At 36.6% G+C, this 122,287-nt stretch overlaps 2 protein-coding genes across 43 annotated transcripts; one reads left to right on the top strand and one right to left on the bottom strand.

The window, feature by feature from the left end:
* Window positions 1-888: 888 nt before the first annotated feature.
* On the top strand, window positions 889-12,496 carry LOC125682377 (pirin-like). Of its 2 annotated transcripts, none has more exons than XM_048922908.2 (9): window positions 889-1,169; window positions 3,692-3,958; window positions 6,139-6,231; window positions 7,123-7,203; window positions 7,742-7,948; window positions 8,555-8,684; window positions 9,496-9,581; window positions 10,489-10,555; window positions 11,028-12,496. In XM_048922908.2, exons 2-9 carry the CDS (start codon window positions 3,707-3,709, stop codon window positions 11,147-11,149), a joined length of 1,038 nt encoding a protein of 345 aa, XP_048778865.2. In that variant the 5' UTR covers window positions 889-1,169; window positions 3,692-3,706; the 3' UTR covers window positions 11,150-12,496. The 2 variants fall into 2 exon arrangements, with proteins under 2 accessions (XP_048778865.2, XP_048778864.2); XM_048922907.2 differs by having other exon boundaries at window positions 891-1,169; window positions 11,177-12,496.
* A 1,946-nt stretch (window positions 12,497-14,442) lies between these two features.
* Window positions 14,443-110,309, bottom strand: LOC125682376 (teneurin-m-like). Of its 41 annotated transcripts, none has more exons than XM_056156580.1 (31): window positions 109,948-110,273; window positions 91,574-91,643; window positions 81,273-81,914; window positions 79,240-79,412; window positions 71,283-71,476; window positions 54,265-54,548; window positions 49,213-49,542; window positions 46,152-46,529; window positions 45,444-45,594; window positions 39,918-40,117; window positions 37,282-37,344; window positions 36,296-36,558; window positions 36,081-36,207; window positions 35,665-35,772; window positions 33,621-33,815; window positions 32,741-32,956; window positions 30,614-30,799; window positions 29,827-29,976; window positions 29,208-29,415; window positions 27,113-27,232; window positions 26,563-26,842; window positions 25,544-25,952; window positions 25,132-25,384; window positions 24,793-25,022; window positions 24,284-24,441; window positions 23,071-24,145; window positions 22,884-22,898; window positions 21,806-22,134; window positions 20,321-20,626; window positions 18,116-19,727; window positions 14,443-16,806 (listed from the first exon to the last, which is right to left on the bottom strand). In XM_056156580.1, exons 6-31 carry the CDS (start codon window positions 54,473-54,475, stop codon window positions 15,962-15,964), a joined length of 8,418 nt encoding a protein of 2,805 aa, XP_056012555.1. In that variant the 5' UTR covers window positions 54,476-54,548; window positions 71,283-71,476; window positions 79,240-79,412; window positions 81,273-81,914; window positions 91,574-91,643; window positions 109,948-110,273; the 3' UTR covers window positions 14,443-15,961. The 41 variants fall into 41 exon arrangements, with proteins under 41 accessions (XP_056012555.1, XP_056012576.1, XP_056012571.1 ...); XM_056156601.1 differs by lacking the exon at window positions 81,273-81,914 and adding an exon at window positions 61,789-61,879; XM_056156596.1 differs by lacking the exon at window positions 81,273-81,914 and adding an exon at window positions 61,789-61,879 and having other exon boundaries at window positions 79,240-79,338.
* Between the last annotated feature and the right edge of the window lie 11,978 nt (window positions 110,310-122,287).

Raw genomic sequence — 122,287 nt, 5'->3', positions numbered from 1 at the left:
ACCCTCGGGCTTAGGTTGGGGCCACAATAGGAGATCAAAGTTTTACATATTAATACATAGGTAAAATCTTTGATATCTTCTTTTCAAGAACCACCGGGCTAAAAAAGTACAAATTTACATGATTTTCAAAGGTAGTTGCTGACATAGTGCAGATTCAAGCTTGTTAAAATCATGCCCCCCGGGGGTAGGATGGGGCCACAATAGGGGATAAAAGTTTTACATACAAATATATAGAGAAAATGTTCTCCAAAAAATATCTTCTCGATATTTAGAACCACAGGGCTAAAGAAGTTTATATTTCCATGAAAGGTTCCTGACATCGTGCAGATTCAAGTTTATAAACCCCCCCCCCCCCCCCCTGGATAGGTTGGGGCTACAATAGGGATCAAAGTTTTACTTGTGATTATATAGGGAAAATCTTTAGATATGGGTCAAGGTGACTCTCAGGTGAGCGATATGGCCCATGGGCCTCTTGTTTTTTCCCTAAAGTGTGACGCTATTAGCCATAGCTCATTCAATTCTCCTTCAATATAAATGACACTTTGGATATATGTATTTACAGGCATGAACTATCATCCTAGAGGTGTTTTTTGATAATACATTGGTGTTTTCGGACTTTTTTTTTTTGGTTTTTTTTTTTTTTTTTGGTGTTTTCGGGAATTACCTGGTGTTTACGGTGTTTCCGGTAATTCCACGGACCCCGCTGAATCCGTGTTTTCCCCGGTACACCAGCGAGCTATAAATATAATCTGTAGAATGAATTGTCTTTCGTTATATGTCTCTGCTATCATAGACTCTATGTAGTCGATGATAGGCCTAATGCAATTAAAAAAAATCCTGCTTTAGGTCTATGATCATCCTTTACCTGAGATAGGCCTAGCAAGGATTGGAACTCTCCTATCAATGGAGACCAGTAATTTACACCCTTGATTTGTTTACAAACATTGGAATCGACCTTTTTGCAGGGTTCTCTTTTTAAAAGCTTACAGTCCAATGATCCCAGTATCAAACACAAATATTTGATAACAATGATAACATGCAGGGAATTCATTTATTTTACTTTGATATCGATTGAAGTGAAATAGCTGTGTCATTCCGAATGTTCTAAAATTTGACGCTGCAGGTCGTTGACAATGTTGTGTTCGCATTTTTTCATTGGTGTCCAACAGGTATGTACCACTGTACAGAAGTTGCAGATATTATACTAGAGAGAAATTAATCTAATTAACGAGTTAATCAGGTTCGGGGAGGGGGGGGGGTCCAGTCATTGACTTCGGTGAACACAGGTGAAGACTGCAGGCTCTGTTATATGGCACGCCAAATTCACAAAAATGAGCTAAACATAGTTTCACAGTTGATAAACTAGGTTTATCGACTGTAAACTATAGTTTACGGACCGTAAACTATAGTTAACGATTCGTTAACTATAGTTTTCATCCGTAAAACTATATTTAACGGTTGTAAACTATAGTTTACAAATGCTAATCCAAGTTTATCTGTCTTTAAATAAACGTTAACAATAGATTTTGCTGATAAATACAGATTCACATTTGTAAACTATAATTTACATTCGTTAACTATAGTTCACATTTGTTAATCCTAGTTTCACAAATTGTGATACTATATTTATCAGATAAACTATGTTTAACATTCATTAATTATAGTTTTTGATCGTAAACTATAGCTACATTGTAACTGCCATTTTTACTCATAAACTATATTAAACAAAACTGTGTTTATCACTTTTTTGTGAATTAGGCGCATTAAATGACTATAAACTATATCTTACAAAACTGTTTTTATCACTTTTTTGTGAATTCGGCGCATTAAATGACTATAAACTATATCTTACAAACCGTAAACTATCATTTACATTCGTTAATAGTTTAGACTTGTAAACCGTAGTTTACAATCGTGAAACTGTATTTATCAGATAAACTATGTTTTGCAATCGCTAATGATTGTTTTCATTGTTAATTATAGTTTACGCTTGTGAAACAGATTATCTGTTAACTATGGTTTACAGATGTGAAATATAGATTAACGTTGTTAACTATAGTTTACAGTCCGTAAACTATAGTTTACAGTTGATAAACCTAGTTTATCAACTGTGAAACTATGTTTAGCTCATTTTTGTGAATTTGGCGTGCCATACTGTTATGTTTTTAAAAGAATTCCACACAACGGACGTTCACCAACCCAGATTATTTCCCAGTGGTTGTAGATATTACACTAGTCAGAGAATGTTGTTTAACTAACAAGTTAATCAGGTTGGGGGTATCCAGTCATTGATTGTGGTGACTGCAGGCTCTGTTTTTGACCGGATATTCACCGAAACCAGATTAATTTCCCAGTGAATTGTTTTACCTTGAATATAATTATGTAAAGGAATACACTTAAGTTAATCTTGGCTGAGATTCGGACAGACTGGATATTTGGACTGACGCCTTCACTGAGCCGAATCTCAGCAGAGATTACACTTAGTTATGTATTATAGTGTAACAGGAAGGGAGAAAATGCAATGGACCTGACTTGGATTCAAACCCAGGCCGCCTGAATCTCTAGTCAAGTGCTCTACCAACTGAGCTATGTGTCCAACAGCGATTGACCAGTCTGACTGTAGGCCTAGACGTTGCACATTCCTCCCTTAAATGTTTTCACATCTTGAAGACTTTTATCCCAAATCTCATCTTGAAGACCTTTATATCCCTATAAATCTCAGCTGAGCTTCAGAAGGCGTCAGTCCAAATATTCAGCCGAGCTTTATCCCCTGACAGGCGTTTTCACCTATCAGTTTCGGGGGCTTACGCTGCCAAATGTAACAGGAAGTGAGAAAATGCAACGGACCAGTCTGGGATTCAAACCTGGCCCCCTGGATCTCTAGTCAGGCGCTCTACCAAACGAGCTATCTGGCCACCGGTGATCGAAACCATCTGACCACCACACTATAGATATAGTGTCAGCATTGCAATGAGGAAAATTACGTGATATCAAGTGTTAATCTACGTATTATGTGTCTTATGAGCAGTACATATATATTCTGTATGTATATATATATACATGTACATTTCATCAACTTTACAATTTTGACAGAACCGCATTTGTAACCCACTGTCAACATCAGTCATGTTATTGCAATAATTGACAGTATCATGTCGTTTTGAAATCACATACCTTGACGAGATAACTAGGCCTAAGTTAGCATCGTCCACATTGTGACACTGTAAGGTGGACATTTTCATGTCATCAACATTCACATCATCAACATCGCAATGATGACTAATGAGCTACTGTTGGGTCTAAATCAGACAAATTACCTTGACAATATCGATGAGATATTGGATATTTGTATTATAACCTGCAACCTTAACCATTATCTGTAACATTGTAGATATTGTAGTGGTGACAACAGAGGATAATGAGATAAATTTGTCAATCTTTGTTTGATTTCGTTTTATTTACGTGCAGGTGTACAGGTATTGCCCACACTTCCAGATAGCTGGCTAGCTGTACACATGGCAGGTCTCACCTCAGATCTCCATTTTTCAATGTTACATGTAGTACGATATTGTATCAATTGTATACATCATAATGTCAAGAATGATCAAATAAATATTGTAGACTGAACATAGAATATAACTTATGAAAAATATTTAACTTGCAGATGTTGATGAAGTTCATTTTTACATAGTTTTTAGTTTCCTGAATGCTGAATAGATACAGTCTTGTAACATACACACTGTCAGCCATTGTTGGGAATCTTAAAGTGACTTCCAAGACTCCGATAAGTCGTACCTGCCAGCTCCTTGATCCGTTTAGATTTACTACCCAGACTTGTGGGATTAAAACTCGTACTGTGGATGCAATGAAGGCTAAGACAGTGTTTAAGGCGGTCCTATCTGTGGAGCAGGATGAAGGTGTAGGGGCACGAGTCCGGCGGAGCGTGGGGAGACCCGAGGTATTCTGTTAGAGAGTATAGAGATACTAGTGCTTGATTGAACACGCTACAGTAAAACCTGCTTATAGTGAAGTGATGGGGGGCAAACAATTACAGTAAAACCTGCTTATAGTGAAGTGATGGTGGGGGAACAATTACAGTAAATCATGCTTATAGTGAAGTGATGGGGGGGGAACAATTACAGTAAATCACGCTTATAGTGAAGTGCTGAGGGATGAACAATTACAGTAAATCATGCTTATAGTGAAGTGATGGGGGGGGGGGGACAATTACAGTAAATCATGCTTATAGTGAAGTGATGGGGGGGGGAGGACAATTACAGTAAATCACACTTATAGTGAAGTGCTGAGGGATGAACAATTACAGTAAATCATGCTTATAGTGAAGTGATGGGGGGGGGGGGCAAACAATTACAGTAAATCATGCTTATAGTGAAGTGATGGGGGGGGGGGGACAATTACAGTAAAGCATGCTTATAGTGAAGTGATGGGGACGAACAATTACAGTAAATCATGCTTATACAGGGGTCGAAATTAACTTTTTATACCACAGGCTAATTTTAGCCTGTGGATAAAAAATCCACTGGCTTAAATGAAAACCTAAAAGTTAAAATAAGAATAATGAAGCAGTGCTCTTTTTTCATATGTTTTTTTTTTTAAATCAATGATTTTCCCCATCATTACTGAGCCTAGTGAGTCAACAGGCATCGTTTGGACAAGTCACTAAGTTACGTAAGACATATGGTGCAATGTTTAGGTCTCTTGACCATCGCATCTCTAATCCACAACCTGTTTACCACAGGTCTTCCAATTTCATGCCACATAAGCGGTGTCACTAGTGATTTTTCAAAGCGAATCCCGAACTCATGGTTTATAAGCAGCACGATCACGAGTCCCATGAACTTTTTTGATAATCGTCTACACGCTGAGCAATGCACTCATGTCATCACTACAACCCGACGCAGATAGGATATTTTGATAAAAAAAAAAGAAGACTACTGGAAGACTTGGTAAAACATAGACTCTGATTTTTTTTTTTTTTTTTTTTTTTTGGATAAAAAAATAACAAAAACCTCACACTTGGAATTCAATTTAATCACCCCTATAAGTGAACAGGACTTGTGGCACATGACATGTCTATATTTTTCCTGTCCGACCTCTAAAGCATTTGTTTGACTCCGAGTTTCTTAAAAAATCATGAACGAAAAATCCTGAATAGAAATGGTTGATGAAATCGGTCGTTCATGTAAGCGTTTGTATGATTCTGAATACAAGTTTTAAATAAAGCGAATAGCGCATCACCGTATAAAACGGATACGATACGATCATGGTTTGTAAATCACCAATCGCTAAGATTTTCGAGTGTCCACTATGTTTACTCGCTATTTTTCAAATGTACTCGCATTTTGCGAGTATTTCTCACTAATTTCGAGCCCTGCTTATAGTGAAGTGCTGAGGAATGAACAATTACAGTAAAACCTGCTTATAGTGAAGTGATGGGGACGAAAAGTTTTGATTTGTTATAATCATTATATCCAATAACTTCATATCAATATGTTTTAAAACTACAGGGAATGTGTGAATTCATTATGAGCATGTTTGCTGTACCCAGGTTTTACTGTAACATGAAGATATTTCTTTTGAAAATATACTAATGTTTAAGTTAAATTTTCATTTATATCATGAAGAAGTGATACAATCAAAACATGAAGAGGGTAAAAATGTTTGTTGTTTTTGTTTTTATTATTATTATTCTTATTTTGATTAAAAATTAATATATAGACTTAAAGAACTTAGATTTTGGAAGGAAAAAAAAGGAAAATGATAATGATTAAGGAATATTTGTTTCATTGAAATTGAAAATAAATGGATTTTTAAAAAATAATAACGATCGACCAAGTCAGTAAAAGGTACCAACAGGATTCAAACCCGCGTAGTTACCAAGACCAGGGTTCACAAGCAAACCCGTTTCTTTTTCTGTTACATATAGATAATACCACAGGTGTTAAGTCGGTTTTGTATGGTCACCATTGAGTTTAGGGTCAAAACAGGCTTAACCCTTGTGAATAATACAGTTACAATGTAGGATGTGCTTATAACAATTAGCAAAGAAAATTCACTGATTAGACACACAGTAGACGTTTCTGTACATTATGTAATCATCTCCTTCATATATTGTAGTTAAAAAATTTCGATCCATTCCTGATGCTGGATGAATTCAAAGACAAGGCTCCCGGTGGCTTCCCTGACCATCCTCACAGGGGATTCGAGACGGTTTGTATGCAGAGTTTGGCATTTTCTTGTTTGAAATGTGTGTATTTGTTCTTTATTCTCAACCGTTGTTGTACAAAACTTTTCCTATGATAAAATTACCAGTTAATGGTTTAAATTCATTTTGTAGTAACGTACCTGTAGTTACAATGGTCCAAGATTATGCCATTCCAAATACTGCCTTAAAGAAAATTGTTTAAATTGTTGGTAAGCAAACCAACTGAACTCACAATTTGCTTGAAAATTTATTTTCCAACAAAACTTAGTGACTTCAAGATAAGTTATTTAAAAATTTCTGAAAAGTTTGTTTTTCTGGTATTTCTTGTTCAAATGTTTAGGGGAAATGTGGAGATGTAACTTCAGAATGCACATTTACTTGTTACATTAAGAAGGAACACTTTCATTTTTTTTGTTTATCTTGCCTTCCAGTTCTACAGCATTTGGTCACATACAGATATACCTTCAATATTTCTGTTGTCCTTCTTTACTCAGTATTTTTTGTTAAAATGGGTGGTTGTTTTATGATTTTGATAAAAAGATCTTTTGAATATCTTTTAAATCACCAAAAAATCTTATAATCATCTTGTTAGTGCCTCTTTATATCTAATGTTGAATGTAAGAGAGGATCAGACCCGCTTCAGAGCAATGGCACATCCATCATCAAAGCGTTATCCGAGAAATTGTGTTATTACAATTATAATCAAACCTTGTTTAACATCTCAACACTCAATGGGGCCGAGAATTTTTTTTTGAGATATCGGAGGGTTTGAGATATTGAAGTTAAAATATTTAAAGAAAATGTAGTAATTGGGACTTCCAACTCACTTCGACATATCCATAGTATTCGAGATATCAATGTTTGAGATACTGAAGTTCAACTGTAATATTTTGTAGGTAACCTATGTTCTGAAAGGTAAAATGCGACATGAGGATTTTTGTGGCCACAAAGGAACAATTGGACCTGGAGACTTGCAGGTAAAAGCATTTGGAGGTGTAATTGTAATAAAAATTGACTTCCGTAAGAGGGGTCAAAGGGTGGGGTCTTTGTTCCTAAAATAGATACCGGTATTTCATTTCAATTAAATCAAAATTAATTGGACTAAGGTATTCCTATTTTCACCATAGCTTAGTCTTATAAAAAGCTTGCCAGTGTGTTAAATCTTCTCCAGGTTATATCTAAATTTTAAAAAACCCACTTTAGGCCTTGGTCAAAGTTGGGGAGAGGAGGGTGTTGCATTTAACAAACACATCTTGTAAAATTGAATTAATTGTTTGAAATGAACATTTCTTCTGATCATATTTTCACCATATTTTACAAATAGAATAGTGATGTAAAGTATATAGTAAATTCTTATTGCCTTATTTTTCTAAGAAACTAAATGTACATGCAATTTAGAGCTGAGAAACTGAATTTACATTCATAAATGCCTTATTCTTTAAACCAGAAAATTCTTCTTATTTTTCAAGATAACTAAAAAGTATGTGTTAAAAGTTTCTCTTTTCTTGACATTAGTGGATGACGGCTGGCCGTGGAATTGTCCATTGTGAAATGCCTCATGGAGATGAAGAGGTCCATGGTCTACAGCTTTGGGTCAACCTCGCCAAAAAATACAAGATGATTGAGCCAGCATACCAGGAGCTGCTGAGCAAGGACATCCCAAGCGTAACCAAGGACGGGGTCACTGTCAAGGTCATTGCTGGGGAAGCTTTTGGTATTAAGGTACTGAGAAGGCATTGTTAAATTCCACTGTCTGAGATAAGCATTAAGGGCAATGGCATTATCATCAATCTTTAGTGAAGTAATGTGCTGACAGACTGTGAATTCGGGAATAACTATCTTCTCATTTGTTTTCGTGAATGTAAATGCTGATATAACGGTCACAAACTTAGTTTTACTGACAGAGCCGATAAAACAGGTGTTTGTGACTATTATAGTTATAGTTATTCCCATTCTAATGCTTGATGTTTATGTCTTATCTTGTTGAGTGTTGCTTTTTGTACCATGTATAATATGTCACACAATGTTTATACTTGATGCTTTGTTTTTGCGTCATTCTATTATCGTGGATGCTCATTTGAAAGCCTGAAATCTCTGTGCAATGCAGATTACAAAACAGTTCTATTAGAATGCAGTCATACCTGAAAACCCAGATAATGAAAAGTGTTCTGTGACATTTCTAAGCTTAATTTTTGTAAGAGAGTCCTAAAATTCTATTCTAACTTTGTTGATTGTTTCTTCACAACAATGTCACATGACCGTGTTAAGGTTCCTGTTTTTGCTAGACTGGGAGTTCACTTCGGATTTTATGTACGCTTTATTCTTTAGTCCAAGGTTTATACCCGTACGCCCACAATGTACCTGGACTTTAAGCTGGATCCAGGATCGAAGCTGGAACAGCCAATTCCTGCAGGTTGGAGGTCATTTTTGTACACCCTGTCCGGCAAAGCCAAGTTTGGTGAGTTTCATTTATTCTGATGTTTCTAGGAATGAGATATGGTTACCTAATGACATAAACTGTATACGGTAAAACTTGGTCATAGCGAACCTCCAGGGCCTGCAAAAACAGTTCATTATAACCAAACTTCATTATACAGTAAAATACAGTTATAGTGAACCTCCAGGGCCAGCAAAAACAGTTCATTATAACCAAACTTCATTATACAGTAAAATACAGTTATAGTAAACCTCCAGGGCAAGGGAAAAACAGTTCATTATAACCAAACTTCATTATACAGTAAAATACAGTTATAGTGAACCTCCAGGGCCAGCAAAAACAGTTCACTATAACCAAACTTCATTATACAGTAAAATACAGTTATAGTGAACTTCCAAGGCCAGTGAAAACAGTTCATTATTACCAAACTTCATTATACAGTAAAATACAGTTATAGTGAACCTCCAGGGCCAGCAAAAAACAGTTCATAATAACTAAACTTCATTATACAGTAAAACACAGTTATAGCAAACCTCCAGGGCCAGCGGAAAACTGTTCGTGATAGCCAAACTTCATTATATCCAACAAAATTTTTGTTATTTTCCTCTCCTAGGAGAATAAAATCACTTAACAATAAGCACAAATTCTTATAAGAGTGTTCATAATAAGCATGTTTTACTGTACAATGTAACAGACAGAGCTGTATAAATTACCATGGCATGTAGATGTATGATTTGATGCATGATCTCTTCTAAAGGAAACCATTCTGAAATGAGTCTGTAGAGTCTCTTGACTTTGTCCTGAGAACTTTTAACACTTCCATTGTTTTCAGGTCCATCAGGAAATCAGAAGGAATTTGAGGCACATCACACCGTGACCTTCAATGATGACGGCGACTCCATATTTGTGGAAAACACGGTAAACCAATGTTTACTGTATACAGGGAAATACACACACACATTGTTTTATTATTGCCCTCATTGCAAATAAGCAAATTTAGGACTGGGCAAATTCAAAATCTCTGGACTATAATTGTTATAATTTCCTGTTTTTGGGCGAATTAAAAAAACAGGGTAAAATCATTTGCAAGTGTGGAAGGGTGAAAAAAAAACATGGGGTAAAAATAACCATGTACACAGTGCATGACTAACGAGGGGGGGGGGGGGTCATGCTGTGTGATATAGATTAAGTTTCCCAGACATTGTAATCACAAACATAACGTAAAACAGCAAAGCACTGTTATTCAGTTTGTGAGTAAATTGTGCACAGTTTACACATCGATAGGTTCTTAAAAAAGAATGTTTAATCCTGCCATATTTACATTTCCAACTGTGATATCCCTCTGAAGTTCCAATGTGTTAATTTCCTCCATCAGCTGAGTATAAATTTCTCACTTTTATGCAAATGAATGACATCAGTGGGCGGGGACTATGGAAATCAACATGGAATGGCCTGTGTTTTGATATCTATGAGGCAGTACTTTTGATATGTTGATTTTCTATTTTTATTTCAAATATAAGTGAAAACTACCTAATCCGACACCCATGCAATCTGTTTCACTGAGCATTTTGACCCTTATTTTCATTCTTCATTTTTTTTACACTGTATATTTCAACACTCTGTGTATTCCAACAAAAAAATTGTATCCCAGTCCATGTCGGATTAGACAGGTTTCACTGTATAAGGAATCACTGTATTTAATGTAATTTAATTAACTACAATGAAAAACCTGCATGAATCATCACGTTTTCCATTGTAGTTAATTGCCTCACATACCCAACAAACTAGACAGTGGTTCCTTAAATCAATGTCAATATCATTTCAGGGGTCAACAGAGTGTCATTTCGTGATGATAGCTGGAGAGCCAATCAAAGAGCCTATCTTCCAACACGGTTAGTCACGTGACTTATGTATTTACTGTATACCAACTTTTATTTGTTTCAAGAAATTTTCATGAAGTTCATGAGAACCTCATTATCACAAATATTGTTTGCCACAAACCAGTCCTTTAATGATTCTCATATTTTTCTTCAAATTATCTCTCTCTTGCAAAAATATGTTGCCACAAAGCAGTTTATCAAAAAAAAAGTTGTCACAAATAAAAGTTGGTTTACCATTTATGTGGTGACAAGGATCTCTTACGAGTTCATGACTTTGAAATTTGCTTGTTACAAAGAGAAAGGATTGCTGTGCTGTTGATTATTTGTAATGTATACTCAAAAGAAAAATACTCATGGGCGAATGCAATGGATAGGAATTCCAAAGCATTGAACTCTGGGTAATGTTTCACCTATGTTTATCACACATGAGCCTACAACTGAGGTAAATACAAGATAATTTGCAATCACTATTTTGTATCTCTAGGGCCCTTTGTTATGAACACACAAGATGAAATACAACAGACTTTTTACGATTATCGGTCAGGAAAAAATGGTTTTGAAAACGCCCCTAAATGGAAGTCAGATTACGTGAAGAATCGCAAGTGAAGCACTCCTTATTTGTCCTTTCTGTAGGGCCGTTTGTGATGACATCTGAGGAGGAACTACAGGAAACGAGGAAAGATTATCAGTATGGCAGGAACGGATTCGAAAACGCCCATTCCTGGAATTCCTTTATTGTTACAGAGGACGACACATATTGAATGTTTATCTTGTTATATTCTTAAGGTTATACAGTGCCTCCCCTGTTTTAATGCCAACCCTGCATAATGCCGTATGCCACTGATTTTCACAAACAAATGGTCAAATTCTATAGGGTTTAATTACCCTCCATATTAATGCCAATTACCTAACACCCATCAATAATCACACCTGTACTTTGATAGTGGTGTGGTGAAGTGTGACAGTTTGGACAAGGTATTCAGGTGGCAAGGTTAATTACTAATAATTGCAGAATTGAACTCCAGATAATTTAAATATTTATACAGAATGGAGTCCAAATAACTATATGGTATTGAATTTCTGTTGATTGCCCAGTGAATTGTCTGTAATGGTGAATTCGTTATAATGCCAACCTTGCTTTATTGCCCAAATTCGTCTTAAACAAAAGTTGGCAATATATCGAGGGAGCACTGTATGTGACTTTTTTTTTTTTAATTATATTTTCATCTCCTATGTATGAAAGGTTTTTGTATGATTTCCAAAATAGGTTTAAATTGTATAGTATAGTAATATTTCTATACTTGGTATGTGGGCCTGGTTCAGCTCAGTGGTTAAATAACCTATCTAGTAATGCAAGGGTACAGGGTTCAATCCCTGATTGATCCAAAGATTTTTCTCCCTCACTTTGCTACAAAAGTGGTAGCCTGGTTCCCGAAGCCTTCCGATTGTGCAAGCACAGAAGGACTTGGGATTCAGGCTACAAAAAAGTCCATATAAAAGTTTTTTAATACACTAGAGCTGACTTTACACTTTTACTTGCCATAACCAAGAACTTTCAAAATATGCTAAATCTAAAATGGACTTTGTAATATAGTTTTTTGTAGAAACAAGAAATGATGCAAATGAATTGCACCTGAAATATCACAAAAAATTATATATTACGGAATAACATCATGTACGTATTTAAGTTTGCCTAATGTGCCATACTTGGGAAGAATATATAATATTGTTAATGATGTATCTTAATATTGAGAGTAACTCGGTAACCTTGAATAATGTTTATTAACATGTTATGTTAGTGAATATACATGTATAACATTGTTAATGATGTATCTTGATATTGAGAGTAACTCGTTAACCTGAATAATGTTTTGTTCGTGCATTCGTGTCCGTGTGAATGGACGCTATTTTGTACATTTGACATATCTTGCAGTGATAAATTTGATAAATTAGTTTTACTTCTATGTATTGTACAAGACCCTGACATGAACAATCAGTGAATATAATTTGTTTATGTTAAAAACAAATGTCTCCCCAGCTCCCCAAATTGAAAGTGCTCCAAATTACAACAACACCCCCCCCCCAGAGGTAAGGGTCTTAATCTAATGAACCTCTTACCTATACTTTAGGTAAAGGTTTTAGCAATTGCAGCATTACCTTGGGATTGCTTTATATTTTCTTTGACCCTGCTGAGCCTTGTATCATTGGACACAATTCCTCCCTCCTTACAGAGACCTCTCCTTTGGGTTTGATTTACCCTTAACAACAGAGGGTGACCTTGGTCCCGTAGGCTTGATTTATCTCTAACAGAGGGTGACCTTGGTCCCGTAGGCTTGATTTATCTCTAACAGAGGGTGACATTGGTCCTGTAGGTTTGATTTATATCTATAACAGAGGATGACTTTGGTCCTGTAGGCTTGATTTATCTCTAACAGAGGGTGACATTGGTCCTGTAGGTTTGATTTATATCTATAACAGAGGACGACTTTGGTCCTGTAGGCTTGATTTATCTCTATAACAGAGGGTGACCTTGGTCCTGTAGGTTTGATTTATATCTACAAGAACAGAGGATGGTCTTGATCCTGTAAGGCTTGATTTATCTCTACAACAGAGGATGACCTTGGTCCTGTAGGCTTGATTTATATCTATAACAACAGGGGGTGACGTTGGTCCTGTAGGCTTGATTTATCTCTATAACAACAGGGGGTGGCCTTGGTCCTGTAGGCTTGATTCATCTTTATAACAACAGAGGATGACCTTGGTCCTATAGGTTTGATTTATATCTATAACAACAGAGGGTGACCTTGGTCCTGTAGGCTTGATTCATCTCTATAACAACAGAGGATGACCTTGGTCCTGTTGGTTTGATTTATATCTATAACAACAGAGGATGACCTTGGTCCTATAGGTTTCATTCATCTCAAAGAGAGGGTCACATTGACTAAGAATACCCCCCTACCCCAATCTCCCAAAGGGTGTTGTTAATAGGAATAAATTACCTCTTTCCTGAGTGTAAAAATGTGGTATGCCTTTGTAGAAGAAAATGGAAGGTATAATCCAAACACAAATCCATGGCATAAAAACCTATAATTTTGACCTTGAGATCAAAGGTCAAGGTCATGAATGTACATGACACAGTCCCATGGTGATACACCCATGTCTTATGATATGACTATGTCAAAACCCTATGATCAATTTTGACCTTGAGGTCAAAGTTCAAGGTCATATAGAGGTCATGAAGGTACCCGACACATCGTCTCATGGTGATACACTCGTGTCTCGAATATGGTATGCCTATGTCAAAGAACAAAGAAGTCATGGCCCCGACACAAATCCATTGTAAAAACCTTTAATTTTGACCTTGAGGTCAAGGTCATATGGAGTACATGACACATCGTCTCATGGTTATACACTCATGTGTCAAATATGGTATGCCTAAGTCAAAGAACAAAGAAGTTATGACCCGGACACGAATCCATTGTAGAAAACCTTTAATTTTGACCTTGATGTTAAGGGTCAAGGTCATATAGAGGTCGTGAAGGTACTCGACACATCGTCTCATGGTGATCCACCTGTGTGCCAAATATGGTATGCCTAAGTCAAAGAACAAAGAAGTTATGGCCCGGACACGAATCTGCACAGACAGACGGCCAGCCAGAGAGCGATTCCTATATTCCCCCCCCCCCCCCCCCGAGTATGCTTTGTAGAGTCAACTTCATTGAAATCGAATATTCATCAACACATGGTTTTAGTAAATGAAAATGGGTTCCTTTATATCCAGTTGTAACATTTCTATTTCTGATCATTATAAACCGGTATATCATGTGCTCTTTGCATAAACCATGTTGTATCCACTGAAAATATTTTCTTTTCGTATAAAACTCTAATGAAACACCAAGAATAATTAGTTCATTTATTTTTTGTAAATCAATGGCCTAGTGACAGCATTACAAAGAATTATAACTGCATAATTATAATACCACAGAAATGAATCCGAACAGGAAGTAGACAAAAAATGGCGGAACTGCTTCATGACATCACACACATCAGATATATTTCTGCCATGTAACATTTATATTTGTGACATAATTACGACAAAACTCAAGGCAGAAGTAACATTAAAGTCCACACTGTGCATGCTCTTTCTGCATTGGTTTAATATGATGAGCTGAAAACCAGTCTAAATGGGGACTAGTAAATATGAGTAGCTGAAAAAGCTGGGAAATAAAAGTTTGGCACAAATGACAGAGAAACTGAAAACACGAAGAGCATATTATAATGTTACCCTGCATAGATAGACAGAGATGAAGCTTTATTACTAGGAATCATTTTTGTTGCTGAGGCAAAACATATCACAGTTATAAACAAAAGAACAGATTTGTATTGTACACACTGAGTAAGATAAACGAACATTCATCTCGCATGCTGTAATTAAACAGGACAAACTTAAAAACCGTGACTGTCTGTCTGGACACGCAGTAAAACACAAACCTTTAATGGAATATACGTAAATGCAAGACAAATATTGGTGATTGTAAACAAGTATCTGCCATGTGGATATTTGAAATGCAATCACTTTTTAAAAAAAAAAATATTGCACAGCTGTGTGGAAAAACAATGGCAGCAGTCTTCCTGGACCTCAATAGTAAATTCTTAAATAGATTCTACCTAGTTAAAAGTTTAAAACATTACATCCTTATTATACATATGACAAACCATAAAAATGTACAGTTAAAAATTACAAAAAAACAAACTTTAAAGGGGGCTAGAGAAAAGATTCATTAAAATGTGGGGATGAAAAAGCACATCTCTGATGTCACATGACCACCAGTCTATTCAGATGATGAGCACGTCTATAATAGGTTAGCTGATGGAGTATATGACTAGTGTGAGAAGGTCAGCAGTTTTGATATGAACAATAACATTTTGTATCATAGTCCACAATACTGATACACAAATAGCACTACAATGTTTGTTGCCATGAATAAATTGTTTCCATGGAAACATGTCTGTCTAGATACATCACTTCCTTGGAAACCTCCACATGAATATTTCACAACTTCTGCATGAATACATAGCAATACATATCTTAAGATACTTGTACCCATGGTTTGATTGGATAATAAATAAATATTTTGTGACATCACACATACAATTCAATTACGCTCACACTCAGACTCACAGTAGCACCACAAGAAATCAGTCACTCTAGCCCAAGCACATTCAAATCAAGTCGTCAGTTTCCATGGCACAATTTGATTTGTGTCAGTTGATATAAAGAAATCACAACACATTATTTGAGATGCTATGAGTATCATGGAAAGGATTTTCTTGTAACAGTTTATTTTTTTTTCTTTGATTGTTTGGCACCTTCACTGGAAACAACACACAAGAGATAACAAATAACGTCTATTGATATCACCTGGTTTTTCGAAGTTTGATGGTATTGCAATCATCTGACAATTCGGGGTACAGCGCGGGGATCTGTGAGTGTGCATACTGACCCTTGTATCCCCGCGCAGAGCCGTGGGTTAGAATTTCATTCACTTCATATGAAGTCCATTGGTACTGTGAAGGAAGAGAGTTTTGTAGGAGCCATTTTTCACGCCTCCATGCATGATTGACAGCTCGGTCTTTGGCGTGGTTCAGGACTCGCTGTCTCTCAAAGTCCAAGGTCGTACCGTATCTAATATTTATAATGGAATGCTTTCCGTGAAGTTTGATGTCCATCTCAGGTTTTCTGTGATTAGTTCTCTTCACTGTCAAATTGAGTCCATTCTCATAGCGGATTTCATCATTATAAATTCCTAAAGTTTTCAGATCTTCCTCACCTTTTGAACTTTTTTGTTTCACAAAGTAATGGACATCCTTACCATTAATGTCATACTGTAAATCCAGAATTTCTGAGCCATTCACCAGTACCAGAGCTAGTTGTTTGGACCAATTGGGAGTCTTTTCCATAACGCCAACGGCAACACGACCGTTACGGTAAGAAAGAGTCACACCTTCCCCCAGAATACCAGCAGTAGCAGCAAAGTGCACCTCCCTCCTGGTCTGCAGCGGCGACAGCTTAGACTTGGGGACAATCGACATGGTCAGTAAACTGTCCATATCCTGAAGAAAGGTACACTCAAAAGCGGACGAAGTCGGCAGTAGAGAGAAGTCGGTGCCCTTTCTCTTCGGTCGTATTTCTCCTGTGTAAGACACGTCCGGAGCAAGACTCCTGATGTCATAGCCCAACATAGACATCCACTCCGTCACAGCTAAAGAAAAACCACAACTTAGAAATTATCATGGAGATCAATTTGAATAAGACTATTTCTTACATTTTTAAGTACAGGTAACTCTCGAATTATCGCCACTCAATTCATCGCCATTTTCGTTATAATGCCGCATTTTTCTAGGAACATTTTTCCTGTTACTTAAAACTCTCGTTAAAATGCCAAATTCGCTATCGCCATTTGCCACAGTGTTTTCATTACAAAAGTCTATTTAAATGTGTTAATTATCTCGATAAACCGCCATGGGTGCACGTGGTCAGTGAAGCAGTAAATTGGTCATTATCGATCTCTGGCGTACACCTGGACAGAAGGATCCCAATAATTGCTGTATTGAATAAACAAGAAAATTACTCTAGATGAACAGTAGTCAAGTTGTTTATACATCATAGAAACACATTTCAATTTAGCTATGGCTTCGCCACGAAAGAGGGTCCTGTTAAATTTTGATGATAAAAAGCAAATCATTATGTACCAATGACATCATCCAAAATGTACCCATCAGGATATCGCAAATCATTTTTCTGCAATTCTTGCTGACCCCGACCCATCTCTGAAGGCTCGCCTGCCAGGAAACGGCACCGCAGTGCACTTAATACTGACTTAGAAAAGGCGTTGTTTATGTGGTTTACGCAAGTCAGGACAAAAAACATTCCTGTTACCGGGGATATCATAATTAAAAAGGGAAAACAGTATTGTGCAGAGCTAAGAATGTCCAATTTCAATTATTCTGAAGGTTGGCTAACTCGTTTCAAACAACGTCATGTAATTTCTTCCAGAATTATAAGTGGTGAAAATGCCAGAATTTATGTGAGTTTGATTATTGCATGATGGCCGGAAAGAGGCAATAGAAGTAATGAAAAATTATGATTTGAAAGATTTATAACATAGACGAGACAGTATTGTTTTACCGAATGTTACCCGATCGCTCACTTACGTAAGTATTGTAAAAAGAGGAAAGATAACTCTTACATATAAAAGAACAGTAACTCTATTTCTTCAAGATGGCAGTAATTCAATTCATCGCCAAATTCGTTATAATGCCATAATTTCATAAGAACAAAAGGTGGCGGTTTATCGAGAGTTGACTGTATGTTGATCGAAGGCAGAACCTAAGAAAGCTAAGTGTCTCTGTAACATTATCTCTACGTCAATTGATATTACAGTAAAACACAGTTACAGCAAACCTCCAGGACTAGCGAAAAACAATTCTTTATATTAAAATTGTGTTCATTATAAGCATGTTTTACTGTATTTTTCCCCTTGCTACACCAATACAACATTGTATACTTACAAAGAATTGGATAGGACTTCTTTGTGTGTGTGTTCACCAGGTACCGGAATCGATAGTTGTTGAGGAGCGTGGGATCTTCCATTATTTTCTGAATGTTGTTGATGATGTTGCTGTAGTCTGGAGAGAGCCAGCGGCCATTGTCTGTGTCATACACACGGCTCTTAAACATGACCAGCTCCGTCACCGGATTGTAAATCCCTCCCTGGAACCCAAAGCTGAACTCGAAGCCCGAGTTTGTGTCATTTTCCACTTTTCCCAGCGGATCATACACCACGGATTTAATGACGTGGCCTTGCTTGTTGATCACTGCTATTGGCGAACCCATCGGATCACATGCTATATAGTACACCACTCCACCTCGCTTCATAGCTATCAGGTTTCCGTTTGGCTCGTATGTATACTCCGTGACTTCGGACGACGTTTTATTGTAGGTGTGAGTGATGCGGTGCGGATTTGAGACATCACCATAGAAGTATTGAATTGTTTCCCCACCATTCGATTCCATAAGGACGAGTTTTCCCGAGGAGTCGTAGAAATAAAAATACCTATATTTACCAGTTCTAGCTACATACGTCAGTTGTCCATTGGAATTGAACTTGAGATGATGGTCCCGTCTCTTTGCCATAAAACCATCCTCATCAAACTTGTACTGTTCATTTCCTGCCTTTGTGATGCGGTCTCCCGTGTCGTATGTCAGATCCTGGGAAATTCCGTTCTCCGTCACCCGGTTGATGTTCCCGTTGTTGCTGTAGCTAAACCTCCAGGTCGACTGGCCATTTATGAAGACTTCGATGATGTTGCTGTCTTTATCGTACATGTACAGGTACTTGATTTGATCCCCGTCAACATTTCTCTGCCATCGATGGATTCTGTTGTAAACGTCATACCCAACTTTCACCGTCAAAACGTTAGCTCTGTCAAATCGATATTTTATGTTTTCCACTCGTCCATACTTATCGTAACTTCTAGAAATGGTCACATACTTATCGGATATGGTCTCAGAATCGTACATAGTCCTGAAAGTTAAATTCAGTGGACCCAGGGTTTTAAGTTTGCCTGTGTCAGAATCATACATAAAGGTTGTACTGGTTCCGTTCATGCGGAAAGCAAAGGCTGCATCCATCTTGGTGATCCTGAAATTATTATCGTAGGAATAGGAAAACGATCCCGAGATTAGTTTATCGTCCTTGGGAAAACTCATATCATAGCTGGAAACCAAGGACCCCGAATAACTGTAGGCTTCCACACAGCTGTATGGCCCACTAGAAATCTTGGAATTGGACAGCTTCAGGATCTGTTCGTCGTACTCCAGTTCAATTTGCGTCTCATCAAACAGGACCATTGTGGGCTGTGAGTAGCTGTTGTATCGGTAAGCCACACGCCTCTGTTCGCTCGGATACACCACCAGGAGGAGCTTTCCATTGCCATCATACTCCTCGGAGTACGCGTATGACAGGTCGGGTACGCGGTACAGGTAGCGCTGCTTTCCGACGGAGATAATGTGATTGAAGTGGTGGTAACCAAGGTCAGGGGTTCGAACCTTCTCCAGCTCTCCAAAGCTATTGTACTCGAGATAATACTGTTTACCGCTGGGCATCACGATATCTGTGGGCTGAAAACAGACAATTTAAACATACATATAAAAGTGTAATACTACGATAACATATTGCAATCATGAAAACATTCACGTTGGCTGTCTCCAATGTATGGGTCTGAATTACCATTATTTGAATATTGACATGTAATTTTATTTACCAGTGTTCATAGCACACTACAGAATAGATCCGTTTACACTGACTAATGACAATATCCAAAACATGAAGTTTACCAGCGACTACAGAATAGATCCGTTTACACTGACTAATGACAATATCCAAAACATGAAGTTTACCAGCGACTACAGAATAGATCCGTTTACACTGACTAATGACAATATCCAAAACATGAAGTTTACCAGCGACTACAGAATAGATCCATTTACACTGACTAATGACAATATCCAAAACATGAAGTTTACCAGCGACTACAGAATAGATCCGTTTACACTGACTAATGACAATATCCAAAACATGAAGTTTACCAGTGACTACAGAATAGATCCGTTTACACTGACTAATGACAATACCAAAACATGAAGTTTACCAGCGACTACAGAATAGATCCGTTTACACTGACTAATGACAATATCCAAAACATGAAGTTTACCAGCGACTTTCCATATCGGTAGTTAAACCGATACTGTACAATCCCGGATCGTGACCGTTCCAGCAGAAGTCCGTCCCGGTTATATTCGAGGTCCTCCCACATCTCGCCGTATTGCCAGTGCGTGATCTGTCCACGCTGGTTGTACGTAATGTTCATGGCGTGGTGCTCGCTACATGGCAGGAACTGCACAGGGAGGCCGCTGTCGTCGTACATGATCCACAAGATGTTCTGAGAGTCTTTGTTGAGGATGCTTTCTGTGTGATTCAGACGGTCGTATTCCACAGACAGGAGATTGACCCCGTTAATCTGAAAACAGTGACGTAATACTGCTTAGTCTATTAGTAAGAAGGCCTTCTAAGAATGGTTCATTTCAGCTGTTATTGGCACATTTTGTTGGCCTTTCCTTGTAAATAATCAAATCTAAATTATAAACTAAAAAATCACACTAGTAAAACTCTAAGGAAATTTTCTTGCACTAAGTCAACATGTTTCCTTCATACATTGGAAACCATCTCCAAGTTCTGCATAATATCTACTTATAAAAAAAAAAAGTATGATTTTTCGAAGTTCCAAAACTCGCACTGCAAAATACGTTGCAGCAAAATTTTTACTATCCTACCTTCCTGCCCGTCAGTCTAGCCAGCCTACACAATGTTTATCATTTAGCTTACAAACTTTTAAAACAGAAATCTCGATTCATTATCAAATAATTTTCAAATACTGGTCGGATTGAAATACATGTATGTAGATACATGAAGCACGGCTATATCACAAGCTGAGGAGGGGCTTCTCCTCAATGTCCAGAGATTATAAATATGCCATTACAACCAGGATAGCCTTCGCCATGCTTTTATTGGCTGGACAGACAAAAGTCGGCATTATTTACGTGAGGAACATATAATGTCAAGTAGATAAAAAATTAAAACACAAATAAAGGTACATGCTAAACAGTAAATAATGATAAATATAAAAAATAAAGGGATTTACAATAAGTCTTACAAAGAATGTTTCCTATACAAGTTGAAAAGAAATTGTAAAATAAAATATTCATGCTAAATGTCACCCCAATCCTCTAATAGACAGAGTTAACGACCCTCAAAGCAGTTCAAAAACATTAATGCAGTAAAAGGTCTCATTTCAAATTATCTCTAGCTACGTGCAGATTGTCTATATCCAAACAAGGGACCATGAAGCAGAGCATCTGACCTTGAATCAATTGACATTTTCCTCACCATCACTGTTTCAAGCAAACAACTGAAATCTATTCACATAGTATCCACAAGGGTACTCAATATTGCATATATACGTACACAAAAAAGGTTACTATGTTCCCTGCAACTTTCAGGGTTTATCTACAATTTACTTCAACACCCCCCACCTCCCACCCCCAGTAAACCTTTCTGCAAACGAAACTTTAAGATCTTGACCCTATGGGTGACCACTACTGCTGTGAGGGTTGTGACGGAGAAGGAATATTTAACATACCCTGAGGGCTTTGGCCTCGCCCCTGGAAGACGAGTCGGGCGAGTCAGACATGCTAACATGCGGGCGGGACTCCCCTACCCTCATTTTACGCCCCAGCCTCTGCAGGGTCTTGCGCCCACAGGATGGGCTGTATCGGCGTCGGGCATAGAACCTCCATTCCAGTTTGTGAACAAGCTTGTTTGGGCCAATGATTTTTCGCTTGAAGTGCATCCTGTGTTGGTTGGACAGAACAGGGTGTCCCCCAGACTCGATGGTCACCGACATGTTAGTGGGATACATGACCACCACACCTCCATCCGGTAAATAGGTCACCTGGGTCTCAGCAACACCTGAAATCACAGGTAAAATTAAAACTTTGCTGTACATTGATTTCCATAGATTGAAACACAAGAGGTTAAGAGTTTGTATATATATATATAATATATATATTATATACATGGATGACATGCAAGTATGTAATAATACTGAGGATATCTGGGAGATCCTTAATGCAAACGTAAGTCTGTAAATCAGAGAAGTGAAAGCTCTATTATTCATAGATACACAAAAACAGATTGATTACAGAAAAACTTCAATTTAGAGAGGAAAAGTTCTGGAGTCTTGTGTGTGGTAAACACAGTTCCTATTGATAACTAGCGAAAGATCACAACCACGAAACAAAACACTGAAGTCTAGCTACTCTCTACTACGATCACACACGAGAATTTACAAGTCATGGTGTACTGACTAAATCTAAAGTCATGTGACTAGCTGGCATGGTCATGCTGCTGAGCGATCTAAATCTTACACCCAATCTCTGCAAGATTCAGCAAGATATACTCATGTCAGTTGTTAACACTTGGATATACAGAGTCAGAATTAAGCTCAAAGGAATATATGTAAATATATATGTATACATATTGTGATTTTTGTTATCATAATGCCAAGTCTATTTGTAGCCACCAAAAGCTTTATAAGCACTGCGGAGCGATCCCGGCGATGTAAGTTTCTGAAGACAGAGCAAGACAAAAAGACAAGGAAGCGGCCAGCTAGAAAACTGTAACCTGCAGAATCAAGCTAGTCAAGAAAAAGCAATTACCCTGAGAGATTTTCACTGTAAAATTCAGAAAAAAATAACATTAAAAAGGATTCATGCATACAGAAGGCTCGTTAAACATCTCTAAATTTATGAAAATTACGAACAAATAAACAAAATCTTTTGACGAAAAGTTTTAAAAACTTTGCCGAGAAGCTTTCAAATTATTTCAACAGGTTCAGATACTTGCCATGCATGACAGACTGTACACTGCCATAGGTTGCCATGGAAATGACATCACTGCTGTCTGTGTTGACCCTAACAATAGATCCTGTTGTGTTAATGTCAGTGACCAGTGAGGTGATCTCCCCTGTGGGTTGTCGGGTCTCGACTAATCGCCCCATGTCATTGTAGTTATAAAAATAACCCTGACCGTTACTCAGATATTTTGATTCCAGTAAACCAGAGGTGCCTTTGTACGTAAATAACAAAGAGTTGTTATTAGGGGAGGTAAACCTCTCCAGTCGGTGCAGATTGTTCATTTCCAGTTTGGATCGTTGGTTGTCGGGGGAGATAACCTGCGTGACCTGGAGGTTGCTGTCCCGCGTTAGCTCGATCACGTTCTTGATGTCGTCGGTAACCGATACCAGCTTACTGAAGAAGGAGTTGACGTTGTAGGTGAAGTTATACATGTACTGTCCAGTCATGATGTCCACGGTGTGTTGATGCTGACCATGGTCATTAAATATGTACATCTCTTTGGTATCCGGTGAATAGACTTTATATTTATTATTGGCATCTGGCTGAGGAAGTTTGGACATGATAGAGAAGACCCGCAAGTTTCCATTGTCTGCAATGTGAACGATTCCGTCCGGCGTTGCTGTGATGGAGGTCAGCGAATTAAACAACGCCTGGGCTGCCAAGGTTTCCTTCCCGTCGTAACACAGACACGTCTTGGACTTGCAGTCGCACTTGGACTTGGAGCCTGCGAAGTGATGAATCCTGCCGTCCGAGGTGATGACACGAACTCTGTTGATTCTGTGTTGGTCACTCTCCACCACGTGGATTTCTCCATGCGGACCGAACGCGATGCTCTGGGCGTCCACCAGTCTGACGTCAGCCGCGATGCCCGATGCCTCCTCCTCGTCTGTTAGAACACTAGACAGTAAAGAGTTGATGCCTCTGATTGGGCAATTACTGGGTCGACCAGCAATGGTTACAATGTAGTTGTCCTTGGTCAACTTCAGGATGACGTTTTTGTCCAGGATGTGGAGGGAATCGTCCAGTGGGTCAATGGCCAAAGCTGTTGGCCAGTGCAGCTGAACCTACAACACACCGGACATTCACTTTACAAAACTCTACAACAAAACTAGGTCAATCAAATTTGTTATGGTATCTTAAAGTACAAAGTCTGTAGTGTATCACTTTACACAACTTCCCTGCTCTGACTAAATTACACATACTTGATTGGCTGGTCTACTGTGGTCACATGACATCGGTTCCTGTGACCTGAGTTGGTTGTGGGAGCCAATGAGAGTGGAGATCATGCCTGTAGCAGAAATCTGTCTGATGTTGAGATTGTCTGCGATGTATATCACTCCCTCCTTGTTAATAGCAATGCCTGAGAAAGATACACAAGAATTCCACTCAAAGCTGCATTGTTGTTACAATTCCTCACTCTATCTTTCACATACAATATAGCGAGATAGTTAGAGATCTACAATGCTATCAGGCCTCTGTATGCAATCTTTCTGACCATTACGAGTGGTCAGTGGTTGTTGGACCCTGTCACAAACTAAAACCAATTATAATTTGTTTTTGTTAAAAACATACACCTCCCCAGTTCCCCAAATTGAAAGTGCCCAAATTTACATCTGACTGACAGACAGACAGAAAGTACTTAAAACAATATGTCTTCCCCTGGAAGAGGTGAGACATAATTACAGGACACCTGTGTTATCTCAGTTCTGACCTTTGGGCCCGAGCAGTCTGGCCTGGACAGCCGGTCCGTTGTCCCCACACTCATCCAGAAGTCCAGTGGAACACTCCTCCCCATTCCCAGCAATGACCTTGAAATTTTGCTCTAGATTTTGGACTGGTCCCATGGTGGCGATCTGGATGATCTGATGATTCATGTAGTCCGAGATGTACAATTTTCCATTGACTGGGCTTACGGTCATGTATGTCTTATGAAACACGGAACTGAAAAACGCAAGCGACATCAGAAACATGTATTAAAAAAAAAATATAAAAAAAATAAGCTACAGGGCAATACAGTTAAGTTGTGGTGCTCTGAATTTCGATGACCTACTTTGTTTTGAGAATGCTGACTATCTCCGTCCGTCCAGGAGAAAGTTTCCTGATAAAATTGTCGTCCCAGATGTACAGACTTCCATCGCTGCCGCTGGCCAGAGCTACCGGGGCCCGCACCTGGTTATTGGAGGCATCACCGTTACACAGGGCACAGTCTAGTTTCCGCTGGATACCGTTCCCAAGGATACTGACCAGTTCCTGAGGTTTTTCCTTCAGGTAAATATTGCTGCCATCTCCCTTGTGTAAAATACCTGAAATCATCAAAACAGGTACATCAATGCTTACATCATTAGGCACGACCTAACATATTCTTTGAGGAATTCCAATTGTAGATTTTTTTTTTTTTTTTTTAAATCTTTCTATTCACAACAGTATTGGGTTATTATCCTAATTCATTCGACAATCCCTACCCTCTTGGAAATTGTAAGTATGATGGATGTCCACATTCCAGCCACCGATCTCCGACGACGTCAGATCAAATCCTGTCATGGTAGTTGTCCTCACTTCCCAGAATACATAATTACAACCCTTATACTCGTATCCCACATGCACCTTCACCGGGACAATCCCATAAACCTTCTGTCGGTAGGCGTTAATACGATCCCAGGAAAACGTGTATTTAAGGCCAGGATCCGCTTCAAACACCTTAACAGTCTCAATGCCCTGGACGTAGACTTTGAGGTGGACCAGGGCGAGATTTGTCGGGATGGAGTCTGGAGTCATCTGGATGAGAATGATGGACTTGTAGCCCTCCGTCTCACTGCTGTGGTAGACAAGATGGATGTTGGTACCTGGGACTTCAATACTCTCCTGTAGAACCTGAGAAAGACATCACTTTTGTTAGAGAGAATCTGATAGAGACATCACTTTTGTTAGAGATTCGTAACTCTACTTAATTATCTTTCATCACATAGCTCCTATGAATTCAGACCAAAGCATCTACAACTTGTGTCATTCTCCTAAAAATGTCTTTCAAATTTGATAAAAAGCACAAATACAAGCAATGAGCATCAGTGAGGATTGTATGAAAATGTCTAAAATCATCTTGCAATGTAAGGTAAATTGAATTTGCATATGTGTTCAATATTTTTCACCATTTACTTTCCAGTCTAACCAGTCCAATTTCCAGATATTTTTTAACATTTTAATCAATTTCTCTAATATTATGGCCAGGCTCTACAGGCTTTTCTGCCATCTTGAACACATCTCTATCAAAGTTTCACTTGAATGTTTACATAGTGAATGCTGTTACAAAAAGCTGACTTAGGATTTATATCGACAGAGTATAATCTACTGTCCAGACAAAAACAGTGAGTTGTTACCGAAATTAGTTAATTAACAGAAGAAAATCATCATTCGTGCACGCGTGTTTACTTCATAATTACAGGTAGATTTAATTAAATCCTCAAACTGCATCATGACTTTATACCTGGGACTCTGGTATAAGGGTGCTTTTCTCCGGGCACGCCCCGAGCTGAGTGTGCTGCCACGTGGACAAAACGATGGGTTTCATGGAGTGGTGATCATGCCCCACCCCACACAGCGAGGGGTCAGGCTGAGAGAAGCTGCCCAACTGAAGATCCATGATGACGGTTTCCATGGTGATGATTTGATTCCATGGTACTGAGACACTGATGGTGTGGGACTGAAATGGCTGACGTGTGAACTCCAGGGTCACTGATCCACCGCCGTTCACCAGAATGTCAAACCTGCACAAATACAGGAATCATAACACAGCCATAAAAGCCTCCATTCAAAAAGACTGCGATTGATTTTCTCCAGCAATTACTACTCTTTTTTTATCTAGAAGTTCTGAGTACAAAGCTTTTTAAAAGGTTTCTGCGATTAAGATGTAATTAACTGATTCTTCGTAGCTTATTGAACTCTCTAAAGACAATGGAAAATGTTTTATGAATTATGATGACTGTAATATTCTTTTCTCTCCATGACGAGATGTCAGAGTATGGCAATAGACTTACATTCCATCGTTCCTGGTCAGGGTGTGGCCATACAGAGGTTGAATCCTCACATTGACCCTGACCCCCACCAACGGAGTACCATCCCGAGTTTCCACCCGCCCACGAATGACAGACACTTGGCTGAAAATAAACAACATATGTATATACCAACATACTGAAAAATATCCCTTTTCTCTTTATCATTAACGAATATGAATACTAAATTTCTTTTTAAATGAATTTCATAGAGGGCTTGTACATTTTTCCAGCACATTTTTCCTGTGAAGCCAACTTTTTTTTAGCACTTTTGAAATAGAAAGTGTCTGTTCTATTTTCATTGATAGCCTTTTCGAGTTACTACCCTCTGCCAACACCATTAGCTGATTAGCAGTGTTATGATGTGCCTAGCTCTGTTTACAGAATTTAATTGATCACCAATCACCTTACTGAGGATTAACACTCAACTGCCTACTCCTGATTGTACAACAATAGCCTAAGGGAATGTGTTAATCAAAAGCAAACCAAGGAATTCCTATAAATGTTAAACATTATGGTCTGGACCCTTCTCTATTCCTCCAACATTTTGTGTATCCAATGACCTTAAAAAGTCTTGATTTGTTTTCTTTCCATCTGACTGACAGTTCAATCAGATTGTGATACGGAGTGATCGTTGGAACAAAAAAAATGAAATTAATTTGGTCTTCAGCAAAAACATGGACCAGAATTACTTTTGAAGCATTCATGAATGTGTGCATCATAAATCTACATGAAACTGATACCCTGACACTTAATTTTCGACCATGGACTGGAACCATTCACTGGAACAAGCTAAATTGTCCATTTTCTGTGAAATAAGATTCTGCAGGTCTGTGAGGTTTGACGTTGTTGGTTTTAATCGAGATCTCAATGCCCTATTTGTATACAATCAATACAACACAAAGCCACCAAGCTCCGCTTTGCATCCTGTTTTTCAATTGAATTAAGTATTTCTAGAGTAACTAAATCTACTCGGCTGCTTCACATCAATAAGTAATGGCTTCTTCTTCCCAGCTCCTGGCTCCCTTATCAAATTAAACTGCATATTCATCATCGCGCTTTTATAAGAAGATTAAACAGCTTCTCTGGGTTATAAGACATTTAGACTGATACAATCTTTAAGATACCAAACACAGAATTCCCATTCACTTTATGAGAACCTTATGCATTATGTAGATTGCTCAGGTCGTGCATCAAAGGTTACAACAGGTGTCTAATTATTATGCGAGCATGAATAAAGCTATGACTCACTATCACTGGATTCTATCTGCACCACAATAAACTGTCAAAAGCCTTCATTTGTCTTAGTATAATCAAATATCAATAGGCATTCCTTTGGTAGTGTTAACATTTACACACAGACTGTTCAGTTACAAACCTCCAAATAAAGAAAAGTGATGATTTATAACCCCAAACCGTGATCTGCCTTTATTGGGGGTTGAATACTGCAGTCAGAGGGGAAGATTCAAGATATCTAAAACTTTATACAATCGCAGGATCACAAAGTGGTGCAGCCTTAACACAACATTGTAAAGCTTAGTATCATATCACATGTACCTCCACTACAAGCAGGTATAAAAGAATCCCAATAAACTGCTAAGTGAGCGACTTAGTACATTAGTTACTGCACCATCAGAAAGCTACAGTAAAACACACTTATAGCAAAGTGCTACGGATGAACAATTTCGATTTGTTATAAATGTAATTCATTAAATCCAATAAGTTTATAACATGTTTTGAAACTACAGGAGAATAAAAATCACTTCGCTGTAAGTGTGAATTCGTTATAAGTGTGTTTGTTGTAACCATGTTTCACTGTAAGTGTAAATTTGTTATAAGCGTGTTCACTGTAATTGTGAATTTGTTATAAGTGAGTTTGTTGTAACCTTGTTTTACTGTAAGCGTGAATTCGTTAGAAGTATGTCTGCTGTAACCATGTTTCACTGTACATGTGAATTCGTTATAAGCGTGTTCAGTGTAACTGTGTTTCACTGTAAGTGTGAATTTGTTATAAGCATGTTTGCTGTAACCATGTTGTACTGTGCATGTTATTGTTAGATTGTAGATAAGCACTGCAAACCTTTCATTAAAGGAATTCTTGGACGTCTCCTTTTGTATGCTGTTGTTGTCCACCAGGAACTTCATTTTCTTGAAGAACGACGCGGTAGAGCTGGGTTTGGGTTTCTGAAGGAGAATTTCTGCAGGGTCCTGGACAGTCTGACAGAATGGACTCTGGGTACAGGAAGCACTGGAGCAACAGTCTGGGTCCAGACAGTCACTCAAGCCATCTACAACAAGACAAGAGATGTCTCAAAAAACTGACAAGTCAGAGGTCATCTGAAGAACTTATAAGTCCGGGGCCATCACAATAACTGACAACAAGTCAGAGACCATCTCAAAAACTATGAAGATGCTTAAATTATATCTGTTTTGATTAAATACAAAAAAAAAAATTGGCTATTTTACACAAGATTTTGAGTAAATTAATATTATAAAACAAATTCTGATTTGTCTAAAATGTTGATTATTTCTATAGGCTGGGGAATAATGCTAATTAACTGTGTATTCTCTTGAGATACTGATGGCTGAGTACTTTCCAAGTGTGGGAGTGAAATATCAAAGACCTCTATTAGTTAATAACTGACCACCAGAAAATATCCACAAAAATTCATGATCGTAATATTCAAATTTTTTTTTACCATTGTCATCATCTTTGTTGTTGGAGCACATCATCTCCGTGGCGATATTACAACCACTACCTTTCCATCCAGCATGACAGTCACATTTGTATCCACTGTTTCCATAGCGACGGCAGGTACCATGGTTACTGCAGTCATTTGGACATCCATCTGAAACAACAGTTTTATTTTCAATTTATGTCAAGAGCTGGGGGAAATTTATACAGCACCATTAGGCTCCAAATCGTAAAATAACAAATTGTCATTCAGGCGCATTACGCAGACCCATAAAATTAAACTAATGAAATGAATTACTTATTTCTATTACTCTTCATTTAGCAATCAATAATTAGTTCAATGCCCTTTGACCTCTATCTTTAGAGTGCAAGAGAAAAATCCCCAAAGCTTCTAAAAAGCATTCATTAATGAAGTGTTGTGAAAGATAATGAAGAGAAGCTATAGATCTCAATGGAAGATAAAAAGTTGGAAGTCAAATATCGATAATTTCATCATTGCAATGTACTCTATTTAAAAGAAGGAAAAATTGAAAGACTTCAGCATTAATCAAAACAGGCTCAAATACAGTATGTTTATATGCTTTAATTGTTCATTGTTATCATTAACTATAATTTTCTATACTGCAGTTAAATATCAATTTTCTCTTTTATACAAAATTGTGATAGTATAACGTAGAATTTTTTAAAATTTTCTGCACACAGACATCACACGTAAGTACACCATTGCATGGCGTGTCTACAGACCCGGTACAGATCGAGCATCAGACCGGCCACCTGAGGGGGAGTGTTACCTATGGTGCAGTGCTTTCCGTTCCAGCCCTCCCGACAGATACAGGTTCCTTTATCACACTGGCCCTTAATTCCGTCACAGCGGGGGTCACAGTTCTGAGAGTCGCATAGAACTCCTCCCCATCCCTTGTCGCACACACACCGCTGGTTGTGGCAGAATCCATTTATACAACGCAGACGACACATCTCTAAAATTTACCCAGTCACCAAAAATCACCATGATTATCAAGCATAAAAATACTAACAAAGTATTGTTATTATTCAAAGTAGAAAATCTGTTACGGTAGTTATTGATCAAGATCCGAGTATTGAAAACAGAAACAGTAAAGAAAAGGTAATAACTATATTGACACCAATAAAAGATTAAAACATCTAAGTACTGTATCTATAAATAGTAAGTAAATGGCTACATTTACAACACATAGCGCAAACATGCTTTTCGCTACTTAAAAAGTTCAATTACGTTTGTAGAATAAAAAACGACATGAATGCTGGGTCCAAATATCCAAAATGACGTTACACATTCCTTAAACTGTATGAAGTAAATAGTACTAAGATATAAAATTTGTAATATACAAAGTACAACAAAATGCAGGTTAATTCTTATTTGGCTATAAATCGTGTGACATGCACATCGAATTAGTACCTGCGTGCTTCCTAATATGGAATGCTAGCCGACCTGCAATGTATGAACTCAATTATCAAAGCTAGCCAACGACGGCAGATAATGAAAGGCTTGGTGGGGATTTTTTGTGTGTTTTACTTACATTAAAAGATCTTATGTTAGTAATGGCTGCATGAGTTGAAATTAAACATCAAAGAAGTTTCTAGGTATTTTTTTCCCTCTTGTATGTTAACGACTGGCAATTTATCTAAAAAATTACCATAAACAATGTTCCTGACAGAATATCTGTAGAATTTCGTTAATCCCAATTCACTCATATCAGCTGATTAGTACTGTTCTCATTTTCCTTGGGAGTTTTCTTGTAATGTACCAGTATATAAATGAGGAAAATCTCTTTCTGATTTCTACATAAGGATCTTTGTAATAATATGTTTTGACTTTGCCTATTTGAAAACTTGGCCACTACAAAATTACATAACATCTTTGTTGCTGAGGGAGAATGCTTTATTGGAACTAATTTCCATCTGACCCTAAAAGACATAATGTTGTGTTTTCCTAATAACATTGTAAAAATCTAACATATAAAAAACTGTAAATTAAAATTTCCATGCATGCAATCAATTCATAAACTTCATGCTGGTAGACAATGAGGGGGAAATTTATACCACTTAATTACTTGATTCTTATTAAAAATTGTATCGAGATGTGCCAAACTTGTTTATGAAGTGGGGAAAAAACCTGACAACTCAATTTCACAATTATAATTGGATTTTTCAGTATCCTTTTCATAGGGGGGATTATTAATTAAAAACATAGAACAAGAATGGGTAATAAAAAATGAGAGATGCACCAATACTGGAGTTATTCATGATACACTCTAAATGAGGCTGTCAAGCAAATTTGAAATATCATCTGATAATGGCTGGCCTGTTATTCAGATATGGCCATAATATTCTTTGGTGCTAGTCATACAACGGAATCTTTCTGACACCTTATTTCCTCTGCCGCGGCATTTCATCATTACAGGTCATAAAAATAACGGTCTCATTACCCCCCATCCTCACCATAATGGTGAATACATGTTGAAATTTCGAGTGTTGTAGCATGAGCCAGTGTTTACTTACCATGTGATGTTAGTACAGAGTTAGTGGTTAAGGTCTTTAAGTTAGAACAGCTACAAGTAGTTTAGTAACTCATACACAAAAATTATTCAGAAAAACGAATGTCAGTGGAGATTTATATGGGAACAGAAGAACTCCATGCGATTGGAGGAACAATTTGAACACCATGCATAACGAGTTATGAATTCCTTCAATTCCACCATGCGGTCAATATCAGGTCAGTTTGTTTGAGGTCAGCTGAGTATCAGAAACGCATTCCGTGCACGCAAAAAACGTCAATTCTAAGGTTAAGTGTGGACATCTAAAACAGTCCGAAACTGGCCAAAATTTCTCATGGCAACAAAAAACTGGGTCAGTTACAAATTTCAGGCAGCAGCCTTTACCTTGTTCGCAATCCTGGCCTGTGAAGAAGCGATGGCAGATGCATTGGCCCATGTCCCAATCAAACTGCCCGTGCCCAGAACAATTGCGGGCACAGAGATGGGTAAGGTTAAGTTTGTCGGGTAACTGACAATGGTCTCCCTTGAACCCCTTATAGCAGACACATTTACCAAGGTGACAAAGCCCGTTACCATAGCAACTAGGGTCAATACAGGTCACTGTGGTGACAAAGAAATGTGTTAATCACCCAGATAAGGGGAGATAATCTCACATTCAGAAAACTATTCAGTGTCATGTGTTAATCACTTTGTGGTCATGAAGCACTTCAATGTTTATAGCTGGTCAGAAAATTTATAAAAACAATACTCTGCAAGCATCGGGTGTATTTAAAGACAAGTTTTCTAATTCATCATGAAAAGTTTCGTGCAATGATTTTCAGTCTGTAGAGAGCAGGAGGTTCAGGTTTTGCATGCAGCATTTCCTCGTGCCTACAGCACTGTTACAGAACTTGTTATCAGCACTGTTCTAGGATTCCGTGTGAGAATATCTCGTGAGAGATCAAATAAATTAGTCAAGCAAAATTGTAAATCATATACATAAAAGAATAATAGGCATTGAAAGTAAAAGTTGTAAAATGAAAGTGCATAATATATTCTACACAGCAATAGACAGAATCACACAAAACCGTGAAATTCAACATTAAAATATAGACATGTACACAATAAGCTTTAATAAAATGAAAACATCTACTTTGTGCAAAATCAAAATAATGATGACTGAAATGAGTTAAGAAGCATGACTCTGTACAGTGTTTGGAGCAGTGTCCTGTTTTGTGTGTGTGTTAGAGTGACGGCATGTGCGCGGTGTGAGACCTGAACTTACCGATGCCGCAATGGGGGCCGGTGAATCCCTTATCACACTGGCATTGGCCGTCCACGCACTGCCCTCTGTTGTTACAGGTGGGGTTCTCGCATTTGTTGGCAGGGGTGTCACACTCCGGCCCCTTCCAGCCCTCGTGACAAACACACACACCCTGTCGATATTCGCCTTGGCCGTTACACAGGTGAGGACACTCCTCTGAAATATTAATGCAACACTCTGGTAATGCAAAGAACAAGGTATGATTGTGTACATAAAAAGGCCCAAAAAATTTCTCTGATTTAAGTGTGTGTTGAATCAAACTTGATCTGTGTGTTGAATAAGTTAAATACATGACAAGTATACTATCTCAACTTAAATCAAAGTTATTTCTTATTTTATAGCATTATTACGTCATGAATAAGAGTTTTTCCTGTCTTTTTTTTTCCAAAAAGAGCTTAATAACTGTTAAATTTCATCCAGATTATTGCTTAGGAAAAGGTGTGTCCATCTGTATTGCTTAGGAAAAGGTATGCCCATCGATCAAGCAAAATGAAATTAATATATATTGTGTATTAAGAGAAGATGTAAAATGTATTTGAATATGAATTTGCCCTACACATGGGCTGTATGTTTTCTAAAGGGTAAACCCCCTGAATTTATGAAATTTTTCATTGATTTTGGCAGTTTTGGCAATTTTATGCTAACTTCATGCTCCTGTCATTCAACACAAAGCAATTTTGGATCAAATTAAATGTAGTTTGGATTTGCTTATATATTCCTTATTTGAATGCCAGATTTTGGGACTCCTACTGAAATCATCTATTTTCTGGGCCAGATGACTGTAGAAACCAGTACCTACTTCTTTAAATAAGCGCAAAATGAAAGAACATCCTCATTTCAATTTAACAGTACAGCGAAACCTGTCTAATATGACATGTGCAGACAATTTTTTTCGTCGGAATAAATAAAAGTGTTAACAACAATACAAATGAAATTGAGAATGAAAAAAAGGGTGGGAATGCCCAGTGAAATGGATTGCACAGGGGTGTAGGCAGTTTTCACTGTATCGTGAGAACTGAATATTCAGAAGCCCTACTTGTCTCTCAGTCAAGCAGTTCCTACGGATTCACGGAATTTTACACAAATACCAAATGATTACAATTTACTGGATTGTGTAAAACATAATTAGCATCACTTCAATAGTTCTCTATTCCTTTTAAAAACGATACGCAAAGATAGCAGTGCTGCAATGCACAGAAACTCCAAATAAGGTACAAATGTACGATGAATGTGGCATCATGAATGAGTCGTTTTATTCTATCCATGCAATGTTTATGGAGTGAAGGATATGGCACACACAGGTTTCAGAAACCCTATGAACAAGAGAAATAATGCAAGCACCAACTAAGAGTCACATTTCAATTTCATTTTTACAGGAATAAGGCTACTGATGTTAGAACTCTCCCAGGATATCGTTAATGCAGAATGTAATCAACAGCCAATCCTCTGCACAAGTAATTCATAATCAACACCTATGAATCACATGGTATTGAATTAAATTGGTTAGCACACTCTATACTCAGTAATATCTTTGATGTTCTTCAACAAGCATCATTTACCAAGAGAAAAAAAAAACTAGATGACTGAATAGAGCCTGGCCCGGGAGGATGGTCATGTGACCAGTCTCCCCAATAAGTACAAGGATTATATTAGATCTGGGAATTCACTTTTTTCATATTTTCTACAGGACGTAATTTTTTTAGAGTTCATTTCTGATTGAATTTTAGCTATACATAAACATATTGAATTACAACTTAGGTTCGGATCATCAAGCCACGAGGCGTAATGCGGAGTTTGTAGAAATGCACCATCGGACGCAATGAGTCACCCTGCACAGTGGTTTGTGTTCCCTTCTGAGTATAGCGCTCCGTTATCATCGCTTTTTATCACTACTGTGATTCTGTCATATTGACTTATCCTAATTCTATGACGATCTAATTCAGTGATGTCTATTTTCATCCTTTCTGCCTTTACAGTTAGAAGTGGTATAACACAGCACACTTACGTTCCGAGCAGTATGGTCCCCTGTAGCCATTAAAACACTGACACCTCCCCTGGTTGTCACAAAGGCCATGACCGGAACAGTCACTCTCACAATTAGTTCCCATGGAGTCTGTCAATAAAAATCAGGGTCAACAAAACAAATAGCTGGTACGTAAACAATTAACTTCATTCAACTTTACGTAAATTCATATCTGATCAATTTGTGTACTTTACAGGAAATCACACACATGAACAGGTTCTGAGTTTTACCAACTTTTTCTAAATTAAAGACTGGATATAGGTGAATGGCATCACTAAAACTTGAATTCAAGCTTGATAAATTTTCCCCGTCTTCAGACATATGTTAGACCTGTCCCTAAAGCATGACCCCCCCCCCTCCCCCTACTCCCATTCCACACTAGACCACTACTGCCTTACCAATGGTCCTCCTGGCAATGCTGATCTCCTGTGGTTGATCCCGGTCATTGTATACAGTGATGTACCACTTTCCCCTTTCCATCAGCTGAATCAGACCTGTCTCTTTGTCTGGTAATGAGCGCTTATACTGCAGTAAGAACAATACATATCAGAACTGACTTCTCTCCTCTCAGACCAATCAATCATTATAATCTAAAGTGTGTTTAACTACAAACCCTATTCCTCATGGTTTGTAAGGAAGGTTCTTTAATTGTGCTACCATCATAGATCTGATAGAAATCGAACTGAGCGATGGTGGGTGCAAAGTTCCGTCTGCCGTATATAGCCAGGCGAGCACTGTTTGGAATTGTGAAGTCAAACTTGACAAAACTGGAATCCATTTGATTGAAGTACGTCTGCCACAGAGTTAGTGGAGGAATTGTTGTGTAAGTTGGTCGACTACTATCTAGGTGTAGGGGAGTCTGAGTGAACTTCAAAACTGAAAGACAAGCCAGAAAAATGCCATCTTTAGTATCATCAAACAAATTCTGACTAACATAGCAGAGCTTGAAGTCCAGTTTGATTACAATTCCGAATCCAGATTATAAATCCGAGATGTTTGATTAAACATGGATTTTTAAAACCAAATTCTAGAATCTGCAAATCTACCTCAAGATGTGGTTTTGCATGGATCAATCATGGCTGAAAATGCCTTAAATGAGTGACATGGCGGTTGGCTTTTCGTCTCTTTTATAAGCAATTTTGTCAAAATAATACGGTTCTCATGGGAAAAAAAGTCACATTCTGACGAAAAGTCATATTGGTGTCACTTATATTGAACAATCTGTTATAACATTGAAGTCACTTATATTGAACTATTTGTCATATAAAACTTTGTTACATTGAACTACATGTATTTGTTATATTGAACTATATGTCATATTGAAGTAAAAATAAATCCCCAGTAACATGATTTATATAGATCAACATTGACTATATTGAACTTTGGATATAATGAACAATTCAGTTTGGTCCCTGAATTTCAATATATCAGGTGTAGGCTGTACTTCTATAGGCTTACATCGCCAGTGTTTTTATTTTAGTGGCACGTCTACAACCCTAAATAAAACATCGACATCATTTTCACTTTCAGGCTCCAAACCGCTGACTAATTACTACATTAAATTGTTAATTAATACCTGAGCAAATTCTTAATTGTTACCTGTGTGGTTTAAGGCACCAGGTATTTCCTCTTTCTTCTCATTTTTCTCAAACGCCAAATGGGCTGAAAGTAGAAGCAGATAAAGACCTCATTAACAGTATCTCCAGACCCTGTGTTTGATATTTTTTATGACCAGCAATTAATCGTCTTGCTCTCTGATAAAAGGTTATGGTTTAGGGTATCTGGAAGACTTATTGTTGCCCAACATGCAAGCTCTGTGTCTGCTCTTCGGATGGTTCTGCATGTCGTTACAACATGGAGTGTGTCAATTAATTGAATTCTAACATTATACAAAGCCTGCTTCAATATTGATGTAAAATACTACAGCCTTACTGCAAGATCTCAAGATTCTTTTGTATTGATCCATTCATTGCACAAGGTTTGATTTCAATTCAAACCCTCTGATAATTTGGTTTTTTTCAAACCCTTCGAAAGAACCAACAAATTTTCAATAAATATGCATTAAAATATATTGTTATACGTTTTACTGTCTTTCTTAGTCCCATTTATCCCCATAAATTTTCAATTCAAATTACATTTTCAATCTGATAGTTTAGCAGTACAATAAATATTGGTCCACAGAGGAAGCGCTTTGATGGGTCATGTGACATCCTGATCCTATAGCTACTGATGAGGACCGACAATTGTGACACAATTCGTGGTAAACAATAGATTCTCTCGCTTCCTTTGACAGTCTTCATCAGTCAATGCTGCCAAACGCCACCATCGGGACTACGCTACCAATATCATCTTGTTGCGTCTTCCCAAGAGAAGAAATAATTGGAAAAAGTTGAAAAACACTTGTTGATGAAGGAACAGCAGAGCTTCAATCAATGGAGGAATTCGAAGACTTACAACACTTAACAAATCCTAGCAATATCACTTAGGCCCTCTAAATACCTACATTTATGTGTTCCTCTTCACAGAGGCTTGTTGATCAAATTCAAAATGAACAGAAATATTTCATATTTATGTATAATAATTTATTACAATGTCAGTAAAAATAAAATGTTCAACAACATGAAAGTATGCAAGTGTGCACTGTATTCAAGGACTAGTACGGGTTTAAAATTTTCACAACCTCTCTGACATATAACAAAGCCATTTAGAGCAATTCTGACGTCATGTACGCTACTGCATCATAAAATGAAACACGTCAGCTGTGCATTTTTGTTTTGTGAAACGTTGTCAGTTTTTTGCTTTCATTCATTCAGTTGATACATTTAATCACTAGAAAATAAATATACAAGATTCTGATATATTGATGTACAAATATCTTTTTTAATTTTCAAAAAGTTAATTCAAAACGGAGTAGTTCCGATACAGTTTTTGACATTATACATCTGAAATCCAGCACATACTTCCCCGAGCTTACATCGAGCACATAAATTAGATCCACTTAACTCAGTCTTGTCCGGTTTGTCCGGACTGTTTATAGATGTACACGTTCCCTGATTTAGCTTAAGGTATTGTGTTGGAATAACACACAGGTGGAGTTTGATGTGATATTTTTTTTTTTTTAATTTACCTGTAATATTCACAATTTACAGTATCTGACAGAATTTTTACTTTAAACTTTACCCAAATATTTAACCAACTGTTTGCTTTTTTGTTATATGAGTAAGAGTGATATAAATCTCAATCCTTTCTTATAAAAAGTCAGCAACTTCCATTAAAGGTTATTCTTTACTAGCATACAGTAAAACACCCTTATAACAAACACTTAAAACAGATTCATGATTATTGCAGTGATATTTATTCCACTATGATTAGAAAATCAGGAAAATTTGTACTGGATATAACGAAGTTTGGTTATAATGCTCGCTGGCCTGGAGGTTTGCTATAACCGTGCTTTACTGTAATTGCATATATTATCATGTACCTACTTTTCATACAAATTATGAGAAGGGGGGGGGGGACTGAAATGTGATTTAGTGTTTAATTTTCTCAAAAGCTGAATGGATGTTTTTTCTCATATTTTACACAATCATAAAATAATACAACATATCTTTATATCCACACAACTTTTTAGAAAAGTCTTTTTTGGAACATATTTTTAATTAGTTGAAGATGCTTTTTCTCATATTTTACAGAATCATTTACAGCATTTCTATAACAAACAACTTTTTAAAAAAGTCTTTTTGGAACCTATTTTTAGTTGAAGAAAAATTTACCACAGCATATATTCCCTATAAAATCCTATATAAATTCTGAGACACAGTATTAAAAAGGACCCATAATAAAAATATAAAACTCAGATTTTATTGTAAACTGAACAGGTGATCTTTCACAATTGTAACATTCTGCTAAAAAATTAAACATATCAAGAAACTTTTGAAAATCAAAATAGCATAAAACACGAGACAGGCTATATTAGGTCCATTTTACTGAACCTGAAATTTCTGCAGGAGAGAGTTGGCATGAATTTTTGCTGATTCGTTGAAGAAAGTAGATGACTATACCCTTTACTTCAAATATAAGCTTATAAACTAAATGTACTGTTAATCTCTAAAAATTAAGTAATGAATATTAAAAAGCAATGCAGCAAAATTTATGTGTTTTTTTCTGGGAAATATATTTTTTTTACCAAAGTTTCATTCTCCAGGAAACACGGAATCATGTATTGCTGTACATACCTGCAAAATATGTTGTTGCTGCCAGAAGGCCAACACAAATTATGACTAGAAATAAGGCGGCCCATTTCCAACTCCACCTTCGAAGCTTCTGTTTCATGTAGTGGGGCGTATTGCTGAATTTCGTGTACCCACAGTCGTGAGATCGGGGTGGTGAAGTCATATTGCTGGGGTAACCACAGTTGTGTGGAAGAAAGGCCTGCCTGTAATGTAAATGTCCTGATAAGTTAGTTGAGCGGGGCCCCGATTAATCAAAGTCCGAGATTTGTATCTGGTTTTGTGGACTCTCCTGTCAAGCGTCAGCCATCAGAAAGAAACGGTTCAATCTCTCGGAGGTGACCAAATTGTGAAAGCTTATCAGCATTAGATTCTCCAGAGTAAAAACTTGTCACTCAAAATAAACACTCTGCTGGAAATTTCACATCTATTCATTCCTTCATTAAATGATTTTAGAAATGCTTTGGATCAGAACTATTTTGTATGCAAATCAGCATCACACCTTTTTTTCACAATAAAATACCCACTGCAGCTATCAAAAACCAGTTAATTGTATAGAAGCATCTTCACAGTTTTCGCTTTTCTGGTCAGAATTACCAATACCGATTTTGTTCATGTGCATGCTCTTCCGACAACTGCATCAGTGACATCATCGTCAATTGTTCCGACTGTGAAAAACCATTTGAAAACAGTAATTACAGTAAAAGCTTGATTGTGCTTTAGCAGAAGACTTTTGTCACAGTTATTTTTCTTCCATTAAACCATCCAATTTGAGGCATGCCTTGCATGACTTAAAATTTCCACTTAATTGTTCAGTATGCAATTCCGAGTTTTTGTGTCTGTTCTATCTAAATAATGCTGCCCCCTTTTTGTCCGTTAATGGTATCTAATGAAGAGTTATGTACCTATTTCAATGAAACATAATCAATTTTTCAAATTCTGGCTAGTCCTACACTGAAGTGAGCGGAACATAATTCTTATACCTCCAGATGCTCTGAATCAATTGTGAGTTACATAGACAAGCTTCCTATTGACAATTCTCTCCACACACCAGCAAAAACAGCTCGGCTGTAAAACCATTTGGCCATGTGTCGTGATACAATGCTATGTAGAAATGTTTGTTAAGAGGCAAAAAAAGAGACAGAAATTTAGCCTAAATAATACATGCAAATGTTGGGGGGACATTAACGTAACAATGTTAATTGATTTTCCTGAACATTCCAATGAAATGCCTGACAGCAGAATGGTTTTAACTGCATGCAGAACACCACAAAGAAAACATTTGACCATTTATAGCACTCAGTGATGGCCATTTCTGGTGCCACATCAATAACACCGCCATATTACAAGGGAAATAGAAAACTACTGACAAAAAATAAATGTATTTGGGAGAGAATGAATTGAATGTTTGAGGGATTAGTGGGAATCTCTGTAATTTCTAATGGTGCTTCTCTATCCCTTATTTACATAACATCTTCTGAAACCATTAATCCCATCAAATTGGACACTCTTTGTTCATATTTTTCAGTCAGAACCCAAAAGCCATGAATAAATCTAGGTCTGAAATTAAATACAAGAAAAATCGACTGACAGTTTCTACAATTACTGTACAGAAAGGAACCACAATATTGTGGAGCACAAATCAAAATGGCAATTTTGTGTGACAAACCTTTGAATAAACACTGAAATTGGTATACCCCTAGTCTGAGCTGTCTGAGCTTAGTAAATGAATCTAACTGCCATCCACTAGGCAACATCTGTAGAATTTCAGAATTATCGGAGGGTTCAGTGGAATGACTTCTCGCACAAGTTTTCCAAACTGCAGAATTTTCGATTCACTTGGGAGTTCAGAATCAAATTTTAAACTGCTGAAAATGGATAACTGCTGAATGATTAAAGAAAGAAGTAAATGAAGGCAGATTAGTGGAGAATCCCCAATCCATTCCCAATTCCAGAAAGGTATAGAGGAGGTGTTTATTTGGTTCTCGTTAGACGGTTAAAGCTTTTATGCCTACATTTTCCTCTCTCCCAAAATGTCTATTTCCTGAAATTTAAAACTACTACTACATCCCGCAGTTTACAGCAATCCCTTTTAGGCACACTAATTCTTTGTTACTATGCGTTTATTGAAACTCTACCCCCAATTTGAATACATGGAGGTGGTAAGTGGCAGATAGGTTTAGATACAGTAGCAGCCTAGTCTAATCTGGACCAGTATCACGTATCAGGCCTAACCTTACAATTCCTCAGTCCTGTCATAATTTATTTTTGGGGAAGAATTTGGTCTCCCTCTGCACTGGCAGTTGACACATAGCACTGAATTATGTTCGTAAGTGGCAGGGGTAATCCCATTACATCCCCGCCATCACTCTGATATATACGGCATGATCACGGGACTTCAGACGAGAGAACTTAATAGAAATGGAAATATCAAACAAAACGCTTGGAAAAATTGAATTATCTAGACTGCAACAGCCCACCTCTTCTTGTTGTGCACAAAATGCATTTCTTTCCAACCACCATATTTGTTGTCATTGCTAATCTCCTTTTTTTAACGAAGCACTTAATTCCGTTTTATGCTACATTATTCACTGGCTAACATCAAAGACAAACGCTCTGTCAGATTAAGATTTAAGAACATGATTATTAGCAGCATCCACAAGAAGCATAAAATGTAGGTCTGATGTCGCATTTTTCTGTTTTTGAAAGGATTGTCTTTATCGAGACAAAATAAATTCTCTAAATTGTCTATCTGAGAACTGTAATGCATACATATATATTTATGCGAGACTCTATATTGCCTGCCACTCAAACAGTCAATTATAAATTTTTAGAGATAGCCAAACAAAGTCCAGAAAACTGTCATATCCCTGAAATTTGCTGCATTCAAGGTCTATCGTATATACTCGCCTATAAGTCGGATTTTTGAGAGTCAATTTTTGGTCCAAAACTCTATGTCCGACTTATAGGCGTGTCCTAAGAAGATTGGTATTTTTCTGGGAGGCATAATGTAGTGGGTTTTTTTTTTAAACAACTCCGACAATTATCATGGACTACCACACAAATGATTATTGTTCACAAATATCTAGACATAGTGTATTGTTTATGTATTTTAAAATCATGTATAAAGTACAAATATTTACATATTTTTGTTTAGTTAAAAATTATTTACCCGTAACTAATACTTTCAATTCAACTCATCTATTGTTTATCGGAAAAAATTGAATCACGAACCCGATTTAATATTGAAATATTCATATGTATACCGACTGAAATATATTTCATAAAAAAATGAATATTGTTAACAGATAATTTAGATCATCATTCTTGACTCTTAAAAACTCTATTGTTGATACAATGAATTATACCGGAATCCAACAGTAACAGTTTTCGCGAGGCGCGTGCCACTAAGTAAACACGGTGTCAGGTACTGGTAATTAGGAGACCATAATTGCTTAGATAAACAAGGGATCATTGCCCATAACAGATCAAGGGTTGCGTTTGAACCCCTAACACATATTGCTTGGATATTGAGCACCCCATAATTATCAATTTCTCAAAATATTTGTTGAAACATAGGTAAAAACACTAGAGCATTGACTTGAAATTGTCAACCGATTCTGACAAAAATTTGTACCGACTTATAAGCGGGTCAATGGCAAATTCCTACAAAATAACCCTAAAAAATACAACCGACTTATAGGCGGACCGACTTCTAGGCGAGTATATACGATATAACTCTCTCAAAAATTGGTCAACAAAACTCAAACTTGTAACCCACTGATAGAAGGGATATGCATTATTTCTCTCATCAATGTTTGATTTCCTTATACAACTGGTACAAACAAACAGTCCCATTTCCAATAGGTGGGGCTTTCCAGGAACTGCGAGATCTGCTGACAAATGGTGTTTAGCGAATGCTGCAATACTCAAGCTAGGTTTGAGATGCATAATCTTAATTGTTTCAGTTTGATAAGACAGTTATAGAAATAGGTATTTCAGGAAAATAGCAAATTTATGGTCCCCCCTAAACAAAAAAGCTATTTTCCCCAAGCAGCTCTGCTACCTCTGGAAAAACCTTTTCCGTCTTAAGTGACCATTGCCATATTTCCTTGGTATCCATTCTATAACTGTTTAACATCACAAGTCAAGACAATATACACATATCAACACTTTGCCATAAGTTATGTCCCTTTTCTGTCATCCTGTGGAGAAATCTTATTTCCTAAATCGGCCTTTGTAATTTTTGACACTTGCTATTTTTTTCATCCATTTCAATCAACTACAATAATGTCCCTGGGTGGGGCAACTCATAAACTTGTATGAAAGCATGATAAATTAGCTATAATTCACATTAAGTTGTAATCTCTTACAAACCAAAGAGGAGAAAACTTGGCTTTTCACCGATTGGCCTTTGGCTGACCCCGCTAAGGGGGATAATTCAAATTATTGTTTGGTGTACTGGGTTCATTGTTTGATTTTATATTTACATTTTCAATCTTTTAACTTTTGATATCATTACCAATTAAATTCAAAGCCATTTCCTTATGAATGGGTTCAATGTGCGCATGAATTTTGATAAATATAGTAGTATGACTACTTTAACGGCTGGGAATATTCCAACAGAAATGAAAGTAAATTGTACATATACAAAATAAATTTCATTTTTGAAAATACATGAGGTTATGAACAGCAATGCTTCACGTCAACATACTTTTCATGAAGCGTCAACGCTTTCAAAATTTAAAACATTTGTTAAATGTATCATGTGGCATGCCTTATAGAGCAAATTCCCCAACTTACATACAAAGTTGTTTCAGCTTGGCCTTTTTATCCCCCTGTTCTATCACTCTGTTATTACAAGTTCCCCCTTACCCATTTCTTTTCTATCCTGCTTCTGTTCGTAGCCTTTTTTCAAGTAACCATTTCAGCTTTCGTATCTTAAATAGCTAATTCCTTTAAAGATATGCCCCAAAATGAATTAAAGTACTTCTAAAAACAAATTGTTATTGACTTTACATGTTGATTGCCAAAAATAATTTCAATTGTATATAGGGAAATATCTGGTCCCTAGTTTTATTTTCACCCTTGTTGTCAGTACTGGGCGAAACTGTTTTCTCTTTATTTACAACAACTGTGTCCAGGCAAATTGATTGATTGATTGATTGATGTTTTCTGCCATACTCAACAATTTTTCAGTTATCTGGTGGCGCCCAGTTTTTATTGGTGGAAGAGAGAACTCAGATAAAATCTACCTGGGAAGAGACCACCGACCTTCCGAAAGTTAACTGGGAAACTTTCTCACTTACCGGCGTGAGCGGGATTCGAACCCGCACCGACAGAGGTGAGAGGCCCTGTGATTTTTAGTGAGATGCTCTAACCACTCGGCAAATATAAAACAGGGTAAAACCATTTTCGTGAAGAAGGACGAGGAAAAAAAGTAGTAACTACAGGAGATGTGGGCAGTGACATAACTGGCTTACGACAATAACTACAGATTATGTGAACAATAACAGAACAGGATTTTCCTACCTCTCTGAAGTGTGGTCTCCATTCATGAAGTGATTAGGGACTGTGTTAGAACACTGTGGTCTAATTGGTTGTGGACTGACTAGTTCTCCCGACCTTGACATTGGCACCGACCCTGACCTTGGCACTGTGCGTGGAAACCGAGGTTGTCCATCTGAAATAAAGAAAATGATACAATACTCTATAGCAAAGCAACTTTGATGTACATCCTTCAACACTTCAAAATCATTTTAAATGCTTACACCAGTGAATTATATCAATTCATATCAAAGAACTAAAATCTTTGGGAGAGTGAATGAAGATTTTTATTTCAAGTAATAGCATCAGCAAATATACTTATTTCTTAGTTTGAGTTAAATAAAGAAAGTTCATATTGTGGACTCTTGATTTCGATGATAAAATTTTCCAGTTCACGACAAAATAATTTATTGGTATGTATGTACAATGAAGAAAATGAAAAAGGAAAAACCTCTGTAATAGTGGTTATTTATGTGTGGGGGGGAATTTACGCCAATTACGCAGTCACTTAATAAGCGTGTAAATTTCCCCAATGTGTATAGTTATAAAAATTTGATTTAATATATATCATATTCAGTTACCGCATATTTTAACCCCAACGTATGATGCTGGACATGGAAAAACATGAACTTAAACCCCAGTACGCTTCACACCCACGACAACAAGCGATGTTACAAACAGAGGTCCACTTACCTGGAATGAAGACATTACCGGAGGATGTCTGCTCCAAATAATGCGGTTCAAAATCACTCTCCTCCCCAGAATACACACATGGTCTCACTTGATGATAGTGTTCACTGTCTGAGCAAGAGTGTCCTCCCCTGTGATAGGGGTTTTCATTGTCGGAGTAGTGTCCCCTGACATTGTGGTGATTGTGTAACAACGCAGCGTTAGTGTCCACAAAGTGACTGCGACAGGGACAGCTGTCGACGTCGGGGAAATTCCCCCGATACGAGGGCCCCATGCATCTGTTGAGTCTCTGTGGCACTGATGACTGATGTGGAATGTCTTCTATGGGAGGGGGTGGGGGAGGGGGGTTGAAGCATGGCGGGAGACCCCCTGGTGCTGTAGCTGAAAAGAGGAAAGTAAACCAAACTTATTCTAATGTAAATGTTTTAGAAAAACTTGCAACAATTATATACATTTTGCTTGTATATTTTGGAAATGAATATTAAAGAAGAAGAAAATTCCATTTGAAAAATATGATCTTAAAAGTAGAAAACTAATCATAAGAAACTAATAATTCTATGCAGTTAGAGGAGACAACATTTAAAATCCATGACATTTCCCCATGACAACTGACCATGGAACCTGGAAATCAACATGTCCAGATTATCCGAGCTATCACTATGCAACAAATTGGTGGACGAAAAAACTTTCTTCATCAGTGCTGATAATGTTTGCTCTGATACTAGAAATTAGTGTCAATAACAAAACCCAGTGATAGGTCCCAAATTCCACTATCCCAGATCAATTTATTCCATCACCCTGTAGACCCCGACAGCCAATCAGAAGTCTCCTGGACAACATATCCCATCAGTCAACTGTTTGATATCTTTCAATATGGACAGTTCTCTACATGGCTGTATGTTCAGGCTCCAATCAAGATTCGAAAAACGTTAACAAAAGCAAAGAAAAAAGACCATGCAGACATTGAATGGGCCGGACAATGTTTGAATACTGGTCTTTTGCCCTGTCCTATCAGAATGGACATCGCTGAGTATACAATTCTCACTCCATCAGACCTACAGTAATTTCTTTTTTGTTGCCAAGATGACTCCCCTATTTGCAATATTTGATGAATGTTCCATCATACTTGGCCCCATGAGACACAAAAATAACTTCTCCAATTTGCCTTGTAGTGCAAACAAAGAAATGAGTTGTTAGAAATGGCTGCTGTTCAAGGAAAACTGACATTTTCTTCTTATTTATGGTAATCAACATGTCTGTTTCCCCTAATCAATACAACATACACAAACCTAGACTAAATTCCCTGACTTTATTTGCTTGTACCTATGTCACGGAAGTCCAATTTTACCATTTCGATATTCCTTCAGAACTGCATTATGATTTCTTATACAACAGATCAAAAATAAATTAAAATATGCATAATTTGGTGAAACTTTTTTTTAATAATTAGATTACAGAATACTAAAAAAAAAATTTTAAAATGGGCTGGTCAGTCGAAATAATAATTTTTTTTTTTTTAAAATTACAATTTGAAGTACCTTTGTAAATTGAACAATAAAATACCTAATATCTTGTTTCATAAGTGTTTTAACATGTTTTAGACATTATTAGGCCTACCTGCTTACCATGTCAGGCATTGTGTTTATGTCCAGATAAAAATGGTGTATTTTGAAAAAGAAAATGTATTCCAAACCCGATCTACATCAAAAGCGAAACTACATGGTTAGTTTTATAATCAGAATACAATGAATTTTGTGTTCTATTACACAATCATACTTTTCATAGATCGAGGTTGCGATCTATTCATTTATTTTTACTGATTCTGATCTGTCCCATTATTTTTTTTTTTAGAGAGCTACAGTTCTGCAGCTAATTTTATCACTGTTGGCTGGGACAAAAAAAAATAGAAATTTGCATTTAATTTTCTTTCTAAATGTAAAAAGGGTTGGTGAATCCATAATCCAACTTATAACACAACATTCACTTTTAATTATTGCTGAAAACATTCTCGAGTTTTATTCCAAATCAACCCTATTGTTATCTTTGCACATTGCAGCTTATTTATTTATGTTTGATGAAAGTAAAGTACTATATAGTGATTATTTGTCAAATCTGCAACAGTAAGCAAAACACCAACCCATGACTGTGATTATCAAACCCAATTAATATAAGTATAAATGATTGGTTGTCATCCGTGACATAAAGCAATACTTATGTCTGATTGGCTGTCAAGTTGGAAGTATACAAATCCCACTTTATGATTGGTCAGAGAGTCTGGACTGTTCAACTTATGACAGCCACTTCATACGGCACCAATCCATCAAGACAGCTCTGCCAGAAATGGCGACACAGGTTTCCCCCGTTGGTATTTTTCCATCATATTCTCACCTCATCAATCAGACCCAGTTGTCAATACACATAATAAGAATTCACATTTACAGATGTGTATCAATGAAATTATAAACTGTTTGGGATTTTGAACTTTATTTTAGAGATATTAACCCCCACATAGAGAGAAGCCAATAGTTCCCCGATTCCTGGCAGTCTAAGAGCGAGCTTCATTGGTAAAATGGCACTCTCTCTCTCACCCTAGATACACTGGATCCTTGCATGACTGAAGTAATTTCTCCCAGTGACAACCTTTCACTAAAATGGGCAACTTAAACTAATAGTCGGAGAGTGGGGGCTTAAACTGCCATTTCCCGTTCCATGTTTTTAAAACAGGCACAAGGAAAATGATGACCAAATGTCATGCAAATTTTTAACTACTTCTGACCAAACTCATGGGAGCACTCAAAGGGGGAGCCTTTGTCTTCACAGACTCTATAAAACCTGTCAACTCTATCAAACTACATAAAACCAATACCCAAACAAAGCAAATTGCATCTGTTCATAGGCATGACATTTTGCTGAGATCTAGATAAACTTGTTCTTTTTGAAATTTAAAAGAAAAGTTCATTCTCCAACAACTTTAAAGAGAATGTGTTTAAAAAAAACATGTTTGTGACTTTAAAATAAATTTCTTGCATCTCATGTAATGCGTTTACTCAATGTTTTTTTTTACCTGCATGATGGAATTTATTTTGGTCATGCGGTGAATGAACATGGTGGTTATGATTGTCAGGGTCAGAGTCTGACAACCTGGATACCACCTCATTCCGCATAGAATGCATATTGTCCATTTCATTGGATGAAATTGAGCACTGAGAGCCCTGGTGATTGACACTGAGGGAGGCGTGTTTTGTGGACACGGAGAGATTCTGTTCGGATTCCTCGCCTTCCGATCCGTCGTGGTACGTGTAGAAGCGAGGGGATTTGTGGTTGTTTTTGGAACACATCATGTGTACCTTTTGGTCCATGGCTGTTAATTCAACATGCTCTTCAGGGGTTAGACCTTAATAAACAAAAAAAGCAAACTAAACAAAGAGCAAAACAAACAGAAATAATAAAATAATAAATTAGAATCATCATCATAATCATCACATTTTGTTAATTGCTTTAATGAGGTACCAAATTTATATTGGCTATGCACTGAAAAAATTCACTCCAGGTGTAATGAAATAAAATAATCTATCAGCATTTTAAAAATGTTGTTGATGATGATAATGAATTGATGATGATGATGATGATGATGATAAAGAGATTGATTACAGACACACACACACAAAAAATCATGCAAGCACAAAACAAAACGTAAACAGGAAGAGTTGTCTTTCTTGAGCTTCAAAGATTTTACAATCATGGAACAATATTATGAATTGCATGAAAATAATCTATTGAGGCTGTGATAAGGCCCTGTACAGGCTATGCTTCCCATTTCAATTGTTTCTGGCTCCCAACAATATCTACCAGATGTGAGATTTTGCATTATTTGTTAATTAGTAATGAAACACTAGTGACCAAGTCATTGTGCTACCATACTACAGTGTAATTAATTACACAAACTAATGCTGCTATTGAAAGTGGAGACTGTGAATTGAGATTGAATGTTTCCCCTTCTTTTCCAACATCTCCCGACAGACTGTGCAAACAGCGAGGAGACAATGGCATGATTCCATATCTGCCATTACCGCTTTATCGGTGAATCTCTTTGGACAATCCAATCTGAGAACTGATAGATGTCACCAACAAAACTCGGCTCCCTCAATATCACTCAAATCCTGGTCCCCATGACAACACCCACAATGCTCCCCATGTGCAATCAGACTGCTTCATCTCACAACATCCATCATTTCATTACGAGGACCAATCAAAAGCAGATATAGAAGCACTCTTCTATTAGAACACTTACAAATAAATCTGTACAATGACAAAAAATCTGGACGATGATAATGACAAAAAAATCAGGACATAGACAATGATCATTCAGTATAAGCAAACCTGCCTTGTATTGATACGAAAAATTTACTGGTTGTCACTTAATTTTGAAAATACATGAGGGCGTGAACTGTGATGCTTGACACCAGCATACTTCATGAAGCGCATTGGTATGCTGGCGTGAAGCAATGCTGTTCATACCCTCATGTATTTTCAAATATGAAAATTAATTTTTATATTTACATTTTACTTTCATTTCTTACAGAATATTCCCAGCCATTAAAATATTTATCAAGATTCATTTATGCATAGTGTTCAAATTCATAAAGAAATGGCTATCATTTTAATTGGTAAAGTTATCAAAGATAAAAACATTGGAAATGTAGATATTCCTTGTTACAAAATCAAATGATAAACTTTTGAATTCATCACAGGACAAAGAACTAAATAAATCAGCAAATCTTAGAATGTTGCAATAACATTTCTGCACTGGTGCTCGCTCTGTAACATCATCAACTGTTGTGCATGCAGTTAAAATGTCTAATAAAAATTCAATCTCCGATAACGATGACTGTATTTATTAATCATTTGCGCGGGTATAGCCAAGAGCTAGAATGTGTATTAACCAATTTTCTTCATGGCTTTCCCGAAATATGCTTTCTTGATGCAAAATCAATGTCATATTGTTTCAATAGATACAAAGATTAAAATAAATTGCCTGCAGCTTGTTTTCCCTAAAAACACGGCCTATTACATAGTTTATCAGTATACTTCATAACATTCCACTCCATCTTCATCTTAAATGCTTTCTCGTTTGGACTCCACAGGCGCCCAGATCAATACAACTCCAATGAATTCTTAATGTCCGTGTTTACCATTTTATACAGCCGAGTTTATTATTTTTAATTGTTGCCATCAGTGAAGCGTAACTGGCTATAAATGATACACCAATGTCATTACAGATAACAACCTCAGCAGACACTGACTACAGCTCCCAACAATACCTCTTATCAACAGAAAAAGAAAAGTCTCCTAATTACGTGAAAATGGAGATAGCCATATCAGCATTAAAAGTTTGCTATCACCTCTCTTCATCTTTGTAACACCCCTTGTAATTGCTCCGAGGATCATTCGGAAGACAAAAGAGGGTCTTTAAACCCTTATCGATGTTACATGGGCACATCGTTTAAAACAAATTGATCAAAGTCTGAAGTGTTGTAATTTAGTGCTGCTGAGAAATGATAAGGTAGAACCGTTATTGTAGTGTTGATTAGGAAAGTACACCATCAGTTCATCAAACTATAAACAGAAGGTCAAAGGTCACACTCAGTGACATCATTAGTCTAACATACCTGGCAGATAGATTGACTGATCTCATTGAGGGGAAATGGGATTCATTCACTGATCTGTACAAAGCGAGTGTTTCATTAAATTGTAGTACCAAAAATTCCATTGGTGACATTTACCTGTGTCAATTAGCAAATCTAAAAAAGGTGCCAACATCAGAAACATTCAGATTCGATGAGAGGGTTTACAGGACATTGGGTCTTATACTCCTGACTTGGTTCTGCAGGACATTAGATACTGTACTGTAAATTCCTAAATAAACACGAGGAATTTATCATTGTGTAATTTTGCAAGATGCATCACTTGCGAATTAAAAAAATTACTTACATGTAAAGACTCTTGATCAACAGAGCAATCACAGCAGAGTTTCAAAAACACCTCGGCAATACATACTTAACATGAAATGTAGAAGTGGTAGGTGTATCTAATGACAAAGGGTGAAAACATTTATTCATGAGGTGTTTAAAGCAGTGATCTACGGAGCTCCTCCGAGTATGACCTAGACCATGACCTTCACCAATCATTCCAAAGAAATCTGACCAAGGTTAAAGATGTAAATGAACAAAGAAATAGAGAAACACAGCCCAAACCAACCTTTTGGATCTTTGAACATTGGGAAGACTTGTTTTAAAACCATAAAATGATGTTCAAATTGACGAGATTACTCTCATCTTCTTTGGAAAGTCAAATTCTTTGGCTGATGTGTCAATAAAATATACATCTCCTGGAGGCAGTGATTAAGACACACACCTGATAGACATCATAAAATCCCCATCTCCCTGCTGTACACTGCAGATACAGAGCTCAGGTGTACAAACAGTGTAGCTATACCTCCTACTTTTATTGGCAGACTCCAGTCATTAATCTCGTCCTGATTATGTCCCTCTACAAATAGCCGGAGGAATCAGGGAGGGGAAGAATTGGCTGGGTCAGCATAAACACCAAATAAATTCCATACACAGTTTTTGCATGATAGTGGTTACTTTTTCACAAATCATTGTCTGTTCTGTCCATCCTGTGTGTTTTTGCAAGTGGGTAAGCCTTTCACATTATTAAAACTTTCGATCTTATTCAAACTTTAAGGAGGGATAACATACTAGGAAAATTTGATATGGATGGAAAGTTGGAAATGTGTACAAAACTATCTTAAAATTGAAAACTTAAAAATTATCTTATTTAGTTTAAAAATGGAGTTTTAGTACAAAATAATCTGGGAGGAAAATCAAGTTAGATCTAAAAGGAATATACATGTATTGCTAATATCTATATTTTCATTGATGTTTCAAAATGAAGTCAGCCATTATGATGATGTGTTTCTCCTCCTTTAGCAAAGAATGAATCTCTTAAAACTTACATCATAACCTTCACCAATCATCAATCTCTTTGTCATTACAGAATATCACTAATTCTAAATGTTACAATGCAGAACTCTTATCAATTAATTACAATGACCAAATAATAAAACTAACAATAATTAATTACAATGATTGAATAAAACTAACAACAATTAACCACCAGTTGGAAATCATAAAACCTAGAAAAATTTAATTAAATTGAACTTAATTTCCAGAAAATACAATTAGACGGCTTATTTTATAGGTCGGCAATGACCATTAAAAGACAGAATAGCCTAAGTGTCTAAAGTTTCCTCAGTACAAATCCGAAACTCAATCATAAGATTCCTTAGTTTCATCAGAAAATAGAGACATTTGATTGATGGTAGTAATCTCAAAATCACATTGGTTCTGGTTCTCTGAGCCCAATTACAGTTGCAATCAATGAATACAGGTTTGAAATCAAGGTGAAGAAACAAATCATCACCGGAGGAGGTGTATTTAAAGCAGTCCCAGAAATTGATTAACAATCGAGTCTATTACTACTGCAGTAAATTACAAAAGGAACCATAACACTGCAGAACATCCATATATAGCACCTAATGGTCCGTTCTGACACAAGTAGAGGGCAGTTAAAATGAAGCAAGCTTTCCCTGGCACAAGAAAATCACATTTCCTGCATGCCTGCTCTTCCACTATCAAACAAGTTTTATGATGGCAGAAAATTGACTACAGTCCATAAAGAGCAATACTGACCATCAAAAACACTTCTAAAACATCAAAATCAGCCCTGGCTCACACACACCAGCCGTAAAAGAAGCACTTTCTGGTCAGCTGAGTGACAGGCGTTTCAGATTTGACTGGTCCAGCAATCATAGAAATTGCGGTTTTTTAAATCATAAAAGTCAAACACACATTACAGCCGACCTGACAGAGCACAGATAAAGCGACTACAACTGCTTCCTGTTCTCCCAACGTTCACGCAACAGACCAAATATGCACAATTTGCCAACTATTTGGGGCATCTTGACCTACATGTACAAAGGCCACAATCTACTTCATAATGTCTAAGATGTTTGCTATGTTTACACACAATGACTTCCTTGTGAGACACTTACCGAGCCCATTGAGTTTTTTGTCTTGATGAGCGACCTTCACCTCCTCGTAAGGTCGTAGGTTGTCGTCGGAATGGAACTCTTCATCTGATGAACAACTCAGTGAACCCCTATTCATGTGAGCGTCCTTGAGGTGACCTCTCTTTGGTTGACCTTGACCTTTCGGTCTATAGTTGTAATTACTGTCCATCACAGGTTTCTGTTTTGTCTGCATTTATGGTGTGTGGTGAAATTTTCCCCTTCAACTCTCATACATCTATTCGGTCATTTTCAGTGTGTCAAGCCATCTGAAAGATTAAAGTAATGTATCCACTTATATATTCATATTCCTGTCAATGTATCTCAATTATAAATTCATATTCACCATCAATGTATCCACTTATAATCAATATATCTACTTATAAATACATATATTCACAATCAATCTATCCACTTATAATCAATATATCTACTTATGAATACATATATTCACAATCAATCTATCCACTTATAATCAATATATCTACTTATGAATACATATATTCACCATCAATGTATCCACTTATAATCAATATATCTACTTATAAATACATATATTCACCATCAATGTATCCACTTATAATCAATATATCTACTTATGAATACATATATTCACAATCAATCTATCCACTTATAATCAATATATCTACTTATGAATACATATATTCACCATCAATCTATCCACTTATAATCAATATATCTACTTATGAATACATATATTCACAATCAATCTATCCACTAATAAATACTATATATTCACTATTAATTCATCCACTTATAAATACTACATATTCACCATCAATGTATCTATCCACTAATAAATTCATATTCACAGTCAATCTATCCACTAATTCATATTCACAGTCAATCTATCCACTAATAAATACTATATATTGTGATTACTGATGTTCTACAGGAAATTTGTAGCCATGTGGAGCACAAGAAAACTTAATTTGCACATGTGTAGGATTGGTGAGAGTACAGATATTTTGTACAGGACATGCCTAGCGAGTACCAGCACAATCCTGTTGTCTGTCATTAACACTCACACCAAGACGATGGATGCCCACACACCGCTCAAAAAAACATTGAGAAAACACGAGAAATTGCAGGTCTGCACCGAAATTCAGAACAATGTACACTTCAAAGGTGAAAAGTGCAGATATTCAGACAGAACAACCTGGGACGATGACGACCTGGAGTGTAGTTATCCAATAAAATTGTAGAATACTAAAACACAAATAAAACCACCATTAAAACCGGACACCCATGGCTGCAGCTACATCCTCACCAGGCACCATGTGAACTTTTTCTCTAGATCCTTGATTCAAAACTGAAGTGCAAATTCATTACTATAATTGATCAATGCCCCCCATCAGTGGAGCAGTCTTGTCCCTACTGAGCCACTCTACCCCAGCTTCCCGTTAATAAACACAATACAATATAGGAAGACAGCCGGTCCAAGAGTCTGTCATGTACTATTCAATTATAAACGGCACTGGTAGGACATTCAGATTTTCTATGTATCCTTTTTATCACAGCAAAAAATCCCACAACAAAAAAGACCAATTTATACAGTTCAGCAACTGACCAAATCAATACCTACGCAGATTACTTGAAATACAATCACTTTTGCCTTTCAGGATAAAAATTACAAAATTCCCAATAGCCCTCTACGAAATACAAATACCAGGGCTATATTCAACGTGTCAATTTTGAATTTACTATTACATTAGCGAAACTGAAATTACAGATAATGTCAACCTTTTTTTCCATAAGCATTCTGTTCCCCTAGAGCACTCTCTTTCCCTCCTATTTATTCATTCATTCATTCTCTCTCTCTCTCTCATAAACAAACTAGCCTAAGTCTACCACTACTGCATGTGAGATATCAACAATATATCAGGAGAAAAAACAACAAACCTGTCTGCCTGGAATCCCACATCCCTCAGTGAAACTCTATAACACAATTGTCTGCTTATTTACATATCTGATCCAACTCTCCATTTTCTCCTTTTTCCTTACCCAGACCACAACATAGTAATTAATTATCCTGACACACTCTAATAAATAACTCTCATCAAAGGATTACAGGACCACTCACGGCCGGTGGTACTGCCTCACCCCTCACTGCCCAAACTGACCAAGTGACAGTCCCTAAATCAGTGCAGCTCTGTACTGTTTATATCAACTATTTCTTGTTTATAAATTTTAGGTGAAAGTTTCATACATCACTGATTGTGTGTGTCTGAACTCTGACATCCATATGGCTTCCATCGTGGGTCATTAGTTGAAGCAAGCTTTGAAGTTTTGTGTTTGTTTAAAGGAATGGAAGAAATTACAGGTCTTGAGAGTCTCTAATGTCCAAGAGAATATGGAGATGCTAAAGTTCTGTTAAACTGTTGCGGATATCAGTCTTGTACTTGTTATGACAACAAGTTCATGATAAATGGCTAGACCCACACTGATGATCAAAACATGAAGCAAAATGTTTATAAATACAACAAGCTGGTAGTCATTCATCTCCTGATGTGTCAAAATTTCTCAATACAAAGTAATTGCAGTCTTTGATATGACTGGTAGAATATTTCTTTCCAATATTTAAGTATCATGAATCATTTTTCTCGACATGGTCTACAAACCCAATACAAACTTGTAGTGACAAATTATTGACCAATCCAAACCCTTGAGACATCTCCTCTCCACGAGCTGGACATAGAATGGTGTCCAATGAATTCTGGTTTGGTAACATCAGATGTCCCACAGGACCCTCTGTTTGACATGTAACAGTCAATCATTTTCCTGCTCGGTTCCAATTACCTCCAGAGGATAATAATTTTAGAGATGGTTAGAACAATACCCCTGCAAAACTCTGCCATTCTGTCAGCTTTCATTTTCATCTCGGTCCATCACGGAACTCAGAGGTTTGCCAACCAAATGTGCAAATGCTGTTTCAGCGTGGTAACAGTGAAATGTTATTAGCATTTTTTGGGTTGCTGCATCTTTATTTTTTTTTTTGTGTTATTGCTTGTCAGAGTTTTGTCTCATTTCTATGATGAAGAACATCAGTTTCCTCAGAACAAATCTCCTAGCTCCCAAGGAGAGAGAAATCAATGCGAGACCAATCCATTTACTTATCTGTGTAGATGTTTCCCATTTTGTACTCCAGTGGCTGATTCCAGAAGCTGTTGTAGAAATGAATTGTCAATCAAATCAGAAGGTTGTTCTGTAACCAAGACTTCTCTCAACAGAAATGTCTTTCCACTTGGACAAATACGCTCAATTGCTGTAACCTGCCATTACACACCATGGAAACAGACAAGCACATCATGTGACACAATATTAATTGAGAAATATCTCAAGTCAAAAGACTTGTTGGTCCTTAATGGGGTTTTTCTCCAAATAATTCATTTCAATTAAAGGTCTTCAAATCTCAAAAACGGAATATCTAAAGCTTCTTGTCTTTTTTTAATTAAATGTGTAAGCTGTAAATTATCATGCATTGATTGGTGCCAACACCTTTGGTTTCTGTTTCATTCTCAAGATTATAATCTACACCTTTAGAGAAATCTGTCCAATGCATTTTGCATCTTGAACATCCTTCCTAGACTTGTTCTGCTTCCTCTGTCCTCCGGACCCGGGAATGTTCTCAGGGAGATTAGATGAACGCATATGGCAGAAACAGCTACAACAGTAAGATGTGTTACTGGCCTGCATTATCATACAGATCAGCTCCCACAGACAGGGAGGGCCTCTTCATGGAAAGTTATATTCCTTGTCTGTACCCAGATAGCCATCGCAACATATGACAGCTATACAAGATGACAAAGATATCGCATGGCACAAACAAGGACCACTATAACTCTGTACAGATGCGGCGACTAGAAACATTGCTCCATGATGACAAACATTGCTCCAAGGTCAAGAAATACTCATGAAATTAGTATATGTTCCATTTCTAACAATTTCAAGTTTTGCTTAACCACTACAGTACATCATGGTTATAGTGAAACTCCCAAGCCATCAAAAAACAGTTCCCTGTAACCAAACTCTATTATACAGTAAAACACAGTTATAGTGAACCTCCAGGGCCAACCAAAAAACAGTTCATTATAACCAAACTTTATTATACAGTAAAACACGGTTATAGTAAACCTCCAGGGCCAACCAAAAAAACAGTACATTATAACCAAACTTCATTATACAGTAAAACAGTTATAGTGAACCTCCACGGCCAGCAAAAAACAGTTCATTATAACCAAATTTCATTATACAGTAAAATACAGTTATAGTGAACCTCCAGGGCCAACCAAAAAAACCCAGTTCATTATAACCAAACTTCATAATATCCAATGAAATACTTATTTTCCTTTCATATGGGAATAAACATCAATTCGCAATAACCGTGGATTTGTTATACGCGTGCTCATCATAAGCATATCTTTCTATAATTTTATCGCGGTAAATCTAAATATTCATTCTTTCTTCTTCAGAACATGGCCGTCTTTACTCTGAAGCCATTACTCCTTGAAATCTGTGATGATGAAGTTCTCCACTCTGTTGTCAATAAAACTAGCATTACGTGAAACTCTTTCCTACATCTGCAGTCTTCAACTCAATACTCTGCTACAGTAAAAGAATTTCATGAACCCTTGCACAGATAATAACCGTTTTAACTCTGTAAAGACACCTTATATTGCAACAAAAGGAACATTAAAGGCGCAGGCTTGGAGACCTCGGAGGAACTTAAGCACCGAGCAACGCTGCCTGATCAGGGAACGTCTCAATACAGCTGCTATATTGTACCTATATATCCCGACTTAATGAGCTTTAAAATCAATGTGTGCCACTAAAGCTGCTGGAAAATTAAGCAATCATTTCTTACAGACAATACACTTTTACTATGTGCTCAAAGAAACCTCTCTACATTCAGAACAATTTGTATCACTATGCAGTGAATGCTTCCCAGAATTTTACTACAAAGGACTACTAATGCACGGTCTGTGAAGTGAGATGCAATAATAATTCATATAGCGCTTAATAAAATGAAATCAACTTCCAAACATAATTAGATTACCGCTATATATAATTTATATTAGTCAATTTATATATGTTGAATCAGAAGACTGAAATTTTGGGATACAAAAGACAGGCTTTGTGTGAATGCACCAAGGCTGCAAGGTGATAATGGGCTGAGAATGCTCCTGTCATCAGGAGCAATCCTTTTACCACATCTGGGTTTTCTGAGTCCCTAATGCTAGGCTATTACAGCTGATGACAGAGCCACCATCCCTTATAACATAATGCTTAAACCGTCCCTCCAACACTTTGGCAAACACCTAGAATTTCTGATCAGTTAGAGAATAATTCTTACCATTGTTTTCTGCTGTCAATGTTCACAATATCTGCTAATTTATGTTTCCAAAACTTCTGACATGTTTAGCCTATTACCCACTATCAATACATCTTGGGTCAATATTATGCACATTAAACCACAGGAAACTCTGGAAATTTATTAGTTTTCTCCCTGACTCCTTCTGCACCACGTGAATGAAATTCTCAAATAAAGTGTTTGTCTCGCCACAAAACCAGAGAGTGTAAGTTACCCCGACCCCACATATAACTGTTACATGCGAACACTGCCAATGACTGGTCTATATATCTAACATGTGATTTAGTCATTAGTATCCCGATTTGACCCAGCCTTTACTTGGATTTAACAGGAGTACCAGCTGTTTAAAACAGTGGAGACTTTTGGCTATCCTCTGATGCCGTGCTGGTCTTCCTCTGCTAATCACTGATATTTTGTATCATTTTCCTGGTCCCCAACTGCTAAAATTTCACCTGGTTCCTGAGAAACTCCCTATGAAAACTTGTAAAAAGAAGAATCCCAGATGGAGAAGAAAAGGTCTGTATATCGCTGGGAATTCCTCAGAAAACAGGGAGAAATACATGCTGTTACTTTCATTGTTAGATAAAACATTCAATCACTGGAGCTGCACAGTACACCAGAGATAGATAACAATTTCTCCAAATGTCAAAGACTGACACAACAACATTTAGCACACGAGTCTTAAGATTGAGTTATCTTATAATTCTGTCATGGCTAAGCTGTGCGGGCACATTAATGTACATATCGTACACACTTCTGGCTTGTAGCAATGTCCAAAACATTAACAATATCAATCCTAAAAGCTCAGGCTCCTTCAGAAATGGTACTGCGGATATTGGACAAATGAAATAAACTTGGCTAACCTTCAATAGGAAGCAGTCCAATAAGCAGATAGTGGAGGTCCTCTGTGATGTTGAAATTTAAAAGACATTAATTTAGTGTATTCCACTTTTTCTAACACTGAATTCACAACAAAAAACATAAATTTGTCTGAAAAAAGGTTATTTTCTCTAAAGAACATTTATGAAACACTTGAGAGCTTTTGAGGTCTACAATATTTATGAAAGATTCGAGAGCTTTTGGGGTGTAACATATGTTCATATGTAGTGCTCCAATTGTTAAACAAGGAAGCTATTGTCTATAACCCTGGGTTCATTATAGATACAGAAAGCAAACTTAAAATGTCTCAATTAGCAAAATACTTCTTAAAGCTCTCCTAAATTGACCTCACAGAAAAAAAGTTCAAAATTCTATTCCAGCAATCCTAAGTGAGTGATAGAGATCTGATATGTCTGATCATTTGAGCAGTGAACTTAAAAGAAAAATGGGCTGTTTTTATTCAGTGCTGATGATTGAATTCTGGCCACATGATCCAGCGAGTCTAAATGCTGAACCCACAATCACATAAACACTACCATAACTCTACAATCACATGAACTACCACAATCATAACTTTGTGCCAGTACCCATATCCCTTCAAAGGCTGGTGCCCCCCCCCCCCCCCCCCCCTTGAAAAAAACCTCACTAACAGCCATTTCAAAATACAAATATCCCTATCCAACCCAGTGTATAATGCTCATGTGATCAGAGCCCCCTTAATTTCCTGAGTGTTTTGCCCATTAAATATCACTCACCTCCCACACTATCCCCAGAAGAACCACATCATACAATCATTGGTTACTTGATTATCCAAAATTTCTCCATCCCTGGGGGTCATCTGAGTTTGTGTTTAGGCACCATTTATATATACCACTGTTACTCAACATTCTCCATCCAATTCATTATCTCCACACTCATATAAATATTTAGAATCTATGTAAACAAAGTTTTCATCAAACTGAAATCAGTTTTATAAACATCTTTAAATCTATCAACTTTCAAACTCCAATCCTGGTATTCTGTAATCTCTACACAATGACATGTAACATAACATTGATAGTCAGGAGCTGCCAGACTGGCAGGGGGCCCCAAGATAACCCTCAACAGTTGTGTATCAGGATCTCAATTTTAATACCATGTGCATTTGGACCACTCTGATATTGATTCCTGATCTGTTGCTAACTATAGCCGTGTCTTTTGGGATACCCGGTCTGTAATTAAATATAAACATCACAAACCCTGTGAACTCAGCCATCCCGATCTCTAGTAGTCCCTCCCGGGAGTGCAATCGCTAGTTCAACCTCAGTAAAACAAGAAGTCCTGGACAATCTGCAAATCAAGACTACCATACTTAGCATTATTGTACTCCAATTTCTAATTACTCCAACCATGTTAATCACACATTTCATCAAGTCCAGCTTTGAAATCAAACCTCTTTCTATCATGAAATACCCAATACGTGATTGAAATCAAATCTCTCACTATCATACAACATCAACTACTCTTATTTTATGTCCCCCTCATGTAGTTTGGGGATGTATTGCTTTAACTGTCTGAGCCCTCCTATCATTATTAAGGTCTTCTGTCTCAGTCAAAAGACCTTGCTGTTTTCGTATTGTTCATCACAACTATTCAAGCTCCCCCCCCCCCCCCCTTTTTTTTTTGGTCTAGGTCGTTTCTCAGAAATGGTTTTATGGGTTTTCTTGAGAATGAAATGGTCTGAATGTTATAATATAAATATATGTATTGAGATGCTTGACTTTCTGACCTTGTGAGTAGCACTTGACATTATTGTGGTGCATGTACTTAATTTTGTTAATATTTAAAAACCTTATAAATTTCTTCATTTGAAATGAATTAGTTTGAAACTTATACTATGTATGTGTGTGTGCATGGAGAGAGAGAGAGAGAGAGAGAGAGAGAGAGAGAGAGAGAGAGAGAGAGAGAAGAGAGTGAGAGAGACCAGAGAGAAGAGAGAGAGACAAGAGAGAAAAACAAGAGAGAGAGAAAGAGATTTCATGGATTGGCATACATGTTCAATTGATTTTGATTGGATTATGCTTTAACATATAGCTCTCTTACAAATGAAGAAACTAAAGTGAAAGATTATTTTATGTAAATGTTTAAGGAAGGAATCAATGGAATTTACTAAAACTTGCACCACTTGATTAAGGGGAGGGGGGGGGGGACGTCTGTAAAGGTCTCTGTTACAATCAATACTAGAGGATTGTGAAGTTAATATACATATCAACATACCTTCAAAGAAATTTCATCTTTAATGATAATTTAAACTGATTCAATAAAACCAAAACACTGCAGTTCCCATCAAAGAAAAATAGACCATTAATGAAGCTTTGAATTATGAGAGCCCATGGTGTGTTGACTTCAAGAAAACAATTCTTCACTGTTCCTTGTTTTTTATTGCAAACAAAAGTCATCCAAAACCTTCTCTCTGTACAACATGTATATTCTGAGAAAACTTCTATTTTTATCCTACAGTTTGATTATGATATATGATCCTGTAATTCCCACAATCTAAAAAAAACCTGCAAGAGGCACAGAACATCATCTAATATTCCCTCTCAGCCACAGAACACAAGTCTTCGGAGTTCTCTGGTAATACTTTGATACGAACCAAACATAAACCTCTACTGCATGTGGAGCAATTTGTTGGCATACTGATAAAGCTAAAAAGATACATTAAATCCCGGCAAATAAATCACAAAAGTTTAAGTGTCTGTTAATTTCCACGGAAAAAATTATTAACAGAGGAAATTATTATGATGTTGATCTATATTCTGGCCTGAGGAAGCTTTCCCTGCTGTTTTCAGTATCCAACACCGCCATTATCACACCTGTCTGAAATTAGTACAAATCCTCAGTTCTGGGTTAGTACGAATTCTTCCTCATTCCTAAAGAACATTTCTAACTGCTCCTGTCTGAGATTTTTGGTCCCAAAGAAATAAACAACTTTTTTTCATACAAACAGTCGCTCGGGTTTTCTTGGCACCCAACTATATACAAAGTGCAAGTGAAATTGATTATGTAAGTATAAATAAAAAGCAATACATATACATTTTAAGATAAAATGCACGTGCTTCTGCAATTTTGTTTTTTGAAAAATTCATCTCAAGTTAAATTTTATCATGAATTGATAGATGGAGAAGATAAAATAGATCTTATTTAATCCGTAACTTATCAAAGATGAAGACGGCAATTTATAGTACACAAAACATTGTAGTCATACCAGCAAATTTTTACTCCAGACATATCATAATTAACTCATACCAAATCAAAGACTCTCCTGCAACACAGTAAGGTTAAGTCTGAATCCAGACAATGTTAAAACCTTATTCTTATCCTTACTCCTGTACGATGAAAATCCTCACCTTCTCTCCCAAACAAAACCTGAAAAATTTCCTCCCCCATCAAATGACCACCCATTTTCTATGGAAGGATTAAGTCTTGATCCAATTTGTTAAAACAACACACAAACAACTAAGTTGACCTGGCTGATTGGGATGCTGTGCTTAATTAGATATACCTGGTACCTATTTACATAGACAGGTTGGTTCTAGGATAGTTCAACTGCAACACAAACAAGAGGTGCAACATATCTCACCTAGGATCAAAAAGAGAGAGAAGGTTGGCAGGCTTTGAAGCTGCGAGACGACACACCAAAATGTGGATACAGGTTAATTCTGATAAATACTTGTTAATTATCATGGGAGATCACTGTTTTTACTAGTTATTCATACATGAATGGAGATGCACATGGCCCTGCCTCATTGCATCAATAGAGTATCTAAATCTCGGCACTATCAGAGGAAGTTCTGATCAAACTGACCCATTGGGTTTGATTTAGTGATGGCAGCGGACCCTGGCACTGGTCAGCATCCAGCTGATTGAATGACCTTGCTCTGGACGGTATCTCTCTGATTTAGTGGTGTGGGTCTGGTCAGTCGGTCTGCTTTGTGACATTTTTATGTCTGGCCACTTCCATGAGACTACAGCACCTGTTATTCTTTCTGGTAACCATCTCACATTTTATTTCAGTAATTCAATCAGCTAATCTTCAGAACAATCCTCCACAGAACCATAAAGCGGGGATCAGGTTGATTGACCACTGCCCACTACCACTGTGAACCAGTTTTACTGCCCATCTGAGTACAAATAAAGGGGTCTCCATACCTTCTCCCCCCCAAACAGCAGGAGGGTTTACAACAGTCATCAAAGTTAATGTTTTTCCTCAATTGACTGAGCAAGGGAGATGACATTTTATGAAAAGGAATTCAATTATATTTTAAACCCACTCAGGAAGACTGGAAATAATCGAGTTAGAGGGTATGGATATAAAGTTGGGCTGTTGATGACCTCCCTATCAGAGGGGGCTCGCGTCATTGTATTGTTACACCATGAGAACTTTATTAGGTTTAATAATTGGATTTTCTTGCCTGATACACACACACACAAGTTTAAAACCTTCAGAACTTCATAAAACAGACAACATGTCTCACATGAAAGCAACATGATGCTGAAGAAAACCTTTTATTCAAAATATTTCTAAGGTTCAGGGTGCTTGCTTAGTCAGTTAGTGATTTCTAAAGAATAGGACAGAGAAAATTCGAGTCTCTAAGGCCTAACATTACTCCGACTGAATTTATCGCATAAAAAACATAATCTTAACAACTTTTATACAAGTATCCCTTTTTATCACATTAAAATTTCTCAATTACACCCTAGTCCTGTGATCTCCTACACAATGCAGTGTCCACCACATATGGTCCAATGTATTTAATGAAATCAATATAACGATCATAGCCAGGGCAAAACAATAGATATGTGATGTCAATTGTGTCTATGTTTTGAGGTCATCATACAATTGAAACAGATTAAAATCAGGAGTTTATTTTGTGCAACAGACAACATTTGATCCACATCCAATAGCGAACTGCTTACATCAAATCTCCCCGTTACAATTCCTTAGTATACCCGGCCCCATACACGTGATATGAAAACTGTAGACAGCCTCCACCCCCAATTCCCTCCCCCACCCTTCAACTTAAAGAGTTAGTTTAGCATTACATGCATGAGCAAGGTGAAAAATTATCAACCTTGTCACTTTACTTGCTAAGACTTATGTTTGTGAAAAGATTTAACTGTAAGCGTGATTAATTATAGGATTTTGAATGGATCTCAATGTATCGCTTCCAATAATCCGAGATTCCTCTGATTCTTACACCCCCACCCCCATCCCACCCCCAGGCTTCCTCCGTGTCACAATATAAAAGTGGGGGTACACAGCAAACTTGAATCTATTTAGGAGATGTAAAAGTTTAATTATTTCATCAGTGGGTTAAAGGTTAGGTCATTCTGTACAATGTGATATAATTGTTCTGAGACATGAATGCTGAAGTATTTCATCAGTGGGTTAAGGGTTGGGATTCTGTACTTTGTGATATTGTTCTGAGACATGAATGCTGAATTCTTTCATCAGTGGGTTAAAGGTTAGGATTCTGTACTTTGTGATATTGTTCTGAGACATGAATGCTGAAGTATTTCATCAGTGAGTTAAAGGTTAGGATTCTGTACAATGTGATATTGTTCTTAGACATGAATGCTGAATTTTTTCATCAGTGGGTTAAAGGTTAGGTCATTCTGTACAATGTGATATTGTTCTTAGACATGAATGCTGAAGTATTTCATCAGTGGGTTAAGGGTTAGGATTCTGTACTTTGTGATATTGTTCTGAGACATGAATGCTAAATTTTTTCATCAGTGGGTTAAAGGTTAGGATTTTGTACTTTGTGATATTGTTCTGAGACATGAATGCTGAAGTATTTCATCAGTGGGTTAAGGGTTAGGATTCTGTACAATGTGATATTGTTTAGATTCACTCTATAAATATTATGTCAATACTACACGGGATGAATACATAACCTTATAGCCTTTAGGGATATTATTACCTTGACATTAAATACAGATTTATGAAATTCTTTTTATACACATGCATGTTGCAATCTTTATTACCCTACAGAAGTTTTCTGCCTGTTTTTAATTTTATCAAACTTTTTTTCATTGATGGAGGATTAGTATGTAAGGTGGGTGCGCATATGGGGGGTGGGGTGTGTTTCCAACCCCCACTCCCCCAGAGCTTGGTAGAAAATAAATATATTGTATTTACTTATTCTTATGCACTTCCAGTTGTAAAATACTAAGTTTTACTCTCAAAAATAGATTGGTGAAACTGTGCATGTGGTGACAAAATCGCACCCCAGAAAGGATTCAAGTTTCTCCTATGTAAATGTACCTGCATTTGTCCCAACGGTAACCACCAAAAGTATCACACAAAAATATACAAAATAAACATTTTAAACTTCATTTTAAAACCAAAAATGATTTACACCTTTACATAGGCAAGTATAAGTTCTTTTAAAAGTTGCTCTGTTCACTAAGGTGATGATAAAAAATTTACAACTTAAATTAAAAATGAAGAGAACTTGTTGCAACACTCACCAACATCATTCACAGTACACAACGAATAAATCCACCCGTGTGACAGCAATCACGCTCTAGTCCATGTTTCTAAAACTTTACACAATGTTTAAAAAAGCCAAGCCACTATTACAACAAACTTCTTCCAGTGCACATTATATAATACATCCATTGCAATGTTACATTGCTCCCTCCATTAACAATTATTTCTCAGCTGCAGGTCTGCCAAGAAGTGATAAACAAAAACAGCCAATCAAATCAAGGCAACACTTTCATGACCCCCTGACCCCTGCAGAGGGAGTGTGTCTTTAAGCAATGCCACATAGGGAGCATTTATCTTGTGAAATGATTTAGCAATGGATAACATAACCCTGATATTACATCAAAGCTTCTACATGTTATCATTGCCTCAATCTGTTCCTTTCTACACTGAACATGTATTTAAGTGGAATTTTTTTTTAATTCCCTTGAGTTGAGAAACCTCTGACATTTCGATTATTGTAATTACCAGATTTTTAAAGTCTCTTTACAAAAGGATCTTAATACATTTTTCATGTCTTCCTAATTCAAAATGGACTCTGTGACATTTTCATTTCTTCTGTCCCATTTAGGTTTCTCCATAAAGCACAATTCTCCGTGGAGATCCAGACACGATGCCACAATGTCATTATGATTAAACGATTACAGCCATCAAGACTTTGGTCCCCCCCTCCATTGCAGATTGCCCCACTTTCTGCTGCACAATGCAATCCCCATTAATGCAGATGGAACAATTACACAGGGATTCACTAACACAAATTGATGGACTCAGTTACTCCGAAGATAATCACTCTGGAAGCAGGAAATTGATCATCATATTTAGGCAGCATTATGACAATGGTACCTCTCTTCTGTGGAACAGGAAGGCAGAATCCCGAGTGAAGGGGGTCTGATAGAGAGATATTAGTAAGCTACTGTATAATACAGACAAACCTTACATACCCCAATCACTGTAAACTGATAGAGAAATAATATAAAATACAGTCACACCTTGTTAATGATCACAATCACTGTCACCTGATAGAGAAATAATCCACTATAAAATAGCCTTGCTAATGAAAAAGTAGCTTTCACTTTCCAAAAAAGTAGGGAGAAAGAGGAAGGGTTTCTTTTACTTTCTTGTTTATCCATACGATGTTCTCCATTTTACTGAAAACTTTATGTAAGTAAAATCACTGGATCAGAATATCCAGCGTACACTGTACCTTATGTAGGTGTGGCATATAAAAATTCCTTCTCGAGACATCTTAATAATGACAAAGCCTGAGAGAGTACAGAACCTGCACGTTCATATACTAGTATTCTACAACCTCCAAAACATTTCACCTGTCTCAAACTCTTCAAGTGGCAAAGATCTGTACAATTTATCTATAATAAATTTTTTTTCATTATTTACAAATCTTTTCCTCATTTCTTGGTGTTTTTTCTCTTACTGTTTTGTAATGCATTAACAGCTGCGAGGTTTTACAAGAATTCCTCTCTTTCTAACTGATTATGCAATGCAGATCCACACTCAAGCAATTTCACTTCAATCATCAGAGACAAAGCTCAGGTGAAAAAATAAAAGTACTCGAGTATAAACAACATGCCCAGCTGCTTGTTCCAGAGTCATGTCATTCCCACATTAGCTGCCAACCCGCCTCAACATTCCCCGAGTCTGTGGCTTCCTGAGCAGCCTACCAAAGAACTTCACAGATATACAAATGTCTCATAAAGCACAACAAATGTAAACACTTCATAAACCAGTGTTTCTGTCTGGCGAGAATGTTACCATTACTGAATTCAGGGTGACTGTAACATAAATTTGGCAAAAGTCATGTGCTATGATTTCAATCCAAACTATGAGAAAGATTCAGACACCCAATATAATATGTTTCACCTGACAGGCTACATGTATTTATGGTACCTTGTGTGTCAATTGGTGAAGTCACCCAATTATTGCCTATCATCGACTAACCCAGAGGTCAGGAGGTTGGCAAGATTTGGGGTAAATGTGAACTGAGGAAGAAATGTGATGGAATTCTATAGATATAGAGACTGAAGGGGGTGGGGGAGGCTTTGAATTTTCTACATGCCTGTGTGCCTCTAGATTGCTCATTAGCCTGAACACTGCTGGAAAGAAAGATGAGAAATGAAGAGAGAGAGAGAGAGAGAGAGAGAGATGTGTGTGTCAGGTTAAGCCATTTGAATGCTGTAACATTCAATTCAACTCGACAGTTCTAGAGAGTTAGACAACTGCCATGATAGACAATCTATGTATTAAATCCAACATGTTTTGATGTCATATCCAATAGGAATGTCTAAAATACATGAGGGGTGGGTGGGTTGGAAGGTAATAAGGGAGATAACCCAAAACTATTACTAATCTTTTTAAATTTCAAAAATAAATTCATAGATGACTTCCTGTACTTTGAATCCTTAAAACCTACAAATCTCATTTTTCCTGAGATGTCAATACCTCTTCTGTTTTATGTTCCACTGTGAAATCTTGATTCCTGTCGTGCTTAGAAAAGCAGACTTACAAAATACAATATTCCAGCAAGTCCCCAGAGACAAATTCTGACATGATAAAGAAAATCAATGAAACAATAGGCAGTGGATCAAGACTTAATATGCAAAACATTCTCCTCAATCCTTATGAAGAAAGCATGTTCTCAAACCACTCCCGTGTTCCGTCACTCAATCAACATACACCAGAGATCTCTCTCTCTCTCTGACTCTCAGTCTCTCTCTGACTCTCAGTCTCTCTCTGACTCTCTCACTCCCTCTCTGTTTCTCTTAATCTCTCTCCGATTTTCTCTCTCCAATTCTCTCTCTGGTGTTCTCTCTCTCTGATTCTCTCTCCCTCTAATTCCCTCTTTCTCCGATTTTCTCTCTGACTCCAAATTTTCTCTCTGATATTCTCTGCCTCTCTCTCTCTCTCCTCTGATTTTCTCTCCCTCTCTTTCTCTCTGATTCTATCTCTCTCTCTCTCTCTCTCTCTCTCTCTCTCTGTCTCTCTCATTGGACTGGAGCATTTGTAAACACTCAGAAATTCCCAAGATCTTTACACTTCCAAGTAGTAAATCCTTTTAATAAAATATCTGCTACAGTAAATTCATTCAATCAATTTGCAACTGACACAAGCTTCCAGTAAAAGGAGGCCAGTCATGCGATATTCTAAAATACATTCTTTCTTACATGCAACATCACACAGAAAAACAAAAACTTCAGCTTTATTTAAGAATATCAGCCACTAATCATTTTACCCGTAAATCCCTATTGTTCATCTCTTACTACTTCAGTTGATCAGAGCTTGGGGCAAGTGCATTTTATGTCACTGCGCTTAAATCTGTGCATGAGAAACGTTTTATTTTTCAAGCCTATGGTGCGATTACTTCCCAAAACGATAGATGATCACTGAAACAGAAAAATGTTGGGCCGAATAAGGACTGCTAGTTCTCATCCATGATGAAACTAATTCCGTCATGAAGCTGAGCAGTCAGAGATGGCAAAAATTTTGTGACAGCCAAATATTCGTTCTCTCCACTCTCACACATATAAATATTTAAAACGTGTGCCCCCTTCCATTACAATAATTGTGATGTGCTCCATTTTTTACATGCCGTATTAATTTTTAATACATCCCAATCTTCCCCAGTCCCAGCTTCCCATTGTAAAACGACAATAGAAACCACGTAAAAAATAATTGTCAGATGGGTCTCACGAGAGATTCGTCAAGGAGAAATCTTCATAATAGATGAGACTCTGAATTGACTTTCATAGAGAAAGACTGATATTTGTTCCATTCAACAATATTCCATTATTTAATCTCAAAATCAATTTGTGCTTAGTAATTGGGGGTGCCACCAAAAAACTAAGCAAATATGACTTACATCAAGTCTGTGTCAGCACTGCAGGTAGAAGTTTTATATCTTACAAAATTAAAAACATCATCAGAAAGTTGACTGAATTGGTATAATACATCATTATAGAGTATAAATAGAAAAGATTCACCCTCTTCACACAGAAAACATCAGTAACCTGTTCAAAAGTTCAAACTCATTATGGAGCAAAAATACCTTGAAATGCAGCAAACTGCCAGATCATAACTCTTTAATATGCATGTACCTAAATGCTGAATTCCATGTTTTATATTGTTTGTAAAGGCAGGTACAGGAATGAAAAATTTACCTGCATGGAAAGAAAATCAGCTTACCTTGAAGTCATAGATATCCATTAGAAAAAATAAATTAGACATGTAATCCTGGTCACAGCACACTAATACCACTACACAGAGCGAGAAAGAGCAATTAGTTTGAGCGAACTCCGTAGGTGAAACGTGCAGGAAATGGGAGACTCTTGGTCAATTCTCTTCCATCGGTTTTGATCTTGTGTCATTGACTCCTACACCTGAAGTAAAAAAAAAAAAACCATCACAAATTTTAATTCCTTTCTGGTTTGGCTCTCCTCAATGTGATGGAACAGCGTGCATATTATTGACAGTACAAGCTTACATTGAAACGAGAGTGCGTCCTGCCAATACAGTGAATTGCCGTCCGTCAGTCTCTCTTAATGTAAAAAGTTGACTGACGGCAGTTATCAGCTTTACATTAATAATGTATCTACCTTCCACTTCTGATTTCTCCCAGCATCAGGGAATACTTACACAATATTCTACAACATGAAAACTATCAAACGTTTCATTTATACCTGTAACTTTCCACGAAATCTTTACACTATTAATAAGGTATGTGTTCTACTTAGCATTCAGTCTCAGGTTATTCAATTCCTTTCTAGATTCAGTCACTCGATTCAGTTAGTCGGAAGGAGGGATAGAACATGCCACAGCTGCCCATTCGTCCATTGTTAATCCATTTGTTTGTTTATCTTGTTTGTTTGTTTTCCTAAATGCTTACACAATCTACACAGTCATGTTTGAGGGGGAGTTCAATATTCAATAAGTCTGTTTAAAAGAAAAACTTTGGATGAACATACTCAGTGACCAGTGACAATAAGAAAAACATTCCTGCTCTTTGCAAGCTTCTCAAACATCAAATGTAAACATTGTGGACAGGTAGTCTTCTATTTATTTAAATGAGGGAACTTCAATTCTTATCCCACTCGTACAATTATTGTGGCGGTTCATTTAACTGGATTGACATAAATAACAAAATCTCCTTATTTCATTGAGAGGGTGACATTAAAGAACTAGTATATAACTGATATGGTATTACTAGTGTGACACAGAAAAACATTGATCACGGAAACGTGCGATCTTCACCCCCTCCTTTTACAATCAGCACAAGCTCTCTTAAATTCCTAGACCAGCATGAAGATATAAACTAGCCCCAAACCATCTGAACAAATAAACAGCCAATTGATAGAAAGTTGATCATTGCACACAAATTAATTGTGTATAGTTCATTCAATTAGTATCAGGTGTAGATTTAAGCAGGGGGGAGGAAGATAATCCTCCAAAAACCAGAGATATATACCAAAATACCAGCAGCTGCAGCAGTCATTTTGGGATGTTGTGCATTTACATCAATTTTCAAGGCTAGTTCCGTCCCAAATAAATCTAATTGATGGTCTGATGTATTCACAGGCACTGGTGTCTACATGCTTTGTTAATTTATTCCATGTGATAATGGCTTGGCAGTGTACCTGAGAGAGATAATGAAACAATTTCCTGGTGTCGTCAAGCGGTCATTTCAGGTCAGTCTATCTAAAATGCCTCCTCAATCAATAGAAATCTACATTTACGATCTCCACTGATCCAAGACCGACAGTCCAGCTTGGAAGACAGTCCAGCGTGGAAGACGTGGTCAAACAACCCGCCGCGTAGCAGCAGTAACACAGTATAGACCCCCCTATTTTTCAGAATTTCTTCTTCAACTACAAAATTCCTATCAAAGCACAATCATTTTTGGACAATTGTAATTTTCCACTTCGGCATAGACAAAAAAAAATAAACATCATTTATAAACTTAACCAGTCTTGTTTTCAATAACTCTAAAATACTTTGTTGTCCATGAAAATGTTTTCTTGCCATAAAAAATCATTACTTTCCATATATTTCAAGTGTATAACCAAAGAAATTAAGATTCGGTAATTTTGGACAAACAAAAATAGCCAGTACATCCAGATACATGAAGATGCAGAGGCAATGTGTGGTGCTAGTTCCCTTCAAGACTTCTGAAGCTCAAACTTTCAGACATCAATTTGTCGAAATCAATGCAGTAAGATAAACCCCTGATAACCGTCCAGACCACCAGCTCTCCTGCTGTAGCTGCCATAAAATCCATACCATTTATGACTTTCATAATATCCCTAGCTACTTTCATCAAATAACATATCAAAATTATCCTTTTATCTTCCATAAACTTTTATTTAGTATTTACTCATAATTACAGCCAGTTGCGGAATCGATGCCCTGGAAAAGGTCGGTGTTTGAATTAGAAGCAGTTTCCAATAGAAATGGTGACCCCTCTGGTTCTCACAGGAAGTGCAGTATTCAAACTGGAACTAAGCACCATCCATCATATTGAAAGGGAAATCAATCTTATCTATATCTCACCAACACTTACACAACAGGGCAGTGTTGCTTAATGAAGTTGTCAATTAATCAAGGGTTTCTGTCCCCCATGTACACAGAGGGCTTTAACATATAATAATGTCCTTACATAGCAATCATCTCTTACATGAAGACTGCAGCCTCATAACTGCTCAGGCACTCAGAAAAGTCCATAAAGGTGGCCACTTAAGTACTCCAGACTCTTACAATCAGTTTATAATCAGGGAATATAAAAATGTCCTGTTTCTTGTATATTATAAAAATGTCCTGTTTCTTTATATCATGGGGTAATTTATATAGACATGCAAAACTGATTATGTAGAAACTATTCTTTGTTTAAATTGTATGGTATTTTGGTGGTTTCCTTCTTTTTTCTTTGTTTCTTATGATATATAACAAATAAAACTAAATGTTTTTCCCTATACAAGTAATTACATTTTTGTAATTTTGTTTCTATATATGATAAGATATAAAGCTTTATTTCTAGTCAGCGAGTATTGCGCAACACATTTTGCAGAGCTTGAATGACCGACATCTAGCTGTAATTAGTAAAATACACGTAACCATTTAAACATAAAACAAACTTCACGTATATAAGACACATGCACAGTTTCAGGTGTCAATGTAAGGATGTGTCTCTACATTGTCATAATGGCCGACTTCCTTTTAAAACAAGAATGAAAAAATAAATATCAGCAATATTTTTGTCTATACATTTCAAACATCATTGCCTATATATATATATATATATATATATATATATAGTTTAAAGAAGCTCAGTAGACTAAATGATGTCGACGTCGACTGCTGAACTATAAATCATGGGTTCAAGTCCAGCAGGGGTTTTAATCTTTTAAAGATTTCTTTCTACTGAATCTGCATTTTCGGACAAAATAAAGAAAACTTTAAAGTTTTTGATTTCAAAATATTGTTGCACATATCCTCCACTTTTCATCCATATCAAATTTCTCTGATGCAGCATTCCTCCTTAAAATGGACATCACGGACACATTAAATGACTCAGAATTATAAAAATATAGAATCATATACAATCCAATGATTTATTTCTGACAAAGCAGGGGTATTATACGTACATATTGTGTGCAAAAGGCATATAAAATTTCTTAGAGTAATTAATAGGAGCTCTTCCTGACTGGGTACTATATAAAGTGTACATTAAAGCATATAAAATATTAAGGCGATATTGATAAGAAAGTGCTCTTAGACTAGTTTTCCAGCAGCAATAACTCTGCTGGTTAGAAGAAACTACCAATTTAAGATCCCCTTCTTTTGTTTTCAGATCAAATAGTCCCTAAGGCAGTTCATAGGAGAACGACAGATATCATGTATTTTTCAAAATATACAAGAACTGATGCCTATCTCATTCCCAGATTCTTCAACACTACAAAACCTTCAAGACAATATGCGACATTTCTGACATTTTCTCCAAAATTATTTTTTCATCTCCTCGATGATATAGGTTTGAATTTTATAATGTAGTAATATTATCAAGCTTTGTTTATTGACCTGAGTAGATCAGAGGTTATTGATCACCTAACTAGTAATGTAATGGTCCCAAGTTCAATATCCAATTTTTTCTCTTGAAATTTTTGCTACCATAATGTCCATTTATACAACTTACTGTAATACATAAGAGCTGACATTACATTACCAGGAACTATCAAAATATGCTAACTCTAAAACAGACATGGTATGCAGAAACAAGATACATGTTGTAGGATGCAAGCAAAATGTGAAATGTCACGAAAAGTATACTATTAAGAAATGTCACGTACGTATATCCCCAACTTGTCTTCTCAAGCCTTCAGCCCTTGGGCTAGCTACTTAGCCTGTTATAACCCATGATATGGATTTCAGCATCATGTAAATATTCTTTTCTAGTATCTGTGTATCAAAGTATTTTCTGAGACAAATGCTATTTTAAAACTCCATACACAATGGCTGATCAATCTTGATAGGCCCTAACTAAAATTTCTTTACTTGATTGTAAATAAATAATAAATTAGAAACATGATTCAAATATCTAAAAATTATACCAATGTCTACTATTTAATAAAGTCATGTACTTGCCTATAATTAATCAGAAAAACACATTTCCATCAAAAGCTTGACTGGGTCAGGTTATGATCCAACAAGATCAGATGACTTCAACATGAAGCCCACACAACACTCTTCACCTGTCCTGAGAAGAATGACCTGTGTCCCACAGGTAGTCAGGTGTGATCACCGCAATAACAAATAACTGTGTCAACAATATCAAACATCACAGGGACCATCTACAGCCAAGGGCACCTGTTCCCACCCAAAGTCCAAGAAATCTTACCTCACTGAGGGGATCTGCATAAAAATCCAGTCCGGTCCGATTGATAGACTTCGACTTATAACTCTACATCATAAAATGAAGTAATCCGTGCATCAAAACTCGACAAAGCCACACATTTAAGGTGGAAAAGGGTATTAAATTTCTAGTGAGGTATTTTTTCTGGTTTTTGGTCAGCTGATCTTAAAAGGGAGATGAGAAACCTTGATAACACTGTATTACCTTGATATGTGAGAGACTTAATTGCCATCATCATCTGTCCTAATACCAACCATTACAAACAAACTTCAGAGCCCCAGAAATTGAGAGCAATAAAACACATTGTCCTGGCTTTTCCTTATTCAAATAAATTGTGATAATTTTATACGCACATGTGTTCACTTGAAAATTGCAATTATCCGTCTTTTTATGAAACCAATCCAAAGAGAAAATTTCCCCCATAAAAACGTACAGGACAGATAAAGGCCTCCTGAGAAATATGTAACATGTTTTCAGAATATGTTCAACAGACTGTCATATTGCACCTAGATCCCCCAGGTAGATAATATTTTACCTGTAGTATCCTGACCACCTACTCCCATCCACTGCCCCAGAACCCACTACTATCTGTCACAATATCTCCCACATAACAATGCCAGCACCCTGTAAAACTTTACTTTTTGACAGTTTCATTCTCTAATGATCAGTAATTAGCACTCATTAGCCAACCTCTCAATGGTAGGGTTTCCAGGTTCCTACCACATTTAGATAAACAATTTAGATAAATCCTGACATTGTTTGTGAAACTCAATGAAGACAGCAGGTTAACTCTTGATAAATCAGATTTTAAAAAACTATGAAGTCTAAATCAAAAATATATATCTAGAGAAAAAGAAATTTAAAATACTCAATATACAAACCATATTTGTAATAGTTAAACATTCAATTTTATCATTTTGCAAAACCAATCTCAAGTAGAGATCCTGAATTGGTATAGAACATTCCTATAGTTGCATGAATGCCTTCCAATACCATAAAGCTTTTAAAATAATTGTAACACACACAAACAGAGCTAATTGGTTGTCTGTAAAACAACAGTCCTTTGATTCTAATCCTACTTTTTGACAACAGAAAGAATTATCAACACCTTGCAAGCAACATGATGACAAAAATCACACCTGTCTGCAACACCTGATAAAAGGGGATCACTATGACTGAATGGGCAGACTAATTGCTAAAACAGAGCTGTGATCTAGTAGTGTCCCACAGGGCTCAATCTAAATACAGCAAAAACAATCAATGTCACACTGGACAAATGTTTAAATTCAAATATGGTTAATTGGTAAATTGTTGTAAGAATTTAAAAGCATCCCCCTCCAGTCTTTACACATGGACTAACATGTGCTTGGTTATCATTGATTCCTACTATTAATGGTTTCTATAGAGCATGGTTAAAATACAGTACTAGTACTAGTAGTAGGAACTAAAAGTAATTCACACAGAATTAGTACCAACATGCATTAATCCATTATAAAAAGTTTATAATTTTAAAAAAAAGTACTCACAAGAATTACAACTCTAGACCCAGTAAAAGATAGAGGTCCCCCAAACAATATAGTGACTGTCTGAAACAAAGTATGGCAGTCCCAAACAGATGTTGTAATATTGTTTACTGCCAGATAGGCCAATCACCAAACAAAGGTATCCCTGTAAGATTTCTGCTCCAAACCTTGATAAACAGGTAGTTCCCTTATGTGTAATATTAGCAACATTCCCAGCAGGTGAAAACAGGTGACACACTAATCACTAATCCCTACTAGGATACTACATTTTAAGAATGACTTTGTCACAGTGTCAGAAAACTGATAAGGGTCCTCAGAAAACAATAGGGGCCCCCACAGCCCACACAGAGGAACCTCAGATAACCAGTCTGGTCAGAGCGGATATTGAGCGAGGGGATTTTCGTGACTCAACGCAAACAAGTTTGTGTCAACAAGGAGTACAGAGATAGCACGAAATATATTATTCCTTCAAAAGAATGAGCATCTGGTGTAAATACACTTTGCCAAAATCTAAATATTTACCTCTCGAAATAATGAACAGCTCAAATTCCAATTAGATTGGTTAATGGGTAGGCTTTCAGTCTGTAAACTGTGCTATAAAACGATGTCAACAGACACTTTAAAGGACACTATCGACAGGGAAAGTCGCGAGTACAGGATTATTGGACATTAGAAGCTTCTCAGCCAATATTTGTTACTCAGTCAATGTGCTTCGGTAAAAAGAAACAGAAAGTGAGATGATTTTTAAAGATATGCTAAAGAGGCCCTGAAAAACTGAATAATGTCCCTGATCAAACACCTTGAATGTGTGAGTTAGAAGCTTTTAGATGTTACACAAAGATACCATGCGTATACCTAGTCTCAGTCAAACATTTAAAGGAAAACCATACCTACAGCCATTAAATTTTCATTCCAGATCTGTTCACATTTTCAGTGATTGGAAGATTCCAAATCGGTCCCCTGGACACTTCATACAAAGCCATAAAGTGGAGATAAATATGAAATAATAGTCTCTACACAACCTCCCAGCCACAAAGTCAACATCATCCCCTTTCTAACAAGCATGTTCTCCATTCAGCTATGTTTACCCTCAATTACAAGCACAACAGGGCCCCAATCACCACAGTGGAGAGAGAATCCTGGGAGATTTTACAGTCCCGAACAATGGGATGATGCAAACAAATCGTAAAATTGTAAAAACGTATATCCCATCATTAAGAAACTCCATCAGGGGCCCCTATTAGATTATATTTACCCACTTCCAGTACTTCTGTTTGTTATGTGGGATAATAAGCTCTAAAATGACATTACTACAACCAATGATGGCTCCTCGTTAGTGAGAGGCAAATGACCCTACTGCAGTGGCACCTACATTTTGACAGAATATTTCTTTATACTGAGGTCCGTGCGGAACATCTTGACTTTTTTAATAAAACTTTTGTTTCATAAAAAAATTTCAACTGACTAGGAAAGCATGAATTCTAATAACTTTGGTAAAATTCCTACAAAATTAAAGATAAGTCACCACAGTTTCTTCGCGTGAATAACAATTCATGTTTAGAATGTTTGAAAAGATCATTCCGAGATTTCTCCGACTCTTACTCACTTTTATATAATTGTAACATCTTCCCTACACATGTCACAATAGAAAAGTGGGGGTACTCAGATTATTACCAATATATCTTCTATCAAAAGTCAGATTAAAAAAAACAAGTACCTTATCTCACCAGAATCCGTACGTAACTCCAAAATGTACTCAACTCAGTCCTTGTCTGTCCTAAAACTCTCCAAGTGCCAAATTGTACGGGGTCACCTGCTGAAATATTAACTTAAATATCCAACCCAGTCCTGTTTGTGTTACGACTTACAGAACACATTATGGGCTTCAATCTGCAAGGCAAAACACATTCTATCTATCAGCTGAACAATTAACATCTAAACCATTACACAAATACCCCTCTTTTTTTAAAAGAAAGTGAACTTAGGACAAGCCTTTTTTTGCGTAGGGTTTAGCGGTGAAACATATGAAATGCACAAAGAAAAGTCATTATATCTCCAAGGCACTTTACAATACGTGTTATCAAGACAAAATCTCTGCTCCCAGATTTCTTCCAAGTTTGTAAATTTGTAAATTAAAATTGGTTTCCTGAATGTGAAATACCAGACTGCACTCTCCAAATGAAATTGCTTCAGAGGAATTGAGGAAATTTTTTTAAATAGCATATTTTGTTACGGGCTTTAATAGCAAAATAGTGATGTAAGCGCCCATTTCAAACAGACTAATTCCTCAGAAATACATATTCTTAACCACCAAGTGATGGAATTCTCCATTAAAACAAAATTTCTAATTTTCTAGATCATATCGTAAGTTTCGCTAAAAGATTCGGAAGTTAAGCTAAAAAGTTCTTTACAATTCCCAAAATGATAAACTTAAGTGACAAATACTTCTTGATGGGTTATTGGGTATTTTACCACTGAGATATCAAACTTAAATAAGGCGCACAAAGTGCACTGAAAAAGAAGTGACACATGCGAGATACACTGGTGACGCCAGTGACGTAATCTTCGCAACACTTAGCCACAGGGGAGAGAGATTGGAGCCAATACGCACTAGCTTCATACACCAAATGAAACATTGTCTTGTGTCGCAGAAATTTCGCAGATCTACATGCCAGTCAATGATGTCTAGTCTTGCAACAGCAGAAGAGGCACATGCTCAATCAACAAAATGTCAAACTTTGAAATCTGATATTTTCCTGTCAAAAACTCGAGGTACTCCTCTCTGTCCATATATTTGTACAATGAAGTAGACTACTATGAGGAACAAACAATGACAAACAACCCTTATCTGGTCTGTACAACATAATGCTGAGGTGAGGAACTAAAGTTTGATTTACACAGAACAGTCTGAATTTAATATAAATTCCACTCCATTATCAATCAAGAAGTGTGTGAAAGCAAGACAAATGAGAGAAAATAAAGATAGAGAGAAAAGAGAAGAAAGAGAGAGAGAAAAGATAGAAGAAAGATAGAGAGAAAATATAGAGAGAAAAGAAACAGAAAGAGAAAAGAAATATAGAGAGAAAAGAGATAAAAAAGAAAGAAAAAGAAAGTGAGAAAAGAAAGCTAGAGAGAGAAGAAAGATAAAGAGAAAAAGAGAGAAAAGAAAGATTGAGAAACAATATGGAACACAGTGGCAACGAAAAGTTGCTGCCTCTGGGCTGTTTTATTGGGCATTGTTAGGCCTCTGGGCTGTTTTATTGGGCATTGTTAGGCCTCTGGGCTGTTTTAATGGGCATTGTTAGGCCAAAATCAAGGTAAAACAAGGATATATCTGCTGTTGGCCACAATTTATCAAAACATCCATCACCTATTTAAATTGTGCAGGAATAATGCATGGAGTCTTTACAATTTACGTAATGGTGACTCTGATTTTTCTGAAACTGTCACTTAATTGCTGGAGAAAGGTGGCAGAGATCAATACAGATGCTCCATCTCCTATATCCTCCCCACCTCAATCTCATTAATTGCTTCAACACAATGCCAATAATTACTGTATTTAAATTTGTTTGAAGTCCCTCAGCTGCAACAGTAGAAAAATTATCTGATCCAATCTTCTCTTATTAAGCAAAAGCTTTAACATTTCTTTGATAATAAACTTAATGTTAGGAATCTATAAAAATAATGTTCTGTTCTGGGAAAACGGGCATCTGAATTGAACTATTACCTGAACAAAAGGTGAGCAATTACCTGTAGCAGGGCAATCAATATCCGACCCTTATCCATCACCTGAGTTATCGAACACAGAGGCCCTACAGAAACAACATCCCCAGGTCCTGACACACAGCGCATCTGATGTAACTCGGTGTTCCTATGTCTGTTCTCCGACACTGTGTTTACTAATTAATAAGTACAAACAATTAACTTGCTCGTTACAATTCATTCCCATACCCCACAAGGGACAAGTTGAAATATTGATGTACGTGTTCGATTCAATGTAACATGTATATATTACGTGTGTCCTTTTGTATTGTATCCATTCATTTAAAGAGCATTGGGAAAAGAATATCACTAAAAATCAAAACCACCCCTGTATCTAAGCTCATTAAATCAACTGCTAGTCCCTTAACTGTATTCAAAACACTACTATAAATAAATCACTACTCCCTTAACTATAATCCCGTGGGGATCCGGGTTAGAAGAGGTCCTCAGTACCCCTTGCTTGTCGAAAGAGGTGACTAAATGGGGTGGTCCTTCGGATGAGACCGCAAAAACTGAGGTCCTGTGTCACAGCAGGTGTGGCACGATAAAGATCCCTCCCTGCTCAATGGCCGTAAACACAGAGCATAGGCCTAAATTTTGCAGCCCTTCACTGGCAATGACGACGTCTTCCTATGAGTGAAAAATTCTTTAGAAGGTTGTTAAACAATTACTACTGTAGTAATTAGGGCTACATGTATATGACCATGGATATCAGTCTGGGTAGCTCAGTGGTTAGAGCACCTGACTAGTAATGCAGGGGTCCCGGGTTTGATTCCTGGTCCAGCCAAAGATTTTCTCCCCTCTCCTATACTACACTACCAACAATCCTTAACTTTACGTACTTTTACTAAATAAACCAAACACACTGTATAAATCACTACTACCCTGAACTGTATTTAGCTGATTCTCCCTGAACTGCATCTAGAACCATCAATAACTGAACCATTAATAACTGAACCGTATCAAAATTCTCCAATCAATAGCTACTACCTCACAAGATGTCCACATATGACTGAGATCAGTGGACACTTTGATTTGTTTGAAATTTTCTAAGTTGAAGGGGCATAAACTATGCAAAATAAAATTTGAAATGCACTGAATACAAACCAGACTCATGTATCCTTGTGATGTATCTATAATATCCTGAATTTTAATTCATTAAAGTCCATGAAATGACTAAGATAATGAGCAGAAACTATAATGAATTGTTTGAAATTTTTTAAGCCCAAGGGGAACAACTCTGTCAAAATTAATTCAACCAGAACCACCAAAAAAAATTTGATCTGGATATTCTCATCATGTATGTGTATATATATATATATATATATATATATATATATATATATATATATATATATATATATATATAAACGGAGTGGACTTACGCACTGGTTTGACAATCTTGCTAGGCGGGTGCTGTACGTCGCTGGTTCGACCCCGGGCTGGGGCGAAAATTTTCAGTACCTAGTTGTGATTATTTAGTGCTTTATATATTAATTAAATGATTTTCACATGTATCGTTTAGATCCTAGGGGTAAACGTAAGGTTGGGTGTTATAATTGTTTGTTTGTGCTTTATATTAAATATTCTATACAATTGCATCAAGAGATCCACTCTCCTTATAAAATATCTTAAACACTGAATGACACAGCGACTGTGTGGGATTGCATCAGTGTGTATAAGTAGCGCTTTAGGAGCATAACAAAGCTTCCTTTTTAGGGAAGTCGTTGTGGCCGAGTGGACTTACGCACTGGTTTGACAATCTTGCTAGGCGGTGGGTGCCGTACGTCGCTGGTTCGACCCTGGGCTGGGGCGAAAATTTTCAGTACCTAGTTGTGATTATTTAGTGCTTTATATATATATATATATATATATATATATATATATATATATATATACACACCAAATTTCAGTTGAATACTTGTATCTGTAGTAGAGATAATGAACGGAAACTGAATTATAATGGAATAATAGGGACAGAAAAGGGTAACACTATATGCCCCAGCCATTTCATGATTTGGTGTCCGGATCAAAGCTAAAAAGATTTAACAGGAATGCAGCCAACATATTGCAATCTATCTGTAACAAAGAATTTTTTTCCTCCCAGTACATCATTTTCTTTCTCAAATATTAGATTAAGGATCATCTTTCTTTTGATAAAAGAGATGATTCCCGATTGTAAGAAAATTGGTTTTTGACAATTTTTTCCGCCTTTACAGTGTGGTATTTTGTGGAAGTCTTTTGGCTATAAATGGAAATATAATGGAGCTGAGGACTATTAGTCGATATGAAAAGGAAAGACTCCGGAAGAAGAAATATACTGGCTGTTGAAACAATATCAATCATAAATGAAATTGCGGTTACCGTAGTAATAGTTGGTGGATACTATCTACTGTAAATCAAGATTCAAATAACCACTGCAACAATAATGTTTCCGGATCTCACAGCAAAAGTTATTTGTCATGTAAATTTAGTTTACTGATTGCTTTTGATGCATTGTCTCTGAAAGCTCAAGAGTATGCAATCCTACTATAACATGTGGATTTCCGAGAATGTGGCCAAAAAAAAAGAAGCAAAGTAGGGTCTTCCTCAACAATCACTTGAACTTGTTTATGAGACCAATAATCAGGTTAGCATTGGTAATCGCTTTCTGGGACGATGGGATGATAAATAGTTATATTCAACTTAATTCAAGTATTACAAATGAGAAAAAACTTCTGTCTGGCTTTTTTTAAAGAAGTGTAACTCTTGAAACTAAATCTAAATTTTCCATTTGGTTATTGTAATAGAAAAAGAAACTATTATAACATATGTATAATGTCTACATACATGAATTTGATTGTGTTTTCTTTTAATGACTAATTTCACCATTATTTTCAACATTGAAATACATCGTGTCGTAGGCTCCACATCATAACGACTGTTGTCACTCTAGTAACCATGACATCATAACTAGCTACTTTAATAACCTGTTGGATACATTGTGACATCATAACAACTGCTGTTGTCACTTTAGTAATCATGACATCATAACTAGCTACTTTAATAGCTGTTGGATACATTGTGACATCATAACAACTGTTGTTATCACTTTAGTAACCACGACATCATAACTTAACTACTTTAATAGCTGTTGGATACATTGTTATGTCATAATGATACTGCTCTCAAACCCAAGCAAATGAGAAAATCACTGAGGCATGAATTTGGGGATTGTATAAATTTGTATAGTTCTTTCAAATTCATAACTATTTATATAAGCATTGAAGACACCATTTAAGTGTGTATGATGCTAAAGGGCAGAGTGAGAGCACAGAATTAAATGTCCCCATAGCTAAGCTTGAGTACATCATATTCCCATGACATATCAAGTTCATGAAAATATTTTATTTATTAATGTGTTTTCAAAAAAATCCATCAACACTTTATTTTCATGAAATCTGATACATGTGTCTGTAACAATAGCAGAATTTTCATGAATCATTGATAACAATTTTGTTTAAACCACAAATTCCGAAAGGGATGGTGAAAAATTATTGAAAGAGTATCCATTCCTTATTATCTGTATGAATTTCAGACAAAAATTTAATTTCAGAGAAAGTTTAACAGCTAGGCCTAGTGAGCTATCATTAATCATTTTTCAATGATTCTCAAGGAAAGTAACTCTTGCATGCTCACAACCTTCTTCCATAACAAGAACCCTAGCTCACACAAATTTTGACATACTTGTCGTCAAGGCTCCATGTACCTACGATAGGGACACTAATTTTTTTATGCCATTGTCCTGCTTAAACAACCTGACAATTATCTCATTTGAGATGCAGTTTATACATTTAAAGTAAAACATGGTTATAGCGAACCTACACAGCCATCTAAAAACACTTCATTAAAACCAAACTTAGTTATATCCAATAAGATTTTCATTGTTTTCCTTCTCTCATAGGGGAATAAATGTCACTTTGCAATAAGCATGAATTCATTATAAGCAGGTTAAATTATAAGCATGTTTTACTGTATATAGAAATGTTAAATACAAAAGTTAGCCTAATGCACAGGGGATCACCGCCCAGACAATTTCATTAGCCACTGTCTGCAGTATAGTCCCACCATTGTCTGAATTATTTAAACTAATGCTATTTCTCTGCACAAAAGATCTGCATTAATTCAATAATCAGTCCCATTCTGACAAAAATTGGCTTCAGCTGAAGTACCTGGAAACCGATTCCCGCTTGTATAAATAATGTCGAGTTTATTGGTAATTATAAAAAAGAAATTGTTAGTTTACTGCGGATCCTGATTCCAGTAATTGTGAGACGACCTCGCTTCAACCACTGGAAAGTGGACATTATGTTCCCATGACAATCAATATTGGTAACACCATAAATAAGCAAAACTGAGGAAATTTAATCACCTTTTAGACAATATACCGGTAGTTCTGATATGCAAATAGTCTTAATGAGACATTCAGAAAAGCTTGAGGAATAATCAAGAAAATCGCTTTCCTGTAGGCACCTACTTTTATTTGATTTCCAGTGGGTTTATTAAGGTACCAATTGAACTCATAATTTCTAAAACTAATCATCTTAACCCAACTGATAGCTAGATTAGCACTCTTTAATTTAGATTTCTGTGGCTCATTTGCAAACATATATCACAAATAATTTTCATTTTATAGAGGATTTTGTAACATCTTGCATTCAAAAGGTGCCAAAAATATAGTTAGACATTTAAAAACTGTAAACAGCATCCCCCAGGGTCCCCTACCACTGTGTCTTGTCTCACTTCCAACATGACTATTAAACTGTTCCCCACTTGACTGATGAAAAGTCATTAGTAGCCCCTGCCTGCCCTAAATGTTCGACAAATGACAATCTCGCTGCTGAAGATGGCATCTTCTGTCTTTTAACATCTTTGTTCCAAGTTTTCCGCTAATAATTATTTTGTAATCAATTTCCATTAAATATTTTCTTAAGCAAAAAGAAAATATTAATTCAAAGGAAAACGAGTTCAACTAATGAGCCAAAATGACAAATGTGGATTGTCCTGCATCTAGCTGGGTGTGATTATGTTTTGTAAATGTGAAAAAATTGGAATAATTTCCCTATCACTCATTGGAAACAGCAATCGTTTTCTTCCATTTGTGTTTCTATGATTAAATGATACAGATCTCGGCCACATGCTCACCACAGACATTGGTCAGGGAATGGGAACCAGACAATGGGCACACACGACCAGAGGATATGAACAATCTTTCATTCCATTTGTTAGTGTTATTAAGATTAAATTCAAAAGACACAGAATGAAATCTTAAAGGCAAACTACATCTCACTGTGCAGAAAACATCACATATCCATGTAAAATTCAATTTGTTTGTTCAATGTCTCATTTTTTCTGATTTATTTAAATGGAAATCCTTTACTTCAAAAAATGTTTAGATGGTCCAGGTATCAAGGCTCGAGGCATCAAAAACGAAGACGAATTAACAATTCTACCAGTTAACCAATGGAAAAATCAGTCACAAACACTACAATTATATTCATATAAGGTAAACTGTCGGAAGCTCATATCTCCATAAAATATAGATATATACAGTGAAACCAACATACACTGGAAGACAACGCTTTTGTCGGAATACAAAGCTTATCAGAATAAACAGCGTAAAAAACAATGAAATTGAGAATGAATGCCCAGTAATTGATTGTATATGGTTAAACATTCCTCTCGAGAATCTTTCACTCATATCGAGACGTCAGCATTTCCAGTGAAGGGCTGCCAAATTTAGGCCTATGCTTGATGCATACAACCTTTGAGCAGGGAAGGATCTTTATCGTGCTACACCTGCTGTGACATGGGACCTCGGATTTTGCGCCTTCATCTGAAGGACTGGTGTCAGATTAGGCAATTTTCACTGTATACGACTGTCAATCTGGATTACTCTATCATTACAATTTCAAACAACATACCAATCCATGGTTAATATGCTCATGGTTATAATTATCTCATTTTTGAATTCCAATATTGCTTATCTTTGATGTTCAAATGGTCATGAAAACAGATATTCCTTGATTTGAAATTAGTTTTTCCTCTCTAAAACATCATCAGATTTATAATGAATGTAATAGCCAATTCATTAGTGTCTTTAGAAGCACAAATTTAATTAAGACTTAATTAATAAGTCTCTGGCAACTGATATTCTAAACGTCAGAGTTTGAGATCTGATAAATTCAGTGAACCTATAATTGCCTCAAGTCTATAAATTTGTACTTTCACTAAGGTCTATGTAAAAAACAAATAAATGACAACAGGATTCTGAGAGACTGACAGAAATAAACTTGTATACAAACCATAAAACATGAGAAACAAGCCTATACATTCTCTGAAAATTCCACTACTGAGGAAATCAAGACATGGGTCCATGGGTGGATGCATGCAGAGAGAGAGATAAAAGAGAAGAGAGAGATAAGAGAGAAAAGGAGAGAGAAAGAAAGAGAGGAGAGATCTTATCATCAACAATTCCAACAGAGAGGGAAAGAGGGGAGAGAGAGAAGAGAGAAAGAGAGGAAAAAGGAGAGAGATCTTAATTAACATAAAAAATTTGAATACTGAGAGGGAAAGAGAAACTGATTTCTTCAGCTTTTTGATTTGTTATATGATTCCTCTTAGCAGAACTACAAAAAGGTGTCAAAAGAGTCTTTAGATGACCCAGTAAGGATCCACCAAGGGAACAAGAGGTGAGAGGACTATAATGATCTCCACTGACTGGAGAGCTCCTTATCTTCATGGTGACAGCCTTCCCTGGATATCTCCAATGGAGACTCCGTAAATCAGAGTTCAAGATTGACAATGCTTAATTAAAACAATCATCTTCCATGCAAAAACCCATTTGGAATGGTGATTTGAAATCATTTGCATATCTCCTTAGACTTCATTATATTTATGGTGAATACTCAGCTAAGCAATCTGTTTCACTTTCTCTTGTAATGGAAGAGAACAGCCAAGATCTTTCATTATACACAGAAAATTCAGACCTTTTCACATTTGATATTCCCTTACTGATATTTTAACTGCACACTCGGGTGAAAAAAATGAAGTATTTTTGGACATGCTATACCCTATTGCACCTCTGGTGTATCCAGGGATCAGTGTCTGCCCTTCTCTTAATTTTGTATTCTTTATAGGATTTATGAGATTGATCACTGTTCGTTATCTTCACTTGTTCATGAATATATTCTTACATTCACTGTGTGTGTTCCACTTAATTTCTGCTGAAATCCACTGCTTGTCATTTGCAACTATAAAGACATGGTTTGTTTCAATCTAGTTATATCGGATTTTTTAGAACTGTCTGTCTGCATGTGAATCCTACTTCCCGGCATTGTTGAAATTGTTGGTATATAAGTTTTCTGTTTATTTTTTAACTTTTGTTTTGAATAGATGCAATAAATAATGCTTACATATATCACTGAAGAGACATTATTTGTCGAAATGCGCATCTGGTGCATCAAAATTGGTACCGTATAAGTTTTACATTATGACCCCTGGGTCAAGGCCTCTGCTGGTGGACTGTTAGTCCCCGAGGGTCTCTACAGCCCAGTAGCTAAGTACTTCGTTACTAGCTTGAAAATACGGATGTATATTTAATTGCTGTTATAAAATTTAGAAATTCATTTCAAAATTAAGGATTATCTCCCTCATGCATAGCTCTTATCCTTGGACGAATTTGGCTCCACTTGTTTGGCACGCTGTTTTTGGCTATATTTAGATCTAAAACTTCATAGTTATTTCGGATTTCAAACATTTCGGTTGAGTATCACTGAAGAGACATTATTTGTCGAAATGCGCATCTGGTGCATCAAAATTGGTACCGTATAAGTTTTACATACATGTGTCATATGCTGATTTATTTCATGCATTTTGAGTTTGTCCTTCTTGAAATCTTGCCCTTTATTAAGGAATGAATTTATTATTTTTTTGTTGGATGGAGGTATTCCATAAAAAAAAAAAAAAGACGGAAAACTGCTGCGCATAATGCAAAAGTTTTCCGTCTTTTTTTTTTTCGTGGAATACCTCCATCCAATGAAAAAATACTAAATTCATTCCTTATCATTTAATATTTTAAAACATAGAGTTTATATGATAAAACATTACATGATTTGAGTTGATTTAACGAGTTATTCTTGGACTATACATTCTATGTCATTTCGAGATGGGCGTAGTAATTTCTGAATACACAACTTTAAAGAAAATAATAAATCCGTTAGGCCTAATGGCGACTTCCATGAACTGTTGTTTACTGTTGAGCAAACGGGTTTCTTGTGGACTGAAGAATGCAGTTTTGAAAGGATGAGTTAGAGATAAGTCCTGTTGAGAGAAAATTGCTGGAATTTTGTTGAGTGGAACTGGAATTATCAGTACTAACTGAAAGCTTGGGACACATGCATAATCATGATGTGGGATGCCAGGTAGGTTCTCTTGAGGGTTGTCACGGCTTTCAGGTGGACAAGTGAGTGTTACAGAGGGGTTTTCGAGTTTTATCTGTGAATTCCTAAGGCGTCACAGCTGTCGTAACGTCTTAAGGAAGCTTCATTTCGGTGTCCACTCATAAACATATCATGCCGGAGTTCGAAACCATAGTTGTTATGGGCTACGATATTGCAGTATCTCTGAGGCAGTGTGCTGTGTATCTGGCATTTGGAATCGTGACATGAAGGAAGTTGTCACAAGGTGCAAACTGGACTATTGTCATCCCCGGTTGAATACATTTCACTCTCAGCCCGGAATTGCAGACGTGTGTTGTTATATTGGGGGGGGGGGTGTGTCCTCAAATAGCCATGTTTATTTAATTTTGCATAATTAATCATTATTTATATTTGATATTTATTTGTTTTTGTTTAATAAATTTACATAGATCGATAGAATTGTTAAGTTTTTCTTTTCAGGATTCCTTAATCTATATATAAATATGAAGCATCCAGAGGAATCCCCAACATTCCAATAGAAAGTAGTTCTGGACATTTTTTTTTTTTTTCATTGGATACGATATTTCAATAATTTTTCAACCAATGAAAAAGTGTGTAACATGTAAAATTAAATGATCCATCATTCAAATACAAAACTCATTACCAAATATGGAGACAAGTCAAGGTCACGTGATTTTCAGCTAGCTGTTACATCTAAATAATTCACAGGTCCGAAAATAATATCTATATTTCACGCACTTGAAAGTATTCGACATGTTTTAAAAATGCAGAAGATTATAAATAAAATCCTTTCTTTTGGTATGAAGGTGGCAAACATTGCAGAAAAAAATTACCATTTAATAGCAGGTTACGCATTTTTCATCTCCCATTGAACAAACCAAAGAAAACATTTTATTATTGAAATACTGCATAATTCTACAAGTAAGAAAAAACGACTGTCATACCGTGTGTTGACAAATTTATGCACCATAATATTCAAATTTCACCTACATGCAGTGATTCAGTTGCTTTGAACACCAAAAACTCCAAAATGTGATAAGACCCAATTTAAAAATTCCTCAGAAAATTAGAAACTATGACTCAACTTGTGATTTTTTGAGGGGATAATCTATGTTTCTTCATGTCCTGTAAATTTTGAAGATTACACAAAACACGACAATGGAGAGGTACGAAACACAATGACACAATGCTGGGTCTCCTGACCCTCGTAAACAGAAGAAGCTCGAGTGAAACCCTATCCCCGATACTAGGACCACGCAACTCTTATACAATACAATCTACATACCTTAGCCAGCAGACAATCACCAGAGGACTTTAATTATTACCCAAGTTTAATGCAAGTCGGAGATCAATTTCCCTCAAATCCTGGGATATCCCACGAAAAACAAAATCATACAACAGCATTTGTATTCAAGAGAGCATGCAAAATGAGTCGTCTCATGGCAATTGAGCAATTTCATAGCCTGTGCATAAAGACTTGAAATTTTAGAAGTTTATAATGCACAATACCAGGCAGTTTTAGGAACAGCAGCTGGGGTACGTTTACTATTCTGTACCTATCAACAATCAACTGATAAACAACATTTTGAACATAAATCTGAATTTCAATTGACACGAGGTTCTCTCTATCTCGCTGATGAACCAAAATCAGTCCGATAAAAAAAACTAACACATAAATAAATGTCAGCCCCGGCGGGGAAACAAATTTTTAAGTTGGCTGAATTACATTCTGTTTTTACCCCAATTACTTTTGATTGGTGACTTTTAAGATAGATATTATCTTCAGAAATGTTTTGAAGTATGACTTACCTTTCTAAAGTCTCGTGTTTCTCTTTCAAATGTATTATCCCCATTCCACTGGTATCATTTTGTTTACTCACTGGAGAGAGAGAGAGAAAAAAATAATTATGAGCAGAAAATGGTCCTCTGGATGAAACCGATCTTATATCAATGAAGAATATAACCCACACAGCTAATGGACAAAATGAAGCCCCCCTGATAGCTGGACTACAGGTTGACACAGATAAATCCCATCTCAATGCTTCACAACAGATAAAATCAAATCACCTGCTATCAATGATATAATCTCACAAGAAGGTGTTTTTCTCTGGAGTCACAAGAATTTGGCTAAAATCATTAGAGATTTACTGTATGCCCCACGCTGCAAACCTGGTCATTCAATCCCCAACACTGTGGCATTTACTTCTGGGTTTAGAATTATGTAAACCTTCTTTCTAAACTCTCTGCACAATCTCAGAATAAAACCCCAAACTGATTTACACATCTTCATTAGCAATTTACCTGTCAATAACTCATCCGTTCATCCACTAAATTTTTAAAACTCAATTTAAATAGAAGAAAAACCTCCTCTGCTAGCGAGGTTTATTCATTGCGCCGGCAGCATGATTGAGACATATACGCATTCAATTTGTGTCAATTGAAGCAATTAACTTTCTGAAATACCTCTGGTGTATGAGAATTGGTGTTTTGTTGGAAAAGAATGAAGCCTCCTCTAATTATTCTGAATTAATACACACACTTTACAGAGACACTGAAAATGAAAATCGATTCTTAACTTCACTTAAATTATAAACACATCCAATTGATTCTCTACAAAAGCGAGGAAAAATTCTCTTCTCTGTGACAGTAAAAGCATTTTAAAACCATATTTCTTGCACAAAAGGGGCTGATCATAAACATGCAAGTTAACTAATAGCTGTGCTAATTGTGAAAGATCTCTCAGAAATCACTAAAGAGAATAGAAGACACCATAATGCTGCCAAGTCAGGCAAAATCCTCCATTGATCGAGCAGACTAGTACAGAATCACCAGCAAATACCAAACTCGAAAGGAATTCAATCAAAGTCCTGTATATTAAGTAGAATTCGACATGTACTGGTAGCTATAAAAACCAACATACATAATACACCCCTGCTTCTGAGTACCCGAAGTTAGCACACAGAATATACATATAGCAGCCCCAGCCTAATGATAGCACAGGCCCTGCTTCTCAGCTCCCGAAATTAGCACACAGAATACATATAGCAGCCCTGCCTTATGATAGCACAATTAACCTCATAACCATCAAAACCAATTACACAAAACAGTCTCGAGGCCAAACATCACAGGGATGACAACCTCAAAACAAAAGAAAATTCTATCTTAAAGCTCAGTTTTAGGCAATGCTAAGTGGGTCAAAGGTCAATCAATGTCAACTTCACAAGATTATTAAGGATGTACGCAACGTTTCTGACATTTTCTCTAAAATTGTTTTTTATCTCTTTAATATGAAGAGTTCTTGTATGATTTCCGAATTAGGTTTGAGTTTTATATTGTAGAAACATTAACATAATTTATGATAGCTTAGTGGTTAGATCATCTAACTAGTAATACAAGGGTACTAGGTTCAATACCCGATTGTTTCAAAGATGTTTTTCTCCTTCTTTGCTACCATGTCCATCTGTACAACTTCCTGTAATACATTAGATCTGATTTTATATTTTTACTTGTAACAACCAGGAACTATCAAACTATGCTAACTCTAAAACAGACATGGTAATATACCCCAATATTTTTTGTAGAAATGAGATAGAATGCAAGTGAATTGAATGTGAATTGTCACGAAAAATTATAAATCATTAAGAAACATTGTGTACAGGTGACTCTCGATGGCTCGAACTTCGATTTCTCAAAGTTTCCGAAGTGAAATCATGGTCCCAATGTTTTTTTTGGGGGGGGTGGGGGTCACATCTATATAACAAAGCAAATTTACTATCGATCTCTCGAACATTCGATTTCTCGAAGTTCTCGATCTCTCGAAGTGAAGTTGGGTCCTGTAAAACACATTCCATTGTTTATCACTCTCGTAGCATATACCCATCGTTACCCAAGCGTGTTATAATTTCCGCTTGGACCCTACTTGGATCATTCTTCCACAGAGTTATCAGTCCTTTCTCTCCCTTATACATATAAGGGAGAGAAAGGACCTGTAACTCTGTTGAAGAGAATTAATGTACCTGGATTTGTTGAATGCAGGAGGGGTAATTAGGTGTTTACATAGTTGAAACATCACCCATGCTTCTTTGTGGAGGTGACACACTGGAGTATATAATTGGCTAATTGGTCAGTTTACACCTTACACAGGGGTTTTGTGTGGTGATGATTAAAACTATATATATATAATCCGACTATGAATGAAATCTATAATTTGTTTTGACTTGACAACGAGAGAGTAAGTTTTATACATAATTTAGAAATCTACAGACTGTTAAATTTTTCGAGTTTGTTCTTTAATTTGTGTAAAGTTATTCTAAAACATCGTTTTACTCATTCGTTAGAATTCTTGTTTGCATGGATAAGGCAACATAACGTGCTCTGTTTAGTTTGCGATAGTAAAGCTTTATCGGAACTTGGGTTTTGTATGCCTATCTAAGCACGATTAAAAAAAAAAATAAATACATAAACTTTGAAATGTTTTTATTAATGCAAAATAAGGGTTCTTTGATATCAAATTAACTACCTTAATAAGGTTCTTTAATATCAAATGAACTACCTTACGAATATGAAAGAAAACATGTCAAAACGATATGATCTTGTTGGTAAACATTTATGGTTACTGTAAAATCTGAACCATACCGGTGGACTTTCAATTTCCGAATTTCGATCTCTCGATTTCTCAAAGTTTTATCAAGGTCATTTGAACTTCGAGCTATCTCGAGTCACCTGTATATCCTTAAATATGAAACTGTTAAAATGACTGCAATAAATAGATTTTCTCATTACAAGTTCTTTTTATATCATACTACATGTATATGATAGCTGCATACATATACCTGTAGCTCTCTGGGAAAATATTGGGACAGACCAGACGGGACAGACCAATATTTTCCCAGAGAGATACAGATCTGCAGCTTACTAGATGAACACCCACATAAGCGTGGGCAAATAAATATTAATCATATTGCATCACAATGGCTTAGATACGGAGTTCCTGGAAATTTCTATATGGCTGCTAAAATATGACTAAAATCGACCACTCAAAAAACGAACATGCAGGCATAATTTATTTGTTCAAAAATCATCAAAACTTATTTCTTCAATAAGATCAAAATCAAGTATTGATAAATACAATCACTATTTACAGATTTACTTCATTTGAAGTCAATATTTTTATAAAGGAAAACTGCACTGGCCGGCTTATATCTGCCAAATCGAGTCCACCACTTTTTGCTACATGTACCAGTATTTCTGGTGGTTTATAGAAAACAAAAGTAGGTTTATAATCACTTTCATGAGAATTACAAATCAAGTAAAATTCAATTTGAAGGTTATGGACTTTACCTCATATATAAAACAATATAAAAGGTGCAAACATTTACTCTGAAGTGTTTACATATTAAGCATTTTGGATCTTATTGGCAAAATTTATGCATTTTTTCACACAGATGAAAATTCCTAGCACTACGTTTCATCAAATCTGCTATTCCAGGCAAATAAAAAGGTCATGGCTAACAGCAAAATTGTTTTATTAACGCTATACTCCATTTTCGGTTCCACTAAGCAGAGAACTCTAGAGAACCCCGGGGGATTTTTATTTATTACAGGGGTATAAACAGTTAATAACTACATTGATTATTGATAATAGTACACTTATTAATCAAACTAACAAATTTCATCCATCTATAATCCCTTTTATTCATTTTATTGAAGAAAAAGGGTCTCCCTTCACCGCTGATTAATTTCTGTAATCTTGATCCCGATCTAATTAATATAAAGAACTCAAAGTTCCGTGATAATTCATACACAGATTACATTTGTTTATTTTGGATGTAAGAAAAATTACCCATCTTGACAAATTGCGATGTTGGACAGATCCCGATTTCATATATGAACATGGAAGATTACAATAATTAAAGAGCAGCAAAGAGATTTCTTCAATAAATTGATTAAAATGGGTTATAGATGGAAGGAAATTTGTTAGTTTGATTATTATTTGTTCTATCATCAATAATCAATATAGTAAAAATTCTACACATTTACAATAATTAAAAATCCCCAAGGTTCTTCCAGGGGTTTCTTTTTAGAAAGGACCACTCACTTCAAGATCAATTCAATCTACTCAGTACTGGACCACTGGAATTGGAGCAAATCCATAGAGTAAATTAGATTCATGTCATATTTTCTGAAAAACAGAACCAAATTTTCAGCATACATGATACTTTGATTTATAGTCTGAACTTCCTCAGATAAATAATCGGGATCAATATAAACAGCCTCTATTCCCGATATTATTTTGTCTCTTGGTGTAATAACTTTGATGATTAAATTTTAGAATAGTGAAATAAAATCACCAGTTATCGATTTTATTGTTGTAGAAGCAAACCACAAAGTGTAAAACAGTAGGTACGATGGCAGAAAAACCATAAAATAAGTCTATTTATAACGGCTGTTTTAAGACAATACACATCATCTAATCGTGTCGAAGACATGAAACCGATAAGGTCTCATTAAGTATTACATTTTATTAACCCATATATTCATCTTCCTCGTCAAAGTTATGTTTCAGTGGAAATCTATCGATTAATTGGTATAAAGGGGGTATATTGGAGAATAATGGACACAGCATTTCTTTGATCTCTATACAATAACTGAGGTTGAATTTGTCCCTCAGAGTGCACTTTGATGAATATTATAATATTAAGTGATGTAAATCGATCTGTAGGACAGTGCCTTAAAAAAACCCAAATCCTTGTTGCCCTTTCATTTCCTCAAAAAAGCACCTGTTTATCAATTGTCCACACACACCTAACCATGTTTACTTACAAACAATACACTATAACGTACACAATGGGATAACAAGCACCCTCCTCAAAGTGTCACTAACCTACAAACCTCCTGGCCATCCTCCCCTGCATACAGACCAGATATCCCAATTATCAAACCTAATAAAAACTTTTGTTACTCTCTGTCACACCAGAATTTTTTAATTTACTAACAATGGGACATCTTTTAATTCCCGATTTTCATTGGAATCAAACAACTTGTCAAAACTCACACTAATCTGACCTTTAACAATCATCAAAATAGAGTGCATTCACATTTGTGCCATTTTTTCCCTCTTGTTTCCTTGGTTGTTTATAGGGAAGGACCACAACCACTAACGCACATTGTAGATTCATAAAGAAGCCAGGGTTTCTGACTGAGGGTGGAAATAAAACAGGGAGGTTAGAGTCCTTTATACAATAAACAATCACTATAGCAGATGGTAGCGGAGAAACAAAAACGTGATCTGGGAAAAGTTCGTTCATGCTTCAAATGTTTACAGAACCTAAATAAACACTGTATATCTTCATCATTTAAATCAATAACATTAACCCCTGGTCTCTCTCCATCATCTACAATAATGACACAGATTTACCGATTTTAATGAAAATGCATATGTATGTATGAACTCATTTGCAACTATAAACTACCATTCCAGCGTGCAGGGCGCTTCTATAGAATTTGCAGCAAGTGTTTTAGTTTGCATTAATTCCTACAAATCTGGATATAAATTGGTCAAGAGTATGACAGATTATTAAGGCATCATCGCTACACGGATTGCTGTAGGAAAACCTGCTAACAATAATGAATTATTTGTGATATTTAGGACCTCTTTCTACTGGTCTTTCATTTCATGACAATATGACCCCTGGAGATATCATAGCAAAATTCATCTGATCAATTACGGAACGTTGTATTTTGGCAGCTGTGGTGTACTCATTTGAATGAGAAACCTTCCCGTAATTCTTTAATTTGTAATTTTGAAATGTTGCTCACTATACAATCAAGTTTATAGACTATTACATACAAAATCTTACCAGGTGCATCTGATGAATGAATAAACAAAATGCAGGTCAATTATCAAATGTTCTGAAATTTTAAAGCCCTCTTTTAAAATGGGTGGAATATGAGTTACATTATCAGAATTCCCCAGTAATTACTTCAAACTTCTATATGCAAAGAGCACATCGGATTTTATTTTTTTTTTATAATTTATTCCAACATTACGTTACCTGATGCATTAAATTTAAATTGTCACAGATCGAATCTGTTTTCTATCCAATTTGACCAAGTCCCAAACTTTAGAACAATAATCGTATAGTCCTTGTACAGTACACAGTATATCGTGTGACACTAACATGCATGTTTCTGTGTCTAATCAGCCTTATATTTGGGTTTAAACCATGTATGAACGAGAAGGTAATTTGCACAAAGCACAAATAACAGCTGAATCTTGAGAGAAACATCATCGATTTTCATTAGTGATTGATTGCTTGTTTGTTTGCAGTGTCGTGTCTCCTTCAGAAGTTTTCACTCATTAACAAAGACTTCCACACAGCTTTAGGACACTCAGTACAACCAAAAAATGGATGTATGTGTTGAGAGAGAAAAAGAGAGAGAGAGAGAAAGGCTTAGTTTGGTTGTAACAAGTACAAACAAAATATCATTTTAAAAAAATAAGGGTCCTGTAAATTATCTATGATGTTCAAAAGTTGAAATATATATAGTAAATATACATTACCTTTCCCTAACTAACTCTATATAGATTTTCCTCACTACTTTGGATTGAATTGAGAAATCATGACAATATATTACATTCCATATGGTAAATTATATTCATTTTACTTTTAAAAAAACATAAATTTTGTTTTTATTTTTGAAAAAAGTTTGTTTGTGGTAAGTGTCATATCGGGGACGTGTCATAATGGTGACGTGCTATAAACTTCTTCGCTATGTAAACTCCGTGAAGGTGCCAAAAATTTCTACGCTACATAAATGCTGTGAAGGTGCCATAAACTTCTACGCTACGTACATGAAGTGAAGGTGCCATAAACTTCTACGCTACGTAAACGCTGTGAAGGTGCCATAAACTTCTACGCTACGTAAACGCTGTGAAGGTGCCATAAACTTCTACGCTACGTAAACGCTGTGAAGGTGCCATAAACTTCTATGCTACGTAAATGCCATGAAGGTCCCATAAAATTCTATGCTACGTAAATGCCATAAAGGTCCCATAAAATTCTACGCTACGTAAATGCCATGAAGGTGCCATAAACTTCTACGCTATGTAAATGCCGTGAGGGTGCCATAAACTTCTACGCTACGTTGACACGCCGTGAAGGTGCTATGAACTTCTACGCAACATGCCCAGGGTGAGTAAACACAGAGAAGGTGTTCTCTTTATTACTTAGACCTATTCTAGCTAGGTGCCCGGTAAAAGCTATAAGGGAGTTCTCTTCATTACTTAGACCTATGCTAGCTAGTTGCCCAGTAAAATTTGAGAGGGTGTCTCTACATGAGATACAAGTATATACCAGAGAGTTGTCAAAAATCTTCCATTTACAGCACAACTTTTTCTTTGCATTAACCAGGGGCAGATTTTTTATGTCAAAGAATTCCCCACTACATTGTGTGAAGACATGCCTTCAAACATTAAATAAAGCCTCATTCAAACTGAAAACTGAAGACATGCCTTCAAACATTAGATAAAGCCTCATTCAAACTGAAAACTTGCAGATTTAATAAAGTTTGACTAGTAAAACGACAATATTTACAGCATACATTAATATGAAATGATCCACACACAATCAAAATGCATGATAGATACCAAAGTCCTATCTTTTCCTGTTTCAAAGTTCTGAGGCACAACAGACAGACAGATAGACGGGCAGACAGACAGAGCAATCGTTAAGTGTCGCTATGCTTCAATTTTCAAATTACTATTACGCTTTGAAGGTGACACAAAGCATTTTCAAATTGGTAAAAAAAAATATATCACTACAAGGAAAGAGCATGACGCAAAGCTTAAGGAGCTGATTAATCTTTGATCTACAAATAAGCCTACACTAAGAACGCAACACAATCAATTTGTTACAACACGGATATTATGCCTATATCCGTTAAGAACTTCTAACTCTCTTCATTCACCTCAAAAGACTTCAGACGTATTCACATCATATGCACATAATTCATCTTAAGAACCAGTTCCGCAGGATTCAAGAATTAAGATGGGACCTGAAAGTTCTTCCATCTAATGCTGAGTAATAGAGCAGCGGCAAAGAATCAAATAAAAATATGCTACTGAAATGATTGTGTGAATCATTTCGACTGAATACAGGGCTTTCTGGTCGGATGCAGCTGAATGGAGAAGTACGTAATCTGAAGGGGATAAAGGTGTCCCTCACTTTCTGATGTATCATGGTGGAGCCACCTCTCCTACAGAATGCACTGCTCTGTTGCCAGTCCCTTCTCTCTTTTCAACCAAGCAGAAAAATGGAAAGGAGAAGTTAACATGCAGACAGTGTCTCATGATGGATCAGAGTTGTTTACAGATGGATGTCTGTTGCGGTCACAACTGTAAAATTACTGAAGTTTCAATGGCATCAAAAGAGGTGGGGGGGGGGGGGGAATCACAGCAAATACAGCCTCTAGTAATTAATGACCTTGACTTTTCAGTGGCGGATCCAAGGAGGGGATTCCAAGGGTTGGAACCCCGCCCCCACCCCCTTTCATCAGAAAATTTTGCTAGCAAAAAAAAAAAGTAAAAATAACACATTTTGAGGGTAGAACTCCCCCCTTTAAAAACCAAATGGTAGATCCTTCCCCCTTTCAAAAATTCCTGGATCTGCCCCTGCCTTTGGATTATTTATCCTTGGCAGTCTCACTCTCTTCACATTTTTACCAATTTAATTTTGCAACTATTTAAGAAACTATTGATTACTTAAAAGCTGAATATGACTAAAATAAAATCATCTGTTACATGCATACAATTCACAACATGATACCCAGCTAAAATTCAAACATGGGATAAAATGTCCCATACTAATGATATTGAATTACCGACAGTGATTTACAAAATAGCTGACAATCTGCTATTGAAAGAGTATCAGCTCAAGAGTGGAAAACTGAAAAATTTATCAACACTTTCATTATTTTATCGGTTTTCAATCGCTTAGAACATGATCACTTAGCAGTATGGCTGTTGAATTTCAAGCAAGGAGTATGGAACCCTGCATCATTAAATATTCAGCACATTAGATAGATAAGGCACTCAGATTGTAATGCAATAAAAAACACATTCTCATAAAAATCTCCACACTAGGTCCACATCCATTAAACACTTCCATTCAAAAACACAGCAGCATGATTGGGCTTATTTTTTATATATCATGCTCACACCTCTCACTGAAATAAATTTCAAGTTATATAGCATGTACATCTTTCTTTTTTTTTTTTAAATTGTCATAGAATCAAATCTATCTCATAATAATTTCTCTGAGGAGAAATACTTAAAGAGATTTTTATGCTCATGATCAATCTAAAAACTTCCGCTGCAAGATTCTTCACCATCATTTTATACACTGTATCTCTATTAAAACATGAATTTATAGTTTTTTGATATCAGTTAGATCAAGATCTACTGTATAAAAACAATCTGTTACCCTAAAACACAATGCCCGCTAATCTAAATATGGAATAGGTGAAGTTATAATCCACAAATAAATTATTTGGATTCCCAAATGATCATACTTTCCGCAGATGTCTTTCGATTTCGATTTGTCCACACCCGTGGCTGATACACAGATGTGCAGACGACAAACCCGTCCTAATTGCAGAGTCCAACAAAGTGCAACATGTTGGTGGCTAATCCGCTTACCGCTATTCCACTGATCAACGCCAAATAAACAAATAATTAACAGACAACAAAAAACGGAGCGCCTGACACGATTGACCGGCTATTTGCTATTGTGGGGAAGACACCATGCAGGCCCTAATCCCCTCGATTTTCTATTCTTGACAGACATTGTGAGATATCATTTGATCAATCTGGTCTGGGGTGGTCAGTCCGTCTCACCTACCTGTACAATATACTGCCCAGAACAGTCGAGCCTTCACAATGCCCAAATTCTGAAAAGAAAACTCCACAGATGTTCCATTGTGTTACCAATACCAATATCTGGTAACTACCTCCCCCCCCCCCCCCCCCCCCCCCCCCATGTACTGTTACATTCATGTGATGAAATATTAAATGGCTAATACAGTAATTCAAAGCATTTTTAATTAAGGAAGCCAATCTCCAGTCACTATTTGAGTTTATTTACAGCCCTTTGTACAAAACATACTCTCCATTTATTCTCATACTTCTGCTACATCTCTCAAGTAAAAACTAACCTCATTACTAACTACCAATCATACCAAAAATGTTTGTTGACCAAGCAGGCTATTTCCACTTTCTGTTACGAAATCTCGCATCATCAATCTCTTCTATCTGTAATACCTAGACATCAAAGTCCCCTGTAAATATCAAAAGAGAGTATTCTCTCATCTTGCTTATTTACAGCTCTTTACGTCCTGCCAATGTCAATGAATATTGTTACTTTTACATGAGAATTTAATCAAACCAAAGCATCTTAATTGCCTGCATTGAAAATGCTACATGTCCTTTCCTATAATGCCATCTATCGGGCAAAATTTGCATTCCAATTTTTTGATAAAGAAACTCCACATTATATCGTTTCTCATAAAAGTTATACACCGTACAAAAGAGGTTACGATCTGCAGTGGAAATGGAGAAAGTTTCCGACCGGATATCAGCCATCCGTTCAGACGATAAGAGAAGCATATCCCAACCGTAGCAATGACTGACTATTGTTCTGAGATAATTATACCCTCATCAGTATGCAAGATATTTTGATTAATACACTTAATGGGCCATACTGTATTTCAATATTCATAATTGTTTGGTGGATTTTCTTCTTCTCTGACTAATAAATCAACATTGGATGATGGTTGGTTGTTGACTGTGTGCCAAGACTGACAGCTGATGGAGGAAAAACAAAGGAGATTATGGCCACTTGTGGGCTATTCTGCCACCTGTGACCTTTGGTGTGGATGTAGCACCCCCTGGGGACAGCTTCCTTCCTTGTTATGTACATGGCATTTGTCTTGGTCAGCTCTTATATCAAGTCTTTGCATCACGCCATGAAGCACTGAGATCCTTACTGTAACAGCTTAACCCGCATGTCACAATGACATGACAAATTGATTTTATCATCCTACTTATCTATCTAAAAATCCATAAACAAAAAAAGCATTTTTTTTTTTAAATTCTTCTTTATCCATCTATAAATCCAAAACACAAAATATGATTTTAAGTCCTCCTTCCCTATTCATAAATCCACCAATTTCACAGCCTCTAAATCTGTACACAAAAAATTGCAGAGAAAATAAAAATTGATAAAAGAAGAAATTATTATGTGGTAAATGCACAAAAGAGGTGTTTCAGCACATTACATAATACAGTCAAACTCAAACATATACTTTTGATCACTCCATTTCAATTAAATGGAAAACCCATCACCTCCACTGACATTTTCCCCTGCTATGCCTTATGAAGCTCACGCAAAACTTAGTATTCAAGATAGTAATCCTGCTTTATGTACCTTACATAATGAGCCCCCAGGAGACAGTCTGCTTATGTGATAAACTAATCAACTGGAAGACACCAGTTCTATCTAGATATAAGCTCCCTTTGAAGTCTAATAGCCATATCGGATGGATGACTGGCGAATTTGCTCATCAAACTAAACTATCCATAACGCACACCAAGTTTAGTCTCACAGAGGTACCTCAAACAGGCAGCCAGCAATTAGTCTAATGAAATCACACTACCGCAATAAGTTGGTACAATGAGTTTTATATTCTTTTCACCTGGCTGCCAGTCACCCCTTTGGGAGTTTGTTAATAAAGATTTGATGACTTTCCATATATCATCAATACAAGTCCCTCAATCTTCACTGTGAAAGAATTTCTATAATCATGATAATGGCAACATTTTCAAAACCAATAAGATGGAGAAAATATGCTTTACTCTGATATTTTTTTTTAAAAATTCATCGCAGTAATACTAACTGCGATAAAAAAAATTTAAAAAGAACATCCAAGATGAAACAGAAATTATCTTTTTCAAGGCATCTTAATCTTCTTTGATTATCTCTCCATAATTCAATCACTCACAAGCATAGAAGCTGATGCAAAATAACCAGGCATTTTCAAAATTGTACCTAACAAGGAAGATCACTGAACAGCCAACATAATGGCATAATGCAAACAGAAATCAAACTTTCTTCCATGGCGATCAGGCCTGATTCCCTGGCCTAAGACTCGGAATGAATTTTCATTGGTACTTGATGACAAGCAATTACTTTGTTCAAATGAATTTCATGATGAAAATAATTTTCTTTGAATCAATTTTCCACGAGTGCCCTGGTGCTTCTGCTTGTCTGCTGTCCCCATTTGTCCAAGACAAGGGTCCTTTAGCCCTATGAATCATACACAGAATTCACAAATGTAAATATTGCTTATTTTAATCAACAACATTTGTCAATACTCGAGAAAGACAAACAGAGAAGGGGGGCTTCTCTTGAGTTTTTTTTATGGTGCAGAGACGGAGCAGACGAGAGGAAATTAGTCGTCTGACACGTTTTCTTGGGAGATCAGATAATTATTCTATGTGTCACTGTGACAATCCATCTCTATAGGTGATGCAGGTAACTTTCTGACTGAATAGAGGCACTGAACCAAGAGCAACATTCACAATCTGTTATCCAACATTTACATAAAGGACTGCTTGAACGACACACGACAGAAGACAGATGATCAGTAAAAACAATTAAGTCAATATTCTATCAATATTAATCAACAGAGTACAAACTGATGCATATTCAAACAAGAAATGTTTGTGAAATACTATGCCCCCCAAGTATGGACAAATTCTTGGAAAAAATGTTGGGTTTGTTCGAATTGCTACGCCTCGGTTGACAATGGTTTTCTCGGGGTGAAAATTTTCAATGTTACCTTCAACTACATGCAATATTTATATATTAATATACTTTCATGTAAAATACTCCAATCTAATTGGTCGAGAAGCATTTGAAAAAACATATTGTTACCCTCTGAGAACAGAAAGCACACGCTCCTGGGTGATAGTATCTAGCAACGGGTAACAGTACTTGACAATGGGTGATATTATAAAAAATTATCACATGCGTCAAATTTATGCGCATACGGTTCACCGTAGATTGTTAGACGACGTCGTTTGAGCGTTTGTAATAAACGCGAATACCCGTATCAATATACGAGATATCACATAATGTAAACATACGTAAGTTTTTTTTCTGCTTTGCTGTTTATATAACATTCAGTATAATAAAACAAATATTGCTTGTAGTTGAGGGTAACATTGAAAATTTTCACCCCTCGATAAACCACTGTCAACCTCTGCTTCCCCTCGGTTGACAATGGTTTTCTCGGGGTGAAAATTTTCAATGTTACCCTCAACTACATGCAATATTTATATAATGTTTTACTGGTCCAAAAGAACTAAAAATATTCAGACCTTATTTGTTCTGATTTAGGATTTAACATCTCAATTTTTGTAGTTGATTTATGAGATTGATCACTGCATGTTCGAAATCTTCACTTTTCATATATCTATAATTATAGATACACGCAAAATGGTGGTACGAAGACCAGATAAGTTTTATATGGAGAGAAATTAAGAGAGAAAAAACCAGAATGTCATAAGGGCCAAACAGTAAATATAAATTGTAAAAACAAATTCTGGATAGTTTCACCACTGAGTTTTGATTACACAAAAGTTTATTTTTATAAATGCTGAGTGAAGGCTGATAAAGACATGGTAAGACAAATACAATTCTAAGTTCTGTCAGTCCAAAACTTTCTCAAGATCTCTGCCAAGCTCAAACTTGATAACTGAATTTGACATACTACATCAATTTACGCAAATTTTCCCAACCTTTCTGTTCATTAATCATGAATTTTTTCTTGTATAAAGAGATGGTTATTTGATGTCCTGTCGATGATTTTTCACTCCTACTGAGACATCACTGGTGAAGTACCACAAATCTAGACCTACGCTCAGCACTTGGGGCCTAGCAGTGAGGGTACTTTTAACGTGCCAACGCCTGCCACAACACAGGACCTCCGTTAGTAAGGTCACATCATGACACACACATGAAATTATGCCATTATGATGAATAACATGTTTGCTTTTGGGATGATTAGCATGGATTTGCTGCAAGGATGAATTTTGCAATAGCCATGTCACTGGAAAAATCTAAATATTTAAGATTGTTGTTATCAAGCATCTACCTCTCTAATGTCTGCAACTGTTCTCATCTAAGATCACTTCCAAAATTCAGTCAGCATTATCTAGTTATTACACTTATTCTTGTGAAAATTCAAAAGCAATGGAAGGTTTGGTTTTTGTGTCATCTTGTCACCAAATGTAACAGGAAGGAAGAAAATGGACCAGTCCGGGATTCAAGCCCAGGCCCCCTGAATCTCTAGTCAGGTGTTCTACCAACAGAGCTATCTTGCCACTGACAATCAAACCTGGCTGACCACTACACACATACAACATACATATCTTTATGTTGATCTTCCAAACAGCATATTCTGTTTATTCATTCCAATGCCATACTTTATTCTATTTCAGAGTACAGCAGCACCTCCTCGACTTACTGTGAAATCCCAACTCGTTTTTCTACCATCTGTCTCTACCACCCAAAGTACCACCCCCTTGTACTCTATGGTCTCAAAACCCTCACCGTTACTCTTGTCCCAGAAAATGATAATGAGGTGGTCAGCCAGGATGTAGCAGAGTCAAAGGCCACAAGTCACCTGTCAAACATCTCTCCTCCTTAATCCACCAAATTAAAAGGACCCTCCCTTAATGAGGGCTCTTTACTTCCATTGAACACGTCTAATTATAGACTACAAGGCTTAGAGTACTTGTGGATATTTGAAAATGAATATCGAGCACATACCGGGCTGTGTTATTAAAGTGGGCTCGTATCATCATCCTGGACAATGTTTTACATGGTAAAATTTCACAGAACAAAGGAGAAAATGGCCTGTATGAAATCTTCACTCAAAATAGTGATTAAATGTAGACTATATACCCTAATGTACCTCCTTACAATGCTTCCCGATCACCACATGCTGATGAAAATGTCATGGCTTTTTGGACATTCAGAGTTTTGGGCATATCAACATTTCCCAAGGAGATGTCATTTTTGTCCCAGTCTAAAATTCAATCATATTGATATGGCATCTAAAATATACTAGTAATCCTATTTTATCTTTATATAATGCACAAGTTTAAGATGTTTTCTGCAAACAAAGAAAACATATTACATTTTTTTCAAGGAATTTTGATACTTCTTGAAAAGAAATTCCATTCTAAACATTCATAAACAATGCTAAAAATGGCTGAAATCGGTGAGCTTTCACTTACCCAATACGATTACTGGTCCCAAAATTCCTACAACTCGCAGTCTATAAAAACAGCAGATCCTGTGAGCTCAGAGAATGCTTTCATCACTGGTCTCAAATTCTGAGAGCTCAGAGTCCATACAACACAACCCACCTCTGCATGGTTCGAGACTTCGTGACCACACAGGCCCCCAATAAACATGTGCTATTTGATTAATCTAGCTAACAAAACACACTGCTTCCCCATAAAACAGGCTGCTATTGGTCTCTCAGAAAGACTGGAATTATTCAATACTAATTAAATCCAATTTCCGTCATGCACAATAGACCCTGCTTTTCATATGATTTATCAAAATTCAATTTTGTGATGCTTTTGATCGGAGTTCATTCTGGTGGCCTTTCATTTACCATAATAATGACCCAAGCATAATTTCAAAATGCATTTATTCCATTTCAAAAACAAGTTATGTAATACTCGTGACGGATCTAATTTACACGTTTAAATTTTTCTTTAAAAAATCCTTATTCATAAATCCAGATAAAAGATTAGAATTACAAAGATACTAGGCTAATGTGTGGGTGCCCATAATTCAATTATAGGAATTATTATAAATCTAATTATCAGGTTTGATTGCATGTCAAAATCGTGTGACAGTGGCCAGGGATGAGAGCTTAAATAAAGCGTTTAATATTTGTGTTGTTGCTAAGACCCAAGATGACAACCGTATATATTAAAAACATGACTGATCCACATTAAAGACCGTCTACAATAAATTAATTTACTGTTGTTAATTTCTTCAACCTTTTGGCAGCACAAAGAAAATTTTGTCCCCTGGTCATTCCCAAATTGTCTATACTCTCTCTCTCTCTCTCTTTCTCTCTCTCTCTCTCACTGCAGGTGCAACACATAAAATCAGTATTTTGCACGAAATATAGGAATTTAAATAAAGAATATGTAGGGGTTAAAAAAAACAACGAAGATCACAGAATTCTTAAATGATTCTTAGCTTACAGGGATTAAAGAAACCAGTGACTCACTCCACTGGAATTCGAAGCCCTCCATTTGCTGGGGGGTCACAGGGCGGGAACCTCCCTAGTATCACAATCAGATGAAAGTTTAATCACTCCAGTCTGCATCATATTACAACAAAACAGACCCACGTCCCCCATAATATTACACAACATATGCACCATGGAACTATAACACTTTTTGTTAATTATTGCTGTTGCGTAACATTGTACATTTTTTGCACTTTTTGCATGGAGGCAATATGTAATTATCAGATTATAGCTATGTGTAACTAGGTATTACAATACAATTATTCACAATAAACTGCACTCCACAGAATCGTCATACACCACTGCTGTCAGATCAATCCCGGCAAATTGGCTTTGCAGATAGCATCACTTAATTGAATATATATGCTTAAAAGGATTATAATTCTTGCGCTTGCGTTACCTTATAGAGGCCAATATTTCAAATTTCTACAGTTGCACCATAGTGGGGAGCCATTCAATTTTGTAAATAAACAAATTATATAAAAGTGAGAGGCAGACTATTATCATCCAGGGTCACCAAAAAATATGGGGCGGGTGGGAGGATTTTATTGTTTTATTCTTATTTTCTGAGAAAAATATGAATGACAAACGAGTTTTTTTCAACAAAAGTGCATCATTTAAAGCTAGATGGATTATCAATCTATGCTTATTTCACAGACGAATTCCAGATTAAGCTTTAATTTCAAACACAGAAAGATACCAAACTTCTTCAAGATATGAAGAACATTAATCCCTTCCTTTCATTTACGCCCTTAAGTACGTGAGAAATTAAGAAAACCATATGATCTATTTTCTTCACATTGCTTTTCACATTGCTATATCAGAAATGTACACAAGAAGTGTAAATAGGTGGCATCGGTTGCCTAGTGGTTAGGCTGTCAGACTCTCAACCAAAAGGTCGTGGGTTCGAGTCCTGGCCGCAGCAGGGCCGACATTGTGTCCTTGGGAAAGGCACTTTAAACGAATTTCCTCACTCCACCCAAGTGTAAAAGGGGTACCTAGCTATAGACAGTGAAAGATATTGTTAGAATGTTAGTGCTCTAGCGCCTGCAATGGCAGCTTGCACTGTATGCTTTCCAGGAAGCTGAGGAAGTTCTAGATTGCTAGGTCTGTTGGGGTAATAAATGTTTTGTAAAGCGCTTTGAGCAGCATACACTGGAAAAGCGCATATTAAAAACTAATCATCATCATCAGTACCAGAGTTGGACATGGAAAATTTTCCGGAAATCTCAAGTTTCACAAAATAAAACAATTCCGGGCGGACCGATTTTTGAAGGGCGGGCGGGGATGATAATCTATCAATTAAGTTGAATTGGCCTAATAAATACTATTATATTCTATAATTTTGATATTTATTTAATATTTTTGAATATGCCAGATAGGGCCCAGGGATAAATGAGATAAAATAAACAGATTACAAATCAATTCCTTTAGGTGTAAGTATTTTAGTAATGTTGTAGTAATGTCAGTATTCTCATCAGTCATCTGTCGTCCCGCGAGAGGTGCACCTTATCGGTCAGATATCAATCAATTTCCAATACACGAGCCTCCTCACACCTGTACAGGTATTCGCTATGTCAGTTACACCAAACAGTCCCAAGCCTCGGTACATTACAACTAATAATACTATCAATTGTAAACACGAGGCAGAGGATGTCAATTTGTAAAATGTTATCAATCAATGAATCATGCACCGATAATGTACGCCAAAATCACTTCCCTTACAAATACATCAGCTATCCCTGGGCAATACCTGAACATAGAAAGTACACGGGAATACTTACGATTAATCGGTCTCATCATCCACTCATTGTTCACTTCCGATGCTCGTATCCGGACCAAAAACAAATCTGAAACAGGACGCCTTCGGCACGGTACAAGTCTCTGTAAAAGTTATGTATCAAAATAATATTCGTTTGAAGTAGGCTAGTTGGAACAGCACACTGAGAAGTTATGCAAACAAAGAGAAATCACTACGGTTATTATTCAACAAATCCACTGTTCTTCTTCTCAACAGATCGACCGAAAGCGCTTGACACTTCTTTCGCTGTCCTTCCAGTTTCTGAAGCAACAAACCAAATATCACGGTCACAGCGTCACGCGTGCATGGACTGTGTGGTGCCCTCTGACGGGCTCTCTAATGTATCAAAAAATCGGTCGCACCATATACAACATTGATTTTTTTCCCGTGTAATCAAATCGGTAGATCATCTAAAATTAATCTCTCCCTGGACTCTCCGGGTCCCTACTTCCAATATAGACCTTCTGGATAGCGCCCTTAGTCGAGATTGATTCACTCGCGCGGCTTTTACTTTTTATTTGATTTTTGATGGTTTTGCTTCAAGCAGTCTCATTTAGTATTCTGGTAATTTTGTCCACGGGATGTACGTGTACAGCGATGGATGATAATGTCATAACTGTCTTTCTTTTTCGTTTTTTTTTTTCTTTCTTTTTTCAATCTATGTAGTCTATTCTATTCCATATGAAATCCACACATTTTGAAAATACTTTTCTAGTGTCTAAATACATTTCTCGTCCAATCCAAAAGGGGCTCGGTTGTCAGATATTGAAGTTTTGTATTATTTGTTCTTGAATAATATTTAAATAAAATACACCACCAAAACCCGCTCTTTTCGTTGTTTTAAAAAAGGTATATCATATGTACATTTTAAAAAAGTAGGGTTAGTAGGCCTAATGTACATATGATATACCTTTTTTAAAACGACGAAAAGAGTGGGGTTTGATGGTGGATTTTATCTAAATTATTCAAGAACAAATAATACAAAACTTCAATATCTGAAAACCAATCTGGCAAACTAAATCAAAGGTTCACTATATGTGCAGCTTATTTGTTTTGGAAGTTTGAAAGTATTCCTGATTTGGAATGTAAAATTGAATTTTTACGCCACACTATTGGGGTCATATTATAGGCCTATATAGTGAATATTTTTTAAGAATATGACTTTTTTTACTAGATAGACCAAGACACGAGTAAATTGTCTATGTAGTGTTACACTTGCTACGCATGGGATTAGAACCAGAAATGAATGTAGGGTTTAATTTTAGTGGGAAATAATTTTATGTGAAATATATTTAGAGAAAAAATACCTTTCTCTATAGTATATGATGCATGGCTGTATATTTTCTATGTTCCATTGGGGTTTCACGGAATATGAATAAAAATTGTCAATCAAGGCCATTTTCTCCCATAATCAAATTCCATTCATCACTCCGGTGCAGCTGGTCTGTGGAGAATTTTTCTAAACATGGTTGTGCAACACCCGACATGCTTGTGGTTGGTTGCTTTTAATTTTTCAGTCTTCGAACTTTTCCCTTGCACAGTACCTGGCCATATGTCATCATTTTATTTTTTCACTATATTTCATTGAAAAATGCTTTTTTGAAAAAAAAACATATTGCAGCATTACTTGTTGCTAATTTTTATGGATATAAAATCAAAATATACAGAATCAATTATAGTTTCTGTACATAATTTCAAAATAACTTTACTTGTTGGCCTTGGTGTTTCGGTGTAATCACCCATCGTGAAAGCAAATTGAAATTTCACGTCCCTTTGTTTAGAAATTATATAGCATTTTGAGTTGCCTTCATTATTTCAGAAATTATTCTCAATGATCATGGTAACACAATTTGCTTAGCATCATAAGAAAGAAACTTTGAACAATTTTTTCATAATAAGTGAAACATTAATGAGAATTGGCACTAAAATTGACCTCTTAGGTCAATTTAGTGAGGCTCACAATAAGTTTTTATCAGAATTGTTTTTTTTTTAATGAAATATATAGTGAAAAAAATGAAATTATGACTCACTTATGGCCAGGTTCTGTATATCTTATTTCAAAAGATCATCGAAAACATTTGTGTCTATTTCATGTATAGATGTACATTTCAGATGATTTATCTATTTCATGTAAATGTACATTTCAGAAGATCTATATATTTCATGTAAAAGTATATTTCAAAACATCATAGCCTGTCCCGCGGTCTACACAGTTAGATTTATGTGCTTGTAAGTAACTGTTGAACTACCATGTGCTTGTTAGTGACCGGTTAAAATTTTTAAAACTCTCTTTACTTGTCTAAAAATCAAGAAACGCTCGAAAGGCCTCGTGCCTCAGGAAATTAATACTGAAATGGCTATAGTTATCACTTGGGGGGTATATATGTACTATATCCTACATAATATACATCTATATATGTTATATCTTACACAGTACATCTACCTCCATGATATAGAAAAACCAGTTTCAGGGATTCTCTAGAATTCCAAAAAGTATAACAAATATCAAATTAGGTCTGAGAACAAAACAAGGGATTTTGGGGAATGATTTAGGTTTGAGAACAAAACAAGGTCAAGGGGTTTTGGGAAATGATTTTGGTTTGAGAACAAAACAAGGGATTTTGGGAAATGATTTAGGTCTGAGAACAATACAAAAGGTTTTGGGAAATGATTTAGGTCTGAGAACAAAACAAAAGGTTTTGGGGAATGATTTAGGTCTGAGAACAAAACAAGGGGTTTGGGGAAATGATTTAGGTCTGAGAACAAAACAAAGGGTTTTGGGGAAGAATTTAGGTCTGAGAACAAAACAAGGGGTTTGGGAGAATGATTTCGGCCTGAGAACAAAACAAGGGATTTTGGGGAATGATTTAGGTTTGAGAACAAAACAAGGGGTTTTGGGGAATGATTTGGGTCTAAGAACAAAACAAGGGGTGTTTGGGAATGATTTAGGCTTGAGAACAAAACAAGTGGTTTTCGGGAATGATGTAGGTCTGAGAACAAAACAAGGGATTTTTAGGAATGATTTAGGTCTGAGAACAAAACAAGGGTTGTTTTGGAATGATTTCGATATGAGAACAAAACAAGGGATTTTTGGGAATGATTTAGGTCTGAGAACAAAACAAGGGGTTTTGGGGAATGATTTAGGTCTGAGAACAAAACGAGGGATTTTGGGGAATGATTTAGGTTTGAGAACAAAACAAGGGGTGTTTGAGAATGATTTAGGCTTCAGAACAAAACAAGGGGTTTGGGGGAATGATTTAGGTCTGAGAACAAAACAAGGGGTTTTTGCGAATGATTTCGGTCTGAGAACAAAACAAGGGATTTTGGGGAATGATTTAGGTTTGAGAACAAAACAAGGGGTTTATGGGAATGATTTAGGTCTGAGAACAAAACAAGGGGTTTTGGGGAATGATTTCGGTCTGAGAACAAAACAAGGGTTTTTTGGGAATGATTTAGACCTGAAAACAAAACAAGGGATTTTGGGAAATGATTTAGGTCTGAGAACAATACAAAAGGTTTTGGGAAATGATTTAGGTCTGAGAACAAAACAAAAGATTTTGGGGAATGATTTAGGTCTGAGAACAAAACAAGGGGTTTGGGGGAATGATTTAGGTCTGAGAACAAAACAAGGGTTTTTTGGGAATGATTTAGGTCTGAGAACAAAAACAAGGGATTTTGGGGAATGATTTCGGTCTGAGAACAAAACAAGGGGTTTATGGGAATGATTTAGGTCTGAGAACAAAAACAAGGGATTTGGGGGAATGATTTAGGTTTGAGAACAAAACAAGGTCAAGGGGTTTTGGGAAATGATTTTGGTTTGAGAACAAAACAAGGGATTTTGGGAAATGATTTAGGTCTGAGAACAATACAAAAGGTTTTGGGAAATGATTTAGGTCTGAGAACAAAACAAAAGGTTTTGGGGAATGATTTAGGTCTGAGAACAAAACAAGGGGTTTGGGGAAATGATTTAGGTCTGAGAACAAAACAAAGGGTTTTGGGGAAGAATTTAGGTCTGAGAACAAAACAAGGGGTTTGGGAGAATGATTTCGGCCTGAGAACAAAACAAGGGATTTTGGGGAATGATTTAGGTCTGAGAACAAAACAAGGGGTTTATGGGAATGATTTAGGTCTGAGAACAAAACAAGGGGTTTTGGGGAATGATTTCGGTCTGAGAACAAAACAAGGGTTTTTTGGGAATGATTTAGACCTGAAAACAAAACAAGGGATTTTGGGAAATGATTTAGGTCTGAGAACAATACAAAAGGTTTTGGGAAATGATTTAGGTCTGAGAACAAAACAAAAGATTTTGGGGAATGATTTAGGTCTGAGAACAAAACAAGGGGTTTGGGGGAATGATTTAGGTCTGAGAACAAAACAAAAGATTTTGGGGAATGATTTAGGTCTGAGAACAAAACAAGGGGTTTGGGGGAATGATTTAGGTCTGAGAACAAAACAAGGGTTTTTTGGGAATGATTTAGGTCTGAGAACAAAAACAAGGGATTTTGGGGAATGATTTCGGTCTGAGAACAAAACAAGGGGTTTATGGGAATGATTTAGGTCTGAGAACAAAAACAAGGGATTTGGGGGAATGATTTCGGTCTGAGAACAAAACAAGGGGTTTTGGGGAATGATTTAGGTCTGAGAACAAAACAAGGGATTTTGGGGAATGATTTAGGTCTGAGAACAAAACAAGGGATTTTGGGGAATGATTTAGGTCTGAGAACAAAACAAGGGGTTTTGGGGAATGATTTAGGTCTGAGAACAGAACAAGGGATTTTGGGGTGATAGAAAACTCTCAGAACTAACGATTTTTTTTTCTTCTTAGGGGGAGAAACTTTCGGGAGAGCCGTAGATCCCTCTTGCATATTTGTGCACTCATTGTGCTCCTTCACACTTTGATAATTCCCGGATCTGCCCCTTATTGGGAACTCATTGCGCTCCTTCCCACTTTGATAATTCCCGGATCCACCCCTGGTACCAACAGTGCATAAGTAATGGTAAATATTAAACGATGGTATATATAGTAACTGTACGTTCCTTTTAGAATTTAACAAAATTGATGTTTGAATTCCCAACTTTAGCGTTTGTCAGAAGCGTCTACAATGGCCCTAGTTCATCCTCGTGCTGTTGAGCGCTCGTAGATGCCATGTCGGTTAGCATGGTACCCGAGGCCTTCCGATGTACAAATGGCCAGTACAGCTACTACTTATGTCACTGGGTGCTTGGAGATGCCATGTTGACCACGAACTCGTACCTCAGATGAGAAAATGTTTCACTCTTACTCTTAGATGGTCAGTGACTTTCGTATTCTTTGAGATGAATCCGGACTAATTACCCTTGACCTTTACCCTTAACTTTTCAAGAAAGCAGTCTTTGATTTAAGGGTTACAGCATTGATGATAACGAGATAAGCTTCAGTATACATCTATCTTTACTTTGCACTTGCATTAATATTTACATTTCCAATGCTTTCACTTTTGGGATATCTACATTGCAATGATAGCCATTTCATCATGAATACGTTGCAGTTATAAACAATGCGCGTATGAATACAGATATAAATATAGTTCGACTACTTTAACGGCTGGGGATGAAAGTAGAACGCATTCATGTAAATAAGAAATAAACGTCATTCTTGGAAATATCTTCATGTGTTTTCTAAGGTATGAAATGCAACATTATATGCAGATGATAGTGCTATCCTGTACTCAAACATAGACCTAAATGCGATCTCTGATAAGCTTGGTAAAGTGTTAGTGAGATGTTCCGAGTGGCTTATAGATAACTAGTTATCTCTCCATCTTGGAAAAACAGAGTCTATTCTTTTGGGTCCTAGTCGCAAACTAAAACCTGAAGGTCAGTTTGAGGTTAAATGTCACAGTCATGTTATTAAATCTTGTGAGTACGTCAAATATCTGGGAATAACAATTGACAAATTTTTTAAAATGTCTTCTCATAGTGGATGAGATTGTGTCCAAGGTCAACTCCAGGCTTAAGTTTCTTTATAGAAATGGAAAGTGGTTGAATAAAAGGTCAAGGTTAACATTAGCTTCTGCACTTATTCAGTGCTACTTTGACTACTGCTTTTCTGCATGGTGTGAAATCTTATCTAAACCCTTGGAGAAAAAGCTACAAGTTCTTCAAATCTGAACCCCAGAACTAGTTTACATGTAAATTGTGATATTTTAGATTCAATAAACACACTGTGTAGCAGATCGTATTAAACAATTAAGACTCAACCATAGTCTTGCACCAAATTATTTACATGAGAAATTTGACAGAAATGATAATGCTACTAGGGGAGCCTCCAATTGTATTTATTATGTTCCTAAGGTTAGGGCCTACAATAGTTCAATTTGTTATTATCATGCCATTTTAAACTGGAATTCTCTTCCTTTGGAAGTAAAAAATATAGCTTATAGAGCTAGTTTTAAATCTGCTGTCAAGTTGAATCTTGCAGAAGAAACTCGTATGAGGGAAGAAAGCATTTATATTCAATGCTTTTTATGGTAAAGTGTATAACGATACATGTATATTTTTAAAAATATTTTGTATCAAGATAAAATCAATCAATGTACATAATTTTACTTAATTTGGGCTAGGAAAATCATCTAATGTTCAATCTTATTTTTGTCTATGCTGTCTTAGTCATACATAATCTATAATCAACTTATAACATCTTAGGACCCCATTGGAAATAAGCAAGTTTTACAAATTGCTTTCATAGGTTATCCTAGGCAAAGATTGATTTAAAGTATATAATTTATATTGTCTGTGATAAGACCTGGTACTGTGGTAAGCATGTATTTTTTGATAATGATGTTGTTAGAAGCTATCTGGAGTGCTATTGCGTACATATGATAACAATGTGCCACAAATTCATTTGTGATCCCTAATTGACATTATTAATGTATTTTACAATGTATTTGATTATGATTTGTAATTTATCTGATGCTTTGCCTGAATAAACATAATAATGATATTATAATAACTGGACGCCGACACGCGTTGCCCTCATGTATTTGTTTTTTAAAAATGAAATTTTATCTAAATAATACAAGGTTCATCTGTGATGATCAATGACAGAACCATTATAAAACAGTTTCTATTCGAGATTTGTGAAAGGTGAAGATAACGAACCGTGATCAATCTCATAACTCTTTAAGGAATACAAATTAGAGAGTTGGGCAAACACGAACCCCTGGATATACCAGAGGTAGGGTCAGGTGCCTAGGAGGAGTATAAGCATCGCCTGCCGATCGATCACACATTCTTAAGTTAAAGATTTTGTTAAAAATATACGCTAAATACCCAAAGAAATGAAGATTAAAAAACACGAAGGGTGTTACCGGAAGCCCCGTCCACAAGCCATCTACTGGGAAAAGGAAGATAGATTGATAGCCAGCGAAGTAAACAAAAATCCTGAATTGATTTTCACAAGATTTTACGATGCTTGGGTTACCACAAACGGTTTTCTCTTCAAAGATAAACAATCCTTTCCTTAAAAAAAGGAAAATATCTACGTTTAGCATTTCGTCATTGGTATGCTAAATTCCAATGAAAACTTGTCGGGGACCACAAAGTGGACTGTCGGTGGACAGCAACGCTCAGGTAAAGAGAACAAGTACTCAGTAGTGTTAGGACTGTAGCTTTTCAGGTTTGAGCACGACCGCACAGGATGCTATAGAGTACTATGTAGGTCCTGGTCCAATGCTTACTTCAGCAGTCCAAATATATTACATTGTAACATACATAGATAACTTAACCCTATCCGGTTAATCTGTTTTAGGTCAGTTCAAATTTTGAAAGGGTTTGGGAAAGTTTAATAAAAGAAACAAACCTCTATTAAATCTGCACGATTTTCATCCAATAAATTGTCAATATCATATATTTCTAGACGTGGTTGATTGATTGTATATTGTTTAACGTCCCTCTCGAGAATCTTTCACTCATGGAGACCCTGCCGGTGAAGGGCTGCAAAATTTAGACCTATGCTCGGTGCTTATGGCAATTGAGCAGGGAGGGATCTTTATCATGCCACACCCGCTGTGACACGGGACTTCGGTTTTTGCGGTCTCGTCCCAAGGACCGCCCCATTTAGTCGCCTCCTACAACAAGCAAGTGGTACTGAGGACCTATTCTTACCCGGATCCCCACGGAGACGTGTATTTCAATTTTGTGATTTATTATACAAGTAGTAGAGACTTGGAACATCAAATGTTGTAAATTCATTCAACTGGTTGGGAGGTTTTTCCAGATAAAACAATTCTTGAAAACGAAGATTTTGGATCAAAGGTAAATTCTAAGTGCAAAAGGTTCAGGTTTAGTAGTATTATGACCCCCGTTTCTTTCTTCTTCTTAATTCCTTATTTCATAATTCCTCCTCAACGCTCAACATAGAATTAAAAACATACTTCCAAAAATTACACAATACTACAAAACTCAGGTTATCAACAACATCTTTACACGAAGCATTGTTCTGTGATCTGCGCGTAAATGAGTAAAAACTGTACATAACTCTATATACGATTAAACAGGGTAATTCTTAGATCTGATAAAAAGGCGTGCTCCGTGTAGCCAATGCTAATCATCCGATAACTAAATATTATACATTCCACTCCACTATTAAATGGGTAATGTTGGACCTTAAAATCCCAATTTCCGGTAGAAAATGGCGACATTTCGAGCATGCGATTTCAACGCCATTTCTAGCGAAACGCCCGGATATGGCATTAAGAAAGTAATCTATGATTAAAATGGGGAACCGATCGAGGAAAGGGTTGTTAGAATGTTACCCAAATGTATTCAAAACAGGACAATGAGATGAGCAATCTCGGAATTAGCATGTTTGACAGCCTGGTTTAAGGAGTAAATGTCCATATTTATAAAACACATTTCCTTTCCTTGAGTGCCCGTACTTCGTGTTCCTCTCTCCTAGTTTGAAAGTTCGGCCGTTAAACTGTGAAAGCCAACCATTAAAACATCAACAACACGGACATGTTTTAGGGAAGCTGTGGACGAACGGAGTCACGTGTAAAACGGTGCCTGATTTGTTTCGGAGGGTCGTCATGACAATGCTGGGTGGTGATGTTCCATAACGAATTTAGAAATTATTGATTATAACTTCACTTCAACATCTACTTAATGATAATCATAATCTAAAAGTAGATTGATATTTAAGTTATGAAATAAGGTAAATTTGTAGTAGTACGAGTTTGTGTTGATATATACACAGTGACATGTTTGAAAGCCCACGGGTTATGTCGAGACTCTGCCTAGATTTAGTATCTCATGAACACTCCATGAAATTGTCTTAGGCAATGTCCCTGTTCTCTACTGGACTCACAATAAGTTGGGTATATATGATGTAGTTTATTCTAAATTAGGACCCCAAAACGGGTGTAGCATTGCATATATCTATGATATAAAATTACCGAATCGAGGTAAAGATACATATACAATACTCATACATGTAGCCTATACATATGCAGTGGGCATCCTGATAATGAATATTGTCAGAGGTGGTGTCCAGACTCAGCTGGAATGGATACAAGATATAAGGCTCACGGCGTATGTGGCCGGTCAACACGGGATGCTTACTCCGACGAGACACCTGGTTCCACCTCTCGTATGTCCAGGAGTTCGTGTTTGCCCTTCTCTTGACCTTGTATTCTCTATAGGAAATATGAGAATGGTCACTATTCCTTATCTTCACTTGTTCATACTTCACATTTATCACAATGTGGGTTTTCAAATTATAATGATTCGGATGGTACCAATTTTGATACAACTACATACAGTATATATAACAAAAAGTATACTTAAACAATGATTATTTAATTTGATTGATTGATTGTATCTTGTTTAACGTCCCTCTCGAGAATTTTTCACTCTTATGGACGTCACCAAGACCGGTGAAAGGCTTCAAATTTAGGCCTATGCTCGGCGCATACGGCTATTGAGCAGCGAGGATTCTTTAGCGTGCCACACCTACTGTGACACGGGGCATCCGTTTTTAACGTCATTTCCGAAGACCCGTGACATTCACATCTGATGCCGAACGTTTGGCGATGGAACTGTCATTACCTGTTTTAACGACTTAGGTCTGTCGCGGCCGGGATTCGAACCCCGATCTTCCGCATGCGGGGCGAAGGTTCTACCTCTAGACCACTGTGGCGGTTAAATATTATTTGTAAGGACTACAAACATGCAATACATTTCAGTGTAACAAAAACATTTATAGAAATCAAACAGGTCTAATCATCTTTGCCTATAATAAACCTTTTTGAAGCATGTTAGGGCTTCATAAAAGGTTTGCCGGCGTGAAGCGTTGCAATTCATACCCTCATGTATTTTCAAAACCCCTTCGGGTCGACACATATACGTATGTACTCTCTATGGCAACAACTGAAAATCAGGAACAATTAACCAATGGCATCATCGGATATTCGCGGTTGGTTTCGTCCGAGGTGAGTAGAAAACGAAATCAACCATTGAGTATCTGAATCAATCAGTTTCAACTTGAAACTTTAAAAAAAGGAGACGTTTCGTGAAAACGAGAGTGTGATTGAGTCGAAGCAATTGCAGAATAACATGTCCTCCGGCTGACGTTCATAATTACAGAAATTCAATCAAAGTTTCAGCCAATCTACAATGCAAATTAAGCTCTTGAAAATGCCAAAATCTGAGCAGAAACAAGGGCAGTAATTAATGAAAAGACGAGTCTGAGTTGAGGAAATTGGCACCAATTAGTGAGGACCGAGAACTTGACACATTAGAGGAGGGGTACAATAGTAGACCCGTCTAGTGGGTCAGTCAATGTGACACATTACCGCAACCAATCACAAGTTACTCCAGAAATCCAATTGTCACCTGGCCAACCCATTCAATGAAAAAGACGGATTTTTCCCATGTACCATTATCGGTATGGGGAGTACCACCCTCCGTAAAATATTGTTCTATAATCAAGTAAAGTTTAATAAAACCAACAAGGAAAATATAACAAGATTGTTGAATGATGTGAAGTGCTGTGGAGCACTAGACATTGATAATCTTGTAAAAATTCACATCATTCAACAATCTTGTATTTTCCTTGTACGTATAATAATTACACTTTTGACATTAAAAGAACACAAATGTGACATGTATCAGTTGTGATTATACAAACACAAATATTATCAGTTGTAATTATATTTTTAAAAAACATACGTCAAAATTTCAGATAATTTATTAAATATTACAATGAATGCAAATAGTCCAAGAATATGACGCCACTGACTATCTCTCTTTGCATGAGGTCCGAGTATAGGTTATTGTCAAAATCCACCGCCGTACCCGAGTTGCTAGAGCGCTCGCTTGGTAAGCAAGGTGTTGATAGTTCGGACCTCGGTCGCGACAGACCTGCGTCATCTAAACAGAAAGCGAGTTTTCCTTCACCAAGCACTCGGTACCTTAACTAGCGAAGAACCCGTGTTAAAGTGTTCATCAAACCAGATAGCGAGTTTTCCTTCACCAAGTACTCGGTACCTTAACTAGTGAGGAGCCTGTGTCATCTAAACAGGTAGCGAGTTTTTACTTCACCAAGCACTAGGTACCTTAACTAGTGAGGAGCCCGTGTCATCTAAACAGATAGCGAGTTTTTACTTCACCAAGCATTCGGTACCTTAACTAGTGAGGAGCCTGTGTCATCTAAACAGGTAGCGAGTTTTTACTTCACCAAGCGCTCGGTACCTTAACTAGTGAGGAGCCCGTGTCATCTAAACAGGTAGCGAGTTTTTACTTCACCAAGCGCTCGGTACCTTAACTAGTGAGGAGCCTGTGTCATCTAAACAGGTAGCGAGTTTTTACTTCACCAAGCACTCGGTACCTTAACTAATGAGGCGCCCGTGTCATCTAAACAGATAACGAGTTTTTACTTCACCAAGCGCTTGGTACCTTAACTAGTGAGGCGCCCGTGTCATCTAAACAGATAGCGAGTTTTTACTTCACCAAGCATTCGGTACCTTAACTAGTGAGGAGCCTGTGTCATCTAAACAGGTAGCGAGTTTTTACTTCACCAAGCGCTCGGTACCTTAACTAGTGAGGAGCCCGTGTCATCTAAACAGGTAGCGAGTTTTTACTTCACCAAGCGCTCGGTACCTTAACTAGTGAGGAGCCTGTGTCATCTAAACAGGTAGCGAGTTTTTACTTCACCAAGCACTCGGTACCTTAACTAATGAGGCGCCCGTGTCATCTAAACAGATAACGAGTTTTTACTTCACCAAGCGCTTGGTACCTTAACTAGTGCGGTGCCCGTGTCATCTAAACAGGTAGCGAGTTTTCCT

This window comes from Ostrea edulis, chromosome 2 (genome assembly GCF_947568905.1).
Source record: "Ostrea edulis chromosome 2, xbOstEdul1.1, whole genome shotgun sequence".
NCBI lineage: Eukaryota > Metazoa > Mollusca > Bivalvia > Ostreida > Ostreidae > Ostrea > Ostrea edulis.
The sequence above is the reverse complement of the archived record's forward strand: the minus strand, read 5'-3'. Positions and strand labels throughout refer to the sequence as shown.

Coding starts and splice junctions, on each gene's coding strand:
- LOC125682377 (XM_048922907.2), top strand. CDS start 3,707: ATGCTGAATAGATACAGTCTTGTAACATACACACTGTCAGCCATTGTT. Junction 8,685..9,495: donor GTCCGGCAAAGCCAAGTTTG/GTGAGTTTCATT, acceptor CATTGTTTTCAG/GTCCATCAGGAAATCAGAAG. Junction 10,556..11,176: donor AGAGCCTATCTTCCAACACG/GTTAGTCACGTG, acceptor TCCTTTCTGTAG/GGCCGTTTGTGATGACATCT.
- LOC125682376 (XM_056156580.1), bottom strand. CDS start 54,475: ATGCAGACAAAACAGAAACCTGTGATGGACAGTAATTACAACTATAGA. Junction 37,345..39,917: donor AGCAACAACATATTTTGCAG/GTATGTACAGCA, acceptor TTCTACTTTCAG/CCCATTTGGCGTTTGAGAAA. Junction 24,146..24,283: donor ACAGTAGACCAGCCAATCAA/GTATGTGTAATT, acceptor GGTGTGTTGTAG/GTTCAGCTGCACTGGCCAAC.